At 33.1% G+C, this 144,179-nt stretch overlaps 5 protein-coding genes and 1 long non-coding RNA gene across 9 annotated transcripts; all 6 read right to left on the bottom strand.

Annotated features, from left to right (window-relative positions):
• Positions 1-4,747: 4,747 nt before the first annotated feature.
• Positions 4,748-11,160, bottom strand: LOC131956424 (uncharacterized; the record flags this gene model as incomplete). The annotated part of the gene is made up of 6 exons (XM_059320860.1): positions 11,097-11,160; positions 10,752-10,988; positions 8,236-8,436; positions 7,860-8,000; positions 7,604-7,744; positions 4,748-4,794 (listed from the first exon to the last, which is right to left on the bottom strand). Coding segments are annotated over exons 1-6 (831 nt in total), but the record flags the coding sequence as incomplete, so codon positions are not given.
• An 11,319-nt stretch (positions 11,161-22,479) lies between these two features.
• LOC131956443 (receptor-type tyrosine-protein phosphatase T) lies at positions 22,480-98,612 on the bottom strand. 4 transcript variants are annotated; one of them, XM_059320881.1, is made up of 32 exons: positions 98,433-98,612; positions 94,519-94,591; positions 94,279-94,348; positions 91,342-91,476; positions 89,961-90,104; positions 87,490-87,675; positions 87,124-87,369; positions 86,515-86,715; positions 86,187-86,327; positions 85,694-85,834; positions 84,380-84,517; positions 80,868-81,008; positions 80,047-80,184; positions 30,349-30,489; positions 30,036-30,147; positions 29,543-29,661; positions 28,917-29,074; positions 28,740-28,827; positions 28,513-28,589; positions 28,363-28,399; positions 28,175-28,272; positions 27,825-27,944; positions 27,226-27,371; positions 26,974-27,109; positions 26,244-26,390; positions 25,916-26,039; positions 25,717-25,790; positions 25,343-25,480; positions 24,981-25,112; positions 24,241-24,374; positions 23,924-24,059; positions 22,480-23,667 (listed from the first exon to the last, which is right to left on the bottom strand). In XM_059320881.1, exons 3-32 carry the CDS (start codon positions 94,340-94,342, stop codon positions 23,503-23,505), a joined length of 3,957 nt encoding a protein of 1,318 aa, XP_059176864.1. In that variant the 5' UTR covers positions 94,343-94,348; positions 94,519-94,591; positions 98,433-98,612; the 3' UTR covers positions 22,480-23,502. The 4 variants fall into 4 exon arrangements, with proteins under 4 accessions (XP_059176864.1, XP_059176867.1, XP_059176866.1 ...); XM_059320882.1 differs by lacking the exons at positions 22,480-23,667; positions 23,924-24,059; positions 24,241-24,374; ... (15 more) ...; positions 30,349-30,489; positions 98,433-98,612 and adding exons at positions 69,076-71,475; positions 71,759-71,894; positions 72,077-72,210; ... (14 more) ...; positions 78,685-78,796; positions 78,998-79,138 and having other exon boundaries at positions 94,519-94,897; XM_059320884.1 differs by lacking the exons at positions 84,380-84,517; positions 85,694-85,834; positions 98,433-98,612 and having other exon boundaries at positions 94,519-94,905.
• LOC131956447 (uncharacterized) lies at positions 40,043-45,471 on the bottom strand. Its single transcript, XR_009388964.1, has 3 exons — positions 45,388-45,471; positions 44,098-44,167; positions 40,043-40,125 (listed from the first exon to the last, which is right to left on the bottom strand). It is a non-coding gene; the product is annotated as an uncharacterized LOC131956447 (long non-coding RNA).
• Positions 98,613-103,368: 4,756 nt separating the features above from the next.
• LOC131956445 (uncharacterized) lies at positions 103,369-110,196 on the bottom strand. The gene is made up of 3 exons (XM_059320886.1): positions 110,100-110,196; positions 107,265-107,594; positions 103,369-104,127 (listed from the first exon to the last, which is right to left on the bottom strand). The coding sequence occupies exons 2-3, from the start codon at positions 107,479-107,481 to the stop codon at positions 103,601-103,603; spliced, it is 744 nt and encodes a 247-aa protein (XP_059176869.1). The 5' UTR covers positions 107,482-107,594; positions 110,100-110,196; the 3' UTR covers positions 103,369-103,600.
• Positions 110,197-117,683: 7,487 nt separating this feature from the next.
• Positions 117,684-118,763, bottom strand: LOC131956446 (uncharacterized). The gene is made up of 3 exons (XM_059320888.1): positions 118,644-118,763; positions 118,329-118,464; positions 117,684-117,998 (listed from the first exon to the last, which is right to left on the bottom strand). The coding sequence occupies exons 1-3, from the start codon at positions 118,757-118,759 to the stop codon at positions 117,828-117,830; spliced, it is 423 nt and encodes a 140-aa protein (XP_059176871.1). The 5' UTR covers positions 118,760-118,763; the 3' UTR covers positions 117,684-117,827.
• Positions 118,764-118,837: 74 nt separating this feature from the next.
• Positions 118,838-133,982, bottom strand: LOC131956425 (receptor-type tyrosine-protein phosphatase epsilon-like). Its single transcript, XM_059320861.1, has 24 exons — positions 133,919-133,982; positions 133,588-133,800; positions 130,742-130,942; positions 130,358-130,498; positions 128,394-128,534; positions 128,003-128,140; positions 126,525-126,665; positions 125,561-125,698; positions 124,931-125,042; positions 124,416-124,537; positions 123,655-123,812; positions 123,436-123,523; positions 123,225-123,301; positions 123,063-123,099; positions 122,870-122,967; positions 122,510-122,629; positions 121,970-122,115; positions 121,706-121,841; positions 120,710-120,856; positions 120,350-120,473; positions 120,146-120,219; positions 119,785-119,922; positions 118,999-119,133; positions 118,838-118,855 (listed from the first exon to the last, which is right to left on the bottom strand). Exons 1-24 carry the CDS (start codon positions 133,980-133,982, stop codon positions 118,838-118,840), a joined length of 2,907 nt encoding a protein of 968 aa, XP_059176844.1.
• Between the last annotated feature and the right edge of the window lie 10,197 nt (positions 133,983-144,179).

A 144,179-nucleotide genomic window follows, 5' to 3' on the forward strand; every position in this document is an offset into this window, starting at 1 on the left:
CATTTGACGCCACATTCTCGAAATAGTCTTTTTTTCTTGTCTTTTGAATGTACCGTGCTGATTACCTTTAATATCTCCAGGTTGTCCATAGTTCCAAAACAAATGAATCCTGCCTCTTGATTTGGCACCAGAATCGAACAGAAGAAATTACTGTCCATTATGTGTCATTTTACATTTTCAGAAATAATTATATCAGCGACATCTCTTGGTTCAGACATGGAATGTTTTAACGTTTGACATTGACGCCTTATATTAAGTCGTATGTATAGAACTGTGGGCAGCTTGATTTAAGCTGGGTTTTTTTTCAGCAAAACTTTTCATCTGATGTACTGCTTTGCTAACTTATATTTGAGATGGATCTGGTCCATGTGAATGCCCATAACAACGTCCAACACAATATTCCCCAAGCATTTTTGTTTAGCTTTGCATTCTGTCATGTTCCGTCATTTTTCCACTTAAATGACGCAACACCGTTTGCCAAATCATCATTAATATTTTCTAATTTATAAACCTCAATCAGGGGTTTATATTGATAAGGTTTATGAATGGACATCCATCTCTTAACACAATTATAGTCACACATTAAGCCAGCCCCCACACCTTAAATTTACCACACTAAGTTCCCTACCACATCATCTAATAGTAACTACAACTCTAAAGAATGCCCTTTTTAGCTTAATTAAAATTTAAAATGATATGCGCAAAACTCACTATATACTGCAAAGTTGAAGGAAATATAAAGCCACTCCACACTAATGTTATGCCAGACGTCATTGGGGGTCCCTTAAAATTACTAAAACATATCGAGACCCAAACTAAAACATATCATGTATTTTCTATAATTTCTAGTTAAAACAACATTGAATATCTAGAAACCGGTGTCACTGACGTGTTAGATGCTTTTTTGTTTCAATTTTCATAAAATTCTTTGGAAAAAAATTAAATTCTACAATTAAAAACAGTATACATGTGTCGCATAAATGTAATCAAAGTTTTTATTGATTTAGTTGCAAGCGACCATTTGTGTTACTAGAGCTTGCCTATCCGCTTTACGTTAAGATATAAAATATATGTACATGTTTGTAAAAGATATCTGTTTACCGCCATTTTCTTGATAAAGACATTTATTACAAGATCAATAAATATATTTTTAAAAATTTTTTTAAACTCAAAACTAATTGGATTAATATGTTTCTAAATCATATTGCTTAGAACGTTTTCTTAAAGTTAATAATTCTCAATAAAATATGTTAAAATTAAGCTTAATCGTTTAAGTGTGTCAAATTTATGCAAAATGAGCTTGGTATTTTCAGCAGTACGTGTCGTGTGGGCTGAGCTTTCTGTCTGCTTAAAAAAAAATAACTTCCATTACTTACTTTTCTGACGGGGGGAGGGGGGGGGGGCGAAAAAATGATGCGTTAACATCAGTGGCGGAACTAGAAAAAAAGGGCCACCCCGCAAAGAAATTTTTTGGGCCCCATCTATATATATATATATATATATATATATATATATATATATATATATATATATATATATATATATATATATATATATATATATATATATATATGTGTGTGTGTGTGTGTGTGTGTGTGCCTTTATATATAAACAAAATACGAAAATACCAACACAGTACTCATTTCGGGATTGTTCGATTTTTTTTTAAATTAAGAATACTAAAAAATTTTTTAAAGAAATTAAAACAAGTTATAAGAACACGTCACAATTCTGTGAGTGCTAATTTTTTTTTTCTTTTTTTAATAGTGACAATCGTAAACAGCGTAAAATCGAAGATCAGTCTTACTATCCATTCTGTGTGTGTGAGTGCTATTGGTCTGAAAATCTCTGTTTTAAATATATGTTTAATGTTTCCAGTATGTTGGTCGGTCAAAAGAATATGAAGCATGAAAAAACCATGTCGCGTTATGTTTATTTTCATGTTTTTTTGTATTTATATTATTAGTTTTAAATACATTTCATTTTTATGCTTTGTCATTCTTTATTATGAATTTTTTAAAATAATTATTAAGAGATGTAATTGCTTTTTAATTTGTTTAGTGCACATCTATTAAAAGGAGCTTAAGAGCACACATACTTGACTATTTGAAAAAGGGAAATAAGTCATGGAAGTGGTTTGAACGCTTGCCTATCATTCACGCGATTTTCATACGAATTTTTCCGACAACAGCGTGTGTTTGATTGTTGGAGAAAGAGGACCCGGGATGGTGTCTATAGAATAAAGATAATGAAACCGCAGCTACAGTATTCTTTTTACAAAACAACCATAAAGTAAAAAATGTATCAAGATTTTTTTAACTAAAAAAATAAATTGATTATGGTCGGCTGTGGGCCCCTAAATGGCCCGGGCCCCCCGCATTGCGGGGTCTGGCGGTACTGTAGTTCCGCCCCTGGTTAACATGATTTAAGAAAAATCATTTGTGAATTTAGTGTATTGTTTATAAATAATAATTCAGGCTACATATATGCAGCTTCCACACATCTGATCAAGCTGTACGCAAATTACTTTGTACAAAATAATTCCAAGCGTAACTGTTACTTTCAAAAATAATTTTGGAAGAATCGACGTGAAAGGCATAGTCAGGAGCAAGAACTACCTACTTTAATTAGCCCACTTAACATGCATGCCTAGCATTCCAGTTCTTGGGATTAACTTAATAAAACACAGTTTCAAAAGCTTGAATAAGCATGTTTATTATCATGTAAAATTATGAAAACATGACTGGTTAGTAAAATTAAATAATTTAAAATGTAATAAAAAGCTAATGTGTTTTCGTTACATGGAACGGATTGTTTTATCAAATGTCAGATATTTAAAGTGTATTTAAGCATATATACAATATATAAACAGCATTTATTTTCTCCTATTAAGTGCATTATTATATAACAGCTTGTTATTAAAACGTTTTATGTTGTTTTTTCTGCAACGTTTTAGTAACAAGCTGTTATGTAATAATGCACTTAAGGGGGTAGGCTCCAGAAAAAAAGAAACTTCTTAATTAAAAGCTTTTATTGATTTATTTGTGTATATCTAAGTTAGGGTACTTGAAGGAAAATATTTCCATGCATCAGGGACTCTTTTGAAATTATGGTTGTCATGGCAACGGCGGCCATCTTGAAAAAAAAACATCCTTTTCTGGAGTTCTAAAATTTCATAAACTAACATAAATATCGGCTATATAGCCATTGATCCTTCTTGTACTAACGCTAATAGAGTCAGCTGGCTAGTTTTTGTAACAGAAATCACTCTAGAAATATTTTTTTTTAATTTTCAAAATTTGGTGTGACGAAATTCCAATGAAAATAATGCTAAATTCAATGGAATTTCACCAAAATATTTTTTGAAAATTTGAAAAAAAATATGTCTAGCTGTTTTTCGGTTACAAAAATTAGCCAGCTGGCTCTATTGGTATTAGTACAATAAAGACCAATGATTATATGGGCGGTTTATATGTTACTTTATGAAATTTTACAACTCCACATAGGTAGTTTTTTCCAAGATGGCCGCCGTTTCCATGGCAACCATATTTTCAGAAGAGTCCCTGGTACATCCAAATATTTTTCCTTAAGTACCCTAACTTATACATACACAAATAAATGTAAAAGGCTTTTTAATTAAAAAGTTTTTTTCCCGTTTTTTTCGGGAGCTTGTCTTTAAATTTATAATAAAAACTGCTTTTTAAATTTAGTGCATTATTACATAGAAGCTTGTTATTAAAATGTATTCGAAGTATTTTTTTCTGTACTTGAAATTTTCAAAAACATAACAGTTACATGATTAAAATCAATAGCGTACCAAATAAAAATGACAATACGCATATAATATTGCGGGAAAGTAGAAAGTCAACCTATTATTTAAGAAAAATGTAACCAATTCATAAAAAATAATTAGACAATAAATTAAGTTAAATTTGATGTAAGATTGATTTGTCTTCGGGTTTTGACCCACGTACCTAGATTCAGAGAAATTTGTCGGTAAGAGGTACTCGAAATTTTGCTCGCCTGTTTTGACCTGTGACATTACGACAGTCAGAGGAAGCAAGTTAAATGAAAGCTTGTAAAAAGATCAAACTTTACGTGCATCCACAATTTTTTACACAAATTGTGGAGCTAAATACGGATTTTGTTCATTACCATACGTTACATCCTCCAACGTATTATATACATGTTCAGTCACTATAACCTTGTTTGGTAGATTTTCTACTACACCGTCTGTGGGAGGTTGATTTGATTCCGGATGATTAAAATATGAACCCTGTGCTTCATCAATAACGTCATAAGGATTTTCACTCGTCCTGTACGTTGAAGTAAGGGAAACAGTGGCCGTAACATCTCTATGTGCGGCTTCTTGTTGACGTCCTCTGGTTGCTGGTTGTGGGGACATGTCTGAGCTTGTATTGGCTGGTAGTAGATTAACTCTCTCACGTGACATCAGATAACCGTTTTTATCAGTGGGGAAACTTGGCATTTGTATATCATTTGATGTCTCTATAGTTTCTGAGTCTTTTGGTTTTGATGACTTTGTACATGCAAACCAAGCCGTTGCTGATATATAAAAAAACGAAAAATAAAATAGATAATTATTAATGGTACATAGTGTTAACAAAAAATAATTTATGGTTATGATAATATGGTTAAGTAAATGCTCACCTTTAGCTTTTCTATTGACAGTTACAATTACAGCGATACATCCAGCTATAGCTACCAGACCTGCAGCCAAACCGACCCATTTGCTATAATTACCAAAAATTGTATTCGCCCCTGTTTCATAAACTGTAATTAAAACAAATATTAGAGATATATTAAAACAAAGTCACATTGTTTAACAAGTTTGATTATAGTACTAGCAATACAATAAAAGCGAAAGAATTATTTTAATCATTCAAATAATGAGCATTTAAGACATTACACAAATCATACATTTTTATGAACGACTTGCTTTTATTTTTCTTACTAAAGAACGATAAGTTGTGATGATACTTCAAACATCTTTTATAAGACAGTTTATTCTTTTTATGTTTATAATACGTGAAACAGAAATATGTTGAGGAAGTAAGGAAGAATTGGGGATGGGCGGGGGGGGGGGGGCACGCTAATTTTAAAACGTTGAGAGTTTTATACTTTTTAAAAAAATATTTTCATTAACCAGTTTATGTTTGATAGCATTAGATATTTACAGCAACAAATATAAATTATGATGACACAAAAATATTTTGTGGGATTTATACCCAACTTTTGAGGTAAAAGGCCTAGAATATGCAAATGAAAGACATTTTTGTATCACACATACACAATTTATAGAACTAGTGCACATCACCATTGCGTTTTTATTCAGCCAGACGGCGTGTGTTATCTCAAGAGTTGTAAAAACTATTGATCCTAAGATCATTTATTTTCAGAAATGTGTTGTTTTATTTTTTAACCTTCCCCTCTGTATATGTCTTGCGACGCTACTTATAATCGTCTACGGTGGTAAGAGGGTTGTTCTATCTAAACGTTGTGCCAAAAATGTATTTATATGTACTGTTTAGAGAAAACACCAAACTATACATACAGGAAGAGATTAAATAAATTAGTTGCAAGACAGACCAAAACACATATCTCATTGTGTTCTTTCTAATAAACTATTTAAAAACATAATAAAATATCCAGCGCTATTTTTATAGACGCAATAATTTGTTTAAGCATAACATTAATTAATACAATGTAATTAAATGTAAAATTTCTTTTTTACGAATCTGACGGTCCATGGAGCAAGTTAAGCATAAGCAGAGTTCACCAGTTTCTGTGACATCTTCTTATGAAGGGATACTGTGGTCAGCATTATACCGAACCGCAGTTGCTTTCTCATCAGAGCTAGGATGGACTCTGGTACATTCTACTGACTTGAACCCATATTCGAGCTCAGGAATTAGCAGTCCTATGCTCTACAGCTAGGCCACGCCGTCCTCAAAATGTAATTAAGGCTTAACATTTAAATTTAAGATTAACCCCTACAATACAACCTCCATCACACGTAACGTCTTTATGATTACAGCTGTCTTTGTTAAAACAGTTCACACTACAAGAATGTCGGCAGTCTATAGCCACCTTCCTAAACTACACACTAAAATACAGTATTAGCATGCAGTACACTTTAATACATTTATATTTTTCAACAGAACAAACATTAGTTCAAACATTTGAAGATTGACATAACCAAAGACATTAATAGTATAGGCCTAGCGCATTAACTATTATAAGAAAAAAAATCAATCGGTATGAGTGTCTGAACCCTTCAGTACAGAGCGGTGGTTTAAACCCTGCCATACAACCTCCATAACACGTGCCGTCCTTAGGGTTACAGCTGTCTTTGTTAGAGCAGTTCACACTACAAGAGTTTCGGCAGTCAACACCCCATGTACCTGCACTACACTCTGTAATATTGAGACGTACACTACACTTAGTACATTTATAGTGTTTAACTATTTTGTATGGTGATGATGGCTGTCGCCTCTTTGTTGACATTGCTTTTGATATATATTGTGTTTTGAAAGTAATTTCGGAAAAGCTATACCATAGCCGCAGACCAATTCACGTACATAAATAACTATCATATATATATATATATATATATATATATATATATATATATATATATATATAATAGTAACCTGAGAAAGTTAGACGCTGTACGAAAGAAAGTGACGTTTAGGGGTCATCCATAAATGACGTCACATTCGTAGGGGGGAGGGGGGGTCCGTAATTTTGTGACGATGTGTGATGAGGGGGAGGGGGGGGGGGGCTCAGATGTTGCGACGTCACATTTTTGCATTATAAAAAATCAATGTTAGAAAACGAATTCTAGACGTTATTTCGCGTTTTAGATAACTGTTTTAATAAATTGTAATAGTTTAGACAAGATTTTGGAAAAATATCGATGTTTTAAAAAAATGCAACTGCAATTTTGAGGGGGGGGGGGGGGGGTTGTAGGTTGAGGTGTGACGTCATTTTAGGGGGGGGGTCTGACTTTTTGTGACGACGTGTGACGGAGGGGAGGGGGAGAGGTAAAAATCGTCAAAAAAAGCGTGACGTCATTTATGGATGACCCCTTAAGTGGAGGATCGTTTTTGCCGGGGAAGAAGTTGGAAGTAGTCATATTATTGTTGTGTTAGGGTGAGGTCGTAATGTAGTAGAGTCTTAGTATCGTTCGTGTTAGTCGTCCTATGTATTTTTATACTGCAATAAATAGTAAAATTAAATAATGTCATCCTGTCGAATCATTTGTATTCGCTGATGTCGTCTTAGTATAGGAGGAACTACTGAATGGCTAGACAGAATATAATGGTAGTGTAAACCCTCTTACTGCATAGCTGCGGGACACATATATCGCAGTTATAACAAGGTGCCAGTGTGTGTATTTTTTTTTTGGAAAATGTGTATGAACTACATACAAGAGTCCAGCTTTTTTGACGTCTTGGTCGCTGGTCCCACTCAAACAATACACACATCAACAGTTATATGATTGATGTTCTATCTAAACTGTGTGGCAAAATGTATACATGGCCCAACTTTTACAAAATAAAAACGGATTTTTTTTTACCTTCAGTACAGAGCGGGGGTTTAGACCCTGTAATACAACCTTCATCACACGTGCCGTCCTTATGGTTACAGCTGTCTTTGTTAGAGCAGTTCACACTACAAGAGTTTTGGCAGTCAACACCCCATGTACCTTCAATACAGTCTAGAGATTTGACATGTATGTCTTTCAAGTAAACACAACATATAGTTTAAACTGAAAAAATCTGCCCTTTATAGTAAAATTTATATATCTGTATAAATTTATTGGTTCTACTCACCAGACTGGCATCCTTCAAATGTGTATCCTGGAGCACAGCCATATGGACAGGTACCAGTGTCCACGTGACATTGTTCATTGTTGACACAGTTACATTCTTTAGTGCAGTCTAGGCCGTATGTGTTCTTTGGGCATATGTTGACTTGTGAAATACAAGCGTCGAAATGTAATATCTCTTATAATTACATTATCTGATTATTCACATAATTTTTTTTTAAATTTATAACTAATTCATTTTAACAATAATAAAAAGACAGTAGAAAACATATACGTTTTATACGATGTGCTTAAATATTTTTCAAGGCCACCCTACTGAACATATATAAAAATAGTTTAACTACACACGTATTATTCTAGTATATAACTATGTTGCAAACCTCCATAAATCTCGGCCTCACAAAAAATTAAATAGTCTACATCCAATGTGACGTTGACCCGAGCAACATCACGTGATCCAGATACAACAGTGTGGACTAGTGCCAGTGCCTTAGGAGCCGTGTATGTGAACACTTGGTCACCTTTGTTGTCCCAACTTGTTAGTGTAAACCCACTGATTCTTTCAGGACAGCAAGGTAAAGCTAAAACAAAATACAAATACGGAATCAAACGAGATAACAGCTAGTTAAAATCTGCATACTCAATATGCAAGAAATTGTATAATCAATCCTAATATATAAAAGGCCATGTGCGCTCTTCTCTCTCTCTCTCTCTCTCTGTCCGCAAAATATTTTCGCCGGACATCACGTCAGAATCGGCAGCGATATATGGCTACCTTTATAAGCACTTTTGTTGAAAATAATATATTAGATGTTTTAAATGCATAGCCACAATTTTATCTAAAGAAAATTTAAAAATAAAGGCGTATTCGAATGAAGAAAAGCAATTTAAATTATGCAACTGGAAAAAAAGCATTTATAGATGTAAAAAAGAACGCATAAAACTGTGACGTCACTAATGTTTATACATTAACTAATGACGTCATCTGCGGTGTTTAGAATAAAAAGAAATGAACTATTTCATTCAAATTTGATTTAGATCTACGTACACTATGAAATGTATAAAATACAATTTCTCCGGCCTAAACTCATAACATTTATTTTATTTATTTGGATTCTAGATCTAGAGATTCTAGATTGTAGATATAGACTAGATCTAAATCTACGCAGTAACTAGACGTAGACGCTAAGATCTAGATTTAGACTCTAACTACTCTAGAATCTATTCCAAAAATAAATTTCTATATTAGGCCTAAACTATTTCAAGACTTAATTATTTTATACAAAATCTTTACTTGGAACTGGCTAATTTGGGATAAAAAAATTTATTAGAAAGAATAGGCATATTCGCGTAAGTTAAGATTTTAAAATACGTCTTTCTTCTTCTTCTTCTTCTTCTTCTTCGTTCTTAATTTTTGAATATGGTGGAGGATTCAGACAACAAGTCCAACTTCGTGGACAAACCGGACTGTGGTTTCCAGTTTGTCAGGTGTCCCATATAATTTTTCCCTGAGTGGGGTGGGCTGGGGCCAGTGTCTGCCTCTTGCCTGGCTATACAGAGTACATTCTTGGAGTACGTGCTCTGTGTTTTCCGGGGCCTTGCCACAAGGGCACATTTCGCTACACCCAACCTTCAGTTTTTTGTGCATGTGTTGATTTAGTCTGTTGTGGCCTGTTCTGAGTCGAAAGATTATGTATTGTTGTTTTCGTGTTAAATTGTAATAGCCGTCGTCTTTATGTAGTGAGGGTGTGTGACAGACCACATTTGCGTTTGTTTGTTTTTAATTATTCTTTTTATTTCTTTTGGGTGTAGCGAAATTTCCGGTTGTGGTTTCTTTCCCCAATTTTTGCCAGCTGGTCTGCGATCTCGTTACCATACGTCTTTCATTCTCCGTGTTTTATAATAGCTGAGATGATAGTGTACTTAAAACCACGCAGGTGGTACGGGTTCGGGACACACCAAGTCAAACTTGGTTATTTATTTATTTTTATTTTTTTTATTTTGCTCGGGCTAAACTTAAAAAAAAGTTTTATAAGGATTCTAGATCTAGAGAATCTAGATGATCTAGAATCTCTAGATAACCAAGTTTGACTTGGTGTGTCCCGAAGCCGTACCACCTGTGTGGTTTTAAGTACACTATCATCTCAGCTATTATAAAACACGGAGAATGAAAGACGTATTTTAAAATCTTAACTTACGCGAATATGCCTATTCTAGATCTACGGAAAAACTAGACTTACACAGATGTAGACCCTACCTAGATCTAGAATCTATTCAAATAATACATTTCGATACTAAAGTATTTCAGGCCTTAATTACTTTACTGAAATCTTTGTTTATCTATGCAATTAGCTAATCTCTATAATGTAGAAAGCAAAGTTGTCGGGTGCCCGATAGGGCAATTCCCGGTGCCGCGGACGCTTCAAATTTGGCAGGAATCTTGCCTTGGGGCGACGGAACACGGGGGCCGGTTGGTCGAAAAGTCTACGATGAGTGGGTCAAACTGACCTCGACGGACCGGCGTCTTATATGAGCTATAAATCGAAAAAAAATGTCCATGTATGAACCTCTTCATAACTCCTGAGGTCGTAGACCGACACTCGGGCGAATTAATTAAGCATTCAAATTCTCAATGTTTTCGAAAGCCTAAGCGAAGCTGGGCAGCATGCCTAGTATTTTAAAAATCCCTTTAAATTCAATGTTGTATCGTATAGTAATTAGATACACGATTACCATTTTATTGTACAAACAGTTTAAATCGAATACATTGATATCGATCGTCATGTTATATTACTTAAACCTATATGGTGTTTTGAAATACGATTGTAAATATCCTATATTTTATACATGTAAAAGATTTGGTAGTTACATTGTTTTAAAAATAAACATTACTCACGATCAGTCTTAAAATCCCACCTACTGTATAAAACATATCTGTTGACATTGTATGCTTCACCAGTGAAATTAACTGCCCAGTAATGAAGTGTTCCGTATGATGTCTGTATGGCGGTATGCATACATGATTTATAGCTCCAATCACTTGTTCTATTACCATCTACAGCATTAGAAGCAGCAGAAATTCTATTATACGTACTGTCTTGTATGGCAGGTTGTTTAACTGCAATATTCCTGCCTAGATTTTATTAGGTTTTTCTTTTATTTTAATTTGAAGAAAAAAACTAGTATATTTCATTAATTCGATATAATATACTGAACTAAACCTAGCTAGATTCATAGTTACCTCCGCTGATATAAACATTGCAGACATTCCTTATATTTCCCCCTGACAAAACTAGACGTGTCATATTTACTGTTGTCCGACATCTGAACTCAACCGTGTCCTGGCTAATAGCTGATTGGAAAATCGTGTCACACCTAGAGTTTCCGCCAGTTATGTTTAAGTTTGACGTCAGATAATTTGCTGAAAATAGTTATACACCATATTAACAAAACTGCTTCTGTACTTAACTTTTGGTTAAGGAATGAAAACTTCTTTCATTAATTAACGATTTGTTGTTCACATTTTTAATCATGTTTTTTTTCAGTGGGGAATAACATTTTAAAAAAAAAACACGGAGATAAATTGTTACTAAAAATTAGACATTTTATCTTTGTCTTAACTCCGTCCAACACTATAATATAACATTTCAAAAGACCATCAGGTCCTATATTACATCCGAATCATCCCAAACCCACATTCAGAAATGAACTACAATTTTTTTTGGAGCATGTTAATTAAAACATGTAATCGCTCTTCCTGTCCGAAAACAAAGTGATACTTAATCGTTCATGCAATTCCGGTAGGTGTTTATGAAACAAACCATTAAAACGGGAAACAGTTTGCTGAAATTCTGAAAATTTCTAATTCGTTATTTTAACAAATAGGCCTATATAAAACTTCTCATACCTAGAATTATACCTATAAAACACAACATAACAGAATGATACATGACCATTCCCGTATTAGTGTATAATTTGTGGGCGATCTTTAACTGGTGTTCTCTGTGGTTGAATTTAAATTACTGACTAGTAAAATATTATTCTTTAAAAAAATATGTCTACAGTTATTCTTAAGCTTCGTTTGTCAATGCAACTGTTTTTGTCAATATTAACTATGCCTTAGTTTTTAATGAAGCTAGTAACAATTTTTTTCGTCTTTCCTATAAATATGTTTTCATTGTCAACCCGTGGAATAAAGCTTTTCAACATCATGCATGGTTGTATTAAAGATTTTTTGACTAATGTTATTAAAGACCAGGGTCCGTAACAAGATTGGTTCCGTCGAGTCGAAGTATATTAGAAGTAGTTTGGCATATTGCCTGTCTTTGATTTCATCTTCTAAGACATATATTTAGTACTTACTAGTTTCTTTAAATTGTACCCATAGAAACATGAAAGGGTAGGAAGTGTTCCAGGAGACTTCAATTCTTTGATTAGCTCCTGCAATATTACATGGGCCTACAGTAATTTGGGCTTGACGTGAAACATCCAATGTCAATTTGGCTGTATAGACTGTTGCAAGATTCTCTAAAACAAAACATTTTAAAATGTTTGACCATTAAGCTGAATCTCTTTGATATATTGTTTCTATTTAGAAACCTAATACTTCATATGTCGTGGCTATAATGAAAACACATGCATATATGAGACATAAAGATAGCAACAGATTAGACCAACACATCAAAAGTATAAATTAATCCAGGTATTTCTTAACTTTACACTATAACCTATAAACCTTAAAGCCTAGTTATTGTTGCCTGTGCTAGAAATAGTATAAATATCTTTTTTTTTTAAAGTTGAGTTTAACTCCACGTTGTTATATTACTCTCCCTCCCCCCCCCCCCCAAGTCGAATGTGAATACAAATGTGATATTAACTATCGTTAACTGGGTTTGGTTAGAGGACAAGGGGAATAATAAATAATAGAGTTGAGATTGTATGTATTGAGGTAGAAAAAAGTGTTTAAAAGATTGCGGAGTGTAGTGTCGCTCACGATCGATGATTTTAGTATAATTTTTCTCGACCATTCAATTTAGGTACAAATATCAAGTAACAAAATAATCGGTAAATTTTCAAAACATGTACTTCTTTGTACCCTTATGTCTCGAATTCAAATCTGGGTTCAAGTCAGTAGATGAGTCCACCCAGCTCTGATGGGTACCTAATTCACGTTAAGGGAAAGTAAAAATTGGCTGGGCATAGTGCTAACCAGATTATCCCTCCATAGAAACAGGTGAACTCTACTCCACTTGCCCTATAGACCGTCAGGTTTGAAAGGAGAACTTTACTTACTTTTACTACTTTTACAACATTAATTAAGATGAGCAAGATTTTGCACATTGAGCATTTTTATAATTTCCGATAACTAAATAAATCGGGAGTGATCTCCTCTAAACTTTCTCGAATATTCTAATATAACACTACGGGGGATGGCAACTCGGGACATAGACAATATTTTAAATCCATTTTTAATTACTTAAACTTTTTATAATAGAATAGATTCTCGTACAAAAAAGAATTGCACACCAAGTGAACACCAAATAAAATGTGCATAATATTGCGGGATATTATTAGTACTTTATAAATTCACATGCGTTTTTTGAGAAATCGGAAGTAGCCTAAATTACTACTTCCGGTTGACGGAAATTACTCAAAATTTGATAGAAAATTAGAACTTTTACTTTCATGTGAAATTTCATTTATCTATCTGAAATATTACTCAAGTTATAGGATTTTGAAAAATTCAAAGTTCCACTTCCGTTTATCGGAAATCGCTCAAAATTTGATACGGATCTACGATTTTCATATGATACTTATATATGAAATCTCATCAACCTAGCTGTAACAGTACTCAAGTTATCGTGTTTACACACACACAGACACACACACAGACATACATACACACAAACATACGGACAAGATTGCAAAACTATGTTTTTCCGACTCAGTGAGGTGTAAAAAGTCGAGATTTGTAAACATCTCGATTTTTTTTTGCACGATTACAAGACTTTCTCTATACCTCGTATATACGAGAAAGTAAAAAGCGACCAAGTTTACTTTGAAATATACTTTTTATATTGCAGACTTAACATAGAATATTCTTTGTGATAGTTTCCTTTAGTTGTCAACTGACACTATTTGTAATAGTAAATTGCACCGATGTATCATAATATTATTTTTAGTTATCGACACCTATAATTAGCATGTTTACAAACTCGATGAAACCTTTTTCGCCCTGTTTAGACTTGATTCGGAAAGCGGCGCAGAGAAATACTAATCTTTAGCCTTTGAATGCTAGTTATTGGAAATAGCCTAAAAGTAATGTATGTGTAATGGCGCCATCAGAATAAGAGACACATTTTCATACACATGCGCATATATGTTATAGAATTAAATATTTATACTGCAAGATTGCCATCCTTTTGACTGTATAAGAATCTACGAAAAATTTTAGGGAGGGATTACCAACGCTAATTAGTTCTAAATTTTGTTGTACCTCGTTTTGTATTCGTTATGTAATGGTGAAACCACAAATTGGCACGCCGGTCAAAAGTTTGTGACATTTTAAAACGTTTTGTTTTTTAATTTTATCATAATGTGCTTTCGTATTTTCATATTAATTTTAAATAGATTCTAATTCTTTTTCATTCTTTTGTATGCATTAAATTATTTTTTTCCTTATTAAAAAAGTGTATGCTAAAAATTTTGATTGTAAAGTTATAAAAAAGTATAAAAGTATTTTATAAACTGCAAAAATTACGCTTCTTCTACCAGAGGCGTAGCGAGGGGGGGGGGGGGGCGGGGTGCGGATCGCACCGGATGACACCATTTAGGGGGGTGACACCAAGGCAAAAAATAACAAAATATATAGAGAAAAACTTGAGCGGGGGGGGGGGTGCAAATCGAAAGTTTGAAAGTTTGTCCCCTGGAAGGGTCACTACGCCTTGGGGGGGGGGGGGGTGACACCATTAAGTGCCGCACCGGGTGATACCCGACCTTGCTACGCCACTGTCTTCGATTATTTCAAATAGATTTACCCCCCCCCCCCTTTAACTATTTAAATAAGCGTTATTTGCCTACTATTCTACCTCAAGACGTGTTATCAGCTAATTGAGGGAATTTTATGGGTCTTGTTTCGTGTCTGGCGGTATGGAAGTTACGCCACTGAATGTTATTTTTCATTTAGTTAGATATAAGCTGCGTTTACTTACGGTACTGACAAGCAGGACCAAACCATTCACCGTCACACTTTGCCCCTTTGATGCAGGTACCGTCGTCTGTACATTTGTTGTTTGTACAGTGGCACTGGAGCTTACAGTCTTTGCCAAACCATCCAACATCACATGCTTTGATATAGATACATAAGAGAAAATGATTCCATCTTTTGTAGGACATAAACATACAATTTCCTCACTTTTGGTGCTTTTTCGTATTTCCTCTTCCACCAGCGATGCTCAATAAACAATAAACAATAAACATAGGCATCATTGTATTAAAAGCATTAGATCAAGTGTCACACTTGCATTTAAATAAAAAGAAAAATATTTAAAAACATATGTTTTTGCATCCCACGATCATAAAGTAAAGACAGTTGGATATAGTACTGACCACTGACCACACTAACGTTTCGTAAGCCGAGGTAACTTAAACAGATGCTCTCTCTGCTTTCCGAAGACACATACATTCACACGAATCCATTGGCCGCAATTTCAAACAAAACTAAATTACCTTTCTAAAATTAAAATTAATAACCTGTACTACGTCACAATTCGTACAGCAACAATTTTTTTCTAGCACTACCTACTCAGAACAAAAATCATTTACGTGCAGAATGAATACATTCCACCTTGAACGTTTACTAATTTATCCGTAAAGCTAAAGCTAGACCTGACCTAGACCTAGACCTAGTCTTAGACCTAGACCTAGACCTAGACCTAGACCTAGACCTAGACCTAGACTTAGACCTAGACCTAGACCTAGACCTAGACCTAGACCTAGACCTAGACCTAGACCTAGACCTAGACCTAGACCTAGACCTAGACCTAGACCTAGACCTAGACCTAGACCTAGACCTAGACCTAGACCTAGACCTAGACCTAGACCTAGACCTAGACCTAGACCTAGACCTAGACCTAGACCTAGACCTAGACCTAGACCTAGACCTAGACCTAGACCTAGACCTAGACCTAGACCTAGACCTAGACCTAGACCTAGACCTAGACCTAGACCTAGACCTAGACCTAGACCTAGACCTAGACCTAGACCTAGACCTAGACCTAGACCTAGACCTAGACCTAGACCTAGACCTAGACCTAGACCTAGACCTAGACCTAGAACTAGACCCCTAGACCCCTAGACCCCTAGACCCCTAGACCCCTAGACCCCTAGACCCCTAGACCCCTAGACCCCTAGACCCCTAGACCCCTAGACCCCTAGACCCCTAGACCCCTAGACCCCTAGACCCCTAGACCCCTAGACCCCTAGACCCCTAGACCCCTAGACCCCTAGACCCCTAGACCCCTAGACCCCTAGACCCCTAGACCCCTAGACCCCTAGACCCCTAGACCCCCTAGACCCCTAGACCCCTAGACCCCTAGACCCCTAGACCCCTAGACCCCTAGACCCCTAGACCCCTAGACCCCTAGACCCCTAGACCCCTAGACCTAGACCTAGACCTAGACCTAGACCTAGACCTAGACCTAGACCTAGACCTAGACCTAGACCTAGACCTAGACCTAGACCTAGACCTAGACCTAGACCTAGACCTAGACCTAGACCTAGACCTAGACCTAGACCTAGACCTAGACCTAGACCTAGACCTAGACCTAGACCTAGACCTAGACCTAGACCTAGACCTAGACCTAGACCTAGACCTAGACCTAGACCTAGACCTAGACCTAGACCTAGACCTAGACCTAGACCTAGACCTAGACCTAGACCTAGACCTAGACCTAGACCTAGACCTAGACCTAGACCTAGACCTAGACCTAGACCTAGACCTAGACCTAGACCTAGACCTAGACCTAGACCTAGACCTAGACCTAGACCTAGACCTAGACCTAGACCTAGACCTAGACCTAGACCTAGACCTAGACCTAGACCTAGACCTAGACCTAGACCTAGACCTAGACCTAGACCTAGACCTAGACCTAGACCTAGACCTAGACCTAGACCTAGACCTAGACCTAGACCTAGACCTAGACCTAGACCTAGACCTAGACCTAGACCTAGACCTAGACCTAGACCTAGACCTAGACCTAGACCTAGACCTAGACCTAGACCTAGACCTAGACCTAGACCTAGACCTAGACCTAGACCTAGACCTATACCTAGACCTAGACCTAGACCTAGACCTAGACCTAGACCTAGACCTAGACCTAGACCTAGACCTAGACCTAGACCTAGACCTAGACCTAGACCTAGACCTAGACCTAGACCTAGACCTAGATCTAGTTTTTATGTTATTTATATTTATTCTATAACGTCCTTTCACAAACATAAACAAATAACTGACATACAAACGCAAACCTAAATACTTCTCCAGTTGCATACATATAGTTGAGCTTTTACATTCGAATATGCTTTTATTTGTATTTCTGTCTTCAATAAGGTTTAGTTTACATATTCAGTATGCATTAAGATGAAGCACATATACTATTACATAAAGGCTATTATTATACATTACGACCCGACCCGCGGCGTATCATACGCCGCTATTTAGTTGTTTTATCTTCTACTTTTCAGTAATTCATAATTTGTGAATTCGACAGTACCAATGCTGCCACTGAAAATATTTACTTAAAAACACTATCATTATGCCGTTAAGGACGATAACTACCCCCCCCCCCCACCCTCCTTTCCCCTAACCCCTACCCTATCCCCCCTCCACCTCCGTGAAAGCAGCCTCCTCTTAGTTACCTCCCATAAGTTTAAAATAGTTTCAAACTAAATTATCTGCCCATAATAGCCGTCACTAAAACCGGCTCTACGATTGTAAACATTTAGCGTGAACCACAGCTCACTTGACCATGTGGGGGGGGGGGGTGGGGGTGTAGCGATATGCCTAGAGAGGAAGAGAGGGGGCTACTAGGAGGCGCGCTTACAGCTTGGTTTTTCTACGGTCTCCAAGAAGAGAATTATATATATAGATTAGTTATGCGAAGATTTTTCATAATGGAGAGGTACACAAACAAATGCTTTGTGTATATAAATCTGTGCTAATGGGTGCCTAAAATAAAAATATTGTTACCTGAGCTCAGCTGCCAGATCTGAATACACATAATTACAGAAATAACCGTAACTCCTCTTTTCATTATCACGTAAAAGTCAACACAAGTCCAAAGTTTAACAAATGTTCATTGTTTATTACTTTTTTTCGGTTCAATTAAAAAAAAATATTGTTAATATATTATGTAATACATTTGTATTTATTATTTGATTTTTTTTATACAAAATACAACATCAATATGGTTATTTAGTGAACTAAAAGTAAACGAATCGGCAGAGAGATTTCATTTTAATGAGTACTTTTTCCGAAAAGATTTGCAACATGTTTCTTCTTTTTAATAATCTTTGTTTGTACAATAAATACAATGTGAGTCATACAAGATATTCTTCTTGATCAACTCTTAGCTTTAAACAAGAGTAATTTTTTACTCAATCAAGCCATGTCATTTTCAAAATGTGTCTTTAACGATAAGACTAAGCATACTTGTTGATTAACGGATAGAGACTGATTAGATCTGTTAATGAAAGGTCACTTGTTATTTAGCTGAAGTGTTTAACTTAAAACACGACATACCGGATTCTGCTTTAATACAGATTTGAAAATACTTCAATTTATTTGTAGGCTAGATGTTTGCTATATTACACTCTGGGCAGGTTTATCACAATATTTTCATCTCTTATTCATTAGCATGTAATAGAAACGTAAAATATAAAGCAAACTAAACATAAATGTATCTTACATGTCGGCTATATAAATCACCTTTAATATATAAATCAAGCGATATGTTAGGATACGAATATTCAATAAGTAAGTGTGAACAAGTAGTAGAGATTAACAAGACAAGTACTTTACCAAAAAGTACTAACACAAGAGGAAGTGAATCGTTAATATGTTGTATTATATACTTCAAAAATTTAATTTTTCTAGCATTATCTAAATATTTTGGTAGCTAGATATATAATTTTAAATTGTTTCGCAACATTTTTTCGGATCTCAAAGCATTTTTTTTTTCTGTATTGAAATTATATAAAAAGTCATTATTCCGTCTCAGCCCACTTATAACTGAGGACAGTGCATATCCCGCAGCTAGCCTATGAAGTGAGAGCTACTACTCTAATATTTTTTTTTTTAACTATCTATGAATTCATCACACTATACTAGAGTCCTGACCTATTTCATGACGTCATCAAGCCAGACAAATGACTTGACAGGATCACATTGTTTCATTTGATTTTGTATCGCACAAGTCTCATTGTATTAACTAGAAAGACGTGGACAACGACTACATTTACGACGACGGGACGAATACTTCCACACCATTGCACAACAAGACTCAGACTGCCCTAACCTTATTCCCCAGTAAAAACAATCCTACACTAAAACGCGACATGCTTCTCACAAACTCAACATCTTGTGTGTATGTCAAAACTTTCACAACACACATTATCTTGTACACACACAACAATATACTCTTCAACAACACACATAGGCTACTCTTGTACTGTAACAATACTCGGATTACATGCCCCCAAAATGCCAACGTTGTTGTTTTTGTTACATGTTTTTAATAAAACAGATGCATAAAAAATAGCAAATGTTATATTTAATCATAATAATAAGAATTTTAAGTATAAAAACAGAATAAAGTAGAATGTAAAGAAATGAACTAGTTTTAAAAAGTGAATAAGCCCTACCATTGTACAATCAGCCGAGCGTTTAACAGATGTTTGCTGATAAAGTAAAGTGGACAGGCGTAGGAGCGCTACTTCTTTCACTTTCTCTCTCCAATGTTAATACCAACTCTTTCAGTTTCGTTAATGCATTCTCTCGTTACACTCTCAACGTTGCAACTTATCCTAAAACATAATGCTAAAATTCACTGCACATTGTTGAACTAAATTCGAACTTTATACTTTCGCTTTATTCGTGACTGTTTTTCTGTTTACTGTCTTCCTCTTTTTCTTTCACACTTTACTCAGTTTCTCATGCATGCCGCTTAAAAGGAGACCTAAGAATGATGTTTGTTCTTTCCGCCACCCACAATTCAGAACGTTGCAGAAATGTGTTAGACAAGTGACATTATGTGGGACGGAGTGGCCTAGCGATAGAGAGCTGGACTGCTAACCCGTAAGTCTCGAGTTCGAATCCAGGTTCAATTCAGTATACAGTCCCTGAGTCCAACCAACTCTGATGGTTACCTAACTCACGTTAGGGAAAGTAAAGGCGGCTGGGAATAGTGCTGACCACACTATCTCTTCACATGCCGAGGTCACTGAAACAAGTGAACTCTATTTTACCTGCCCCATTGACCGTCAGACTTGAAAGGGAACTTTCAAGTGTCATCATAGAGCTGCGATATACGTTGAGCTGCATATTTTTCTTGATGTTTTTTTCCATGAACAATGAAACATGCGCTCGTAATGCAAAGGAGAAAATTGCTCGTTCGATTGCTCGTATCTCAAACTGTTCGTGTGTAGGGGCACTCGTATGCCAAGTACCACTGTATTTGGTAAACTTAGGCATTGCTTCGGGATGGGGATAGTGACCTAGATATAATTAGGGTTATGGTGGGGATTGTGGTTACAGTTCAAATTAAGAGATTTTCTGGATGGAATAAGCCTGTTCCGCTTTTTTATTGCGTTGTAGAGAATGACTAGGCAGAGTCTTTATTCTTTTTGTTGCTGCCTAGGCAGAGTTTGAAATTCTGTTTAATTCGTATTATGTCGGCCCATTTCGGACGCAACGTAAAATGCCTATGCATTCTGTTGATGCATGAGTTTTCACTTTAATTTCACAGGCATATTAGGTATTCTCGAAGTGATAGATAATTTGTTGGGGGGGGGGGGGCGGGTGGGGTGGGGCAGGACAAATGATCTCAGAACAACATATATCAGGACAAATAATATCATGGACAGATTACCTCAGTCAAAATATCTCAAAAAAATAATTCAAAGTAAAATATCTATATATAAAATTCTCTTCTTGGAGACGTTAGAAAACACCAAACCTTTAAGCGCACCTTGCAGTCCCCTCTCTTCCTCTCTAGGAAACATTTCTTTTGATTTTTGTTTTGCCAAGTAGGCCATATATATATATATATATATATATATATATATATATATATATATATATATATGTTGAGTATCATACTGAATGATTGGTTGCTGTGCAATGACCTTAAAATATATACTGTCTATATTTATGTCTGTTACAGTTAAATTACTTATGTTTCCTTTCCGAACACAGGCCACTGTCAAGGTTTTCCACCTCCCTCCCCACAGTCTTCTGACACTCCTGCTGTTCCCAATTCCTTCCAATACTTTAGACCCCTCTAGCACGCTACCCCTGTGTCGCTTGCCTTGGGGGATCCAGCGAATCACTATAGTAGGACCAGTGGCGTAGCGAGGTCGGGTGTCACCCGGTGCGGCACTTAATGGTGTCACCCCCCCAGAGGCATAGAGACCCTTCCCAGGGACAAACTTTCAAATTTTCGATTTGCACCCCACCCCTCAAGTTTTCGATTTGCACCCCCCCCCCTCGAGTTTTTCTCTATATATTTTGCTATTTTTTGCCTTGGTGTCACCCCCCTAAATGGTGTCACCCGGTGCGGTCCGCACCCCCCGCCCCCCCCCTCGCTACGCCCCTGAGTAGGACTGCTTTTACGTTTTTTATTAAAGATTCGACAATTGTATCATACTATGTCGTTATAGGTTACTTTTTTGTTTTGAAGAATGAATCAATTATTGATTTTGGGCTTTCAGTCTATACAATAATAACCCATACTCAATAAATACGACTTTTATTTAAATGCTTAAAATAATTTTGTAACATTTTTCAATGGTAATGCACATAAGAACACACATATTTAGTAACTATCGTTTTAAATTTACATTAATACATTAATCATTTTAACTTGTCATACTTTAATATAAGAAAGGGCTGACATTTGTTAAACTACCAAATAAAAACCTTTTTAAGAAAATGTGTCACGTTATATATAAAGAATATTTGGATCACTTGGACTTAGATAAACACATTTACATTTGAATTAAATTCATAGGTATACACTTTATAAAAAAATAGAGACTGATAACACATTACACATGTAATTTCTTAAAGTATAAAAGAAAATGAAACTTTTAAAAATTGTTTAAAGAATAAAAAATCTTGATCTCCTGACTCCCTAAATATTGAAAATTAATTTTTGAGAGTAACACAAGCCAGCGGCCATTAATAAAAAGTTTCCCTTTCAAACCTGACGGTTTATTGGGCAAGTGAAGTAGAGTTAACTTGTTTCTGTGACCTCGGCATAATTAATAGTTGTGGCTTCATTCTAGAAGTGTACTATTACATGATTGATCGTAAGAGGTGGGGTTTGGGATTAACTTCCCTCCCCCCCCCCCCCCCAACACAACCCTGCCTATTCCATAGTACATGATACCAAAAAAATAATAAAAATGTAAAAACATGAAAAGGATACTTACAACAATGTACCGAGTTATGTGCACTAAATGCATCCTTTGCAATATAACTGAGCACACTATTAAATACATGTTATTACATTGCAAACATGTAGCATAAATAGGCCTATATAGATTTATATCTAGTTTTTATTTTTTCTTTAATTTTAGAATTTCCGATCAACACGCTTTTATTTTACAAATATTTACCTCATTATTTCAAACCTAAGCAGAATGAAAACCTAACATGAATAAATGATGTTATATAGACTTTACCAGTTTCATAATTTTTACTGTCTCGAATATACGATGTATAGAGAAAGTCTTGTAATCGTGCAAAAAAAAATCGAGAGTTTTACAAATCTCGACGTTTTACACCTAACTGATACGGAAAAACATAATTTTTCAATCTTGTCCGTATGTCTGTCTCTGTGTGTGTGTGTGTATGTGTGTAAACACGTTAACTTGAGTATTTTATCAAAATCGTAGATCCGTATCAACTTTTGAGTGATTTCCGATAACCGGAAGTGGTACTTTTTCTACTTTGAATTTTTCAAAAGCCTATAACTTGAGTACTATTTCAGATAGATGAAATTTCACATGTAAGTAAAATATCTAATTCTCTACCTTCTGTCAAATTTTGAGTATTTTCCGTTGATCGGAACTACTAATTTACGCTATTTCCAATTTCTCAAAAAACGAATGTAAATTTATAAAGTAGTAATAATATTGCGATTCTATGAGATTCTATTCTAAAAAGTTTAAGTATTTAAAATGGATTAAAAATCATAACTATATCCCGAGTTCCCATCCCCTGTTGTTTTATATAAGAATATTAGAGAAAGTTTAGGGGAGATCACTCCCGGTTTATTACTATATATAATAACTGTCTATAATGTCTCTTGATTTTATAAGTAGCATTCTTTAAGTAATTTATAATAAACAATAAAAACAATAGCTCAAACAGCTGATGTTACATCGCTGTTGGCATACACAGAGTCTTCATGTGGTCCATTCTCACTTGTCTGAATAATTGGCACAATCCTGACATCACAAACATTGTTGTATGAAGATGTCATCTCATGGTATCTCTCCAACACTTTATACAACACTTCATACTGACTCTGTGGAAATTAAATATTTATTTGATCCAAACTAAAAAAAAATCACAGTATACAATTATTTAAAGAATTATTTCAACATTATTTACATTTATTTATTTCCAGGTACGTGTTTAGTAAAGTAATATTTATAGCCTTAAAATGTTTCTGATGCATTTGCTTAATGTATTTTATATTTACACAAAGTATACGTTTTTATTTTATTTTACATTTGTAAAATAATTGCTTTTAAAAAATGAATAGACTTCAAAATATTTACCAATGATGCAATAACTTCCGGCCGTACACTCTTGATAGCACCAACAACAAGTGGAACAGTTAGACGCTGGTCGTGGTCCATTCTATCCAACAACAGTGTGAGAACACTTGCCAAACCACTCCATTCTGCTCCATCACTAAACAAGTCAACACAAAATTATTTCTGTTGTTGTAAAACATCTCATAAGCTGTAATTAGCTAATTTTTAACAAGTAGTTGTATTTTTTCTGCTAGTGTTCTTTTAATTTATCCCAAGTAGCTAAAAATGACTACATGTACTGCTAACCTGAAGGCTAAAAAACATACAAATGTAATAACCTGCACATGAACAGAATTCTCCCATTAAACTTGTATGCCTGTGACCTGACTTTCTGAATAATTTGATAAAGTCTTTTCGGATCCAGTTCTTTTATAGCAGCTTTTACATGAGTCATTGTGTGGGTCTCATTTTCCTGAAAAAAAAAACATTACTATGAATTACATTTTGTTTTATTTAACAATCTTAATCAACTTAACAAATTCAAATGCATACACAAATACTTATATATATATATATATATATATATATATATATATATATATATATATATATATATATATATATATATATATATATATATATATATATATATATATTTAAGTATTTGTGTATGCAGTTGAATTTTTAAATATATATTTGAATATTTGAATTTGATTATATATATATATATATATATATATATATATATATATATATATATATATATATATATATATATGTATATATAAATAAATAAATAAATAAATAAATAAATAAATAAATAAATATATATATATATATATATATATATATATATATATATATATATATATATATATATATATATATATATATATATCAAGGCTATTATTTAATGTAACTATTTTAAACACCTAACAGATGAAATCTCAAAAGTGAAAACTAAACACTAAATGCATTTAACCTTCAACGGTTTACTTGTAGATTACAAGGCAACACAAAAGTCACGATAAATAATATTGTTGTGTTTAAAAGAATTTGCAGCATGAAGTAAAACTACCTGTGAAGTTCTAGTGATGGTCAGTTTCTGCTCTTCCAGGATATTATCTCCCTTGATTTCACTGGTTGAAATCACAAAAGGTTCACATTTTAATGGTTCGGTTGTATTCACAGGGATGTAATTTCCTATCGTCTGTTAGAAAAGACAAAAAAAATCTAATAAATTAAATATTTTATAAGTTAACATTTCAAAAGGCAACTAGCAAGACACATAATTTTTATAGTCAAATTATCCCAAATTAAACTTTGTGAAAGTAAATACATAGGCACATACCACATATATAAATTCAATGATAGTAAATAAAAGGAAGACAACCACATACAAATTTAGTTAATCTACATGAAATGCATATAACCACACACATAATCTTGTGACTGAACATCCCCATCAAACGCCACAGAAAGAGACACTCTGTACTGAGTTACCAGTCTATAAAAGTCAACCACAGTTGAAGGGAGGGGAAGCTGTGTTAAAATTTGATGTCTAGTTTTTCTAAAACTCTGAAAAGATCAATTACATTTCAGTGTTAAACACGTTAGCTTAAATGTCTAGCAAAATGAATGTTTGATAAAATCGTAACTGTCTTTTCTAAAATTATCTTTTCCATGTATAGTAACCGTAATTTAAAGTATCAAGTATAAAAGAATATTAATTAAAATATTGAAAAAACAACTTAAGATGGGAGATGTGTATAATTGTTGGTATAGTTCCCTATTTATTATATAAAAATTCATACTGGAATTAGAACAGCATTTATATAGTCACTTGTATTAGCTGTATCTTTAGCAAGCTGTGCTCTGTACATTTTTTCTGTGGAGAAATATTTTAATCTATGTTTTAAATAAGTTCCTATAATTTATTTTTCTTTAGATGGGTTTAATAAAAAAAATGCATGTTTCCTCTATACTAGTACACTCCTATTAGCTGTTTCATACGTGGTAAAATCCTTGTATCTCTGTCCTTCTGCTGCTTGACTGCAGTACTTGTGTTCTGGTAAACATCACCTACATCAGATTCTTTGTGACCATCATCCACATTTTGACATAATCTGCAAACTGCCTGGGTGATAAAATTAATGTGAGATTAGTGTATTAGTTATTAATGATTATTTAAAAAAAGTAATGTGTTATATTCAGGATAAAATAGAAAAAAATACATAACCTCACAGAACTAACATATTATACCAAGCTAAAAATGATTTCTCTGGTTACTTTCAGCGACAGCAGAAGAAAAATATTATAAATGAATCATAACATAAACAACCTCAAATTCTTTCTGCATATGACTTTGACCAGACTTTGTTTTCGTGTGTAGAAATTTAATTCTTTCTTTAATGTCACAGGACGCCACAGTTGTTTTCATACAAACCAAGGCAACACAGGCTGCTTTATGTAGAAACTCGTACTGTTCCTGAATACAAAATAAAAATTTCTAGACCAGAAAACACAGCTTTGTTTGTACTACAAAACAACAGCATTTGATGCATTTTAAGTTTAATAAAAATAAAATAATCTTTTCCCTTTTATTGTTTATAATTATGTTACTTCTAATTTAAATTTATAAAGTGTAAAATAATTTTGCTGTGAAATACAAGCTTGCTTTTACATTATAAATCTTATAAATCTTGAGTTACAATTTAAATGTATAAACAACACATTAAATTAAATCGAAAAACATTGAAAACATTACAAACAACGCACAACTTACAACTTTTCTGCATCATCAAAACTCTGGCCTATCTGAGTTTGATTAAAGTTTTACCAACACAACACACAACTGACAGTAGAATGTATCATCAAGACTCTGGCCTGTCTGAGTTTGATTAAAAATATTCCAACACAACTTACAGCAGTCTGAATCATCAAGACTCTGGCCTGTCTGAGTTTGATTAAAATTTTACCAACACAACACACAACTTACAGCAGTCTGTATCATCAAGACTCTGGCCTGCCTGAGTTTGATTAAAGTTTTACCATCACAACATACAACTTACAGCAGTCTGTATCATCAAGACTCTGGCCTGTCTGAGTTTGATTAAAGTTTTAAAGAAATCCATTCGTCCAGTGTCCTCTGCTTCTCTCATCACGTGACGAAGAGCTATGAAGGTTCCTGTACGTCCCACACCAGCACTGGTTATCAGGAAAAAAAAACATTAGGCACATTTGCGTAAGTATGTGCTAATATACACATATTATAATTCTTACAGGTAATTTAAATATTTAAAGATTTGTTTGTATTTTTCTACCTGCAATGTACAACAATAGGTGTGGCTGTGGGATGTGATGCCACTCTCTGCTCAAAATCTACAAGAGCCCATTTAGTTAATGGAACACCTTGGTCAGGCCATGATGTAAAATGGAATTGCCTAAGTGAATGTGGTGGGTGCCCTTTCTGTAGAGAGGATAAATAATGTTTAATTGAACCAAATCATAATATTTTACAATAATTAAAATGTAACATAGTGAAATACGACACTTTTTATTTAAATTTCAAACTGGGGTAATAATGTTATTCCCCTGTTCTAGTTGATAATAAATTACCATTTCTTACAGTTTAATTGACAATATATTGATATGTTGTAACGGTATTTTAGTTTATCAAGTTAGTTAATAGTATATATAATATGCTGATTTATTATTTAATTTTGGTAATCTACAATAAGTAATATTGCATTGTTTATCCATGTGTTTAATATTACAAATAAGGTACTTTTTGTAATAATATATCTCATAGCACAAAAATATCCTTAAAAATACTGTAAACTGAATGACTTTTCTGAGGATAGTTTGCATAAATCTAACACAATATTGGTTATGTGACTACAGTATTGTTACTCTAACTCACTTTACTTAGAATAAATTGTCTGATGATGTAGTCAGCAAACACATCAGTGACTGTCAGTTTGACTGTGATCAGACCAAATGTAGCCTCGTCTTCATCTGGCCAGTACTGCTCACATTTCGGCTAGAAACATTTATACTTGTTTCAAAATTAAATTATTTAATTTCTTAGTCAATGAGTTATTATAGTGATTAATGAACATTTAAGTATTTAAAAAATGAAAATTTTAATATAGAAAATATGTAGGCCGAAAATCATATTACAACATTATTTCTGAATTTGTAAATTATAAAATATTTTGATGTTTATAACACAAATGTTATGGTTTGAAACACAAGTCAACCATATTTTACTTTTCCTTCCTCAAAAAGATTAGTCAGCATCACAACTTTATCAACTTTTTGTTCCCATAACATTCTGATAAAGTCGTTTAAAATCACACGATTGGGGCCTAAGAATAAAGAATAGAATAAGTAAGTAAACAATAAGCACACCACACACATTTGAAATCTACAATTGTAATATATTCCTCAAGAATTACCTTGTGATGCTATAAATCTCTCATCATTTTTATATCCCTGAAAAATCAGATATAACAATTTTGTATTATTAATTTTTAAAATATAATACAAATAGAGAATGCTTTATCACTTTATGTGAATAGTTTTAAAATACTCTAAATAGTGCATACCTCAACATAACAAGCATTAATATAGTCTCCTTCATTTTCATTTGTGTTTATTTCCAGATGAACTCTAGAGTGGTCATCTGAGAAATGATCACGTAGCCATACATTTACATTCAGTAAGTTTAAATAAGAAATAAGTTCTTTATTCTATATTTACTAACATATTTGTACTAAAAGCTTAGAGTTTAATAATTTTAAATTAAAGATTTATTTTAAAAAAAACATCTTACATGCACAAATGTTCTTAAATCTGTTCTTGTGTTTGTTTAACTCACTTAACCCAACACTTGTTGAAACATCTTTGGGAGCTGGTAGATTCTGGTGAACACACAATTTTACTGAAAATCAAAGCGTAAAACCTAACTAGAAAAGTGTTGTACAAAATGTGCTTTTTACATCATATTTACCTTAAACTGTTGTTCAAGGAATAGTTTATCATGAGTGATCAAAAACGCATTAAGTTCTTCAACAGGAATGGAAGTATCTTCTTGGATAGAAACCGTATTGTAGTATCCACTGTTAGAATCAACTACCTGCTTCGTTGTTTCCCATTCTTCATACAGAGCTGTATAGAGAGAACATAAAACATAGTAGGGATATTTTTCAAAAAGAGTATGTAATAGACAAAGTTAAGTGTTCAGTTTCTTAAATATTTAAACAGCTCGATACACATTAACAAATATTTAATTTATTTCTGAAGAGAAACAACTTAATTCTTTCGCTCAAAACTAACCTAACACTGTTATTTCTTTTAAGAAGGGAAACAACTCAATTAGTAATAAAAAAAATAATTAATCGGTAGAGGAATGTGACATTACATTGTTCGGACATTTGGTGAAGATGGAAAGGGAGTGAATGGAGCGGCAAAAAGGTCGTGTGTTTTTCTTTATGAATAACAACAGTTGAGGATTTCATTTAGACTAATGGAACGATAAACAGCAAAAACACACTATATTAATGCATCGTATGCTAAGCAAAGCAACACAATGTTACCCCCTTATAATATTTAGCTCCAATGCTACAGTTACTATACCTGTAGTAGAAGCTGAGAGACCATTCTCATCACTATCAAGGCCAGGCATACAGCTGTTATCCTCCTCTGTTTTATCTAGATCAATTTCTCTTGTCTTAGGTCTTTGTTTGGCGCGCTTTCTAATAAATTACCAAGAAGAGAATGGTTTGTGAATATTTATAATACTGTTTTGTTTAGTTGGTAGCCTACATCGACGCATTCATTTGAATTCTAAATCGCTAAAAAAAGTTCCAAATTTCAAATGTTACATGTAAATAGACCTAATTGTCAGTTTTGATTATACTTTTTGTCAATAGTTGCAGGTGTTATTATTTATTTAAAACAATAAGCCTACAGTCTAGATTATTAAAGCAATGATTTATACAATACCTATGTTTAATACTCTACAGTATGTTGGGGTTAACCTACATGCAATTTGTTTTTATATAAATGGCAATAACATATTTAATTTGGATAGGAAACAGATTATAAAAAGTGTTACCAAGGTACCAACCTGTAAAATATAATCACACCAGCAATACACGCGGCTACAAGAACTACACTAGCAACAACAACAGCCACTATAGTTATAAGATCATTGTCCTTAGTCACACTTGCTGTTTGTGCTGTTGGAGTAAAAAGTGTTTGGTCATTTACTAAAGACTTCACATGAACTTCAGTTATCAGATTATAACTGCTTTTTATTCAATGTCGATTAATAATAGCCATGAAAACGAATCATTACTCTAATTTAAAATTTTTTTTAAATGTTACTTTAAATGCCGATTCTGAAGTATTCAAACTAGCAGATCATAAAAATCACAAACTTGGTGAACAGTTTTGAAGTGTGTATCCTCCACTACATCCAAATACACAATCTCCGTTGATATGGCTGCAACTATTCGGTGTCAAACAGTTTACACTACAGTTATTTTTACACTCAATGCCCCAAGTTCCGTTATCACATTCTAAAATAAAAGATTCCTGAATAAATACAAATAACATTTAACTTTATTAAGTATTGTCGGTTCAATGATCCTAGCTTAACATTTTTAAACTTACTCACATAAATCCAATGATCAATTAAAAATATATCAAACCGTAATTATATATATATATATATATATATATATATATATATATATATATATATATATATATATATATATATAAGCCTATAAAATAGATAAAATTACGCGTGCTGAATTTGCTGACATTTTAGTCTAACCATAGATTTATAAAATTAAAAGTATCACGATTTTATATATCTCACAATATATTATACTTACCATAATTATCATATTGGTATGAAACATTTAAGGTTTCAAACATGGGAATACATTATTGTCAAATATATGAAGTGTAAAACTGTGTTCTCTTTTTAAAGCTAGATTGGTCTGTTATTTTTATTAATTACGTTGTATTTCCTCATAATATTTCCATATGTAGGGTTTCTTAATTTTTACCGTTTAAGGTCACTAAGGAAGCTTACTGAATAAGTTGTTTGCATTATTAGTGGTACCAACATAGGTAATATGACAAAGTAATTTTCATTTTTTTTTAATTTGGGGGCATATTATACAGAGCATCTGCTATGAGCACTTTAAATCAAAATGAAATATCAACATAGTTTAGCTGACTCGCACCCAACAAAACAAGACCTTTATATTTATGAATTAGTTTTTGCAATTCAAGCTGCAATTCCAAGCGCATATTGTGTCCATGTCACATGTTTACACAACGGTGTTTACAAATTTTTAATTACATAAAATGTGGTCATTAAATACTTTAAAGTAAACATGAATGCCTACACGCGAGAAGAAAATGCTGGTACTATACATTATTTGCCTTAAATAGAAATATTAAGTACTTTTTGAACATTGATGTCCCTTGTATCCTTCTTTACATCCTTTCAAGCAACTCCCGTTAATTGAATTACACACGTCCTCAATACAGTTGCTGTTACATGTTTTAGAACAGTTAATGCCCCACATTCCATTGTAACATTCTAAAATATGTCGAAGAAAATGAAAGTTTAAAAATAAATTATGACATTTCAATGAAAAATTCAGCTCTAATTCGTAGTCATGTAATTCTTCGATGAACTGAATTTAGATTTTTTAAGAATGTGTAACAAAACAAAGAACAGATTATCTGAAATACACAAGCGTAATTTTCCTAAAAAATGAAGTTTTAAATTATAGAGGTAATACAAGTAGAAGTCATAATTTATAGAAGTGGTTAAACAAAGACATGGTTTTCTTTTTTCCTAAATATAATACATCCAAATCCAAGCTTGTTTTAACGTTTGGGTCACTGGTCCCACTTAAAACATATACAAATGTACAGTGATCTCACAATGTTCTATTTAAACCTTGTGCCAAAATTAGGTTAGAAGAAAAATATCAAAATTCATCGCATTATAAAAACAAACACATTTTACAAGTGTTTAATTCATTAATAAAATAAATATATGTCCCACATTGTTACAAAAATAAGAATACTTTTTTTTTAACCTTCAGTACAGAGCGGAGGTTTAAACCCTGCCACACAACCTCCAACACACGTGCCGTCCTTATGGTTACAGCTGTCTATGTTAGAGCAGTTCACACTACAAGAGTTTCGGCAATCAACACCCCATGTACCTGCACTGCATTCTGAAATATAGTAACGTACAATACACTTTAGTACATTTATGTTGTTTAATGATCATAACTAACGTTGTATCTAAACATTTTGTTTCTCCATAACAATAATCGTTTGAATTTGGAAACTATAGTGCGGCAGACAACACCTCATGATCCTAGGCTTCGCTCTTAAATATAATTTTACATGCAATACACTTGATTGCATTTAAGTGAATCAAATGAGCACAACAAACATGATATCAAACAGTTAAAGGAAATTTGTAATGATAAAACACAATGCCGTGTCTTAATATTTGGTTCTTCCAACCTGTCTGGCATCCTTCAAGTATGTAGCCTGGAGCACAGCCAGATGGACAGGTACCAGTGTCCACGTGACATTGTTCATTGTTGACACAGTTACATTCTTTAGTACAGTCTAGGCCGTATTTGTTCTCTGGGCATTTATTGACTGGAGAAATACAGGCGACAACATTAAATACAGTTACATGTATTTTGTTCTTTAGAGAATGTTATAATTTTGTGTGACTAAATTATTCTTACGATCATAATTGTAAAATATAGAAACAGTACTTTTTTTAATATGCACTCAAATATATTATTGAAAGCCAACATAGTGAACATATAATCATGTTTTGATCAAACACATAAGCAATATGTGTATTATTTTAGTGCTGCTGTATGTAAGTTCCATACCTCCATAAATCTCTGCCTCACAAAAGTTTAAAAAGTCTACATCTAATGTGATGTTGACAAGAGCAACATCACGTGATCCTGATACAACAGTGTGGACTAGTGCCAGTGTCTTAGGAACCGTGTATGTGAACACTTGGTCACCTTTGTTGTTCCAACTTGTTAGTGTAAACCCACTGATTCTTTCAGGACAACAAGGTTTAGCTAAAACAAAATACAAATACAGAATAAAATGAGTAAACAGCGTGTTCTGGGAAACAGTTTAAATCTGCATATTCAGTGTGCAAGAAAATGAGTTCTTCTAAGGTGGCAGTGAGGCTATGCTAGCATAGACATCTATAAGTGCAGTAACAATTCCGATTCAAGTAAAAACATTTGTATAATCAATATTTTAGAAACCGCTTTAAGTTTGAATTTTTATCGTATAATAATTAAATCAACTATTTCCATTTTATTGTACAAACAGTTTAAAACGAATACATTGATATCGATCGTCATGATATATTACTTTAACCTATATAGTGGATTGAAATAAAACTGTGAATGGCCTATATTTTACAAAAAAGATTTGGTAATTACAATGTTTTAAAAAGTAAATAATACTCACTATCAGTCTTAAAATCCCACCTACTGTATAAAACATATCTGTTGACATTGTATGCTTCACCACTGAAATTAACTGCCCAGTAATGAGATGTTCCTTTTGATGTCTGGTTTTCGGTATGCATACATGATTTATAGCCCAAATCACTTGTTCTATTACCATCTACAGCATTTGAAGCAGCAGAAAAGCTTTTATACGTACTGTCTTGTACGGCAGGATGTTTAACTGCAACATTCCTGCCTAGATTGTGATAAATACTTTTTATTTTACTTGTTTAAATTTGGAGAAGACCGTTTATTAGTTTGTTTCATAACCAGTATCTTAGCGAAGGGGGGGGGGGGCACATAAGTTACCATGGCGCCGACCTTAGGGGACGCCAAAATGGGTTGGAAAAATAAATTGAAAGGTTGAGGGGGGGGGGTGCAAATCGAAATCTTGAGGGGGGGGGGTGCAAATCGAAATCTTGAGGGGGGGGGGGGGTGGCAGATCGAAAAGATTGTACCCGGGCGCCGGGAAGGGTCGCTACGCCTCTGTTCATAACTTACAATATAATATACTCCGCTAAACCTAGCTAGATTCATAGTTACCTCCACTGACGTAAACATTGCAGACATTCCTTACATTTTCCCCAGACAAAACTAGACGTGTCATATTTACTGTTGTCTGACATCTGAACTCAATCGTGTCCTGGCTGATAGCAGATTGGTAAATCGAGTCACACGTAGAGTTTCCGTCAGTGGTGTTGGTGCTTAGATTTGAGTAATTTGCTAAAACAAGGTTTACACTGCATTGATCAATTTGATATTGTACACAAAATTAGCTTAAATAAAATAAAATTTGGAATTCACGTAAGGCTCATGTGGTTTTTTGAGGAGAAAGTTTTCTACGTAGTACTATATGGAAAAAAAAGTTACTAAAAATTGAACATTATAATTATGCCCAACTTGTACACCATTTATAACATTTCCGTAGACCACAAAATCGCATATTACATAAAAAATAGAAGAAATAAACCCCTTATAGAACAATGAACTATACAATTTTTGTTTTGAAGATTTTCATTAAAAATATGTTACATTTGCTTAAGCTCGAGAGAGAAAAAATGTGCTATTATTATTAATACAGTTGCTGCACGTTTTTAAGTAACAAAATCTTAAAATAGGAAACATGTCAATTTAAATTCTGAAAATCTCAATTTAATTTGTTTTAAACGTTTATAACTAGACTAGACTATTACTAGACTAGACATTACTAGTACCAAACCCCAAAACTATAACATAACAATGTGTTTAGATACCCTTTTAACCCCATCGTAGTGATAATTTTATTTCAAATTTGCATTATTCATTTTTCGAAACCTTACAATTTCTTAAATAAATTAAGGCCTAGTTGTTTAGGATTTTTTTCATTATAATTATTCTATATATACGCAAGTGATTGTAATTGTTGTTTACAATATAATTTATGCCTTAAATAAGACCTTTTTATCTTACTTGTAAATATGTTATTACTTCGAACCAATCAAATACAATATTTCATTATCCAAAATAATGCATATACAATTTTAAGATTTATGTTATTAAAAACCATTGCCAAAGTAAGATTGGTACTCTGGGGTGAAATATATAGGAGTAGTTAAGCATCAGTGTGTTCAGTACTTACTTATTTGTTTAAATTGTACCCATAGAAATGTGAAAGGGTAGGAAATGTTCCAGGAGACTTCAATACTTTGATTAGCTCCTGCGATATTACATGGGCCTTCAGTTATTTGTGCTTGAGGTGAATTATCAAATTGCAATTCGGCTGTATAAACTGTTGCAAGATTCTCTAAAACAATAAAAAAAAAGAATTTTAAGACCATCATGCCGAGTTCATTAAATATTGTTCTATTGCACACCTAAAGCTTGGCTTTATTGTAGCTAAAGTGAAAATTCCTAAACAAACGGGACAAACGCTTTCAATTACTAATAAATTTCTTTACTTAACGCTTGAAAATTAGGTTTAACTTTAACGAACTGTCATAGAAATAAACAATACTTTGTCTTTTAAGATACTAAATGAAGATTCGTTTAGTTGTAGACATAAAACAAGTTCATATTTCTATTAAGTTAAGTGTGTTAAATACATATGAAACAAGACTAGATTCAAGTGAAAACAAAGTATATATTTTTATAAGGGGATATGCACGTTAAACAATCACAAAATTTCTTGTTTTTCATCATGATGGGTTTCATGCACTTTTGGATACTTTGTCCATTTCGTATTCAGAAAATAAAAACTTAAAAGAAAAAAAATGTATGTGTTTAAATTACGATTTGCATGACCCTAATAATTAAAAAAAATCAATGTTTCTAAATCTTTCAGGCTCTCTATGAAACGTTTTATATCCGTCATCATATTGTATTTGGCATTATTGGAAAGCTGTATTTCTCATTTATTTGATAATCTTAATTTCCATTATCTTAGAAACACCCAAAGCTTACAATGGTATTTTCGTGACCTACTTTTCGATACTTTCGGCTGTTTTTAACACTTAACTAAAAAAGCCTACTAATTTTATATTTATTAAACAATGCCCACCATATTTTTAGTAATTGTTCTTCAAACAAAAATACAACTTTTGTCACGAAACTTTAAAATACTAAAAAAAAATACTATGTAAAATTCTTACTAGTAGCTATTTCAAAAAGTTATCGTGACATAAGTTTTAATATATACTGAAATATAAGCAGTTTAAATTTTATTTGTATAGGTGCATAAATAAAAAAGCCTTAGCATTTTTAAAAGTACTGAAAAAATGCGGAGGTGTTTTGGTGCGCTGACCATTGACCACAGGTGCTTTGAACATAGGGGGTTAAACCATAGGTGGTTTGACCACAGCGGGGCTTTGACCATAAGGACTTTGACCATAGGTGGTTTGACCACAGGTGTTTTTTCAGCAGAAGGTCTTTGATCACAGGTGGTTTGTCAACGGGTGTTTGATCACAAGCGTTGTTTTCGGCTTTGACTATAGGTGTTTTGTCCACATAGGGTCTTTGATCTCAGGTGGTTCGTCCAATGCTGGCGTTTGATAACAAGCGCTTTGTCCATATATGATAAGGATTAATTTTAAAAGTTGTGTAATTATATTTTAAATTGCGGCAGGATGTAATAATATGTTAATCCATCTGTCGTTTAGTTAACCATACAAGTATTAGTTCTTTGACTATACTGTTGGCATATTTTTTTATCCTTCATATATGCTATGTATTTTCAAGTACATCTGCATTATTTTTTGTGAAACTTGTTGTATGTCGCATTATTTGTGTTCCATTTATATTTAAAACTAGCCGTCCCAGCCATGCCCTGCACTGGCATCTCTAAAAGACGTATCTGTAATGGACCATAACTTGTGTGTTTAGTAATCAGCATTTACCCGGCATTGCCCACCCTAAGCACAACCAACAAAAAAAAAAAACACAAAAAACGCAAACATAACACTAACACAAAACAAACACAAACACAAACGAAAACACAAAAACAAACGCAAAGACAAACCCAACAATAAACACAAAGAAAACACAAACACTAACGCAAACAAAAAAGTAAACAAAAACAAATCCAAACGCAAGCACAAACCCAACCACAACCAAACGAAACCAAAACACACCAACAAATCTCACGCAAACATAACGCAAATACAAATACAAACACAAGCTAAAACACAAAAACAAACGCAAACACAAACACAAAGAAAACACAAACGCAAAGAAAAAAAGCAAACGAAAAAACCCAAACACAAATCCAAACGCAAACACAACCACAAACGCAAACCAAAACTCAAACACACAGAAAACACAAACGCAAATATAAACTCAAAGTGTCCACAGTCTAGCCCGGGGCGCCAAATCGCACCATGACGACGTGCGGCGTAACCGCCTGATTCAACTTAGTAAACGACTATAGTACCCAACTTATTCATAGTCTTTTGAACTCACTTACGCGAACGTAGGTACCATTGCAAACACGGGAAGGCCCGGGGCGCCAAATAGCACCTTGTCGGGGTGCCGGAGGACGCCCGGATTTGATTAACATAAAGACTATAGTAACCTTTCTTATCCAAAGTCTATCGCACTGTTTAAAACAAAATTATGCAGCATAGCGCTCACATGGTAGCCCAGGGCGCCAAATCGAACCGTGCAGGGGCGCCGGCGGACGCGCCTGTTTCAATTTAGTGAACAAAATTATAATACTCCAAGCTTATCCGTAAATCGAAAGAAATAAACATATAGGATTAAATGTTATTGATTTTAAAAATAATTAGTAAACAGTATGTTCAGTGTATAGAATAAATAAAAGGCAGTATTAAAAATACCAACGACAGTGCACTTAATCAATCCCCGCACTAATTATTGTTTTTCCTAACACCAAAACAAAGTAATAAAAAATAAATTCTTTCTTCCCCCGATTTAATGGGGTTTTTTTTTAAGGGAAGTAACTGTGTTTTCCAAATCAAGGGACGTTATGAGAACTAAAGGACAAAATGCAAATACATTTCAGACTCAATTTTAGAAATTTTATAAACGTTGATACACTTTTTTTTTAAATTTTATGTAATGTTCCTAATTGAAAATTATTATTCTAAGTATATAAAATGAAAACTGTTTTTAAAGACTTTCAATAGTAATTTTTAAATCATAGATTTAGACCATGAGCACTTTAATAATCTAATACTTGAATCCATCGACGTATTGATTTTTTTGTTTTTTTCTTATATTCCATTGTAATACACGACAAACATTTTACTTACAAACATACAGAATTGAGCTTTATATATTAGATAAATCTATGTGGCCTAGTACCAGCCTTTATGTGGAGACTAAAATATTGTTCTTGACTTTTTTTAGTACATGTTTATTTCTAATTATTATTTAGCTCTCAGGAAACATGTATGAAGTCGTATTTATTGTATCACAAATTAAAATTAACTATTTATAATTTCTATTTTGAAATCTATATATTATGGTTAACACCCCTGTGTGGTCAAAGCCCCGTTGTGGTCAAAGCCCTTATGGTCAAACCCCCTATGGTCAAATCTCCGCTGTGGTCAAACCCCCTATTGTCAAACCCCCTATGGTCAAAGCACCTGTGGTCAAAGCACCTAGGACCGTCTTTTGTGTTCCCATGACAACCAAAATTGTTTTCTACCTTTTTTTTGCTGTTTAGTACTTACTTTCATGTGCCAAACATAATAAAAGTATTCAAAATGCTTTAGATCTTAAATTGTAAAAAATAGAAAAAAATGTGCATATCCCCATAAAAGTATGTAATAAAAACAATTATTATTAAATTTTAAAAACTATAACATTGTTAATAGTATAAAATTTAATGCCTAAAAGGATTGAGCACCAAGTAAATTACCAGAGCTGTGTGTGATCTCAAAATAAAATTAGTACTTTATACAGGAAAATGTTTAATTCTTTAAAAAATAAGCATCAAATTAACTCAAATTTTATGTGACATAGCATTGATATCAGGTACTGATGTAAATGAAGTTTTGAGGAGAATGAGTAACTAAGCAGTTAGGCTGCAAATATTAATGTACAATGTAAACATAAGGTTCAAAATTGAATCATTATTGCTTGTCATTAATAAGATACCACTCATCTAGTGACTCATGGGAGTACAACACTAGTCGTATAATGATTGACAATCTCAAGAAGTAGAGGAAATTTATAAAGCATATTTCAGCTGTTCTTGGTGTTTTTTTTTTAAAGAATGCTAATAGCAAGACACAAATGATTTGCTATGGCCGTAATAATTTTGCAGTGTGTAAGAAGCTGAAATGAACCTAAGTCATAGGTCAGGGCAAAGGATCACGAGTCTGCATGCTTTAAATGAAGATCTCGCTAATCTGTGAGTTAATTTTTGTAACTTGCAATGTTTAATGCGTTTCAATGCATTATTAGCTTTTGGCTATATTTGATTAACGCTGTGTCTATAATTATATCAATAGCTGAGTGCTAAGCAAACATTGTTTTATTCTAAAACCGATTATAATAATATAATTATAATAATAAACAATCGAAATGTTATGGCTATTAGACCGGCATTAGCAAAATTTCTTAAGGTTAAGCATCATAATTTTTTCTTCTTTTAATTGTATAAGCTATGGCCGTGATAATTTTGTAGTGCGTATGTACATACGTAAGAAGCTGAAATGAACCTAAGTCATAGGTCAGGGCAAATGATCACGAGTCTGCATGCTTTAAATAAAGATCACTCTCTGTGAGTTAATTTTTGCAACTTGCAATGTTTAATATGTTTCAATGCAATATTAGCTTTTGGTTATATTTGTTTAACGCTGTGTCTATAATTATATTAATAGCTGAATGCTACGCATACATTGTTTTATTCTAAAACCGATTATAATAATAAACAATTGAATTGTTATGGCTAATAAACCGGCCTTTCTTAAGGATCATCTTAACTTTTTATTACATACATTGTAATGTGTCATTTAATTAGAGATAACTAAATATACTTACGATACTGACAAGCAGGACCAAACCATTCACTGTCACACCTTGACCCATTGATGCAGGTACTGTCGTCTGTACAAGTGTTGTTTGTACAGTGGCACTGGAGCTTACAGTCTTGGCCAAACCATCCAACATCACATGCTTTGATATATTAAAATATCAATATAAGACTAATTTTTTTTGGTTATAAATGGTGTTAATAGGTCAGGCTTAACCGTTGTGGCTACCGAGAGTATAAAAAAATATACATATTGTATATCGATATATTAAATGTATCAGTATGTGTAGGTTTAAAAGAATTGGACTTTAACCAGACATTTTGGCCACTTTACAACCTCGCCAATCTGTCCGAGAAACAGCCGACTTCAGGCTTTGGTAGCAAAAAAACATTGCTCAACAATTCATCGAAATAATTAAACTACAATCGAAAACCGTGTAACGCTCTTTTAAGAAGATATGCTTCATAAAGAATGCATGCCACTAGAATGTAATGTAACAGTGTTCAAAATATGAAACCAACATATTACAATCAAAAGATTCAATAAACAGAAGTAACTGGTTCAAAGAAACACAATATTCTGACCTAAACCGATCTTAGTGTAGTTTCTTCAAATAACAGATAAACGGCTTTTGAATGAATTATTTTTGTTGTTAGTAAAAAAAGTGTAATGGTTTAGCAAACAAAAAAGGTAAATTGTACAACGATAGAAAAAACTATAAATGTAAGAGTAAGCTGACAAGAGAGAAGCGTCCATGTTCAAAACACGACCAGAAATATTGCCAGGCATTTAAAGTTTTGCCTTTCAGTTAACTTTGAATTTCTACAGTCTTTTTTTAAAGTATTTGTCTCAATCGTGTATTCTTTGTAACGTTAAATGAAATAAAACTGGGATTGATCTCCCCTAAACTTTCTCGAATATAACACGACGGATAATGGGAACTTGGGATATAGACATCAGTTTAATCCATTTTAATTACTTAAACTTTTAAAAAATAGAATAGAATCTCGTAGAAGAAATAATTGCGCACCAAGGTATGCCAAACAATCGGTGTATAATAGTGCCGGATAATATTGTACTTTATAAATTTACATGTGTTTTTTTTTTTGAGAAATCGGAAATAGCAAACATTACTACTTCCGTTCAACGTAAATAACTTTTAATTTGCCAGAAGGCAAAGAATTAAATCTTACACTGATACGTGAAATTTAGTTTTACTATCTGAAATAGTAGTTAAGTTATAGGCTTTTAAAAAAACCAGAAGTAGAATAAGTTCTAATTCCGGTTACCGGAAATCGCTGGAAAATTAATGCTGAACTATAAATTTGATATAATACTTGTATATGCCCTTTCATCAACCTAGCTGTAACGGTACTCAAGTTTACAGACACACACACACACACACAGAAATACGAACATAATTGCAAAGCCCAGTTTTTCCGACTCGATTACGCATAGAACGCTGAAATTTTGATACATCTACATTTATTATTTTTGCCCGATTAAAATAAGACCTTATACTCCATATATGATGAAGTACTGAGGTGTAAAACGATGAAAACTGTCAAAATTTCGTGCGATTTTTTTAGCACGATTACAATACTTCCTCTATACTCTGTATATGAGAAAGTAAAAATTTGTGGAACAAATCTTCCGTAATACTAATATTCTAATTTTATATTCTAATCAATAGTTGTAATGTAAAATATCAAACAAATTATGAAATAAAAATAACCCATTAATTCCAACTACCAATCATGCAGGCTAAAATAATTGATACTTAAAAATCACAAAACGCGCACACAAGTCAAATATACGGCAAGCTATGTATACACAGTAGCGTTCGCAGGAGGGGAGCAGGGGGAGCGGGCGCTCCCCCTCTGGCCATTTTTAGCAAAGTGGCGCCTTTTTGGAAACTTTTTAAACTCAAATTTTTAAACATTGATATTTGTTAAAACATTATCTTTGGTCGGCACATCTATGCAAATCACAAGATTTATTACATGCAGCAATTAATTATAACAGTAAAAGACCAGTAGAGTCAACGTTTACAATACGTATTAGCAGCTGTATCAGTTTGTCATTCTAAAAATAACCATTACGATGCATTGCAATGTTTAAAATACCTCAACGGTTAGTACCACTTGGCAAGAGGGGTGTTAAGTTTAAGGCAACTGTATAATGTATTTGCTTACGAATAATTGAGTTACAAAATGTTACATATAAAACTTCACACATAATTACATTAATTTCTTTATATATACAGTCTAAATCGTGTAATTGTTTTTTAAATTACAATATAGACACATATACAACTAATGTGGCACTTCTATTTAAATTTACTTATGGGCAAACTGCGTAGCGGTGGGGCAATTTTGACAAGGTCAACAGCGTCATCACGATGAAGTAGTAGTATTAAGACAGTTTGATTAAGATTACAAATTATATGAAACAGTATCAACTTTCTATTAATTATTATTATAGTTTACTAGATCTAGATCTATATTATATTTGAATAATGCTATATTTTGTTTAAAAAAAACAACAACTCAATTTAAACTAACACTGATCGCACAGTTAATTATCCGCTACTTATATAAATCTATTTATTGAATCAGTATACATGCGTAATTGAATATGTATGGGGTCGTCCATAAATGACGTCTCACTCGTATGGGGGAGTGGGGGGGGGTCCGTAATTTTGTGACGGTGTGATGAGGGGGGGGGGGGGGGGTCAGATGGTGCGACGTCACACATATGCATTATAAAAAAGCAATGTTAGAAAACGAATTTTAGACAATATTTTGCGTTTTAGAAAACTGTCTTAATAAATTGAAATAACAATTGATTAAAATTATTCTATTTTGACAGAGTTCAGACAAAATTTTGGAAAAATATAGCTGTTTAAAAAAGTTCAATTCAATTTTGAGGGGGGTTGTAGGCTGAGGTGTGACGTCATTTTAGTGGGGGGGGGGGTCTAGCTTTTTGTGACGACGTGTGACGGAGGGGAGGGGGGAGGTCAAAATCGTCAAAAAAAGCGTGACGTCAATTATGGATGACCTCTATGTTTAGAAAAGTCATCTAAAAACTGACGCTATGTTCACTCTGAGTTGGTTATCCACCCACACCTAACCACCACAATTGTGTAGAGCAACATTAATGTCACACCTAGGTATACGCTGGGTTGGATAATTGACCTAAAGTGACTGGACAGTGATGAATGAAGTTGAACCCCCTCCTCCCCCCCCCCCCCCCAACCCACCTACAACTGATCTGTTAAGTACATTTGGGAAAACGCGTAATAATGTACCAAAGTACCATAGCTTTTGAAACGTGAATATTGTTTTTGCAATTACCAGTAAAAGGTGTGTGAGCAATACAGTGATCTAACCCATACCTACTCATTATGTTAAAAAATTATCTCTAAAGAACACAAAAAGTCAGTAGCTACATATTAATATCAAGATATTGATTATTTCCCCTTTTCGCTTGTCGTAATAAATGTCCCAGGAATTATTATATAATTTAATTTTTTTACAAGGATTACGAAACAGATATATATATATATATATATATATATATATATATATATATATATATATATATATATATATATATATATATATATATAAATGAATTTTTCTTTTGTTTTGTCGGCCTACATTGCGTGTTTTTTTTTTAAATTTCATCAGAGTGCTACTTTAAATTTATTTTACATCATAGCGAAGTACTAACATACATCTAATATATATATATAAAAGATATATATATATATATATATATATATATATATATATATATATATATATATATATATATATATATATATAAGATATTACAAATTAGGCGCCTTTTTTGCTATTTTCGATCCCCCTACACGGAAAACCTGGATACGCCTCTGTGTATACATTACTAACTGGCCTCATCCTTCTTTACATCACAAAAACACACATACAAACAAAATCCTTTTGTATGTGCTTATGTAACTAAGATAGGGGGGAAATGTTAGATAAAACAAATCTCAAATCTTTAAGAGAGTACAAGACGACAGAAACATTCACCCCATATAATTCTTCAATAATTGCCTTATAAAACATATGCGTGGTAGGCCTACCTGAATACACATGCATGATTTGAACACATATAATTACAACAGCAATATTAACTCGTCTGGCCATTGTAACCTGAATGTGAACACAAATTATGCTAATTAGTTGATGGTTTAGAATTATAACTATACACATTTATAATGCATTTATTTTTAATGATTACAGTGAGATTTCTTTAAAACTTGGTATTTATATTTTAAGCTATTTCAGGTCAGTGGCGGAACTAGAAAAAAGGGCCATCCCGCAAAAAAAAAATTGTAGGCCCTCCTATATAAATATATATATATATATATATATATATATATATATATATATATATATATATATATATATATATATATATATAAATATATATATATATATATATATATATATATATATATATATATATATATATATATATATATATATATATATATATATATATATATATATATATATATATATATATATATATATATATATATGGGGGGGGCAACAAACACAAAATACGAACATGGGATACTCATTGCTGGCCTGTTTTTTTGAAAATAAAATTGTTTTTTTTTTCAATTAAAACAAATTATATCATGGCATATGAGTAAGTGCTTTAGTCTGTTGTTTTTTTTTACGAATTTTGAAAATCAGTTTAATTTTTATCTCTGCTACAAGACCTCATAATATCTGGGTGGTAAAGAGAATATAAAACATGAAAGCTTTGTATAAGTAATGGTGTCTCGTGTTATGTTTATTCTTATGTTTTTTTTGTATCTATATTATTAATTTTAAATACACTCCTTTATATACAATGTCATTATTTAGTAAGTAATTTATTATAAAATAATAATTAAGGAAGTAATTGCTTTTTATTTTGTTTTGAACAAATCTATTAAAAGGAGCTTATGAGCACCCCTATTTGACTATTTAAAAAAGGGAGTTAAGTCATGGAAGTGGTTTGAACGTTTGCTTAACTTTGATAAGTGTGATTGTAGGAGAAAGAGGACTCGGCTTAAAAAACAAAGGGAAAAAGAATATACAAGAGGGTGGGTGTGGTGTCTATAGAAGAAAGATAATCCAACCGCAGCAACAGGAATCTTTTTACAAAACAACCATCAAGTCAAAAATGCAAGATAATAAGTATTTTGTTAATAATAAAAAAAATTATTGTGGTCGGCTAAGGGCCCCTAAATGGCGTGGGCCCCACCGCATTGCGGGGTCTGGCGGTACTGTAGTTCCGCCCCTGTTTCAGGTATAATTTCAGTTTAATTTACTAAACTCTAGATAAATTAAAGTAAATTAAAACAAAAAAATCTTACCTTTAGTAAATACTTTATGACAACTGGGTCCGAGACCTAGTGAAACATTCACTTTACTTCCCGTTTGCTCATCTAATGAATTTAAATATGTAAAAACATCTTGTCTTGATCCGTTATCTCCCTTACTCTAGTGCATACTTGAGTATGGTCTTAAAATGTAAACGAAGCAACTGTAATAGAGAATGACCACTTATTGCTAAAAACAAACTTTATCTTAATTTAACCGTTACACATGTCACTGACTCAACTGTTGAGCATCAGAAAACATGACAAAACCGGATGCTCTTATGAGAAAATAGTCGGAAACCCCTTGTCATCTATTTACATACGATGGAAAATCCGTTTTTATGAGTTGGACACTGTCATACATTTGAACCAGTGGAGATCACAAATAACTCGACAACTCCATAGAGTATACTAATAAGTTTTTAGAGTGACATATCGCTGAGTAGAAACAAACACTTTAGATCTAAAAATAGTTTATTTGTACTATTTGGAATTTTTTTGCTTGACCAGTTATACAATGAGAAACTATATGCAGTAATTAATATCATTTGGCCACTTTTTGTCTTAATTACTCTGCTTATCTTGTTAATAATTACAAATATAAATACAAATAAATATAAATATAAATATTGTTTCAAAGTAAAAAAAAATACAATTTCAAACTTGAAGCTTATTTAAAAGTAATTTTTGTTCTAAGAGAGGTGGTATTTACCCACTTTACCCTTGCACAGAGGCGTATTAAGGGGGGGTGCGGACCGCACCGGGTGACACCATTTAGCGGGGAGACACCAAGGCAAAAAAGTAGCAAAACATATAGAGAAAAACTTGAGGTGGGGGGGGGGGGGTGCAACTCGAAAGTTTGAGGGCGTGGAAATCAAAAACTTGAAAGTTTGTCCCCGGGAAGGGTCGCTACGCCTCTGGGGGGTGACACCATTAAGTGCCGCACCGGGTGACACCCGACCTCGCTACGCCACTGCCCTTGCATGCGTATATTTCATGATTAAATAACACTTAAAACATATGTCCGTGATGATTAATTGCTTTAGCGCATGCGTATTCAACAGGTTTTAATGAGTTTTGAATGATAAACCGATGTTGAAATGAATATGCTAAATAAAAACTTACAAAATAGTTTTAAATGTTAAATAATCACAAAACTTTTGAAATAACATTTTAAAGTTTAAATATTTAACAACAAGATTTAACTTTCCCCAAAAGCACAAACAAAAGCAAATTATTTATAGTGGAATGATTGAATTGTAACATAAAGTACATTTTAAAATCAATTCAACGTGTTATATCTACTATAAACAAAGCATTTTACTTATAAAAAATCGAAAATGGCAAACTTATTTCCATCACTTATTAATTTAAACACAAACAGTTAAAACACTTTTTTTTTCAAATTCATAAACACATTTTCACATCAATAAACATGATGTGTGATTCGAAAGTACATATCCGTTAAAATTTACCTTGAAACTATTATTTATACGTTATGTACACTATCTGACATGCTCAACATAGAAAATCTAAATATGGAAACAAACGAACGTAGAATTTATCGTAGAAAGTGGGCCCTAGTACTATCAACATGTTTTGCTCTACTGATGGTGTGTTGTGAAAATAGATAGTATAAAGTGAAATTATTATTCATCACATTTTTAACAGTTCAGTTCACAATAGTAGGCGGTTCTACCTTTAGTCTTAACGGTGGTTGGTAAGTGGTAAATCTATCAACAGCGAGAAAGAGAGAGAGAGAGTCATATACATTCATAATATTATGTTATATATTTAACAAAGAGAAAGAAGTGTAATACTTTCTCAACGATGTAATCAATCACAAATAAGGAAAATTAAATTCCATCTTTTATCAATCCAAAAACATTACAAATGTTATCCTACACTTTAAGGATGGAGGTGTGGCGTGATGGGGGGGGGGGAGGTGGATGTAATGCTCGGCCCCTCAACCCGTAGTTGTGTCTGTCTTTATAATGTATCATACAATGGCGTGTTCATCTAACATCAGAGCTAAGATGGTGCGATAGTTTATGCTAGCTGCGAATCATTTAGGAAGCTGGACAACTTTTACAACATGTTACAACATGATTGTTGTCTTGTTAACCACGTAAGTCAAAGTTGTTTATTTCAGTCGGCTTTAAACAATTGACTTTCAAAACGTTGTCACAAGACCACTTAAACCTCTTGAGAAGCTGATACTTCTCTCTCTCTCTCAAGTTTTTTTTGCTCACGAACAATTCTAAAACATTAGTCATATATTTTACTTGAAGTAGTTGTTATATTTTTATTTGAACGCTCTTTTTTTTCAAAAAATATAAAACGCTTTAGAAAATTTTGTTTTTGACAACTAACCTTGCAGGATATAGTGGAGAAGTTTTTATCCCCCAATCTTATAACCATGTATACTAATACAGCTGTTTGATGTGACAAATGATTTTATCCCGGATTCATATAGTCACACTATACCAATACAGATGTTTGATTTGTTTTTTTAACATCCTATTCAACATGCTTGATTAAACATGTTTTTACCAGAGGCGTAGCTAGGCGAGGTCGGGTGGGGCTCCCCGGGCGGCGAACTAATTGGGACACCAAACTGGAAGGATAAAAAATAAAAAAAAACTCAGTTAAAGTCCAGGAAATAGACTATTACTTTGTTCTCGTGGTTGATTAAACTGTTATCTATATCAATCTGGTAAAAATTTAATTCAAGACCCTCCAAAGAATTTCCAAAGGGGGGGGGGGGGGGGGCTTTTTTACCAACGAGTATAACTATAATATTATACCGGGCGCCGAAAAGGGTCGCTACAACTCTGGTTTTTACCAGTTGTTTTTTTTACAGCAAGTCCGGCTGTTACATAAATTAAAAAAAAGATAATATTTTAAAATCTGATTTTTAAGAATATGAATAAATGTAGCTAATCGGATAAATGCGAAAATATAAAGTGTATGGTTCTTTTATTTTTTAATTTTATTTTAGATACACACGTATAGAAGACAACACACTACGAGTTGCATGCTCTAATTAAGATTAAAACAGGACACCTTGATGATTCACTGCTTTAGTACGACATGTTGTTATCCAAATTGTTTTCTAAAACGAAATTTTAAATCTCAGCTAAAACGTGTTAAACTGAAGTAAAATAGTATGTCTATGAATATCATTGCACTTTTTACAAGCTTTTATTTAACTCGCTTCCTCTGTCGTCAATCGTCAGTCGTTAATCTGTCGTCAGTCGTCAGTCTAGATCGAAACGCTCGAGCGAAAATTCGGACACTTCTACTTGACACATACGGTTCACAGTTGACACGTGGTCAAGACATGAAGACAATGCAATCTGAAATTAAATTTGACTTGATTGGATGCCTAATTAATTTTTTACCAATTAATTAAATTGTTGACCAAATTAGTACAAGTAAAACAAAAGAAAATAACAATAATCTTCATATTTTGTTTTTGATGTTTAAAAATGTACATAATTCAGTAATATAATTAGTAATATACTCATTGAGGCTTGGCTGGAATCTTTGTAATGTTCCATGATGATTTTAATACTACTTGTAGGCTACCCATACCTTAACCAGTATTAAACTACCTATATTTAACCCGTTTCTTTACCACTCATAGGCTACCCATAACTTTACCAGCAGTAGGCTACCTATTGCTTTACCATCGCTAATGCTAATCTAAGGAAGTAGAAGTCAACAAAGCAATCAATATTAAAAGCTTCTGTCTTTGAGAAATGTTAGGCTATATTTTTTTTACAATGTATGGGCTATTTCTTGTCAACCAACCAGCATATTTTTAATAAAACAGAAATTAAGGACTTTTTATCTATTTTATTTTCTACTGTGACAACGCAGTGTTGCCTACTTTTATCAAAACAATACAAATCAAATGAAAACACTTGTAACATTTGTTTCAAATGTTTTCTTCAGTCTTTTTGTTACAAAATCTAATTTATGTTGAAATTGTTTTCGTCTATACAGCTCTTAAATTTAACTATTATAAAAATCATTCATTTTATTTTGCTATGTAAACATTAACTGCTAAAAATAATTTTTTGAGTTTAAGTATACATTTCTAATTATTTTCATTAAGCCTAAGTTATAAATGTATGTTTCACTTTTGTAATACAAACATTGATTGGCTATACGGGAACTCCGTGATCGATAGTTATTTGTTTTAAAAACGTTGCAGTTAAAGTTTTTAAATAAAATACTGCTATTTTAAACAATTTGGCCTAGTTCTGCCATTTCGTTAACATTTTGTATAATAAAAGTTATGCTAGCCAGTCGCATATAATTGTTATATATATTATGTCGCCATTACCACGTGAAAATCAAATAGCTTTTGCATTTTAAAAAGAATTGTGTTTAATTATTGAAAATACTAAAACATCAAATACATCCAATCTATTTAAAGTCCGATAAAAACAAATATTTAGGATTTTATAACCATATTACTTTTAATTACACCGCGCATGATTTTTAAAAATATTTTTTGGGCCTCTCAAATACCTTTAAGACTATTCTCTCTCGGGTCCATTGCGAAGAGAAAGTCAACTATTCACAATGTTAGATTGTAGCTTCAATTTTATGAATAACAGAAACAAAACAATCTTGAGAAATTAAAAAAATTAAAGGAAACTTTGAACTGTTTTCTAATGGCACGACTAAAATGGAGTTTGACTGTTGTCCCCCTAAAAACATTTGTCTATCAAAACTGTTATTATGTAAATAAGTAAAGCCGAATCATTACAAACATAAATAAACTTACACATATAGTTGAAGTAGTTTATTTTTTTAATATTTAACTTTAACCCCCCCCCCCGTACGAAATGGAATTTATATTGCAAATATGTACTTTTAACATTGTTCGCTCGCCGCCTCCCCCCCCCCCCCCCCCGAAAAATTTAGTCCCCCCAAATAAAATATCAAGTGACCCCCTCTCCCCGGAGAAAAAAGTCTAAAACAAACGCTGCCTATTTGTTTAAATACCCTAATGTAAACAGTAAATTGAGATACGTTTTTTTTTATAATATGGTGGTACTAGTTTGCACCGAATGAAAAGTGTTTTTTTTTGTTTCTTATGATTTGTCCTTCCGGTCATCGTTCTGGCATATTAGGCGGTAGACCTGGAAAAAAATTTCGATGGGAAATGAAAGAAGAGAGAGAGAGAGAGAGAGAGAGAGAGAGGGAGGGGGGGGGAAGAGAGAGACAGAGATATTTCGGACCCTTGGTAAAAGAGGCTCGTTAATGAGGCAAACCACACAGAAGATTTAAAACATCGAAGAACTGCTGCCTTGAAGATTGTTCTTATGTGGACAAAGACTATGGAATTAAGGTCAGTTGGAGCCGTATGTGCATTCCATATTGACACGTAATATTAATTTTGTTAGAGGAAATCCCATTTTATAACAATTAAGAACGAAGAAGAAAGTTAGATATACATAGGTAAACAAATACAGGAGACGAGAAATGTATGGTTGTGTTGTTAAGGCTCCATCGAAATTCAGAACTGTATTGAGCAAAGGTTAAACTTTCAGGGTTCATACAAAACAAAATCTGTAAGATATTACAGAAAGAGTTTAAATTTACTTAATAACAAAAACAAGTTTGTATTCAATTCTAGATTAATTTATTTATTACTTATTAGTCATTTTTTCATAATTAATAATTAATGACATAAGCGGGAGAAAAACAATTCAGTATTATGGCATCTAGAGTTTTCGCACAAATTGTGGAGCTAAATACTGATTTTGTTCATTACTATACGTTACATCCTCCAACGTATTATATACATGTTTAGTCACTATAACCTTGTTTGGTAGATTTTCCCCTGCACCATCTAAAGACTCTTCTGTAGCTGGTTGATTTAACACCGAATAATTATAATGTGAAATCAGTGCTGCTTCATTAATAACGTCATAAGGATTTTCACTCGTCTTGCTCGCTGAAGTAAAGGAAACAGTGGCCGTAACGTTGCTATGTGTGGCTTCTTGTTGAGTTCCTCTGGCTTCTGGTTGTGGTGACCAGTCTGATATATTAACTCTGTCACGTGACATCAAATAACCGTCTTTGTCAGTGTGTAAACTTGGCATTTGTATGTCATTTGATGTTTCTATGTTTACCGAGTCTTTTGGTTTTGAGGGTTTTTTACATTCAAGCCAAGACATTGCTTAAAATAAAATGAAATAGATAATTAATAAAAGTACATAGTGGTAAAAAATAGGAATTTATAGCTATTAAAGTATGGTTAAATAAATGCTCACCTTTAGTTTTTCTGTTGGCAATTACAATTATAGAGATACACCCAAGTATAGCTACCAGAACTACAGCCAAAGCGACCCTTTTGTCATAACTATCAAAATGTCCATTCGCTTCTCCTGTATCAAATGTAATTTTTTTTTCAAATAAAAGTATAGAAATATTTAAATAAAGTCACCTAGTTTAACAAGTATGATTATAATACTAGAAATATAATAAAAACCAAGGAATGCTTTTAAATTTTCAAACAATATGCATTTTTGGCATTTAATTTTTTTTAAAAAAGACTTGCTGCTGTTTATCATAAGATATTAAAACGATAATAACTCTAGTGATGACACTTCGAAATTCTTTTACAAGTATATTTTTGGTATACTAATAATTCCAAACCTTAAAACACTGAGAGTCGTAGGCCTATAATTTTTAAAAATATCTTTAACGAGCTTATGTTTGACATAATGTTATTTAAATACGTACACTTGCCGACATGAATTATGATGACAAAAACTTTGAATATTGTTAAAAATTTAATTTGTGTAATTTATACCCAACATTTAAGATCATTCTGCGAATGAAAGACTCAGTCAATTTAGTTTGCTAGACAATTTCTGATTTTGTATCACAGATACATTTATCGATGCGATGCACATCATTCTTGAGTGTAATTTAGCCCGAAGGTGAATGTGATCTCAAGGGTTGTAAACAATATATTTCTTAAAGCAAATTCAATGAGAGATTCTTTATCGTCAGCAATTTTTGACTTATTTTCTAACCTTCCACTCAGTAAATATCGTCTACAGTGATATGAGGTTTGTTCTTTCTAAAATTTATGCAAAAATGTGTTTATAATGTAACCACCGTGTACTGTTCAGAGAAAACACGAAACTATATATCAAGAAAGAGATTTAAAAAAATAGTCGAAAGTGAGACTAAAAATACAAGTGATACTGTATTGTTTCTTTCATATATTTAAAAAAGATGCTAAAATATATAACGCTATAATTATTAAGCATATAGTTTATAAAAATAAATAATGAAATATAAAGTTATTTCGAATCTGACGGTTCATGGGGCAAGTCAAGTAGAATTAATCAGTTTCTGAGACCTCGTCATATGAAGAGATTATATGGTCAGCATTATGCCGCGTTTGCTTTCCTTAATGCGAGTACATTTATGATATTTAACTATTTGGACGAAGCTGATTACTGTCGCCTGCCTCTGTGTCCTTCTGCATTATTTTATATATCTTTTGTGTTTTAGAAGTATTTTCAAAAAGCTATATTGTAGCATATATAACCTATATATATATATATATATATATATATATATATATATATATATACATATATATATATATATGAATATATAAGCCAATGAATTGATTTATATCTGCTATATCAAAGACTTCTGAAGTGGATTGTTATCTTAAACAGATAATACAACATACGAGGAGGCGAATTTTTTATGTACCTTGTTTATTGTGGATAGGAAACGGAAGCATTACATGCAAGGGACATCACTCAAACATTATAAGACTAATACAAGAAGAATGAGTTCCCCTCAATATAAAGCTCAATATATTACAACTTCAAACTTTATCTGGATTCCTCTGTGCAATGTAGATCTAGAAAATCTGTTCTCCCATTATACTAACATAGTCTGTATCCATAGTGTGAAATAAAATAATCTTGATCAGCCAAAAGGCCTTGCACTAAAAACTATGTTGGTCTATTCCTATTCCTCACAAATAATAGAAAACATTCATGTGTTTTAGTTAACAGTAGTATATTAGGTCCCTTTTGGACCGATTTTTTGGCGGAGGAGTCAGGGTGGAAAGGACAATGACATATAGTAAAATACTCGGGAGGAGCAGGCGCAGCCTGGTACAATGACATATAGTAAAATACTCCCAGCCTGGCGCATCGGGATGTGGAGGGTGGTGGAGCAGGATGCGCAGGCGGGACAACGACATATAGTAAAATACTACGCCAACTGGGGTTGGCGGAGGTGGTGACGTAATCATTGACCTTGTGACGTAATCAGTGACTTTGTGACGTAATCATTGACCTAGTTACGTAATTTTAATAAGTTTTTAATTAGTTTTAATGAGTTTTTAAAATTTTAGTTAATTTTTGACCTAGTTACGTAATTTTAATGTATTTTTTAATTAGTTTTAATGAGTTTTTAAATTTTTAATTAATTTTTATTATCGAGTTACGTAATTTAATTACTTTGATTGTATTTTTATTTTGTTTAATTTGTTTGTTTACTTGTTGTTTAATTTAATTACTTTGTTTATATTGTGTAATTTTTATTAACGAGTTACGTAATTTGATTATTTGTTTACTTTTTAATTATTTTTATTTTGTTTATTTTTAATTTAATTTAATTTTATAATTAGTTAAATTATTATTAACTAGTTACGTAATTTGATTTTAATTACTTTTGTTTATTTATTTATTTGATATATTTCTTTTCTTTGATGTATGGTATTTAAAATAAAAGACACTGTTTATTTGATTGTATGTATGTTTAATAGTAAACGGATAGGGGTGTTGGTGGATGAGAGGGGGAGTAATGATGGGGTTTGAGGGGAGGGGTGCGTTAGCGTGTACTTTGTGAATAACATCCATTAACCAGACATGTAACACCTGTTACGTATCGACCGCCCGCGAAGTTTTCCGGGCTGCGCGTTTTTAATGGGAATGTATTGATCGCACCCACTGGGCCATCACAGCATGATGTCCCACCTAATTAAATTTTTGTTATGCATCAGTGATTTTTCCCCGCTCGGTTTGATAGGTCATGATGATTAACGACGTACATTAAGTGCCTCTCCGCGTTAAGTGTAGCGACATCGGTAACTATTCGCTTATAGCGAGGTCAGCGAAAACCGATCGATTTGTCAGCTCCGTGAAGCCCTTAGGTAACAGCTGGTGCTGTAATTAGTCACGGCTCTCGGCTTTTTTCATTAGATTACAGCTGTCCATGAACTATGTTCACATATCGTACGCCCGGTCATTCTTTGATCAAATTAAAAAATTTTGTTTCCACATGTCCTACGAACCGTCCCTTGCTATGTATGAAAGATTAATGGTTGTAACTATTCGCTTATAGTGAGGGTCAACGAAAACAAAATATATTTAAGGGTCGGAATTTTCTTTCAACCACCGTTAAATCAGGTTTTGAGACGAAACGAGGTCTCGGTAGGTTCGTGCTTTTTAATGGGCGACAGGGGCGACTTAGTGCGTTGGTACGTAAGGTATGCGGGGGTAGACATGTTTTTTACAAGTCTGGAAAAGTAATTAAGTTTTTTATGACCGTTCCGATTTTCTTTTGATCTGACCACCATTTGACCACCCTGAGCCAGATAAATTTAACAAATGTTCAATACATAGTCGCTTATAGTAACAAGGGTGAGGGGTGTAAGCAGGCGGGTGACGGTGTGAACAGGTGGGTGAAGGGGGAAATATTAACAAATGTTCAATACATACTCGCTTATAGTAACATGGGTGAGGGGTGTAAGCAGACGGGTGACGGTGTGAACAGGTGGGTGAAGGGTGAAAGGTGGGTGAAGGTGGAGAAGGTGGGTGAAGGGGGGAACACGAGTAGGAGTAAAGGATATATAGTAAAAGACTCTACCACCTGAGTGAGGTGGGTGAGGAGGCGGATTTTAATTTTAATTTTTTATTTTATTTTTTCAGCATCTGTTAACTTTAAGGTTCTATAACACTATATATTTAAATACATTTTTTGATTCAAACGAGTTTACTTTTCCTAATGTAAGTACAGGTAAAGAGGGATTTCCTATAGATCTGTAATGAAGTAGGCCTTGTTGACTATGACTGGTTGTCCAGGTGTTGACATGATACACTTTTTTTTGAGATACACGTACACACACACACACACACACACACACGCGCGCGCGAAATTCATACTAGGTCGGTAAAGGCGGAGAGAACTTATAGGTATACATTATCATGGCGACAACAAAAGCGACCCTTATTTTATTAACATGAAAGCGTGTTTTCCAAAAAGTGTCACCAGGCCGTTGCCATTTTCACAGCGGGGTTTATTTTAAGTGCACCTTGTGCACGTTTGTTTACATTTTAAAAGACGTATCGCGTGTCTTCCCCACATGTCTTCCCTAATAGAGAAACGAGAGGAAAGACAACTGTTCTAAAATTAGAACAGACTTGTTTACAGCCACGAGTATCGTCCGTTGTGAAAAAAATTGCGCGTCAGAATCCTTAACTAAACAGTCAATTTCTTTAACAAGTTAAAAATAATTTAGGAAGACAAGGGTTAACAACATTAGACGCCACCATTTTTGTTTCATGTGACGACAAGGCACAATACACTTTTTTATTTTATGTCTCAAGTAGAGGGGTGGGATATTTTTTCTTTGTAAGAGTCTTGTAAACAATGGGTAGAGGAGGCGATTACTAAGTAAGAGGGGAGAGAACGTGATGAGGGAAGAGTTTAAACTAGCGTCGGGGGAGTTTGGGTTTCACCGAGGCGTGTTTCAAATCCATGTTTCGGAGTTGGTTGGGTTAGAGTTTACAATAGAGTGGGACGGTCTTTGTTTTCAACAAGACAGGTTTCAAAGTTGGTGCATGGGTGTTTGGTACAGGACTGTTTTGGAATCGGTGAGGCAAAGTTAAACTAGGGTCAGGGGAGTTTTCAACGAGGTTGGTTTCGAAATTGGGCCATGGGTGTTTCAGAGTTGGATGGGAACGTTGTCACTTGTAACATTAGTTGAATACAGATACAAGTTTGTCTGTTACTTTGTCTTTTGTCTGTCCAAGTAATAGTGTGGGTAGAGGTACGGTCTGTTTATCTAGCGGGTGTTTAGGGACGGGGGCGAGGGCGGCAGACATAGCTGGCTAGGGTGCAAGAAATATTCAACGAGGAGTAGTGTCTACAAGTTACATAGACCAGTCTGTTGGAGTAGTGTCTAGGGGTTGTGATATTAGTTGAGTGTAGATAAATGTAAGATTGTCATACATCCTTTGTCTCTTAAATGGAATAGAATGGGTAGTGGTACGGTCTGTGTATCTATCGGTTGGTATTGAGGTTAGGGATGGGAGAAGGAGAAAGGGGTTGCGGACAAAGGGAAGGTAATCTGCTTGAGGTTAAACATCGCCATGTTTTCAAATATCGCGATGCAAGTCACGTTCTCTCCCCTCTTACTTAGTAATCGCTCCTCTACCCATTGTTTACAAGACTCTTACAAAGAAAAAATATCCCACCCCTCTACTTGAGACATAAAATAAAAAAGTGTATTGTGCCTTGTCGTCACATGAAACAAAAATGGTGGCGTCTAATGTTGTTAACCCTTGTCTTCCTAAATTATTTTTAACTTGTTAAAGAAATTGACTGTTTAGTTAAGGATTCTGACGCGCAATTTTTTTCACAACGGACGATACTCGTGGCTGTAAACAAGTCTGTTCTAATTTTAGAACAGTTGTCTTTCCTCTCGTTTCTCTATTAGGGAAGACATGTGGGGAAGACACGCGATACGTCTTTTAAAATGTAAACAAACGTGCACAAGGTGCACTTAAAATAAACCCCGCTGTGAAAATGGCAACGGCCTGGTGACACTTTTTGGAAAACACGCTTTCATGTTAATAAAATAAGGGTCGCTTTTGTTGTCGCCATGATAATGTATACCTATAAGTTCTCTCCGCCTTTACCGACCTAGTATGAATTTCGCGCGCGCGCGTGTGTGTGTGTGTGTGTGTACGTGTATCTCAAAAAAAAGTGTATCATGTCAACACCTGGACAACCAGTCATAGTCAACAAGGCCTACTTCATTACAGATCTATAGGAAATCCCTCTTTACCTGTACTTACATTAGGAAAAGTAAACTCGTTTGAATCAAAAAATGTATTTAAATATATAGTGTTATAGAACCTTAAAGTTAACAGATGCTGAAAAAATAAAATTAAAAATTAAAATTAAAATCCGCCTCCTCACCCACCTCACTCAGGTGGTAGAGTCTTTTACTATATATCCTTTACTCCTACTCGTGTTCCCCCCTTCACCCACCTTCTCCACCTTCACCCACGTTTCACCCTTCACCCACCTGTTCACACCGTCACCCGCCTGCTTACACCCCTCACCCTTGTTACTATAAGCGACTATGTATTGAACATTTGTTAAATTTATCTGGCTCAGGGTGGTCAAATGGTGGTCAGATCAAAAGAAAATCGGAACGGTCATAAAAAACTTAATTACTTTTCCAGACTTGTAAAAAACATGTCTACCCCCGCATACCTTACGTACCAACGCACTAAGTCGCCCCTGTCGCCCATTAAAAAGCACGAACCTACCGAGACCTCGTTTCGTCTCAAAACCTGATTTAACGGTGGTTGAAAGAAAATTCCGACCCTTAAATATATTTTGTTTTCGTTGACCCTCACTATAAGCGAATAGTTACAACCATTAATCTTTCATACATAGCAAGGGACGGTTCGTAGGACATGTGGAAACAAAATTTTTTAATTTGATCAAAGAATGACCGGGCGTACGATATGTGAACATAGTTCATGGACAGCTGTAATCTAATGAAAAAAGCCGAGAGCCGTGACTAATTACAGCACCAGCTGTTACCTAAGGGCTTCACGGAGCTGACAAATCGATCGGTTTTCGCTGACCTCGCTATAAGCGAATAGTTACCGATGTCGCTACACTTAACGCGGAGAGGCACTTAATGTACGTCGTTAATCATCATGACCTATCAAACCGAGCGGGGAAAAATCACTGATGCATAACAAAAATTTAATTAGGTGGGACATCATGCTGTGATGGCCCAGTGGGTGCGATCAATACATTCCCATTAAAAACGCGCAGCCCGGAAAACTTCGCGGGCGGTCGATACGTAACAGGTGTTACATGGCTGGTTAATGGATGTTATTCACAAAGTACACGCTAACGCACCCCTACCCTCAAACCCCATCATTACTCCCCCTCTCATCCACCAACACCCCTATCCGTTTACTATTAAACATACATACAATCAAATAAACAGTGTCTTTTATTTTAAATACCATACATCAAAGAAAAGAAATATATCAAATAAATAAATAAACAAAAGTAATTAAAATCAAATTACGTAACTAGTTAATAATAATTTAACTAATTATAAAATTAAATTAAATTAAAAATAAACAAAATAAAAATAATTAAAAAGTAAACAAATAATCAAATTACGTAACTCGTTAATAAAAATTACACAATATAAACAAAGTAATTAAATTAAACAACAAGTAAACAAACAAATTAAACAAAATAAAAATACAATCAAAGTAATTAAATTACGTAACTCGATAATAAAAATTAATTAAAAATTTAAAAACTCATTAAAACTAATTAAAAAATACATTAAAATTACGTAACTAGGTCAAAAATTAACTAAAATTTTAAAAACTCATTAAAACTAATTAAAAACGCATTAAAATTACGTAACTAGGTCAATGATTACGTCACAAAGTCACTGATTACGTCACAAGGTCAATGATTACGTCACCACCTCCGCCAACCCCAGTTGGCGTAGTATTTTACTATATGTCGTTGTCCCGCCTGCGCATCCTGCTCCACCACCCTCCACATCCCGATGCGCCAGGCTGGGAGTATTTTACTATATGTCATTGTCCTTTCCACCCTGACTCCTCCGCCAAAAAATCGGTCCAAAAGGGACCTAATATACTACTGTTAACTAAAACACATGAATGTTTTCTATTATTTGTGAGGAATAGGAATAGACCAACATAGTTTTTAGTGCAAGGCCTTTTGGCTGATCAAGATTATTTTATTTCACACTATGGATACAGACTATGTTAGTATAATGGGAGAACAGATTTTCTAGATCTACATTGCACAGAGGAATCCAGATAAAGTTTGAAGTTGTAATATATTGAGCTTTATATTGAGGGGAACTCATTCTTCTTGTATTAGTCTTATAATGTTTGAGTGATGTCCCTTGCATGTAATGCTTCCGTTTCCGATCCACAATAAACAAGGTACATAAAAAATTCGCCTCCTCGTCTGTTGTATTATCTGTTTAAGATAACAATCCACTTCAGAAGTCTTTGATATAGCAGATATAAATCAATTCATTGGCTTATATATTCATATATATATATATATGTATATATATATATATATATATATATATATATATATATATATATATATATATATATATAGTTTATATATGCTACAATATAGCTTTTTGAAAATACTTCTAAAACACAAAAGATATATAAAATAATGCAGAAGGACACAGAGGCAGGCGACAGTAATCAGCTTCGTCCAAATAGTTAAATATCATAAATATCATAAGATAAATAATCAAATATAACACCAATTTCACTTTCATTTACATTCTCCTTAAAGTCTTCCATCAATTTTAGTCAGAACTGTTTCAGGACAACATTTATCGCTCGCTCTAGACAAAAAGAGATCATGTAAAAATAAATATAACAATGTCAGCACTATAACAATCTCTAGTCGTTCATGGATTTATAAATAAAGTTTTGATTACTATTATAAACATATGTAAACCACCACTGCCTATAGTAATTATTATTGTTTGTTTACCGGTATGTAGTAAATAATAAGTAGACTAAGTGTGTTAGGTAGCCTATGCCTAATTTTAAAATTATTTTTCTTCAATAATAATCACGATACTACTTTTTAAGCTTATTAGACCCAAACACTGTCTATGTGTACGAATTAGTATTATTAGAGAATTATATGCAAGTTATTCTAATCAGCAGCTAGTAAATATCAGACTAATACTATATTATTATTGTTATACCTTATGACACATTTTTAGTAGCACTACACTGTACACCCTTTATTATAGGCTTATTATAGTAGCACACTGATCACCTGTATGTTTATAGTACTGAGTAAGTGCTAAGTCTGAGCAAAATTAGAATATAATTATAATAGCCTAATGCTTGACCATATTACTATTGTTACAGATTTTGATACTATTGTTCTACTATAATTTACATATTATTATTATAAAAATATGAAAGAGAAACAAACCTAAGCTAGTGTAAGAACCAACAGTTCACTAGAGTCTACCTACTAGATGTTAGGAATTGTTAAATCAACTAATTATTATACTACAGAAAAGTCACTCTACGGTAGTCCCAGCTAATGTCATGGTCATACCGTTGCATGGTGTATCAAAACTGCTACATACCGTAATCGGGCATTATCAGCACAAGTATAAAGAAATAGTATGCAAACAACTTATTTTTAGGTAAAATTACTCACCTCAGATTGATAATATTTTTTTCAAGAAGAAAAACACGGCCTGTAAATTTTTATTATTTTCTCAAAAACCTCGATCACAGCTGTCCGACCAGTATAAAAAAAACGGAATCAAACACTGTGTGAAACGAAACACACCTATACTCTGTTTCGGGTATGTATTTGGATCAAAAGTGATCAACCTAGAGTATGGCATATTAAAAACTCAGATTTTAATATGTGTGTAGATTCATTGGGGGTTATTTCACTTTGTAGCAACATTGGTACAACATGAAATGAAGGTTTTTTTAGTTCAACCCCAAATTCATCGTAGTCAAAGAAACGCGATTTCAAATAGGCCAACTCCATATCATAATTATACTTCCTTAGATCCTTCAATATTTTTCTTTTTTTTTTGCTGTATTTATGTTACATAATACAAATTTCCAGCAAAGTTTTAAACATGGTATTTAATTGTATATCTCACGACACGAAGTATGATTTTGTTGTTTTATTTAATAACGCTAGATGGATTCATAATTTATCGATTTAGTATGTTTTTAATCTTTCTGTAAGTTGTCTTGTTTGGTTTTTACCTTTTAACAAAATTGTTGTCCAAAATCATATAATGTACACCAAATACATGCAATACGATAAATGGTAATGATTGTTATAAGTTGCAATTGAAGAAAACATGAGTATTTGCTATGCAAACTCGAAGAAGAAAAGCACTATCCGCGAAACTTTGAAGATCGGAATCAAACAGACACCGAACAAGCAAAGCTCCTTTCATTATCCAAAATTAAATTCATCGTAGAAAAATTAAAGTTAACAAACAAAAGAATACAGCAAAAATAGTTTAAACCTCACTAGTTACCCATATTGTGTATTATTGTTTATATGTAATTCAGTTTATTTATTGAAATTTGTAAAAAAAATATATAATTCTTAAGAACGCATCTTTGTAGTTTTTCTATAGACTCAAGTTTAGTCAACTTTAAATTAAGACACCCAGGAAAGTGATAGATATAGTTTACAAAAGCGATTAAACAAAAGCACTATTTTTAATTCTTTTATGTTATCTACTAAAACATTTATAAAGTAAAACACTTTTGTTTATAATGGAGAAAAGTTCACTTTGCCAAAATTAATCAGCTGGTAGTAGTTGTTTTTAAATTAGAGCATGTATGTGCACTAAATACAAGATTCCCGCTTATTTTAACGTTTCGGTTTCTGGGCCCACTTAAATCATACAAAAATCTACAGCGATATGATTGATGCTCTATCTATACTTTTTTGTTATATATATATATATATATATATATATATATATATATATATATATATATATATATATATATATATATATATATATATATATATATATAGCCCAACTTTTACAAAAATAAAAAAATAAATGATTTTTTTTTTACCTTCAGTACAAAGCGGAGGTTTAAACCCAACTATACAACCTCCATCACACGTTCCGTTCTTATGGTTACATTTGCCTTGCTTAAAACAGTTCACACTACAAGAGTCACGGCAGTCAACACCCCATGTACCTTCATTGCACTCTAGATATTTGACATGAACTATACTTTAATACATATATGTTGTTCACCTGAACACATGAAACTTTAGTTCAAAATGAAAAAAAAACTGCCCTGTATAGCAAAATTAATATATTTTTCTAAACATTTTGGCTCTTTCTCACCTGTCTGGCATACTTCAAATGTGTAGCCTGGAGCACAGCCAGATGGACAGGTACCAGTGTCCACGTGACATTGTTCATTGTTGACACAGTTACATTCTTTAGTACAGTCTAGGCCGTATTTGTTCTCTGAGCATTTGTTGACTGGAGAAATAAAAGCAACAACATCAAATATCTCGTAAAATTACATATCTTATAAATCGAAGAAATTTAAAAAATTTTATAACTCGTTTATTTTAACAATAATAAGAAGACATTTGAAAATATAAATTTTATGATACGCGCTCAAGATGTTTTTCAAAGTCAACTCAGTTTAGTAAACAAACATAATTATATTGTATACCCCCATAAATCTCGGCCTCACAAAAATGTAAATAGTCTACATCCAATGTGACGTTGACACGATCAACATCACGTGATCCAGATACAACAGTGTGGATTAGTGCCAGTGTCTTAGGAGCCGTGTATGTGAACACTTGGTCACCTTTGTTGTTCCAACTTGTTAGTGTAAACCCACTGATTTTATTGGTGCAACAGAATGTCGCTAATACAAAAGAAAAATACATGAACTATATGAGACAGATTAAATATTAAAATTTCTATGCAGGTTTAGACAATATAAACAAAAATTGAATTCAGTAAGAATTGCCTTTAGGCTATAGTAGGGCAATCAATAATAAGTGTAGTGCAAATATCCATTCCAGTAAATACATTTCGTTTTATCATTATACTGTAGTCATCAGTTTAAATTCTAACTTATATTGTGTAACAATGAAACCAGCTTTGAAAACTTTAAAGGTGCAAATAATTAGTTTAAATCGAATAGATTGATATTTATCTTCATGCTATTTTTCCTTTTGCTACACGGTGTTTAAACACTTTTCTTTAATTTTAAATACTCACGCTACATTATCAGATAATACCCACCGTATAAAACATATCTGTTGACACTGTATGCTTCACCACTGAAATTAACTGTCCAATTATGAGGTATTCCTTTTGATGTCTGATTGTCGGTGAGTATACACGAATCTCGGCGCCAATCAGGGTTTCTGTTACCATCCACTGCGTTAGAGGCCTTAAAATTTGCACTATAGATTATAAACGTACTGTCTTGTATAGCAGGCTGTTTAACTGCAACATTCCTACCTAGAATGTATAAGATGCTTTGTATTTAATTTATAAAAAAAAATATTGAAGACTGGGTTTATAAAATATATGATTCATAAACTACATGATATCATAGTAAAAACGTGCGAGATGGAAATGTATAGTTACCCCCATTGATATAAACAGAGCAGACATTCCTTACATTTTCCCCTGACAAAACTAGACGTGTCATATTTACTGTTGTCCGACATCTGAACTCAACCGTGTCTTGGCTGATGGCTGATTGGTAAATAGAGTCACACGTAGAGGTTCCGTCAGTGATGTTGATGTTTAGATTTGACGTCAGATAATTTGCTGAAAATAGTTATACATTGCATTGATCAAACTGTTACGGTAAATACGTTGTGCATAAGGACTGAAAAATTGTTTCATTAAAAATGATTTTGTTTTTATGTTCATAACAGTTTTGAATCATGTTTTTAAGCGGTTAAAAGCTCTTTAACAAATAATACACTGACAGCAAATGTTAGACAAATACTACACATTTTATTTTTGTTCTTGCTCCGTACAACAGTACATAACATTTCCATAGAGCAGCAGGTCCTAGACTACATAATCCAAGAAGGAGACCACCCAATATACAACAACGAACAACACTTTTTTAAACAAAAACATTTTAATTCTGAAAATCTCGAATTAAAAGTAAAAATATAAAACGTCTCATCACTAGAACCAAACCCCATAAAACTCAACATAGCACTAATAAAATGTCCTTCGTTTATAAAAAAAAAGTCTCTATAACTATTCAAAAGCATCGTTCGTCGTTGCAACTGTTTACACTATAAATCACGCTTTAGTTTTTAATTAAAGCTAAGAGGTTTTTTTTGTTATTCCTATAATTGAAGGGCTCAGTGGAAAAAGTACTTAAGTTACAATTTTTTTTTAAAAATGAGTTAAGACCGGTATATTATTAAATTACCTACCCTTAACCATCCCTGTAAATTTGGGCCATGGAAAAAGTACCGAAGTAGCTTAATTCGAATACTTTGCATCAGCTGTTTTGGTATTTCAGCTTCAATTTAAAAACTTTGCACTCATTTTTCTCAAAGCTCTCAAAATACACTTAAGTACTTTTTCCACTGAGCCCTTCAATTATGTTTTCGCTGTGAACCAGTGCAGTAAAACTTTTCAAATTCATGCATGGCTGTATTAAAGATTTATGACACATGCTCTAAAAGACCAGGGCCCACAATAAGACTGCTTTCGTAGAGTCAAAGTAAATTTGCTTGTATTTGATTTTAGCTAATTAGACATGTATTGAGCGCTTACTTGCTTGAATAAATTGTAACCACAAAAAAGTAAAAGGATAGGAAATATTCCAGGAGACTTCAATTCTCTGGTCAACTCCTGCAGCATTACATGCAGTAGTTTTGTCTTGGCGTGAAACGTTCAATTTCAATGTGGCTGTGTGAGTTTTTGCAAGATTCTCTAAAACAAATACATTTTAAAAATTGTAACTGCCATGTTGAAATGTTTTGATATATTGTTCCTATTTACGTATCCAATACTTCATTTTATTACGTTGTGGCTATAAAGGAAGTATATGTATTTAATTTATATATATATATATATATATATATATATATATATATATATATATATATATATATATATATATATATAATGTACGTCTGTCTGTCTTTTTTTATGCAGTACTACACCTCTCATCCGATCGCCATAAAACTATAGGGCCTATATATATATATATATATATATATATATGTGTGTGTATGCATGAACTATGTATAGGTGTTTCGCTAACCTCCTCCCTTCCACCCGATCCAATGCCTTCACACCAACAAGCATTAAAAAATAATAAATCATAGTTAGCATATTGTATTTGGCATCGTTGGAAATCTGGATTTCTGATGTATTTGATATCTTCCATCATCTCGGAAACACACAAAGCTTACAATCGGCCTTGCAGTTTACACAGAAATGGTATTTTCGTGACTCTTTTTCGTTACTTTTGACTGTTTTCTCATTTCGCACGTGTTTAACACTAAAAACCTACTACTTTTTTTATTTATTAATCAATGTCCACCATATTTTTTAGTAATTACTCTTCATGCAAAAATACAACTTTTGTCACGAGGGAATTGTGATGGCTTTCATGGGAAAAAAGTATTTGGTGAATAACATGCACATTTTTCAACTTTTGAATACTAAAATGTGTTCTATATTTTAGACCTTGTAAAAATTCTTACTAGTAGCCATTTCAAAAAGTTCTCGTGACAAAATTTTAATATACTGAAATATAAGCAGTTTAAATTTGATTGCTATAAGTGCATAAATAAAATAGCATTTTTAAAAGTACAAAAAATTCAAAATGGCGGAGTTTTTTTTTTTGGTTTCCATGACAACTAACCTTGTTTTCTACCCACATTTTTGCTGTTTAATACTTACTTTCATTTGCCTAACATGGTAATAGTATTCAAAATGGCTTTGGATTTTAAATTGTAAAAAATAGAAATAAACGGCGCATATCCACTTAATTAAATTTGAAAACGTTTGTGTTTAATTACCAATACGTTTGCCTTTAAAAACTGGTTAGTATCAGTATAGGATCTACATTTACAGTAAGGAGCCGGACGTTTTCCCGAAAGACAATTGCCCAAATGCCGTTTGACCGAAGGCCGTTTACGTGAACGGACACTTGCCCGAATGCGACGAATGCCCGAATGGACGTTTTCCTGAATGAGAGAAATATATAAATGGACAATTTCCCAAATGCGACTAATTTCCGAATGAATGTGGCTGTGTAAGTTATGGCAAGATTCTCTAAAACAAATACATTTTAAAAATTGTAACTGCCATGTTGAAATGTTTTGATATATTGTTCCTATTTACGTATCCAATACTTCATTTTATTACGTTGTGGCTATAAAGGAAGTATATGTATTTAATTTATATATATATATATATATATATATATATATATATATATATATATAATGTACGTCTGTCTGTCTTTTTTTATGCAGTACTACACCTCTCATCCGATCGCCATAAAACTATAGGGCCTATATATATATATATATGTGTGTGTGTATGCATGAACTATGTATAGGTGTTTCGCTAACCTCCTCCCTTCCACCCGATCCAATGCCTTCACACCAACAAGCATTAAAAAATAATAAATCATAGTTAGCATATTGTATTTGGCATCGTTGAAAATCTGGATTTCTGATGTATTTGATATCTTCCATCATCTCGGAAACACACAAAGCTTACAATCGGCCTTGCATTTTACACAGAAATGGTATTTTCGTGACTCTTTTTCGTTACTTTTGACTGTTTTCTCATTTCGCACGTGTTTAACACTAAAAACCTACTACTTTTTTTTATTTATTAATCAATGTCCACCATATTTTTTAGTAATTACTCTTCATGCAAAAATACAACTTTTGTCACGAGGGAATTGTGATGGCTTTCATGGGAAAAAAGTATTTGGTGAATAACATGCACATTTTTCAACTTTTGAATACTAAAATGTGTTCTATATTTTAGACCTTGTAAAAATTCTTACTAGTAGCCATTTCAAAAAGTTCTCGTGACAAAATTTTAATATACTGAAATATAAGCAGTTTAAATTTGATTGCTATAAGTGCATAAATAAAATAGCATTTTTAAAAGTACAAAAAATTCAAAATGGCGGAGTTTTTTTTTGGTTTCCATGACAACTAACCTTGTTTTCTACCCATATTTTTGCTGTTTAATACTTACTTTCATGATAAGGAGTTCTTTCGTCCGCCTGAAGTTAGTTGCAAACGTCAGAAACATGATTGAACACAACGTTTTGTTCAATGAAACACAGCATTAGTGCAAGCATCAAATGAAGTCGTTGTAGAAAATGCTAAGCAAAAAAAAGCAACAAAAAAAAAACAACAGCAAAACAATAGGAGAAAATCTCATCAAACACTGCATGTTGAAGATGGTGAAGTTAATTTTTTGGGGATTCCAGTGCAGTAAAGATGCAACAAATATCTCAGCCTAATAATACTATTCAGCGGCTTATAGCAGACATGTTCGTAGATGTTAAATAGCAAATTTTTAATTTAATCAAGCTTTCACCATTGTTTGCTTTTCAAGTTGATAAATCAACAGACGTGAGTTCGTGTTCGCAGTTGCTTGTCATTTTCTATATTCATTCAGATGATAGCAAAGAAGAGTTGTTATTTTGTGAAGCTAGAATGGAGAAAATAAATACGTTTTTTGAAATTGGATGATTAAAATGGGTTACAACGGCTGTGGGGGTTCGTACGGATGGTACGCCATCTATATTTAGGTCGAAATAGGGCTTTTAGAAAACAGAAAAGATTTAGTTTCCTAAACACTGCATAATTCACCAGTATGCCCTCGCAATTATGGCCTGTTCCGACTCCCTTGCTAGTAAAAGTTTGGGAACCACTGGCTTATTCATTAGCATGTAAAAGAAACGTTTAAAAAATAACGTCAATCTAAAAATAAATGTATTTTACATGTATGATATATAAATCGCCTTTAATATATAAATCAAGCGACATTTTAGGATACGAATATTCAATAAGTAAGAATGAACAAGAAGTAGAGATTTTTAAAAAAACGATCACTTTACTATGAAGTACTAACACAAGAGGAAGTGTATTGTTTGTTATTGTATTTTTTATACTTCATAAATTTAATTTTTTTAGCATAATCAAAATATTGTGGTAACTGGAGATATAATTTTAAATTGCTTGGTAACATTTTTTCGGATCTCAAAGCAATTTTTTTGTCTTTATTGAAATTATATAAAAAGGCATTATTCCGTCTCAGCCCAGTTATAACTGAGGACAGTGTATATCCAGCAGCTATGACGTGAGAGCTAGTCCTCTAATATTTTTGTTCTAACTATCTATGAATTCATCACACGTATACTAGAGTCCTGACTTATTTTACGACGTCATCAAGCTAGACTAATAACTTGACAGGATCACATTCTTTCATTTGATTTTATATCGCACAAGTCTCATTGTATTAACTAGAATGACGTGGACAACGACTACATTCACAACGACGGGACAAAGAGTTCCACACCATTGCACAACAAGACTCAGACTGCCCTAACCTTATTCCCCAGTAAAAACAATCCTACACCAAAAACGCGACATGCTTTCTCACCGAGTCATAAAATCAACATCTTTTATTTAAGTCAAACCTTTCACAACACATACTCTTGTACACACAAAAAATGCCAATGCTGTTGTTTTTATTACATGTTTTTAATAAAACGGATGCATAAAAAAAAGCAAATGTTATATTCAATCATAATAATAAGAATTTTAAGTATAAAATCATAATAAAAGTGAATGTAAAGAAATGAAGTGGTTTTAAAAAGTGAATAGGCCCTACCCATTTACAATCACCCGAGCTTATTGCAAATGTTTGCTGATATGTAGGGTAAAGTGGTCAGCCGCAGGAGCGCTACATCTTTCACTTTCTCTCTCTAATGTTAATACCAACTCTTTCAGTTTCTTTAATCCATTCTCTCGTTACACTCTCAACGCTGCACCTTATCCTAAAACTTAATGCTAACATTAATGCTGAACATAGTTGAACTAAAATCGAACTTTATACTTTCGTGACTGCTTTTCTGTTTACTGTCTTTCTTTTTTTCTTTCATACTTTACTCAGTTTCTCGTGCTTGCCGCTTAAAACGAGACCTAAGAATGATGTTTGTTCCTTCCGCAACCCACAATTCAGAGCGTTGCAGAAATGTGTTAAACAAGTGTTGTTATGGTGGTCTAGCAGTAGGGAGCTAGACTGCTAACCCGTAAGTTCAAGTCAGTAGACCGTCCCTGACAAAATAAAGGCGGCTGGGCATAGTGCTGACCACACTATCTCTTCATATGCCGAGGTCATAGAAACAAGTGAACTCTACTTCACTTGCCCCATAGACCGTCAGGTTAGAAAGGGAACTTTTAAGTGTCATCATAGAGCTGCGATGTACGTTCTGCTGCATCTTTTTCTTGGTGTTTCTTTCCGTGAACACAGAAACATGCGCTCGAAATGCAAAGGAGAAAATTGCTCGCACGATTGCTCGTATCTCAAAATATTCGTGCGATGGGGCACTGGTATGCCAAGTACCACTTTATTTGGAAAATTTAGGCATAGGCTTCGGGATGGGGATAGTGACATAGATATGATTAGGGTTATGGTGGGGATTGTGGTTAGAGTTCAAATTAAGAGATATTCTGGAGGGTATAAGCCTATTCTATACTATGACTGTTCCGCTTTTTTTGCGTTATAGAGGATGACTAGGAAGAGTCTTAATTCTTTTTTATGTTGCCTAGGCAGAGTTTGAAATTCTGTTTAATTGGTACTATGTCGGCCCATTTCAGACACTAAGCAAAATGCTCACGCATTCTGTTGATGCATGAGTTTTCACTTTAATTTCACATGCATATTAGGTATTCTCGAAGTGATAGATAATTTGTTGGGGTCGGTGGGTGGGGGAGGGTGCAGACAGGACAAATGATCTCAGACTAAATATCTCAAACAAAATAATTCACAGTAAAATATATATAGTATATTATTTAGGATTATTTTAATGGATTGTAAAATTTTCGTATTAAATGTCATGGCGATGTTAATTTTTAAATATAAAGAATGTTGTGATCATTTGGAATCAGATAAACAAATTTACATTTGAATTAAATTCATAAGTAGTGCTAAGTCTTTGCTCTGTACACTTTATAAAGGAATAGAGACTGATTAGAGACACATTACACATGCAATTTCTAAAAGTATAAAGGAAAATGAAACTTTTTAAATAAGTTTAAAGAATAAAAAATCTTGATCTCCTGACTCCCTAAATATTGAAAATTAATTTTTGAGAGTAACACAAGCCAGCGGCCATTAATAAAAAGTTTCCCTTTCAAACCTGACGGTCTATTGGGCAAGTGAAGTAGAGTTAACTTATTTCTGTGACTTCGGCATAATTAATAGTTGTAGATTCATTCAAGAAGTGTACTATTACATGATTGATCGTAGGAGTTGGGGTTTGGGATTAACTTCCCTCCCCTCCCCCAACACACCCCTGCCTATGCCATAGCACATGATACCTAAAAATAATAAAAATGTAAAAACATGAAAAGGAAAGTTACAACAATGTACAGAGTTATGTGCCCTGAAAGCATCCTTTACAATATAACAGAGCACACTATTAAATAATTGTTATTACATTGCAAACATGTAGCATAAATAAATAGATTTATATCTAGATTTTATTTTTCCTTTAATTTTAGAATATGCGATAAACACGCTTCTATTTTACAAATATTTACCTTATTATTTCAAACCTAAGCAGAATGAAAACCTAACATGTATAAAGGCTGTAATAGACTTTACCAGTTTCATAATTTTTACTATTTATAATAACTGTGTATAATGTCTTTAGATTTTGTTAGTAACATTCATTAAGTCATTTTATAATAAACAATAAAAACAATAGCTCAAACAGCTGATGTAACATCATTGTTGGCGTACACAGAGTCTTCATGTGGTCCCTTCTCACTTGTCTGAATAATTGGCACAATCCTGACGTCACCAACATTGTTGTATGAAGATGTCACCTCATGGTATCTCTCCAACACTTTATACAAAACTTCATACTGACTCTGTGGAACGTGAATAATATTATATCAATCTATAATTCATATTTATTTTATCCAAAATAAAAAAAAATCACAGTATAGAATTATTTCAAGAATTATTTAAACATTATTTACATTTATTTATTTCCAAGTAAGTGTTTAGTAATGTAATATTTATAGTATTAAATTGTTTCTGATGCATTTGCTTAATGTATTTTATATTTACACAAAGTATACGTTTTTATTTTATTTTACAGTTTTAAAAAATTACTTTCGAAAAAATGAATAGACTTCAAAAAATATTTACCAATGATGAAATAACTTCCGGCCGTACACTCTTGATAGCACCAACAACAAGTGGAACAGTTAGACGCTGGTCGTGGTCCATTCTATCCAACAACAGTGTGAGAACACTTGCCAAACCACTCCATTCTGCTCCATCACTAAACACGTTAACATAACATTATTTCAGTTGTTGTAAATCATCTCACAAGCTGTAATTAGCTAATTTTTAACAAGTAGTTGTATTCTTTCTTCTAGTGTTCTTGTAAATTATCCTAAGTAGCTAAAAATGACTAAATGTACTGCTAACCTGAAGGCTAAAAAAACATACAAATGTAACAACCTGCACATGAACAGAATTCTCCCATTAAACTTGTATGCCTGTGACCTGACTTTCTGAATAATTTGATAAAGTTTTTTTGGATCCAGTTTTTTTATAGCAGCTTTTACATGAGTCATTGTGTGGGTCTCCTTTTTCTGTTAAAAAGAAACATCAATATAAATTACAATATGTTTTATTTTACAACCTTAATGAACTTTACAAAGCATACATAAATACTTATTTAAATAAAAACATGTACATACATATATATATATATATATATATATATATATATATATATATATATATATATATATATATATATATATATATATATATATATATATCAAGGCTATTATGTAATGTATCTATTTTAAACACCTAAGAGATGAAATCTCAAAAGTGAAAACTAAACACTAAAAACATTTTACCTTTAAATGATTAATTGTAGATTACAAGGGAACACAAAAGTCACGATAATAAGTATTCTTGTGTTTAAAAGAATTTGCAGCATAAATAAAAAACTACCTGTGAAGTTCTAGTGATGGTCAGTTTCTGCTCTTCCAGGATATTATCTCCCTTGATTTCACTGGTTGAAATCACAAAAGGTTCACATGTTAATGGTTCGGTTGTACTCACAGGGAGGTAATTCCCTATCGTCTGTTACAAAAGACAAAAAAATATATCTAATAAATTAAATATTTTATATATTAAAATTTCCATAGGCAACAAGCAAGATACATAATCTTTTATGGTCATATTATCCCACATTAAACTTTGTGAAAGTAAATACATAGACACATACCACATAGATAATTCAATGATAGTAAATAAAAGGAAGATAACCACAAATAAATGAAGTTATTCTACATGAAATGCATATAACCACATACATAATCTTGTGACTGAACATCCCCATCAAACGCCACAGCCAGTGACACTCTGTACTGAGTTACCAGTCTATAAAAGTCAACCACAGTTGAAGGGAGGGGAAGCTGTGTTAAAATTTGATGTCTATTTTTTCTGAAACTCTGAAAACATCAATTACATTTCAGTGTTAAACACGTTAGAATAAATGTCTAGCAAAATCAATGTTTGATACAATCGTAACTGACTGTTCTAAAATTATCTTTTCCATATATCATAATCGTAATTTAAAGTATCAAATATGATAGAATATTAATTGAAAATTCATACTGGAATTAGAACAGCATTTATATAGTCACTTGTATTAGCTGTATCTTTAGCAAGCTGTGCTCTGTACATTTTGTCTGTGGAGAAATATTTTATTCTATGTTTAAAATAAGTTCCTATAATTTATTTTTCTTTAGATGGGTTAAATAAAAAAAAATGCATGTTTCCTCTAAACTACTACACTCCTAATAGCTGTTTCATACGTGGTAAAATCTTTGTATCTCTGTCCTTCTGTTGTTTGACTGCAGTACTTGTGTTCTGGTAAACATCACCTACATCAAATTCTTTGTGACCATCATCCACATTTTGACACAAGCTGCAAACTGCCTGGATGTTAAAAGAAATGGAAGATTAATTTATTAGTTATAAAAGAATATTTTAAAAAATGAAAAATTTTAAAAATATATATCTTCACAGAACTTTTATATCTAACTAAGCTGAAGGTGATTTCTCTAATTACTTTTAGTTACAGCAGAAGAAAAATATTATAAATTAATAAAAAAATAAACAACCTCAAATTCTTTCTGCAAATGACTTTGACCAGACTTTGTTTTTTTGTGTAGAAATTTAATTCTTTCTTCAATGTCACTGGACGCCACAGTTGTTTTCATACACACCAAGGCAACACAAGCTGCTTTATGTAGAAACTCGTACTGTTCCTGAATACAAAATAAAAATTTCTAGACCAGAAAACACAGCTTTGTTCTACTACAAACAATAGCATTTGATGCATTTTAAGTTTAATAATATTAAAATAATATTTTCCGTTTTAGTGTTTATAATTATGTTAATTCTAATTTAAATTTATAAAGTGTAAAATAATTTTGCTATGAATTACCAGCTTGCTTTTACATTATAAATCTTATAAATCTTGAGTTACAATTTAAATGTATGAACAACACATTACATTAAATCGAAAAACATTGAAAACATTACAAACACAACGCATAACTTACAACCTTTCTGCATCATCAAGACTCTGGCCTGTCTAAGTTTGATTAAAGTTTTACCGACACAACACACAACTTACAGCAGTCTGTATCATCAAGACTCTGGCCTGTCTGGGTTTTATTAAAGTTTTACCAACACAACTTACAGCAGTCTGTATCATCAAGACTCTGGCCTGTCTGTGTTTGATTAAAGTTTTACCAACACAACACACAACATACAGCAGTCTGTATCATCAAGACTCTGGCCTGTCTAAGTTTGATTAAAGTTTTACCAACACAACTTACAGCAGTCTGTATCATCAAGACTCTGGCCTGTCTGAGTTTGATTAAAGTTTTACCAACACAACACACAACGTACAGCAGTCTGTATCATCGAGACTCTAGCCTGTCTGGGTTTGATTAACGTTTTACCAACACAACACACAACTTACAGCAGCCTGTATCATCAAGACTCTGGCCTGTCTGAGTTTGATTAAAGTTTTACCAACACAACTTACAGCAGTCTGTATCATCAAGACTCTGGCCTGTCTGAGTTTGATTAAAGTTTTACCAACACAACTTACAGCAGTCTGTATCATCAAGACTCTGGCCTGTCTGAGTTTGATTAAAGTTTTACCAACACAACACACAACTTACAGCAGTCTGTATCATCAAGACTCTGGACTGTCTGAGTTTGATTAAAATTTTACCAACACAACTTACAGCAGTCTGTATCATCAAGACTCTGGCCTGTCTGAGTTTGATTAAAGTTTTACCAACACAACACACAACTTACAGCAGTCTGTATCATCAAGACTCTGGTCTGTCTGAGTTTGATTAAAGTTTTACCAACACAACACACAACATACAGCAGTCTGTATCATCAAGACTCTGGCCTGTCTAAGTTTGATTAAAGTTTTACCAACACAACTTACAGCAGTCTGTATCATCAAGACTCTGGCCTGTCTGAGTTTGATTAAAGTTTTACCAACACAACACACAACGTACAGCAGTCTGTATCATCGAGACTCTAGCCTGTCTGGGTTTGATTAACGTTTTACCAACACAACACACAACTTACAGCAGCCTGTATCATCAAGACTCTGGCCTGTCTGAGTTTGATTAAAGTTTTACCAACACAACTTACAGCAGTCTGTATCATCAAGACTCTGGCCTGTCTGAGTTTGATTAAAGTTTTACCAACACAACACACAACTTACAGCAGTCTGTATCATCAAGACTCTGGACTGTCTGAGTTTGATTAAAATTTTACCAACACAACTTACAGCAGTCTGTATCATCAAGACTCTGGCCTGTCTGAGTTTGATTTAAGTTTTACCAACACAAGACACAACTTACAGCAGTCTGTATCATCAAGACTCTGGACTGTCTGAGTTTGATTAAAATTTTACCAACACAACTTACAGCAGTCTGTATCATCAAGACTCTGGCCTGTCTGAGTTTGATTAAAGTTTTAAAGAAATCCACGCGTCCAGTGTCCTCAGCTTCTCTCATCACGTGACGTAGAGCTATGAAGGTTCCAGTACGTCCCACACCAGCACTAGTAAAGAATTGAACAATTACGAATCCATCAAGCTGACTTTGGTTTGAAATATGTATTAGTTCCCATTGGTCTAAAAAAACAGAATACATGTTACATATTATTAAAATGTTGAATAATTTTCTAATTTTATTTACCTGCAATGTACAACAACTGGTGTGGCTGTAGGCTGTGATGCCACTCTCTGCTCAAAATCTACAAGAGCCCATGGAGTTAATGGAACACCTTGGTCAGGCCATGATGTAAAATGGAATTGTTTCACTGTGTGTGGTGGGTGGCCTTTCTGTGGAGAGGATAAATAATGTTTAATTGAACCAAAACATAATATTTTACACTAATTAAAATGGAACATAGTGAAATACGCCACTTTTTATTTAAATTTCAAACTGGGGTAATAATGTTATTCCTCTGTTCTAGTTGATAATAAATTACCATTTCTTTCAGTTTAATTGGCAATATATTGATATATTGTAACGATATTTTTTTACCAAGTAAGTTAATAGTATATATAGTATGCTGATTTATTATTTAATTTCGGTAATCTACATAAAGTAATATTGCATTGTTTAACCATTTGATTAATATTACAAATAAGGTACTTTTTGTAAATAATATATATCATAGCACAAAAGTATCCTTAAAAATACTGTAAACTGAATTACTTTTCTGAGGATAGTTTGCATGATTCTAACACAATATTGGTTATGTTTCTACAGTATGTTTCTTTAACTTACTTTACTTAGAATAAATTGTCTGATGGTGTAGTCAGCGAACACATCAGTGACTGTCAGTTTGACTGTGATCAGACCAAATGTAGCCTCGTCTTCATCTGGCCAGTACTGCTCACATTTCGGCTAGAAACATTTATACTTGTTTCAAAATTAAATTATTTAATTACTTAGTCAATGAGTTATTATAGTGATTGGTGAACATTTAAGTATTTAAAAATGAAAATTTTAATATAGAAAATATGTAGGCCTAATATCATATTAAAACATTATTTCTGATTTTGTAAATTATAAAATGTTTTGATGTTTGAAACACAAATGTTATGGTTTTAAACACAAGTCAACCATATTTTACTTTTCCTTCCTCAAAAAGATTAGTCAGCATCACAACTTTATCAACTTTTTGTTCCCATAACATTCTGATAAAGTCGTTTAAAATCACACGATTGGGGCCTGAGAATAAATGAATAGAATAAGTAAGTAAACAATAAGCACACCACTCATATTTGAAATCTACAATTTTAATATATTTCTCAAGAATTACCTTGGGATGCTATAAATCTCTCTTCATTTTTATATCCCTAAAAAAATCAGATATAACAATTTGGTATTATTAATTTTTAAAATATAATACAAATAGCGAATGCTTTATCACTTTATGTGAATAGTTTTAAAATACTCTAAATAGTGCATACCTCAACATAACAAGCATTAATATAGTCTCCTTCATTTTCATCTGTGTTTATTTCCAGATGGACTCTAGAGTGGTCATCTGAGAAATGATCACGTACCCATATATTTACGTTCAGTAAGTTTAAATATGAAATAAGTTCTTTATTCTATATTTACTAACATATTTGTACTAAAAGCTAAGAGTTTAATAATTTTAAATTAAAGATTTATGCATAAAAAACATCTTACATGCACAAATGTTCTTAAATCTGTTCTTGTGTTTGTTTAACTCACTTAACCCAACACTTGTTGAAACATCTTTGGGAGCGGGTAGATTCTGGTGAACACACAATTTTACTGACAATCAAAGCGTAAAACCTAACTAGAAAAGTGTTGTACAAAATGTGCTTTTTTACATTATATTTACCTTAAACTGTTGTTCAAGGAATAGTTTATCACGAGTGCTCAAAAACGCATTAAGTTCTTCAACAGGAATGGAAGTATCTTCTTGGATAGAAACCGTATTGTAGTATCCATTGTTAGAATCAACTACTTGCTTCGTATTCTTGTCTTCATATAGAGCTGTATAGAAAGAACATGACACATGTAGGGATATTTTTCTAAAAGAGTATGTAATAGACAAAGTTAAGTGTTCAGTTTCCTAAATATTTAAACAGCTCGATACACATTAACAAATATTTAATTTATTTCTGAAGAGAAACAACTTAATTAATTATTTCGCTCAAAACTAACCTAACACTGTTATTTCTTTTAAGAAGGGAAATAACTCAATTAGTAATAATTAAAAAAAAATCGGTAGCTGAGTGTGACATTACATTGTTCGGACATTTTGTGAAGATGGAAAGGGAGTAAATGGAGCGGCAAAAAGGTCGTGTGTTTTTCTTTATAATTAACAACAGCCGAGGATTTTATTTAGACTAATGCAAAGATACACAGCAAAAACACACTATGTTAATGCATCGTATGCTAAGCTAAGCAAAACATAATGATTCACCCTTATAATATTTAGCTCCAATGCTACAGTTACTATACCTGTAGTAGAAGCTGAGAGACCATTTTCATCGCTATCAAGGCAAGGCATACAGCTGTTATCCTCCTCTGTTTTGTCTAGATCAATTTCTCTTGTCTTAGGTCTTTGTGTGGCGCGCCTTCTAATAAATTACCAAGAAGATAATGTTTTGTGAATATGTATTATATTATTTTGTTTAGTTGGTAGCCTACATCAACTCATTCATTGGAAATTTAAATCTCTAAAACAATTTCCAAATTTCAAATTTTACAAATACGTTAAATGTAATTAGGCCTACTCGTCAGTTTTAATTGTACTATTTTTCAATAGTTAGAGGTGTTATTATTTATTAAAAACTATAAGCCTACAGTCTAGATTATTAAAGCTATTATTTATACAATACGTAGGATTTTTACTCTACAGTGTGTTGGGTAGGCCTAGATTACTTTGTTTTAAAGTAATTGCAATAACATATATAATTTAAATAAGATACAGATTTTAAAAAGTGTACCTACCTGTACAATATGATCACACCAGCAATACAAGCGGCTACAAGAACTACACCAGCGACAACAACAGCCACTATAATTATAAGATCATTGTCCGCAGTCACACTTGCTGTTTGTGCTGATGGAGTAAAAATTGTGTTTGGTCATTTACGAAAGTCTTCACATGAACCCCAGTTACCAGGTGATAGTTGCTTTTCATTCAATGTGGGTTATTAATAGCGATGAAAACGTATAATTACTCGAAGTTAAAGTTTTTAAGGTGTTACATCAAAATCAAATTCTGAAGTATTAAAACTCGCAGATTAGAAAAATTACAAACCTAGTGAACAGTTTGCGAGAGTGTATCCTCTAGCACATCCAAATATACAATCTCCGTTGATATGGCTGCAACTATTCGGTGTCAAACAGTTTACGCTGCAATTATTTTTACACTCCATTCCCCAAGTTCCGCTATCACATTCTAAAATAAAAGATTCCTGAATATATACAAATAATATATTTAAATTTACTTAGTATTGTCGGTTCAATGATCCTAGCTTAACAGTGTTTTTAAAATTACACACAAATCCAATGATCAATTAAACATATCAGAACGACAATATATATATATATATATATATATATATATATATATATATATATATATATATATATATATATATATATATATATATGTGTGTGTGTGTGTGTATATATATCATAAGCCTATAACATAGCTAAAATTACTCGTGCTTAAATTGCTTACATATTAATCTAACCATAGATTAAATATTTCACATTTTATTATACTTACCATAATTATCATATTATTATCGAATATTCAAGGTTTCAAACATGGAAATACATCAGTCTCACGATATGAAGTGTAATACTGTGTTCTCTTTTTAAAGCTAGATGGGTCTATGTAATTTTTATTAATTACGTTGTAATTCCTAATAATTTCCATCGGTAGGGTTGCTTGGTTTTTGCCCTTAAGGTCACTAAGCAAGCTTACTGAATAAGTAGCTTGCATTATGAGTGGTATTACAATAGGTAATATGACTTAGTAATTTTCTTTTTTTAAGTTGGAGGCATATTGTACAGAGCATCTGCTATGAGCACTTAAAACCAGAATGAAATATCAACGTAGTTTTGCTGACACACAATACAAAAGAAGATCTTTTAATTTTACGAATTAGTTTTTGCAATTCAAGCTGCAATTCCAAGCACATATTGTGTCCATGTCACATGTTTACACTACGGTGTTTAAAAAGTATTAATTACATAAAATGTATTCACTAAATACTTTAAAGTAATCATGAATGCCAACACGTGAGAAGAAAATGCTTGTACTATACATTGTTCGCTTTAAATAAAAGTAATACGTACTTTCTGAACATTGTAGTCCCTTGTATCCTTCTTTACAACCTTTCAAGCAACTCCCGTTAATTGAATTACACACGTCCTCAATACAGCTCTTGTTACATGCTTCAGAACAGTTACTGCCCCACGTGCCTTTGTCACATTCTAAAATATGTCGTAGGAAGAATGGAAGTTTAAAAATAAATTAATAAATTTCAATGAAAAATCTCTAATTAGTATTCGAGTAATTCTCCTATGAACTTAATTTAGATTTTTTTTAAGAATGTGTAACAAAACAAAAGCAGATTCTCTGAAATGTACAGGCGTAATTTTACAAAAAAGTAAGTTTTAAATTATAGAGGTAATACTAGTATAATCCAAAATTTATAGAAGTGGTTAAACAAAGACATAATTTTCTTTTATTTTCTTCTAAATACAATACATCAAAATCAAAAATGAGCAAATTCATTTTTGTTGATATTTAGAGCAAACATAAAATATATAATGTGTAAGTATACATGAAATAAGATAATTTGGCAGTGTTAATACAATATTTTTAACAATTACAAGAAACTAGGGTGTGGAATTTTTCCTTGACACTCTATATACTACATCCAACCCAAGAGTCCAGCTTGTTTTAACATTTGGGCCACTTGTCCCAATTAACACATACATAAATGTACAATAATCTGATGATGTTCGATTTAAACTTTGTACCAAAATTAGCTTTAAAAAAATTCTCAAAATCGTCAAATTTAAAAAAAAAACATTTTACAAGTGTTTAAGTCATTAATGATATATACGTAAGGCCCAACTTTTAGAAAAATAAGAGCAAATTTTTTTTTAACCTTCAGTACAGAGCGGAGGTTTAAACCCCGTCACACAACCTCCATCACACGTGCCGTCAATATGGTTACAGTTGTTTTTATTAAAACAGTTCACACTACAAGAGTTTCGGCAGTCATCACCCCATGTACCTGGACTACATTCTGAAATATATTGAGGTACGATACATTTTAATTTATATATGATGTTTAACTGATCACTAAAGCATATTTCAAATATACGAAGGGAAATTTAAATGATTATAACTAACGATGCATTTAAACATTTTGTTTATTTAAATAACAAAAATCCTTTACTTTAATATTTTTTTGAAATAGTAGTGCGGCAGCCAATACCCCATGATCCTAAGCTTCCAGAAACAACCCGTGTTTATAATCATCGCCACATCCATCTGGAAATATTCTCCCACCACTACCTCCACTCTCTCTCTCTCTATATATATATATACTCTATATATATATATATCTATCTATTTATCTATCTATTTATCTATATATATCTATATATCTATATATCTATATATCTATCTATATATATATATATATATCTATATATATAAAAAGCAATGTATGTCTGTGTGTGTGTGTGTCTGTGTGTCCTTTATGCATTACTACACCTCTCATCACATCGCCGTGAAACTTTGGGAAGTTGTTGAAAATATTCCTGGGGAGGTTTCTGCGAAAAAAAAAATTTCAAATTCGCAGGGGTGGCGCCCCGACAGGGCGCGATTTGTTTTTTTCTATATACGGTATATAAAAATAAAAGTTGATTTTGGTTTGGCATTGTTCATCCGATAGCCATGAGACTTTGGGGAGTTCATTATACCACTCTAGGGAAGGGTTCTGTAAAAAAATATTTTTTAATTTCGCAAGGGCGGCGCCACGGGAGGGTCCGATTTTTCTCTATATACGGTATATAAAAATGAAAGTCTATTTTAATTTCACACTGTTTATCCGATAGCCATAAGACTTTGAGGAGTTCATTATACCCCTCTAGGGAAGGGTTCTGTACAAAAATAATTTTTAATTTCGCAAGGGCGGCGCCACGGGAGGGTCCGATTTTGTCTCTCTTTACGGTATATAAAAATAATAAAAGTGAATTGCAGTGACACCGTTTATCCGATAGGCATGAGACTTTGGGGAGTTCATTATAAAACTCTAGGGAAGGGTTCTGTAAACAATCATTTTTAATTTCGCAAGGGCGGCGCCACGGGAGGGTGCGATTTTTCTCTATATATGGTTTATAAAAATAAGTCGATTTTGGTGTGACACCGTTATCCGATAGCCATGAGACTTTGGGGGAGTTGATTAGAACAATTCACGGAAGGGTTCTGTAAAGAAATCCTTTTTTTTTAATTTCGCAAGGGCGGCGCCACGGGCGGCTGCGATTTTTCTCAATATACGGTTTATAAAATTTCGGTTTCACACTGTTCATCCGTGTACCATGAAACTTTGGGGAGATGATTAGATCACTCAAGGGTAGGGTTCTGCAAAAAAATATTGTTTAATATTGCAAGGGCGGCGCCCCGGGGGGGGGGGGGAGCGATTTTTTTCTCTATACACGGTATATGAAAAATAAAACTCGGATGCGGTTCATCCGAGTGCCATGAAACTTTAAGGAGTAGATGAAAATACTCCCGAGAATATTTCTGCGAAAGAAAAACGACTAAAGTTTGTTATGGGCGGCGCTATGTAGGGTACAATTTTCGTCAATACACATTTTGGCGCCCAAAGTTTTAGAGCGACGATGTTGGCACTTGGCATCCGTTAATCGAGCGTCCTGCACAGCGAGTAAGGGGTACTACTATATTCAGCGGTAAAGCTACAACAGGCTTCTAAAAATAACTTTGTAACGCGAGGAAATCCTTCTGTACAGTTTCGTCACCTTGCGAAAGATGAAAAAAATAACTTTTGAATATGAGGAGCCTACTGTAGAGTTTCGTCACTTTGCGAATGATGCAATAAGCATCTATTATTAGACAATCCAGTCAGAAATTGAGATCGAGCATCTAATAATAGACCATTAGTAACGCTAGCATATTGCATCGGTCACACTGGTATTTAAAATACGTCAAATAATTTTTTTACGTGTTAAAGAAAAAAATCCTGTTCATTTGTGTCACTTTAGTTTTAAGGAGCCAGGGGTCGTACGCCGCGCCTATGCAGTAGTGTAATCAGGGGTGGGGGGGGGCCCTGAGAGCGCCCCTCTACGTCCCTCACACATGGGTGGTCACCGAAGAGTGTTCTACCTCATTATTTCGGTGAGTGATTAATATACACTCAAGGTTTTCATGCGGTAGTGTAGGAAAACCCGTGTCCCGATAATTATTATCCAAGCGCAAGCATTGTTTACATTTAAATTTCACAGTTTTAGAAAAGAAGGACACGCGTTTAAGAACATATGATTGGTAATGCATTGGTGATATCCTTCTAATATATTTCGTCAGACTTTTTTCTATCCCCGCGGCAACGCGCGGGGGGCGGGTACGCTAGTATATATATATATATATATATATATATATATATATATATATATATATATATATATATATATATAACTTGACAATAATCAATGAATTATTGTTGTGCGTCTTTCCTATATTATTATGCTATAAGCTCGCGCTGATATGAGCTTGAGTGGTTTAGGGGTAGAAAGCTGGACTCGAGTTTGAATCCGGGTTCAAGTCATTAGACTGTCCCTAAATCCACCCAACTCTGATGGGTACCTAACTCACGTTAGGGAAAGTAAAGGCGGCTGGGCATAGTGCTGACCACACTATCTCTCCATATGCCGAGGTCACAGAAACAAGTGAACTCTACTTCACTTGCCCCATAGACCGTCAGGTTTGAAAGGGAAACTTACTCGTGCTGATATTGATAACAGGATAATCAACCTAAGATTCATTAACAGAAAAGCGAATTCAAATAGTCCTATTCCTTATCGTAATTATATTTACTTGCATCCTTTATTTCTACACATTTTACTATGCTTTATGTTATATTAACAAAAAAATTTAGCAATATTTCAAACTGGTACTACAGTAAATCTCTCACGACATGAAATCTTATTTAAAATCTAGATGAGTTTATATTTATCTATTCAGCATGTTACTAAACATTCTTTACGATGTATTGTTTGGTTTTCACCTATTTGTTATGACATAGACCTTAACAAAATTCTTGTCCAAATTCATGTAATTTAAGCTAATATAGTTAAAACGACAAAATGATGATGATTACTTATAATAATTTGCTATTCAAACTCTAAACAGACTGAAATTTACCAGACAGCGACATTCAAAGCTCCATTTATTGTACACAATTACATTTTGCTATTCAAGTTTCAAATCTGAGAATTACTTTCTCCCCATATCACATCTTAACAGAAGCATGTTTAAAATAATTTCATTATGTAATAAAAAGTAGTTATAACATAAGAAACAATATACATTAGGCCTATGCTCTGAGAGGTTAAATAACCTCGTTTATATTCACAGAATCAAAATAATAATTGCCTGTTAAACATTGTTCTCCTTTGTATCCTTTATTACAACCTTTTGAGCAACTGCCGTTAACTGAAATACAGTGTACATTAACGCAGTTTTTGTTGCAGTTAGTAGAGCAGTTAATGCCCCACGTTCCGTTAACACAACCTGAAATATATCGTGGAAAAAATGAAAGTATAAACCATGCACTTTTACAAATATGGTACTTTATACTTCTTTCAAATGCCTTTAACTGATTATTGAATTTAACCCTAGCTTAATCATTTTTTACTAATAGCAGCTTTAAAGATATCCGATACTGCCATTCTTTAAGAAAAGTAAAGCAAATTTAATAATAGTAGATGTCGGGCTATTGGGGTAGTTCCACGACTTTTTATTTGAGGCAACTCTATCACCAATGGAAATTCCCACATTTCGGACTTAATTTGCTTAAGTATTTATATTCGGCTTGTAATTTCAATGATGGATTTAAAGTAAGTAGTAATTAGCTTAAACAATTAGCTTAAACTTATTAGCATTTTTTTTTTATTTCAGAGTTGTTTGCATTTATCAGCTTAAAACATATGTATCAGAAGGCTATGATAAAGGCTGTAGAAAATGTTCTACATGGTTAAATGTGTTTTTTTTTCTTACAGAAATAAAGAGTGGCTGCTCCAAATTAGTCTCCAGAATTTTCTGAACATTTTTTTTTAACTTTTAATGTGAGTGTGGGCTACCAACACCTTTCTTGTTTTCATAATAAAAGTTTATTATTTCCTGTTTCTGGTTGTGTGAATTATTTCTGTATTCGTCTACCATCATATAAATCTATAGTGTGTAAGTATACAGCAAAAAAGATAATGTGATAGTGTTAATACAAGATTTTTTTAAAAATTACAAACAAATTGGGTGTGGAATTTCTAGCTATGTACTACATCTAATCCTAGAGTCCAGATTGTTTTGACGTTTGGGCCACTAGTCCCACTTAACACATATAAAATGTAACGAGATCTAATTCTGTTCTATTTAAGATTTATGGCAAAGTTAGTTTAAAATAAAAATACTCAAAATCATCGCTTAAAAAAAACACCACATTTTACAAGTGTTTTATTCCTTTATATATGTATATATATATATATATATATATATATATATATATATATATATATATATATATATATATATATATATATATATACATATATATATATATATATATATATATATATATATATATATATATATATATATATATATATATATATATATATATATATATATATATGTATATATATATTTCGCCCAACCTTTACAAAAATAAAGAGTACATTATATTTTTTTTACCTTCAGTACAGAGCGGAGGTTTAAACCCTGCCACACAACCTCCATCACAAGTGCCATCCGTATGGTTACACTTGCCTGTGTTGAGACAGTTTACACTACAAGAGTTTCGGCAGTCATCACCCCACGTACCTGCACTACACTCTGAAATATAGTGAGGTACAATACACTTTAATTAATATATGATTTTTACTGAACACTAAAACATTAGTACAAAATATGAAGAGGAATTATAATGATGATAATTAACATTGTGTCTAAACATTTTCTTTCTTTAAATAAAAATAATCATTTACATTATTAAGTTTTGGAAACTTTAGTGCGGCAGCCAACACCCCATGATCCTAAGCTTCATTTTTAAATATAATTTTACATGCAATACACTTGACTACATTTAGGTGGACCAAATGAGCACAACATACATAAGATCAAACAGTTACAAGAAGATTTTAATGTTAACAAACAATATTGAGTATAAATATTTGTTTCTTCTCACCTGTCTGACATCCTTCAAATGTGTAGCCTGGAGCACAGCCAGATGGACAGGTACCAGTGTCCACGTGACATTGTTCATTGTTGACACAGTTACATTCTTTAGTACAGTCTAGGCCGTATTTGTTCTTTGGGCACACGTTGACTGGAGAAATACAATCAACAACATTAAACAACTTGTAAAGATACATGTATCTTATTCTTTGGAGAATGTTTTAATTTTGTATAACTAATTTATTCCTAACAATCATAATTTAAAAACATGGAAACAATACATTTTGTAATTAGAAATACTTGTATTATTTTAGTGTAACTTTAGGTAAGTTGCATACCCCCATAAATCTCGGCCTCACAAAAATTTAAATAGTCTACATCCAATGTGACGTTGACACGAGCAACATCACGTGATCCTGATACAACAGTGTGGATTAGTGCATGTTTCCCAGCAGGAGCCGTGTATGTGAACACTTGGTCACTTTGGTTGTTCCAACTTGTTAGTGTAAACCCACTGATTCTTTCAGGACAACAGTATGCTAATACAATATAAATATGGAATCAAATTACAGTGAATTCTGGGGAACAGTTTCAATTTGTATATTTATGCAGCTTTAGTCAATGGGCAGGAAATTAAATTCCGCTACGTTTGCCGTGCGGCGATACTGAAATAGACAACCCGAAAAGCAGCAAACATTGCGATTCTAGTAAAAACATTTGTATAATCAATATATTTTATTAATCTATTTTAATCCTAATTATTGTAGTATAATAATTAAACCAAATATCAACTTTTTGATGTAAAAACAATTAGTTTGAATCGAATAGATAGATATCAATCGCCACGTTCTATTATTATATAGTATGTTGCAAATTCAATTTTCTATTTATTTAACGCTTTAAAACTTTTGGGAATTACAATGTATTAAAAAATAAACAATACTCACGATACGTTTTTAGATCCCACCTACTGTATAAAACATATCTGTTGACACTGTATGTTTCACCAGTGAAATCAACTGTCCAGTAATGAGGTGTTGCTTTTGATGTCTGATTGGCGGTATGCATACAAAAACCGTTGTTCCAATCACTGTCTCTATTACCATCCACAGCATGAGAAGCGTCAGAACGTCCAGGAAAGTCAGTTAATGTACTGTCTTGTGTAGCAGATTGTTTAACTGCAACATTCCTCCCTATATTTTATTAGGTATTATAAATTGTATCTATTTAAATTTGGAGAAGACAGTTTATTAGTATATTACTAAATTACATTTTACTATACTCCACTAAAACCTAGCTAAACTTATAATTACCTCCACTGACGTAAATAGAGCAGACATTCTTTACATTTCCACCTGACAAAACAAGACGTGTCATATTTACTGTTGTCCGACATCTGAACTCAACCGTGTCCTGGCTGATAGCTGATTGGTAAATGGAGTCACACGTAGAGTTTTTGTCCGTGATGCTGATGTTTAAGTTTGACGTCAGATAATTTGCTAAAACAGGTTATAAACGTCATTGATCAAACTGTTATTGTACATACAGGATTAAATAAAATAATAATTTGAATTTTTAAATTTTCATGTGTGTGTTTTTTTCAGTAATACTATATATAACGAGACGTTACTATACAATTGGAAATGAATCATACAGTACAACATAAAATAACATTTCCGTATAGTCCATTTTTTAAACCGATAGAAGAAACAAATAAATAAATGAAAAAATTAATGAATAAATGAGTGAGCGAGCGAGTTAGCGAGTGAGTGAGTGAGTGAGTGAGTGAGTGAGTGAGTGAGTGAGTGAGTGAGTGAGTGAGTGAGTGAGTGAGTGAGTGAGTGAGTGAGTGAGTGAGTGAGTGAGTGAGTGAGTGAGTGAGTGAGTGAGTGAGTGAGTGAGTGAGTGAGTGAGTGAGTGAGTGAGTGAGTGAGTGAGTGAGTGAGTGAGTGAGTGAGTGAGTGAGTGAGTGAGTGAGTGAGTGAGTGAGTGAGTGAGTGAGTGAGTGAGTGAGTGAGTGAGTGAGTGAGTGAGTGAGTGAGTGAGTGAGTGAGTGAGTGAGTGAGTGAGTGAGTGAGTGAGTGAGTGAGTGAGTGAGTGAGTGAGTGGGTGAGTGGGTGAGTGGGTGAGTGGGTGAGTGGGTGAGTGGGTGAGTGGGTGAGTGGGTGAGTGGGTGAGTGGGTGAGTGGGTGAGTTGGTGAGTGGGTGAGTGGGTGAGTGGGTGAGTGGGTGAGTGGGTGAGTGAGTGAGTGAGTGAATGAGTGCGTGCGTGAGTGCGTGAGTGCGTGAGTGCGTGAGTGAGTGAGTGAGTGAGTGAGTGAGTGAGTGAGTGAGTGAGTGAGTGAGTGAGTGAGTGAGTGAGTGAGTGAGTGAGTGAGTGAGTGAGTGAGTGAGTGAGTGAGTGAGTGAGTGAGTGAGTGAGTGAGTGAGTGAGTGAGTCAATTTATATATACGTATGTCGGTTTGTTTATCTTTTGAGCATTAATATGAAACTTTGGAAAGTTTAATGAGAAAAATCCAGGGAGGGTCTCTGTTAAAATAAAAAAAAATCAATTGCAGCCCCAAAGGGCTTACAAATGCCACAAGGAATATTTAATTTTGAATAATCAGCGAAATTAACGAAGCTTGGATTATTTTACCAACAATATTAACTTGTTTCTTTTTGTCCATAAAAAAAGTATATTACAAAAACACAAACTGCAGTTTAAAAAAATGAGAACATTATAGCTAGGTTTCAACCAAAAACAATTTTAAAAAATCGTAGGGCATCTCAGATCTAAAATAATATATCATCAACATTATTTATAGAGAATATTGCTTTTCTAGAAAACAAAGTCAAACTTTAAAAAATAACTATATGCGAGGAACCCCTTCAGTACAGTTTTGTCGCCTTCCGAATGACGCAATGTGAATATACTCGATTCAATCAGAAAGTGAGATAAGGAGTCTCAAAATACACCATTAGTAATGATAAACGTATTTAAATACAAAGGTTCAACGAATGTTATCATATTTTCAATTTAAAAGTATTCATACGTTTCGATAAAAATGTAAATTAAATGTTATCTTTAAATTTTCCTTATTCTGAGATGGCAGAAACGCGCGGGACAGGATCGCTAGTCCCATAAATAGCAATGAACTACACAAATTTTATTAAATAGCTATTACATTTGCACATGCGCGAGAGCAAAGTGTGATATTGTTATTCAAAACATTCTGCTCAAGTTTTTAAGTGACAGGTACTTCAAATTCCGAAAACACGATTTAATTTGTTTTAAACGTATAAAACTAGAAAAGGCCATAACATTACTAGAACCAAACCTCATAAATGACAACATAATGTGTTTAACTACCATCCTATCCCTATTGTGTTATATAATATATGGTGCTAATTTTTTTTACAAATTTATTACAAATTTGCATTATTCAATGTTTTGACCATATACACTTTCTAAAGTAGATAAAACACATAACCTAATTATTTTAGTATTTTTTTCCATTATAATTATTCTAAACTTTCTTATGTCATTGTAAAAGCTGTTTACATTATAATTTATGCCATGGATAAAACATGTTTATCTTACCTATAAATATATCGTTACTTCGAACTAATAGAAAAACAATCTTTCATCATCCAAAATGGATGCATTTAAAATTTTAAAATTTATGTTATCAAAAACAAGTGCCATAATAAGAATGGTACAGAAGCGTGAAAATATACTGGAGTAGTTGGACACATTATCTTTGACTTCATCGAATAACATCAATTTTGTTTAGTACTTACTCGCTTGTTTAAATTGTACCCACAAAAAAGTGAAGGGATAGGAAATGTTCCAGGAGACTTCAATTTTTTGATTAGCTACTGCAGCATTACACGCAGTAGTTTGTGATTGACGCAGCGTGGCTGTATAAACTGTTGCAAGATTCTCTAAAACATATAAAACGAATGCTTTGTCCGTCATGCAAATTCCATTTAATAGTGTATTATTACACACCTGTGGGTTGGTATTAATATGTTATGGCTTTAATGAAAATTCCTAAATAAGAGACACAGCAATAGGCATGACAAATGCTTCCAATTACTAACTAATGTATGTGTTGCTCTATTTAGCGCGTTACAACTAGAAGTTTGGTAAATGTTTAAAAATAGGCTTAACTTTAACAAACGTTCATAGAAGGCAATAATACTTTATGTGTCTTTAAAGAAAGGTGTCTATCAGATACAATACTTTTTTCGTTGTAAACATAAAAAAAAATTACATATTTATATTTAATTTGGTGTGTTGGATATGAGCTGAAAAAGAATAGATTTAAATGGTAAAAATGTGTCATAATGGTAAAAAGTGCCTAAAGTTAAAAACCAATAGAAGAAAGCGTTTATAATCTTTTATAAAATTAAAATAAAAGTTATAAATGCATGTTATTAAAACGAGTATTATTAATTTTGGTTTTGATATTTAGATATTTAAACAAATATTCATAGAATAAAAATACATGCCTAATAAGTTTTGTACTAAATAAACGCCTCAAGTGTTGTGTGATAACACAATACAATTAGTACTTTATATTGGAAAACGTTTAATTCTTTAAAAAATTAGCATCCAATTAACTCAAATTTTATGCCACTTTACATTAACATCATGTAATTAAGGATATTAAGAGAATGTACAAAGCATGTAGTCTGCCTATATTAATGCACAACACAAATATAAGGTTTAAAATTGAATCATTATTACTTGACATTAATCTGATATCACTCATCAATCCAACTTCTAGTGAGTCATGTGAGTACAGCACAAATCGTTTCATACTTGATTATCATCCCAATAAATACAAGAGGTACAGGAAATTCATAAAGCATATTTCAGCTGAAGCATATATCAATGTTTTTAGGAATTCTAACAGAAAGACACAAGTAATTTGGTATGAGCCGGTTAATTTTGTTTTGCGCATATTAGAATACTCCATGTCTATAATAATAGCAGAGCGATTCCATGAGCAAAATTTTTGTTTTTCTAAAACCAATTATAAAAAATTAACACTCGATATTTTATGGTTGTTAGACCGGCATTTGTATAATTACTTAAGGATCATATTTCGTTATTTTTGCTTTTAATTATTAACACTTTGATGTTTCATTACAGATAACTACATAATATACTTACGGTACTGACAAGCAGGACCAAACCATTCACCGAGACATTTATTTTCATTCTTGCAGGTACCGTCGTCTGTACACTCGTTGTTTGTACAGTGGCACTGGAGCTTACAGTCTTTGCCAAACCATCCATCCTCACATGCTTTGATACATGAAAATATCAGTATACGTATAAGACAACTATATATATATATATATATATATATATATATATATATATATATATATATATATATATATATATATATATATATATATATATATATATATATATATATATATATATATATATATATATATATATATATATATATATATATATATATATATATTTATATATATATATTTATATATATATATATATATATATATATATATATATATATATATATATATATATATATATATATTTATATATACATATATATATATATATGTATATATATATATATATATATATATATATATATATATATATATATATATATATATATATATATATATATATATAAATGGAGTCAAAGGTCAGGCGCAAACCGATGTAGCTACTCAGAGTATACAAAACTTATAGCGTACGTATATTATGTTGATATATAAGTATATAGGTCTTAAAATTTGGACATTAGCCGGACATTTTGGCCACTTTGCAAGCTGGCCGATCTGTTCGCGAAACAGCCAACTTCGGGCTTTGGTCATAGCAAAAAACATTTCACAACAATATAATGAAATAACCAAACTGCAATTGAAACATGTGTCATGCTCTTTTTGGGCAGGTATGCTTCAATTAGAATGCATGCCAGAATTTAAGGTAACAGTGTGCATAATATGAAATCGAACGTATTACAATCAAAGAAGGATTAAATAAAGCAGAAGTAACTGGTTCTGAGAAGTACACTATTCTGACCTAAAGCGTGTCTTTGTGTAGTTACTTAAAATAACAGATAATCAGTGGCAAACGGCTGTTGAATTAATTCTTTTTGTTGTTAGTCAAAAACTGTGATGACTTAGGAAACACGAGATAAATTGTAAAACTAAACAAAAACTGTAAATATAAGTAGGATGCCGACAAGTGATGAGGTCAATGTTAAAAAAAACGATAAAAAATTTTGCACGGTTTATAGTTAGATATAATTAGCAAAGCATTTAAAGTTTTGCGTTTCATTTTATCCATCTTGGAATTATAACAGTATTTATCTATTTTAACAGTAAAGAAAAGAATGGTAAATTCTTTCGACATTTCCTACCACTAATCTCCAAACCTCGTAAAAATTCTTTAATTTATTGAGTACCAATCACAATAAAAAGCCTATCATATTGGGTGCACTATTGTATCATTTGTAATGTTAAACGAAAATATGTTTTTGGAACAAATTTCCCAAAAAACTAATATTTTTATTTTATACTCTGATCACTAGTTACAATAAAAAATATCAAACAAAATATGAAAAGAAAAGTAGCCTATTAATACTATCACCAATACAAACTGCAACAAATAATACTTAAGAATCACAAAAACGCAAAAAGTTTTTGGTTTGTGCTTAAAATGTTACTTAGAAACCAGAACCTAGCATCAAATGTATAGTGACCATGTACAATGTTTAGGTTTGATAATTCAGATTATCCAAGATGGCGTAAAATGGTATTGTGCATAATTACAACAATGCAACACTAGTTTTTATTTTTAAAAGATTGTGATTTTTTTTTAAAAAATATTTTTAAAATTATTCGTCTTGGTGTCTCCCGCCAATAATGTGCCACCTTTTTTGTCCTCACCATCCCTTACCCCTACCCGCATATGACGCTACTAATATTAAGTTATAACTATAATTACAATTCTCTTCATGGAGGGATCACGCGGGACACCACCACCTAAGCACGCCGACTCTCCCCCTCCCTAGCTCTCCAGGCTGCTCAACAGACCATATCGCTACCATCACCACCCCCACCAGTCTGTTGGGCTGTTTACAATCGTAGAGCCAGGTCGAATTAATGACGGCTATTAGGGGTAGATAGTTTAGTTTTAAACGATTTGAAACTAAGGGGAGGTAATAACAAGTCTTGATTGATCTTTCCATTATCGTCTGTAAACTGTCGTCACGGACGGCTGCTTTCATGGGGGGGGGGGGGGGGGTGGGAAGTAGGAGGATAATCATCCTACACGAGCTACTGATAGTGTTTTCAAGCCAAATATTTTCAGTCGCGTCATTGGTAGTGTCGAATTCACAAATTATGAATTACTGAAAAATATATCAACTAAATAGCGGCGTAAGCTAAGTTGCAGGTCAGCTCGTTCATATAAATACTCTGTTTTTATTTTCGGTGCATACCAGCAAGTTTACCACTCAATATTAGGCCACACGCATCGTGCCACATTACATACACAAACTATTCCGTATTGTGATATTTTATTTTGATAAAATTAATTTCTTTTGAAACAGTACCTCTGGGCAGGGGCGTAGCGAGGGGGGGGCGGGGGGGGGGGGTGCGGAACGCACCGTGTGACACCATTTAGGGGGGTGACACCAAGGCAAAAAATAGCAAAATATATAGAGAAAAACTTGAGGGGGGGTGCAAATCGAAAGTTTGAGGGGGGGGGGGGGTGCAAATCGAAAGTTTGAGGGGGGGGGGGGGTGGGGGGTTCAAATAAAAAAATTGAAAGTTTGTCCCCGGGAAGGGTCACTAAGCCTCTGGGGGGGGGGGGGGTGACACCATTAAGTGCCCAACCGGGTGACACCCGACCTCGCTACGCCACTGCCTCTGGGCATGCTATTTACGATACTTTCTCATCAAACCATGTATCCAAGAGAGAGGTGGGGGGGGGGGGGGGGTAGAGGTTAGACCAAGCAATTCTCAAAACGTTAAAAGAGTACATGACGACCGAAACTTTAAAACCATATCATTCTTCAATAATTGCCTTACAAGAAAATATACGTGGTAGGCCTACCTGAATACACATGCAGAATTTGAACACAGATAATTACAACAGCAATATTAACTCCTCTGGCCATTGTAACCTGAAAGTGAACAAACATGAAAACTAGTGGACGGTGTAGAATTACATTTATACAAATATATATTTTTATTCTAAACTATTAGAGATGTTTAAAACAACTTCAGGTATAATTTCAGTTTAATTTAGTAAACTCTAGATAAAATTAAAGAAAATTAAAACAAAAAATCTTACCTTTAGTAATTACTTTTTGACAACTCCGGTCCGAGACCTAGTGAAACATTTACTTCACTTCCCGTTTGCTCCTCTATTTATTTAATGAATTATTAATGTAAACATCATTATAAAATATCTCTTTGTTATCTGTTATCTACCTTACTTCAATACGTACTTGAGTATGGTCTTAAAATGTAAAGCAACTGTAATAATGAATGGCCATTTATTTCTTAAAACAAACTTTGTCTTAAATTAATCGTTACACATTTCACTGGCTCGACTGTCGGACAAGCAAAAGACATGACAAAACCGGATGCTCTAATAAAAAATTAGTCGGAAACTCCGTGCCGTCTATTTACATACGATGGAAAATCCGTTTTATATAAGGTAGAGTTGGACAATCTAAACCAGTGTCATACATCTGAACAAGTGGAGATCACAAATAACTCGACAACTCCATAGAGTATACTAATAAGGTTATAGAGTGACATATCGCTGTGTAGAAATAAACACTTAGATCTAAAAATAGTTTATTTATACCATTTAGTACTTTTTTGCGTGACCAGTTATATAATTAGGAACTCTATGCAGTAATTAATATCATTTTGTCACTTTTTTGTCTTAATTACTGTGCTTATCTTGTTAATAATTACACATATAAATATAAATATTGTTTCAAAGTAAAAAAAAAACCATACAATTTCAAACTTGAATGTTTATAAAAGTAATTTTTGTTCTAAGAGGGTAGTAATTACCCACTTTACCCTTGCATGCGTATATTCCATGATTAAATAACACTTAAAACATATGTCCGTGATGATTAATAGCTTTAGCGCATGCGTATTCAACTGGTTTTCATGAGTTTTGAATGATAAACCGAAGTTGAACTGAACATAAATACTTTAAAATTAGTTTTAAATGTTAAATAAACACACAACTTTTGACATACCATTCAAATAATTTAACAACAGACTTAACTTTCCCCAAAAGCATAAACAAAAGAAATTAATAATATTGGAAGGATTGAATTGTAACATAAAGTACATTTTAAGATCAATTCAACGTGTTATATCTACTATAAAGAAAGCATTTTGGTTATAAAAATCGAAAATGGCAACCGTATTCCCATCACTTATTAATTTAAACACAAATAGTTAAAACACTTTTTTTCAAATTAATCAACAAATTCTCGCATCAATAAACATGCTGTGTGTTTCAAAAGTACACATCCGTTAAAATGTATGTTGAAAATATTATTTATACGTTATATACACGACTGAAATGCTCTACATAACAATCTAAATATGGAAACAAACGAACGTAGAGTTTATCGTAGAAAGTGGGCCTAGTACGATCAACAAGTGCTGCTCTACCGATGTTGTGTTGTGAAAATAGATAGTATAAAGTGAAAATATTATTCATCACATTTTTTAACTTAAGCTAAAATAAACAGTTCAGTTCATAATCGTAGGCGGTTCTACCTTTAGTCTTAACGGTGGTTGGTAAGTGGTAAATCTATCAACAGCAAGAGAGAGAGTCATATACATTCATAACATTATGTTATATATTTAGCAAAGAGAAAGAAGTGTAATACTTTCTCAACGATGTAATCAATCACAAATTAAGAAAAATTAAATTCCCTCTTTTTATCAATCCGAAAATAGTACACATTTGATCCTACACTTTAAGGATGGAGGTGTGGCTTGAAGGGGGGGGGGGGGGGAAGTTGGATGCTATGCTCGGCCCCTCATCCCGTAGTTGTGTCCGTCTTTATAATGTATCATAAAATGGCGTGTTCATCTAACATTAGAGCTAAGACGGTGCGATAGTTTATGCTAGCTGTGAATCATTTAGGAAGCTGGACAGAGGCGTAGCAAGGGGGCGGGGGACATGTCCTCGAGCGCCGACCTTAGGGGGCGCCAAAATGGGTTGGAAACACAAATTTAAAGTTTGAGGGGGGGGGGGGGGTTGCAAATCTAAAGTTTGAGTGGGGGGGGATGTAAATCAAAAGTTTGAGGGGAGGGGGGGGTGCAAATAGAAAGTTTGTCCCCGGGCTGGACAACTTTTACAACATGTTACATGACCCTTGTCTTGTTAACTACGTAAGTTACAGTTGTTTATTTCAGTCGGCTTTAAATAAATGACTATCAAAACGTTGTCACAAGACCACTTAAACCTCTTGAGAAGCGGATACTTCTCTCTCTCTCTCAAGTTTTTTTTGCTCACGAACAATTCTAAAACATTAGTCATATATTTTACTTGAAGTAGCTGTTATATTTTTATTTGAGCGCTCTTTTTTTTTTCAAAAAATTTAAAAGGCTTACGAACATTTTGTTTTTGACAACTAACCTTGCAGGATATAGTGGAGAAGTTTTTATCCCGCAATCTTATAGCCACGTATACCAATACAGCTGTTTTATCCAACAAATGTTTTTATCCCAGATTCATATTGCCACGTATACCGATACAGCTATTTGACCTGACCAATGTTTTCATCCCGCAACCTTATAACCACGTATAACAATAGAGCTGTTTGATCTGACATTTTTTTTTATCCCGGATTTATATAGTCACGCTATAGGCCTACCTATACAGATGTTTGATCTAACTTTTAACATCCTATTAAACATGCTCGTCCGGGAATTGATTAAACATGTGTTACCGGAGGAGTAGCTATGGGAGGGCGGGTGGGGCTGCCCCGGGCGCCGATCTAATTGGGACGACAAACTGGGTAGGATAAAAAAAAAAACCTATTTAAAATTCAGGAAATGGACTATTACTTTGCTCTCCTGGTTGATTAAAATGTTATCTACATCACTCTTGTGAAAATTTAATTAAAGACCCCCCCCCCAAACAATTTCCAAAGGGGGGGGGGCGCTTTTTTACCAACGAGTATAACTATACTACTATACCAGGATATATCGCCCCGGGCGCCGAAATGGGTCGCTACGCCTCTGGTTTTTACCAAATTTTTAATAGCAAGTAAGGCAGTTAATAAATTTAAAAAAAAATATGTGTAAATCTGATTTTAAAGAACATGAATAAATATAGCTAATCGGATACATCCGAAAACATAAAGTTGATGGTTCTTTTGTTTTTAAATTTTATTTTAGACATACACCTGTAGAAGACAACACCTACGAGTTGCATGCTCTAATCAGATAAAAAACAGGATACCTTGATGATTCACTGCTTTGGTACGACATGTTGTTATCCTAATTGTTTTTTGAAACGAAATTTTGAATATCAGCTAAATAGTGTTAAACTGAAGTAAAATAGTATGTCTATGAATATCATTGCACTTTTTTCTTTTTCATTTTGTTTTTCTTAAATGTTGGACGGAATTTCCTCCAAAACAAAATATTACGTGTCAAATTTTTATTCGCCATAGAGGCAACCTTTTTTTTTCTTTTTGGATTTACAGTTGTTTGAAATGTGTGTTTTCCGAAAAGGGTTTCTATCCTCATCTTTCGAGCCTCAGCTACCCGATGGTTCGAACTCTATACATTTCGGTTTAGCAACCATAACCTTTTCCAACCCGAACACGCCATCCCATATCCATATAAAACTAAAAAAAATTAACTATAAATTAAAAATTAAATAATGAAAATTAATGTTAACAACTGAACACACCAAGTAGGCCTATCTTCCTCAGAAATGCTAACACAACAGGAAGTAAATTGCTGATATCGTTTTCTGTAACGGTTAAAGGGTCATGTATCTAATAATAAACGGTTACTTACAACTTAACATGTATTACATTTCAAACTTTAAACATTTATTTAACCATTTTAACTCTTTAGCGACTTGATTATTATATCACAGGAACGGTACTCATTACGTATAAACAATTTGTTTAAAACGCGGATTTTATAATGAAAACTATAAATAACACAAGCAAAAAGCATGCTTGATAAAACAAAAGTACTTACATGTTAAACAAGGTACTTTAAAACTAGATAGTTGTATATGTTCTGTATGTCCTTTCACCGAACATTACATTTTATGCTCTATATACCACTTCACTTTCTTTTCATCTGAATTTTAAATGAGGAAAACGAACGTTGTGTTCCTTATAGGAAAGTGGGCCTGGTACGCTTAACATGTCCTGCCCTACTGCATTCCTTTTTGTGCAATGGATGAAAAAAGTGAAACCACATCAACACCTTTTGAATAACCGTAGGCGGACCTACACTTAAATTTTAAAGTTCGTTGGCGAGATTGGCGAGATTGGCGAAGTTATTAACGCCTCATCTTTTTACAGTCATTTTAATTTCATAACATCTAGTACATTTGACTATGTGGGTAAAGTTTAATATTTGACAGCATCAAGACGAGAGTAGCGTAACAGTAAAATAAAAAAAAAACCTAATGTCAGCAGACAGACAGACGGAGAAAATGACTGATAGAAAGATAGACGAACAGAAAGAAAGAAAAATAGACACAGACAGACTAACACCAACCGACCGACCGACCGACCGACCGACCGACAGACCGACCCACCGACCGACCGACCGACCAACCCACCGACCCACTGACCCAACGACCCACCGACCCACCCACCCACCAACCCACCAACCCATCGACCGACCGACCCACCAACCCACCGACCGACCGACCGACCGACCGACCGACCGTCACTATCTGGACTCTAAAGTGGACGACGAAGTTTACATGTTATTGTTTTGATCTTCAAACTTAAACCTGCTGGGTGAAGCATAGAATAAATAGACTATTATCCTTGTCTTCTCTAAACGGGTTGTCAGTCTATTCAACAACCATATTAAAGCCTGCCTCAGTGTGTAATCTGTATTGGTTCCCTGTGTTGACTATAGTATAAAAACATGTTTGTTAATCACACCGATAATACTTCTAGGCAAGTTGCAGTGGCAAATATGCTACCTCACAGGTTCAATCTTACCGAATAATATTATAACAGTAAAAAGAGAGTAAGATTTTATACTTACGAATAACTTTTGGTTTACCTAACTGAAACGGTTCTCATGTAATGGGTATTTCAGTAACCGGAAATGAAGTACAACTTCCATGTACAAAGGTTATAAAAATGTGTAAGTTATGTAAGTGTAAGATGTTATACTAAAATATATGATATTTCTGTTACGTAACTAAAACAGTAGTCCTACTTAAGTTATAGTGTTCACGCGGCAATTAAGTAAAGTGCCACTTCCAATTATCGGGTATAGTTAAAAATGTGAAAGATACATGTGTATACAATATAATACTTTTATGTGTTCATCTAACTTTAAAAAAAATTAAGTTATTGGTTTTTAAAAAACCTAAACAAAAATAAGTAGGCTATTACATCCGGTTACCAGAAATAGCTAAAAAGTAGCGATATAACTACACATGTGGTAAATACTTATATTTAAAATTTTGTGAAAGTAACAGAAACTGGTCTTAACTTATTGTGTTCACAGAGAAACAGTCACGCAGACAAAAATTACAGACGAAATGGAAAATATAATTTTTTCAAAAGTAAATGCCCATGGATTAAAAAGTTAAAACTCTTTTATTTAAGTTCTAAAAATATATTTATAATTTCCATTTATATTGTTTTATCTGTATAAAACATTGTTTCTTATAAATGATTTATATAGTTTGTAGCTAAAATACTCGTCAAATAAAAATATAATCAGTAAGGACATAACATCAACGGAGGCGGCAAAGTTTGACGAGATAGATTCAATCATTGCTGTTGACATGTTAAACACATTTAAAAGTTAAAAATCAGAAATTGAATACTTTTACAATAAATATTGAAAAAGCTGCAAATGTAAATAACTTAAACATATTTTCTTTTAAAGCTAAATTCCTATTATGTTTCAAGCTAAAATTATCTGAAGTTTTACTTTATTAAAACTAAAATTGATTGTCTATACAGAAACTGTGATCGATCTTCCTAAAACATGAATTTGTAGAATATAGTAAACAGAACTTTACCAAAAAATATTTACTTAAAATTATAATTTTTTAACACACATGACCTTATTTTTTCCATATTTATTTACTATTTAAGTGACTAAATAAAAACAACTTATTTTAACTTTTTTTTTTAAAATTACCGTTTATTTTTATATTCTGCTAATTTAAGTTCAATTAGTGAGTGTTATTTTAATTCATGTTTTAATCGGTTATATAAGTTAGCATACTCTAAATACACTTACATGTGTTTTATTTATCACAAGATCCGAATAAAATAATTTACACGCGGCTTTGCAAACTAACTTATTTCTTTACACTATAATGGTGTGGCCGAAAATAGTCCCTTAACGGGGTATAGCAAAGTTGTTAAATCTGGTAATAAATAAATAAGATAATAAAAACCTCCCGGACTTTACTAAAGATTTGAAGCATTTAATGCTATAGTATTTTCTGCAATAAAAACAAAATTAAAAAGGCAAAATCAATTTGGTTTTTACGTGGTAATGGAGAAAAAATAAAGATATCCTGCTATTCCATAGGCTAGCCTAAATGTTATCACACAAAATATAAACAAAATAGGCAGAGTTAGGTCATTGGTTTAAAATGGGATAATTTTGTTTAAACATTTTATAGGCAAAGTTTTGTAAAGAAATAACTATAATGTGGGACTAGTACAATATTGATCAAGGAGTAGGCAAATCTGTACAGGCAATCAATGTTTGTCTTTCAAAAGTCGAACTGTTAGAAAGTTAGAATTTAATCTTGTTAAAAATAAATAGAAATAACGCCTTTAAACAAAAAAATGCAAATTCTCAGGATTCCCAACGTTTTAACATTAATTTCTGAATTATTTTCATCCTTGTTTTTTAATGCCGTTTTGATGGTAAAAACTAAAAAAAAAAAAACTAAAAAAAAAAAAAAAATTTTTCATCCATGTCAACATCCATTATCGAACCTATCTCGTCAAACCTGGTCGCCTTCATTTAACTGTCATAAGCCTCACTTGTGTCGATTGGTGTCAAGATGTTCAACCTAACCGTCCCACAACACTTCTAACACGACTAACTCTACGCCATGTTGAGTACTGTGTCGGTACTAAAAGTAACCCCCCCCCCCACTCAGCAAAAAAAAATTCTGACCCCCAATATACATGTTATTGTATACATTCGACTAACTCACTAATTTTTAAATTAATCATATAAATTATTTTCTAATTAACTAATTGGGCCTATTTAATTGCAAAGTATATTTATCGTCACACATCAACAAATCACCAAAATTATGTTCTAACTTATTTGATAAGATCGTTTTTCAAAAAATGGGTTTTGATATTTTAAACCAACACAAGAGGCGAAAACAGCTGGGCTCACATGGGCAAAGATTAAGGGAGCAGCTCAAAACGGAGTCCGCTGGAAAGTGTAATTGCAGCCCTTCTCTCCCCAGGGGCCACAAAGGTATGATGATGATGAAACCAACACAAATAAAATACTTAAAAAAACTTTTTAAAAAACCACGTTTTTCTTGTGGACTAAAAAGTAGAAAATAACTATTTACATACATTTGATGACAAAAAACGTGGGTACGTTCACCATCAAATTTCCCGACCCATCTGCCCGACCCACGTTTTTTGTCATCAAATGTATGTAAATAGTTATTTTCTACTTTTTAGTCCACAAGAAAAACGTGGTTTTTTAAAAAGTTTTTTTTAAGTATTTTATTTTCTCCTTTTTAGTCCGTTGCTACACATGAAAAACGTGGTTTTTAAAAAAGTTTTTTATATAGTTTATTTTCTACTTTATCTAATGACTTGATTAAGTATGAATTGACTAAGTGTTTATAAATACACGGACTAAAAAAATCTTGAGCGACCAGGATTCGAACCTGGGTTGTCGCGGCCACAACGCGAAGTACTAACCACTATACGATCACGGCCAGCGCGCTCACATCGATTGGGGCCGAAGTAACTGTGTCAACAAGCCTCCAGTCTTGTCGGTATCTTTAGAAATCATGTCCTCAATTTTATGGTCCTTTGGGCGTAATTAAATTAAGCTAATTACGGTCTCTAATTGCTAGTTTTTATGATTGCATCTGAAATTGTTAGGCGAAAGTAACCTGCATGCCAAATTTCAGATCTATAGAGCAATCAGAAGTGGGCTAATTTTCGATGTCAATTTTAACAACAAACACATCCACGCGAAGCTGAGTTAATAAAAACGTGTTAAAAAATGACAAAATTGTGAAAAGCGTAACTTCATGTCTGGCAAGCCGGCGACAAGTATTAAACATAGAGGTTTGAAAAGTGTTATGGTTTCCAATATTTGCTTTATTCTTATGCTTTTTGCATTGATATTAATAGTTTTGAATTCTTTCTTTTTTTGTAGCTATGTTGATCTTTAGTATGCTTAATTTTAATATCAATTAAAAGAAGAAATTGCCTTTTAATTTCATTAGTACAAAACTATTTAAGTGAGCTTTATGGACAAGCCGATGAGACTGTTTAAAGAAGGGAAATAAGTCATGGAAGTATTGTGAACGTTTGCCAATCTTTCAAGCTACAGTTCATTGGTTTCTTTGTCGTTTCAACAGTGTGTGTGTGTGCGAGTTACTGTAGAACAATCACTGTTGTAGTAAATGTTTGTTGTTTACAAAACCACTAGTCCATCAAGGAGCAAAATAAAATATTTTGTTGTCTTTGGTTAGATTTTTGATTTTCTAAACGGCATGCCCGCCCTCTCCCCCGCATGCATTACGGCGTCTGGGGGTATGGTAGTTTCTCCCCTGTTTGAGTAGACTACCCTGAAGGCTACAATATTAAGCAACTTTCAACGTAATATTAACTCAACTTCTTTACAATTATAAATCAGAAAATAAAAATGTAATAAACATATACAATTTTTAAAAAGCAAAATATATTTCTGGTCTTTATTTATGCTTATATCAAGACATGCCCATACGTTCTCGTTAGTTGGCGCAAAGTATGTTCACGTATGTTTACAATTACTTCACCAGTAGGTTGTAAAACCTATAACAATGTACATGTAACAGCGTGAAGATGGGACGTGACACCAACCAAGAGAACGAGGTATATATCAGGCAAGCGTGCTAGACATGTTGTGGCAGTTGGGTTTCTTCTGTTAATAACAAGTCCACTGATGTTTCAATATCTTGGTAAAGATCCGAAGAGTGCAGTTAAACACATTTTCACGATTAAGCAAGCCAAAAAAACTGCTAACACCAAAAAATCTAGTGAGGGACTGAAGACGTAACCTGCATTTATGTTGCCCTGAGTGAGGCTCAACATATTTGCTCCAGGAGTGTGGCTCACCAGGTTTGTTCCAGGAATGTGGCTCACCATGTTTGTTCCATGAATGTGGCTAAACTCATTAGTGCCACCAATGAGGCTCACCTCATTAGTGCCACCAATGAGGCTCACCTCATTAGTGCCACCAATGAGGCTCACCACATTGGTGCCACCACTGAGGATCACCTCATTTCTTCCATCTGTGAGATTCACCACATTTGCTCTTTCAAAAAGGTTGCCCATCACATAGTTTGTAAGTCTGCTCACCACGTTATCTGTGTCTGTCTGGATGCTATTTTCATTTCTTCTTTCACTAGGTTGCTTCATTAATTCCTCGATTGACCTCAACGTTGTTTCCAGAGATCCCATTAATGCATGTGCATCTGCAAATTTTATAGCCATTTTAAATGTATAATGTTTGGTGAAACACGTACACGTACACTCACATCAGCCCTCTTAACCCTCCCTTACCCCCCCCTCCACCCGTCTTATTTTTAACAGTACCATACTGTTCCGATGTGCGTCTTAGGTACTGAAGTATTGTGTGCAGAAACAATTAATGATAACATTTAACTTGTAGCTGTAATAAACATTAATACTGACAACCTCACGTGACGACAACAATAGTTAACGTTGGCTACACAAACATTCACAACCATAGTTAACGTTGACTACACAAACATTCACAACAATAGTTAACGTTTCCTACACAAACATTCATAACAATAGTTAACGTTGGCTCCACAAACATTCACAACAATAGTTAACGTTGATTACACAAACATTCAGTACAATAGTTAACGTTTCCTACACAAACATTCACACCAATGGTTAACGTTTCTTACACAAACATTCATAACAATAGTTAACGTTGATTACACTAACATTCACAACAATAGTTAACGTTGACTACACAAACAATCACAACAATAGTTAACGTTGACTACACAAACATTCACAACAATAGTTAACGTTGACTACACAAACATTCACAACAATAGTTAACGTTGGCTACACAAACATTCACAACAATAGTTAACGTTGATTACACAAACATTCACAACAATAGTTAACGTTGATTACACAAACATTCACAACAATAGTTAACGTTGGCTACACAAACATTCACAACAATAGTTAACGTTGGCTCAACAAACATTCACAACTATAGTTAACGTTGGCTCCACAAACATTCACAACAATAGTTAACGTTGATTACACAAACATTCAGTGCAATAGTTAACGTTTCCTACACAAACATTCACAACAATAGTTAACGTTGACTACACAAACATTCACAACAATAGTTAACGTTGGCTACACAAACATTCACAACAATAGTTACCGTTGATTACACAAACATTCACAACAATAGTTAACGTTGATTACACAAACATTCACAACAATAGTTAACGTTGGCTACACAAACATTCACAACAATAGTTAACGTTGGCTCCACAAACATTCACAACTATAGTTAACGTTGATTACACAAACATTCAGTACAATAGTTAACGTTTCCTACACAAACATTCACACCAATGGTTAACGTTGATTACACAAACATTCACAACAATAGTTAACGTTGATTACACAAACATTCACAACAATAGTTAACGTTGGCTACACAAACATTCACAACAATAGTTAACGTTTCCTACACAAACATTCATAACAATAGTTAACGTTGGCTCCACAAACATTCACAACAATAGTTAACGTTGATTACACAAACATTCAGTACAATAGTTAACGTTTCCTACACAAACATTCACACCAATGGTTAACGTTTCTTACACAAACATTCATAACAATAGTTAACGTTGGCTACACAAACATTCACAACAATAGTTAACGTTGATTACACTAACATTCACAACAATAGTTAACGTTGACTGCACAAACATTCACAACAATAGTTAACGTTGGCTACACAAACATTCACAACAATAGTTAACGTTGATTACACAAACATTCACAACAACAGTTAACGTTGATTACACAAACATTCACAACAATAGTTAACGTTGATTACACAAACATTCACAACAATAGTTAACGTTGGCTACACAAACATTCACAACAATAGTTAACGTTGGCTCCACAAACATTCACAACAATAGTTAACGTTGATTACACAAACATTCAGTACAATAGTTAACGTTTCCTACACAAACATTCACACCAATGGTTAACGTTTCTTACACAAACATTCATAACAATAGTTAACGTTGATTACACTAACAATCACAACAATAGTTAACGATGACTACACAAACATTCACAACAATAGTTAACGTTTCTTACTCAAACATTCATAACAATAGTTAACGTTGACTACACAAACATTCACAACAATAGTTAACGTTGGCGACACAAACAATCACAACAATAGTTAACGTTGACTGCACAAACATTCACAACAATGGTTAACGTTTCTTACTCAAACATTCATAACAATAGTTAACGTTGATTACACTAACATTCACAACAATAGTTAACGTTGGCGACACAAACAATCACAACAATAGTTAACGTTGACTGCACAAACATTCACAACAATGGTTAACGTTTCTTACTCAAACATTCACAACAATAGTTAACGTTGACTGCACAAACATTCACAACAATAGTTAACGTTGACTGCACAAACATTCACAACAATAGTTAACGTTGGCTACACAAACATTCTAGTAGGATTATGCGTTAACTGAACGGTAACTGCCTTTTGTAACCTTTTTCTGTCTTTACATATCTACACTAACTAAGCGATAACTAATTCTTCTAACATTTTAATGTCTTTATATACCCCATCATTTCTGTCCTAACTACATTACATTCTATCTTCCACCCAATCATTTCGATCTGACAAATACCCATACCCAAACCCAATCCCATACCCATACCCGTTCCCAAACCTAAACCCATATTATACCCATACCCATACTCATACCCATACCCATACCCATACCCATACCCATACCCATACCCAAACCCAATCCCATATCCATACCCGTACCCAAATCTAAACCCATATTATACCCATACCCATACCCATACCCATACCCATACCCATACCCATACCCATACCCATACCCATACCCATACCCATACCCATACCCATACCCATACCCATACCCATACCCATACCCATACCCATACCCATACACATACACATACACATACACATACACATACACATACACATACACATACACATACACATACACATACACATACACATACACATACACATACACATACACATACACATACACACACCCACACCCACACCCACACCCATACCCATACCCATAGCATTACTTTACTTCTATATTTACCTTTCCTTCTACATTTACTTTAACTTCAAATTCACATTTCCACTTCGGCCTCAGTTTTCATTTCCTTTTTCATTCCCATCCACATTCAAATTCTCTTTTCCATTCCAAATCCCATTCTCATTTCCATTTCCGTTTCTATTCACATACACAATTACAATCACATTTACGGGTACACATACCTGCAAATAATTTTTCTAGGTTTTCGTCGTTTTCTTCCGTGTTGACCTCGCTGACCCCTGGATCTTCACTCGCACCCTCATTAGTTCCCTGGCGGCTACTCTCTCCATTCATTTTGTCTTGAAGTTTCTCTGCTTTCATTTTTAATTTTTCTTCGGCTTTCTCTAGTGTTTTCTTTCCTTTTTCTAGTGTTTTCTTTCCTTTTTCAATCTTCTCCATTTCAGCCTTCTGACAAATGTTAACGACCAAAACGTCACAACAGCGGTGCAGAGCGGTTTACTGATATAGTGAGGTCTTTTAAAATGTAAACTTTTACTGATGTACAAGGCGGCCTGTAATAAAAATTTATTGGACATAGGAAACACTTAGAAGACAAAATATATAGATAAACACACACAACTTCAAGAAATGTAATATTATTTTTGTATATAAACACACTTGCATTAGTACTTAATCTATGAAGCTTCACAAGAACATTATGCAATACCGCGTAATGACACATCTATACAAACATGTTACACCCTTTGAGCCCTGGCCTCCCTGACCTAATTTCTCCCATTTCCTGAGCTCCCAGGACCAAACCAAATTTCACTTATCTGCTTCTAACTGTGTCTATAACTTTTGAACCGTTTGAAATGATCAAGCCAAATTTGGTATCCAGACTCAGGATCACACAACAATGCAGCAAGATTCGGACATTCTTTTTTTTTTTTTACAATGTATGAACAGAACAATGTATATAAAACGAACACATAATTATTGTTTTTGATAGAACATAGAAGAAACAAATTTACATTTAGTAATTGTTGTTATTATTGATACCTGGCCATACTAGTTTATCGCCAGAAGTCCACTTTTGTGTGATAACTTTCAAAACAGTTTTCACTGCCGGACCCGATGCAAAGAAAATCTTCGCATGTTTTGCACCTGTAAACATTTTTTGTTTTGTTTCGGCAAGTCTTTGTCCTTAACACCACGTGCATCAGCACTTACTTGAATAGTTTCATTGTCACTGTCAATTTCAATGTCACTGTGTTCAGTCTCAAATTCAACGTCACTATCATCACAATATAGACCAGGAATATCATCTTCTTCATCAGAATCAATAAGTAGTTGTATTGCCTGAGATGCAGTCATTCTACTTCTTTTGTTGATATTTCGGTCTTTTGCTTCATCTTTTGCACCAACTTTATATGATGAAGTCGACGGCTGTGGCTCAGCTTTTCGTTTCGGCGGCATTGCTACGAAATGGAACCACTTTCACTTTAACTTGTCCTAAAAATCAATTTTTAAAATCATAATCCCGCACTCAAAAGACATATGCGCAGTTTTAGTCAGTCTTCCGCTAATAATATTTAATCAGACGGTATACCGACCACTAGGAATATTACGCTAGATCATCGGGCCCGAAAACCGGCTTTTCGGACATATATGCCTAATGTTGAAGCCGGTTTACCGGCCTGCCGGGCTCAAAGGGTTAACAATGTAGTATGGAACAATGAAGATTACTATCTGAAAGTGAACCATATTACTGCAAAACACATCTTACTAGAGACCCATTGTTTACCTTATGTTATAGTTTTTAAAAATATTATCATCAACACATATTAAGATATTTATTTACCTATATATATATATATATATATATATATATATATATATATATATATATACAAGGGAGCCGGACGTTTCTCCCAAAAGACACTTGCATGAATGTCGTTTGCCCGAAATCCGATTTCCCGAATGGACACTTGCCCGAATGCGACAAAAGCATTCCGTCAAGTGTCCATTCGGACATTGGCCCATTCGGGCAAGTGTCCATTCGGGCATTTGTCGCATTCGGGAATTTGTCGTAGACCCATATATACATGCATGTGTATGTATGCTAGATAGTGAATTTGAAACAAACATGAACTAAAATATCAAAATGGCTATACAAACAACTTAATGAAACTAAATGTATTGCGATAAACGTGCAAAGGATTTTTATAGCAAGAATTTTGAAGTACATAACGCCGTCTCTTCGCTCTTTTGTTGATTAATTAACTTATTTGCTCATTCTTTTCCATTTACTGCTAATTAGATTATAATTAATAGGCCCCACATATTTTTAAGTTGCCATTCAAAGTTAGTTTTTATTACATTGTTATATTCAAAATAGAATCAGATATAGTAAATATTTGGTATCTAACAATTCTACTTCGTTAGGTACGCATAAGATATAGTAAGATTAAACCTATCCCTCCAGCTCCAGTAGCTCAAAATAGATGTAGATCAAGACAGTCGCTAACAAGTTTTTAATTATAGCCTTCAATCCAGAATTTATAAAATGGAGGTTTTAACTACCTGTAGCATCTTATGAAAAATTATGAGACTATACAATCTATATTTTATGTATTTTTTCTATTCGCTTTTAATTTTTAAAGCTGTTTAATTAGCGTGTAAGAAGGCAAAATAAAGACTAAACTTTGACACACAATCTCCTCATCCGACTGGGGGGAGGGGGGGCACAAGTGTAGAAATGTGCACGTGCAGACACGATGAGTAAAATTGATCATTTTTTACTCACAACAATCTCAATTACTTGGTACACCTAGAAATAATAATGGATGTAATAATTAAATATATCGTGTGTCTAACTATAGTCGGAAGTAGATCTATAAATAGTCTAAACCGGATGTTGACGAACAAAACGCAATGATAAAAGTGTGATACTTTTCCTTCTGACTTTAGACTGAAATGATACTGGTAAAGAGAATATTGAGTTTAAAATAATTTATTCATTTAATTTCTATCACGATAAGATTGAGAATATGAATATGATTTAAAATACTTACTCGGCTATAGAAATTAAAATTAATATACTTTTACAATAATGTATGTGTTAACCTGCCACAACAGCCTAATTGATGAAGTCAGCGTGTTTATTACGCGTTTTTTGGTGCAGTTTTTCCCGATAACATATTCTATTAAATCGCAAATATTTCTAAAACGCAGATAACTAAGTTAATTTATTTTTAAGAAAGATATTGAAATTGTTATAAATGTAATAGATATAAGATTTCTTAAAATAAGGGTTGTAATAGGTTATCATCTTCTCGTTATTGTACGTGCCAGCTATTATTATCAAAACAAATGCGATATTAAATACTTTAATAAAACCGCCTTTTTTAAGCTGCTAAAAATTGATGACAAACAATGAAAATGATATACTGAAATATATAGACTAGCTTAAACGAGCATATTACCTACGCTAAAGTGTGATATTTTTTAAAGATTGGTGCATTGAAAAAGTCTATGCGTTTTTTAAAGATTTGTTTTCTAAATATTCAAAAGAAAACGATTGTATACTAATTAATAAACTTCAAGCTACATATGAATAGGATAACATACACTTATAACTTTAAGTAGGCATCGCTTTTTCATTGACGTGGACCACCCAAATATTTTAAAACCTTTTTTTATCTATAGTTAAACCAAAATATAAAGGATATTTTATCCTTTTTATTATAATGAATACAACAAAACTTGTATTTTAAAAAAAAAATTATCTATTTTTGTCACATAGAAATTAAGCTAACGCGCCCATCTCTACAAACATGGCAGGTACAACACGATTGGTTGTAAGCTCATGTTGCATTGTAATGCATTTAGGTTTAGGTTACTAGAAAGTAATCTCAGACAAAATATGTAGAGGACAGTATATATCAAGACAGATGATCTCACGCAGACAATATTTTAGAAATAGAACAAATGCGGACATAAAAATGTCAGAAAAAAATATTTTGGACAAACTATATGAAAATAGTAGAGATTACGACCACTAACACGAAAGTTGTGAGTTTACATCACGGGCTCAAGATTGAGTGACCTCCAGTAGCGTAGCCAGGATCGTCTCATGGTGGGGGGGGGGGGGGGTGCAAATTTTTACCCGGGGACAAATTTTTGATTTGCACCCCCCCTCAAACTTTCGATTTGCAGCCCCCCCCCCCCCCCCTTCAAACTTTCGATTTGCACCCCCATCAATCTTTCGATTTACACCCCTCCCTCATACTTTATATATATACCGAGGGGTCTATGGGGGGTTATGACCCCCTGACTACGCCACTGGTGACCTCCAACTATATACGATGGGTAGCCGAGTTACCTTAGGGAAACAGAGGTAGCTTGACAAAGTGCTGACCATACTATCTCTTGGGTGCTGAAGTCATTGAAATAGATGAACTCAGCTTTAGTTGCCCCACAAACGCGAAATAAAAAAAAATATATGTTTCCAGAACCCTTCCAGGTAGTGTTCTAATAAACTCCCCTAAGTTTGATATCTATCGGATGAATGGTGTGAAACTGCAATCGACTTTTATTTTTTATATACTGTATATAGAGAAAAATCGCACCCTCCCGTGACGCCGCCCTTGGGAAATTATAAACCCCTTCCATGGAGTGTTCTAATATACACACGAAAGATTGATGGCGATCGTATGAACGGTGTCAAACCAAAATCGACTTTTATTTCTATATACCGTATACAGAGAAAAAACAAATTGCGCCCTGCTGGGGCGCCACCCCTACGAATTTGATTTTTTTTTCCGAAAAAACCTCCCCAGAAATATTCACAACATCCCAAAGTTTCATGGCGATGTGATGGGAGGTGTAGTAATGCATAAAAGACAGACAGACACAAAAACATACATTGCTTTATATATATATATATATATATATATATATATATATATATATATATATATATATATATATATATATATATATATATATATATATATATATATATATAGAAGATTTATCCCGAACGAAATTGTAAAATAAACCCTATAGCCAATTTGCAGTATGTCTCACTCCTCATCTCACAAGGATCTGGCTTAAAATGTAAATAAAACAGCAGCAATAATGAATGCCCACTTTTCTTTTTGTTTAAAATAGTGTCTATCTTAAAACTAATCATTACACTTTTACTGACTTAAATGCTTTGACAGAGATTCGGAAACTCCATTATTTAGACACGCATCAGTTGCATGCTTTAACAAAGTTATTTTTTTAAAAACGCGTATTCGCTGATTTTTTACTTTAGCTTGACATCTTTTAAAAAAATATTTTTCTAAAACCAAATTTTGAATATATGATGCACCATATTATTCCGTTGCCAAACTCAATATTGTAATTGCTTTCATTAGACAGTAAAATATTTTAAATATCATTAATGCAATGTGTTTAGTTTAAAAATAACTTTTAAATAGCTACCAATGTCCAATAAGCTCTAAAAATTAATCACACCAATCCACTTCAATAGAAAAGCTCAAAAGGAAGTAAATTGCTGATATAATTTTACGGTAGGCCTAAAATTTAAGTTTAACGTAATTAATAATAAATATTTGAATATATTTTAATGTGTTACTTTAATTTTAAACGTTGACAAGTTTACTATTGCGGTGCTTTCGGTACTGACTCTGTAATTATCATAGCCGGATTATCTGTTACTTTAAACACAAAAGGTTTAACTCGTTCTCTATTATAACACGTCAACGGTCGCTAAAACACAATCCACGATCAATAATTTAAACAAAACATTAACAACGTTACAAAAATTTGGCTTTTAATTAAACATTACCTTGGAAGTTTTACAAAACACTTCACTGTCTTTTCCTTCTTGTAGGAAAGTGGGCCATGTACGATGTAAAATTTCCTTCTCTACTGCATTCCTTGTCATGATTGTAGATTCAATAAAATAAATGTTGTTAAAACATTTCAAATAATAATAGGAGATCCTAGACCCATTTTAAAGTTGATTTGCTGGGAAAAGGCGTATATAGTATATTAAACAATGTCTCCCACACCAGGTATGCCTCACCAGTACAAACCACACTAAGTATCATTACATCTAATAACACTTAACGGACAGTGTGGACGGATGGCAGAGCTAACGACTGATAACCTGAGAGTCGCAAGTTCTGATCCCGTGATCTAGTCCTAATGACGTACCTGACTCACCTTGGGGATACTAAACGTATTATGTTGTTTGCCCTTATTCTCTCCTCTTTTTTTGTGTAAAATAAAAGTACTTTTTAACCATTCTTCCGTGTCTACCTAAAAAAAAACGTTTGAATGTTCACACCGTATCGAAGCACAGATATTGAGTTCATATATACACACAGACACATACATATCAGGTGAGGATCGGCTAAACAGCACAACGTTTATCCTGTTTAATATTTATCCTCTAGGTTAGAATAACCGTTTGACGAAACGAAAACATTTAGTCCAGATTATTAAAAGTTCAGATATCTGCCTCATGAATATTTTCAGATTTTCTGTCCACTAAATTGTATGGCATCTCCTTGAAAGATATTGAAATATGAAACGCGAGTGAATATACCACTTTGCAGTTGTTCAGTTAACCTAGTCAAGGGACAGAAACCGATTTGAAAACCCCATGAGTAGCAGAAATTAAGCCACGGAGTAGTATCCTTATAAGTATTATACGTCTTTGAAAGTGGTAAGAAGCTAAGTTATAACAATAATAAAAGATGATTAATTTTTTACTATCCATATGTATCTGCGTGTTGTCTAAGAGTCTCGCATAACACAAAGTACCACATTATGACAAAAAAGTCTGGCTATCTCATCAGTTGCGGAACCCATGTCGTCATAACTTATGTCTGTTTAAACTTCTCTCACAGGCGCCATAGTTGGTCACCGATGGAAAATGCCACTGTGTCCACGTAATACATTTCACGGATCAGTGCATGTAAGAGAGAAGTGGATGGGAGTCTATATACACTAGATCAGTGCATGTAAGAGAGAAGTGGTAAATGAAAATAGACTGAAATGTATTTAGTGAGTGAGACTTAAGTCTGAATATGTGAGTGAGTGAATGAGTGCGTGTGTGTATGTGTGTGAGCGTGTGAGTGTGTGCAGGAACTGTGGTAAGAGTATGTGTGCTATATTAGGACGACTTGTATTTTCATAAGCTTATTTAAATCAGTTAAATCACTGCTTCTACTATAGCTGAGCTTTATGACGTTTAGTTTAAACCAGGAAATGTAAAACGTCAAAGTATAAATGTAAGCCCTGACCGTTGCAAATATGCTCTATCGAATCATACCGCACATAAATAGATATAGCCGCAGCTACAGAATGACTTGTTAGGCCTAGGGTTTGTCTCGTTGGACAAGAGGTCCCTTAATACCTAACAGAATAATTTCTTAATGTATATTAATGTTTTTCACTGGTAGCCAATACTTGGTTTAGTGAAAAGGGTTTAACAATATGAGTCAATAATTAACTCAGTGCAGAGATTTGACACTTATTTAAAATTTAATATATGAAGATTAACATAGAGTAATTAACAAAGGAGCAAAGTCAGAGCAGCCTGCGATGACGACTGGTTCTCAGGGCGGCGTGGTATCACTTGCTCACACACGGACCTCTGTAGCGTCTAGGCTTTAGCCCCAAGCTGGCCGGCTGTAAAATACATTTGACAAACTTCCTAACATCTGAGTGATATACACATTCATTCAAACTTCAGACACATACAATTTTACTATGGTTGCAAAGATAATACATTTACATTAGCCTATCATGAACTTTACTAAAAAATATCATTTTCATTGATACATTGTTTTATACACATTTTATAATTATTGAATAATTTATAACAGTGCAGTTAATAAAAGTAAGTAAGTGTCAATTACCTTCCACCGAAGCCACACAATCCTCTAGACACGTTGCCAAAACAAAAATTTCTACGCGGAGAACAAGTGCCGTAGCACCAAAATGAGTATAATATTAAAATGGCAAGTGCATTAGCACCAAAATCATGTACCTCCGATGAAGGGAGAAGGCAGGGGCGGAACTACAGTGCCGCCAGACCCCGCAATGCGGGGGGGGGGGAGGGAGGGGCCACGCCATTTAGGGGCCCATAGCCGACCATAATAAATTTTTTATAGTATAGTAAAAAAAAAATAATTTTCTTGCATTTTTGACTTAACGGTAAAAGCTTTTTGTAAATAAGAAACAGATCTGCTACAGTAGTGATGTTATACAGTAGCTAACACATGCTGTTGTGTAAAAAAAATATGCTTGAGCTGTAGTTTGAAAGATAGGCAAACGTTCAAAACACTTCCATGACTTATTTCCCTTTTTTAAATAGTTAAATAGGGGCGCTCCTAAGCTCCTTTTAATATATTTCTACTAAACAAATTAAAAAGCAATAACTTCTTTTAATAATTACTAAAGAATGACATAGCATAAAAAGGAAATATATTTGAAACAAGTAATATAAATACAAAAAAAAACATAAAAATAGTCATAACACGAGAAACCATTACATATACAAAGCTTTAACGTTTTATATTCTTTGACCGGCTAAAAACTAGCATATAGGGCAGTGTAGGCAGTATTACAGCAAATATTTTGAATAGACTAATTCTAAATCTTTAAAAAAAATTCTATACAGACCAATGCACTCGCACACATGACACTCACACACATGACATGCTGTAATTTGTTTAAATTAAAAAAAAATAATTTCAAAACTCGATCAGGCTAGAAATGAGTACCCAATACTTGTATTATGTGTTTATATATATATATATATATATATATATATATATATATATATATATATATATATATATATATATATAAATATATATATATATATATATATATATATATATATATATATATATATATATATATATATAGGGGGGCCCAGAATTTCAGAATTTTTTTTTTGCGGGGTGGCCCTTTTTTCTAGTTCCGCCACTGGGAGAAGGTATAGTGACCGGACCGTGGCATCCCTACTCTACAAGTCACATGACTCAGGTTCCGCCCCTCGTGACCGCAGTCCGAGGCCGAGACCCGGTCAGCCTTACAATACCGCTGGACTCGGGTCCAGGTGTGTACCGTTACCTGTGGGGTAGCAAGAAGGGTGAGAAGTGGAGACATCATGACAGATATTTATAATCTATCATAAAACTGACTGTATAGACTTAACTAAACTAATCGGGCGGCATTACCACCGTGACTAAAGCGACGGTGGTTAAACACCTCAGCTTAATACAGCTTAAAGGGGTAGGCTCCAGAAAAAACAAACTTCTTAATTAATATGCTTTATTTATTTATTTGTGTATATATAAGTTAGGGTACTTAAAGGAAAATATTTGTATCAGGGACTCTTCTGAAAATATGGTTGCCATGGTAAGGGCGGCCATCTTAAAAAAATAACCTTTTGTTGAGTTCTAAAATTTCATAAACATATTAAGTGGCCATATAATCATTGATCCTTAATTTACTAACACTAATAGAGTCAGCCGGCTGGGTTTTTTTAAACAGAAAACACTCTAAAAATATTTTTGTTATTTTTTTTATTTTTTCAAAATTTGGTATGGTGCAAAAACTAACGGTATTCACAATAGATTTTTGTTAATAAAATATAAAAAAAAATTTCCAGCGGTTTTTTGCAACAGCCCCAAATAATGAAATATTATGACATAGACATAACAATATACACTATTATTTGCAACTAAAATTGTTAATACAAGTATCATCATATAGAAAATCTAAAAAAAAACCCAATGAACCGTATTTAAAATAATAGTATCTAAGATAAATAATGCTATTAATAAAAAACAATTAAATAAAATTATCTGATATTTAAAAATGAATAGTATTTACATTGCATTTATTGTAAAGTTGACAGTTATGCACAGTTTAGTTTGAAAATTATCAAGTTACATGACGTGTAGAAAAAAAATATCTATGCTTTTCTAAAGTTTTTGCTTGTCACATTTAGTTACATGTTCACACTCTTAGCATTGCCATGTACAAAATTACTCGCTGTATATTGGAGGCATTATCTTTTAGTGTTTTTCTGCTCTAACCATTTGTGATCTAAAATATTTGTTGGTTTTTGCAGTGTTTAATTTAATTACTAATGTATTTTAATATTTAAGTATAAATAAACCCATATTCTGCCGCTAGCTTATTTATATGTATATAGATTCCAAAAAAGTTAAAAGCATACACATTCTGGTTTAATGGCATTCCAAATGTTGAAGCATAAACTAATTGAAAGTGACATGACTCAACAGTTACTGTACTTAATGAGATAACATTGTTATTTTTTTTATCCCAATCACACTCCCTTTCTTGCCAATGGTGCTTGATACATGATACACATAAAATTCACAGTTATAAGAAAACATGAAAACAATTTAGAGTTGACATAAATGCATCCTTAGCCATTATAAAGCCAATTATCAAATACACATATTAAATTTCAAATATGTATCATAAATAATTACATTTAGCATCCCTATCTCTTAATTGTGAAGTGTACAATATCACTCTATAAAGTTTCCTTTAAGCAGAGTGAAAACATTACTTGGATATTCATTGACAATTTTCATACACCATTCTGTTTAATAACTATAATCTTTTATATTTAATTTTCATCATTTCTATCATCTACAATAACTGATACATAGTACCACCTTATTACATCTAGTATGTTTCAGTACTTTTATAATGAAAACTAAAATAATAGCTCAAACAGCTGATGTCACATCATTGTTGACGTACACATTCAGAGAGTCTTCCTGTGGTCCATTCTCACTTGTCTGAATAATTGGCACAATCCTGACATCACCAACATTGTTGTATGAAGATGTCACCTCATGGTATCTTTCCAACACTTTATACAACACTTCATACTGACTCTGTGGAAAGTATTTAATATTATATTCAATTTAAAATTTATATTAATTTTAAGCCAATTAAAAAAAAAATCATTGTATAGAGTTTTTTCATAAATTATTTTAACATTCTTTAATTTATTTCCATTGAAGAGTATAGTAATGTAATATTTACAATTTTAAAAAAGAAATTATTTTAAAACTCTACATAAGTTTAAGTTTCTGGTGGATTTATACTAATGTATTTTATAATTACATAACTTGTTTTCATATTTTTAAAAATTTAACAAAAAGTTTTCTTGAAAAAATAAGTAAATTTTTAATACGAAAAAAATCGACTTTTAAAATATTTACCAATGATGAAATAACTTCTGGCCGTACACTCTTGATAGCCCCAACAACAAGTGGAACAGTTAGACGCTGGTCGTGGTCCATTCTATCCAACAACAGTGTGAGAACACTTGCCAAACCACTCCATTCTGCTCCATCACTAAACATGTCAAGGAACATATTTTTAAGTCTCAATAAGTAAGTATTTTGCCACCTATAATTCTCATTTTTAACAAGTAGGTACATTACGTCTTTTAGTACATGTAAAACCAATTGGAGGTATTTAAACATTACTATGTGTTTGCTTAAATGAACAATAACATTGAAAATGATAACTACCTGCACATGTACAGAATTCTTCCATTAAATTTTGATGCTTGTGATCTGACTTTCTGAATTATTTGATACAGTTTTTTTGGATGCAGTTTTTTTATAGAAGATTTTACAAAAGTCATCGAATGTGTCGCATTTGTCTGAAAAAAAAATTATCGAAAACTTTATTATGTAATATATTTGTGTTTAATTAAACAATCTTAACTAAGCACATTTGCCTGATAAAAAAATCAATGTGAATTACATTTTGTTATATTTAACAATAATAATTCAACATTTTAGTTTAATCTCCCACCCCCAAATCCATATGATACACATATATTTGCCTTTAAAACTAATTGCAATATGTATTAAAACCTACATCAGAGATTTTATTAATAGTCAGTTTCTGCTCGTCCAGGATATTATCTCCCTTGATTTCACTGCTTGAAATCACAAAAGGTTCACATTTTAATGGTTCGGTTGTACTCACAGGTAGGTAATTTCCTAGTGTTTGCTAGAAAAAAACAACAAATAGCATCAAATTGAAGAGCCCAGTGCTAAAAGTACTTAAGTCACATTTTTGTAAAAATCAAACCAAGCATTGATCGTTATTCCTCTAGTTTAACTTTATCTTATAAACAAATAGTGATACTGAAGAATTTATTTAATTTGCTCTTCCAAACAAACAAATAATATAAAAACGTAATGTTTCATAGTAAATTTTAATCTTTGAACTCATTTTTCTCAAAATGTTGTTTTTGTGACTTAAGTACTTTTAGCACTAAGGTCTTCAATTCATAAACTGTATATTTAATTTAAAATAAATTTTACAGCTTTACAGCTAAAGATGAAGTAAACTAATCAGTCAAAAGAAACAGAGTTGCATCCCCTTTTTTAGTCTAGATCTTATGCCATTTTTCTTTCTTAATTTAATTAATATATATACAATTTATGTTCATGTATTTGAGACTGAATTAAACTACAAAATGCATTGTTATTATTATTTTTAATTTTTAAAATAGATTTATAACATTTGTATGAACTAAAAACAAAAAAGTCAAAACCCATGATATACTGAATCATGTAATTGTATAAAAAAAAATAAAAATCAAATAGCCTTATTAAGAATCTTGTGGTTGTAAATAAAATGCACTAAACCACATACGGAATCTTGTGACTGAACATCCCCATCAAACGCCACAGCCAGAGACACTCTGTACTGAGTTACCAGTCTATAAAAGTCAACCACAGTTGAAGGGAGGGGTAGCTGTGTTAAAATTTGATGTCTAGTTTTTCTAAAACTCTGAAAACATCAATTACATTTCAGTGTTATATAACTGAGCTTGAAAGGGTTGGTGGATACAATTGTAGATGTCTACTATAATATTTTCTGGTCTATAAATAATAAAGAAAATTGATATGATAAAATATCATCAAATATGATCAAATACAAAATGTACTGTGTATTGAGATTAAGTAATGTTCATAATTTTGTAAAATAACAAATTTGTAAAAAAAAGGCATACTGGAATTAGAACAGCATTTATATAGTCGCTTGCATTAGCTGTATCTGCAGCAAGCTGTGCTCTGTACATTTCGTCTGAAGAGAAATATTTGATTCTATATTTAACAAACGCTTCTGGAGTTAGTTCTTGTTTTAAGAGAATAAAAAAAAGTAAATAATAGATTTTCTCTATACAAGTTTAATCCTAAATAATTTTGTTTCATACGTGGTAAAATCTGTGTATTTCTGTTCTTCTGTTGCTTGACTGCAGTACTTGTGTTCTGGTAAACATCACCTACATCAGATTCTTTGTGACCATCATCCACATTTTGACACAAGCCACACACTGCCTAGATAATTAAAAGAAATGTTTAACTAGTTATTTATTAATGCACACAAAGTAATCTTTCTGTGAAACTAAAATAGGAAACAATACAGAGGTTAATACAAATTTACATAATTATAAAGGAACATAATTCTTGATGAATAAAAAATAAGCAGCAATGTCTAATCAGTCGACAATGACATTTGCAACGAAAGAATTACAGTACTAAATTGCTTATAAATAAAACAAAATCAACATTACCTCAAATTCTTTCTGCATATGACTTGGACCTGACTTTGTTTTTGTGTGTAGAAATTGAATTCTTTCCCCAACATCACAGGACGCGACAGTTGTTTTCATACACACCAAGGCAACACAAGCTGCCTTATGTAGAAACTCGTACTGTTCCTAAATACAAAACATTGCCTTGTTAAATAGTGTTTAATAATGTATAATGGTAGCTTGCAATTTACTCTAGGTTCAATTAAAAGTATACACTTTCTTTATTTTGTAGATCTTAATTCACTTCAACCAATAACTGTTGCTATTTTTCCTATAAACTACCAGCTCGGAAATCATCTTATGATTGCATTGACAAGCAGCATATTATTTTAGTACGTTAATTGACATGTAACAGTCTTCTTCTTTCTTCTTCTTCGTTCTTAATTTTTAGTGTTGGAAGTGATCGAGCCTTATCTGCTAGAACTCGAGACTTTTTTTTAGAATTAATCGACCATGAGCTTTTTGCCGACTCGACCACGCCTCCATCACAATTAATGATTACGTGTCAACTGGTTATGCGCAATTGACGCCATTGACTCCGATTTCAGCCTGCTTTTCTTTTTAGATTTGGTTCCATAGCCTTTGTCCAACCAAGAACAAACTACAAGGCAGCAGTTGTTTGATTTTGGAGTTGTCTCTCCTAGAAAAGTGGCTGTCCCCAGCTAACGACCTATATACCCGAGATGTAACAGTTAAGGAGTTTGAAAACTGTAAATTTTATTGAAAAATCAAATATTTATTAAAGTTTTACCAACACAACTTACAGCAGTCTGTATCATCAAAACTCTGGCCTGTCTGAGTTTGATTAAAGTTTTACCAACACAACTTACAGCAGTCTGTATCATCAAGACTCTTGCCTGCCTGAGTTTGATTAAAGTTTTACCAACACAACACACAACTTACAGCCGTCTGTATCATCAAGACTCTGGCTGCCTGAGTTTGATTAAAGTTTTACCAACACAACACACAACTTACAGCAGTCTGTATCATCAAGACTCTGGCCTGTCTGAGTTTGATTAAAGTTTTAAAGAAATCCATGCGTCCAGTGTCCTCAGCTTCTTTCATCACGTGACGTAGAGCTATGAAGGTTCCAGTACGCCCCACACCAGCACTGGTTATCGGGAAAAAACAGCAGACATATCTATTTATGTTTTTTTTTAATTTTTCTAATATAAAATAATTTAATCAACATTGAAATAATGTTATAAAAAGTTTAAAGAATTTTTAGTTTTTTTCTACCTGCAATGTACAACAGTAGGTGTGGCTGTGGGCTGTGATGCCACTCTCTGCTCAAACTCTACAAGAGCCCATGGAGTTAATGGAACACCTTGGTCAGGCCATGATGTAAAATGGAATTGTTTCACTGAGTGTGGAGGATGGCCTTTCTGAAGAGATTGTAAATGATCATGATCTTCACCAATTAATTGTTTAACTCATACTATTATATTTTAATTTATATTTTTAATTTCTAACAGATATGGCAATTAGTTTTTTTTAAATATATTGATATATTATATCAACGTATTAAATTTTTAAAATTAATATTTTTAAAAAGTCTACTAATGTATTGGCCTTAATGTGTAATCTAAGAAATATTATATTATTGTAGTGGTTGTATTTAAAATAATACAAAAAAATGAATTATTTGTAAAATAAAGACATATAGTAAATAGACATCTTACAACAATGCACTTCACTAGAATATTTACTGTTGTGGGAATGTATTGCATTATAGTAACAATATAGATAATGTTAATGTAGTATGTTTCCCTAACTCACTTTATTTAGAATAAATTGTCTGATGGTGTAGTCAGCGAACACATCAGTGACTGTCAGTTTGACTGTGATCAGACCAAATGTAGCCTCGTCTTCATCTGGCCAGTACTGCTCACATTTTATCTAGTAATATATTTTTTTCTCAAAATGTATAACAAATTGATGACGTTTTATTTCTATTTCCTTTAATTGATCTAGAACTGTTTTTTATCGATTGTTATAAAATTGAATAAATAATTTTAAAAAATTGATTCAAAAAGATATATAAAACTTGATTGAAAAACATAAAATCGGATTTAGTATAGTATAATACATTTTGGAGACTAAAAATATTTTTCCATCCACAAGATATAAACATGTTACCTTTCCTTCCTCTAAAAGATTAGTCAGCATCACAACTTTATCAACTTTTTGTTCCCATAACATTCTTATAAAGTCATTCAAAATCAAGCGATTGGGTCCTTAAAAAATCCACAAGAACACATTAGTACACAATAGGAACGATACAAACATGGCTTAAAAATCTACAATTTGTAAAATGCTTATCAAGATTCACCTTGAGATGCTATAAATCTTTCCTCATTTTTATATCCCTGAAAAATTATAATGAAAATTTAAAATATATGTTTTCAGTTCTCTTTTAAAAAATATAGTAGAAACAAAGTACACTTTCGAAGTTTTGAGTAGATAGTTTTAAAATGTAAACAGTTTAAACAACCTCAACATAACAAGCATTAATATAGTCGCCTTCATGGTCATCTGTTTTTATTTGAAGATGGACTCTTGAATGGTCATCTGAAAATTGAGAATGGTAATGTATATATAATGTGCTTAAATATTATAAAAATGACTGATTTATTTATTTGCAAGCATAAATATAAAGATCAACGATAAAATATTATTTTTATGCTTTAGGAATATTAACTTACAGGCACAAATGTCCTTGAATCTGTTTTTGTGTTTGTTTAACTCACTTAACCCAACACTTTTTGAAACATCTTTGGGAGCTGGTACACTCTGGTAAACATTAATATGTATATATATATATATATATATATATATATATATATATATATACATATGCCTACTATTAAAATCAACAGCGGATATATGTGTTGCCCAAAAAATACTTTCTAAAATATAATCACCTTAAACTGTTGTTCAAAGAACTGTTTATTATGAGTGCTCATAAAATCACTTAGTTCTTTGATAGCAATGGATGTATCTACTTTGACAGAAATAATATTGTAGTATCCACTATTGGAATCAACTACTTGCTTCGTTGTTTCCTTGTCATCAAACTGAGCTGTATAGAAAGGAAATAAAACATTGTATTGATGATTTGTTAAGAGAGTAGGTAAAAGACACATTTTAGTTTTTAAAAAATGTAAACCGTTGGCTAACTTCAAACTTGTGGGGAAAACCGGTTCATTCGAAATTTAGTGATGACTTGTTCTTTAAGGGAGTTTTGAGAACAAATGTCATTTTCTTTTTAAAAAGGAATTCATAAGACTAAATTTAGAGGTTATTTTAAATTTTTAAAGATTTCTTTTCAAAATGGAGCTGTGAATCTAATGTCGATTTGGAATTGTTGGCAAGTAGGTTGTAATAGTAAACATTTTGGTTTTTTTGTTCCAACTTAATAGTAAATACTTAATTAGAAATTCGTCAAAAACGCAACCGTTCTTGTATAATGCTGTTAAGATAGAGACATCACTAAATATTTAACGAAATAAATTAATGTAAAAATCGGGCGATTGGGTATGAACTTCATTTTGTAATTCAGGTGTTTCGAGGAACCGGCAAAACGGACGACACTTTAGCATATACGTGTATGCAGACTTAGGCAACGATACAGAAGCATGCAAAAAAACATCCCCCAAAAATGTTAACAGAAATGTCAACATGCCTGTAGTGGAAGCTAAGATCGTATTCTCATTACTGTCATGGCGAGGCATATAGCTGTGATCATCCTCTGTTTTGTCAAGATCTACTTCTCTTATCTTAGGTCTTTGTTTGCCGTGCCTTCTTCTTTAAATAAATAAGTCCATACGGAGAAAGTTGAGGTAAAGTTAATTAAAAAGAAAACAATGCTTACTAAATATTTGAAAAACATGTGTTAGCTTTAAATTCATTGCAATGTTAAATCTCCAAATTTTAAAATTTACAAATTTACACATTCGTTACATGTTATTTTGGAAGTTTGAATTTAACTGTTTCTAATTACTTAGATTGCCATTATATATTTTTAACTGATAAGCTTTTAGTCTGGTTTATAAGAATACCAGATGTATTCATAGCTCTGCTCCTTTACTCTAATGTTTGTTAGGGTAGGCGTACATACAATTTTTAATGGCAATAACATACACATAATTTGTATAGGCTATAGCTTGAACTAAGTTCCACCAATCTACTAGTACCTACCTGTAAAATATTATTACAGCAGTAGTACACGCCGCTGCAAGAACTAACACAACCACCACAACAGCAGCTACGCTTGTTGAACTACTGTCCTCATTTACACTTGCAGTTTGTGCTGTTAGATTACAACATGTTTCGGTCAGAGTTTCTTCCAGGTTTCTTCCACCCGAACGAAATGAAATGTATATAATTTATATAGAAAATATATACTTTTAACAGTGTCCGCCCCCCCCCCCGAATAAAGTCTACCGCCCCCCCCCCCCCGAAAATTTCAAGTGCCCCCCGGAGAAAAAAGTCTGGAAGAAACACTGGTTTCGCTCATTTACAGAAAAGGTTTACATATATAAATAGAAGATTGTAGCTATAAGCTACACAGGAACAGCTTCGTAACAAATAAAGTCGCATTACTAATAACTCTAAACTTAAATTTAGACTATGACCACCTTTCTCCGTTTTCAGTTAACCGTTTAAATGTGTTCAGAGCACATTTCGTTCCCTATTTCCCATAATCACACTTTTATGTATAAAAAAATTAATGAGCTGTATGAAAGTGTATTAAAAAATGTACGCCTACATTTATGATGATGTTGTTTTTATTTTAATAGGTTCGCATTGAATAAAAATAATAACTACTTTCTGAACAATCGTATCCTTTGTATCCTGCTTTACAACCCCTTAAACAAGTGCCGTTAACTGCGTTACACACGTCCTCAATGCAGTTCTTGTTGCATGTTGTAGTGCAGTTAATGCCATAATTTCCTTCATCACATTCTGAAATATGTCGTAGAAAATTGAACGTTTACAAATAAATTAAGACTATGCAACAAATAAAAGCAACTGTAATCAATAGTCGTGTTTATTATTATTTTCTGAAATTTAGTTCCTGAAAAATGGGCAGCAAAAACAATTCACATAACTGCATACGAGTAGTTTTACTCTAGAGTGAAGTTAAGCTGAAACAAGAAGCAAATGTATCAGCTGCAATTTTTAAAAGCGATTAATAAACAAAGACATAATTTTAGTTTTTTTATCAAAGCAATAATGAGAAATCAAAGTTTAGGTAATCAGAGTTAGCCAAAAAGTGTCCATTTGTGCAAATATTATTTTAATCCACCTATACATTTTGCACCCTCCCCCCACGCCGTGGTAATAGCCTTAAAATGTTCACAACTAATACTAACGATAACTATCTATAGTCGGCTATTAATATAGAATCATAGATGGATGTAAAATTGTTTTCTCTATAATGTGCATATTAAGGTCTTGTTGTCACCAGCCCCCCCCCCCCCCCCCGTCGGGATTGTCTATTTGTACTTAAGTTACTGCCTACCTCTAATAAACCATTCATTGAACTGGCAAAAAGCATATTTAGTCCATACATTTTTCTATTTTTTTGCCCTGATGTCACCTCATTAAATGGTGTCACCCTGTACGGTCCGCTCCCCCCGTCCACACCTCGGACAATTTCTCCCCTTCCATAGTATATTTATAGACCTATCAATAGATTTTAAATCGGCTAGCACTACCTTATCAATAAGGTTTTGTTAGTTCACAATTTCTTAATAATTCCAACATTTATATATTATATTGAAATTACCTTCAGTACACAAAGGAGGTTTAAACCCTGTCATACAACCTCCATCACACGTGCCGTCCTTATGGTTACAGCTGTCTTTGTTAGAGCAGTTCACACTACAAGAATGTCGGCAGTCAACACCCCATGTACCTGCACTACACTCTGAAATATAGTGAGGTACAATCTATATATATAATTCTCTTCTTGGAGACGCTAGAAAACACCAAGCTGTAAGCGCGCTCCCTACCACCCCACCCCTACATGGTCTGGTGAGTTGTGGTTCACGCTAAATGTTTACAATCGTCGAGCCGTGTTTAGTGACAGCTATTAGGGGCAGATAATTTAGTTTAAAATGATTTTAAACTTAGGGGAGGTAACTAAGAGGAGGCTGTATTCACGTGGAAGGGGGGGGGTAGGGTAGGGGTTGGGGGAAAGGAGGGTGGGGGTAGTATCGTTCTTAACGACCTACTAATAGTATTTTAAAGCAAATATTTTCAGTGGCAGCATTGGTACTGTCGAATTCACAAATTATGAATTACTGAAAAGTAAAAAATAAAACAACTAAATAGCGGCATATGATATGCCGCAGGTCGGCTCGTACATCTTAATACATTTCTGTTGTTTACGTGTTGAAGCAGCCAAACGTTACTTTTCATTGTAATATTTAACGTTCTGACTTGACATTGCAGTTCTTGTAAAAAATATATTAAAAACTTCTATAAACTTTATTTTAAAAACACGTTATTGACTCTATATAACCAGTGACACATCCATTTGGAACCTATCTACTAGAACAGCGAACAGCATGTACTGCTGCACTTGATGTCCAATGTATCGTGTACATACAGTAGGTCTTAGTGGAGTAGCAGAGAGAATTTGGAGTGTTTGTGCTATAGATAGTCCCCTATAGATCATACTACGCCCTTACATGACAAAGTAATGTATTGGATAAATAACTTCGATTGTGAAAAGAATTTTGAATGATTGTGTGCGTTTTGTTTTTCTTTATTGAAGTTATTTTAGGTGTTTTATTTGGCAGCTCAATAATCCCTAAAAAATAATGGAGAAGAAGAAGGAATAAAACTGTCCAAGTAGTACTAAAAGCAATGTACTGCAGTAATTGAGGCATAGAATGCAATTCTAAAATTGTCAGAATCAGCTACGACAGAGCCTGTATCAGAAGAAAGTGGCATCTTAACCTCTCGGCGCAAATCCATAGATAAACTAGGCACATAGACAAAATTTGTTATGACTTTTTAAAATACGTTGCAATTAATTTATACAATAGCATTTTTAAGCAAACTCTAAAAAAATATATATGTACTATCAACTGATATTTTTAGACTGAATCAAATCAGACACCATACAAAATATGCTCTATTAAATAATATTGAATCAATGTATTGAATTTTAGCTGCAATTCTGAGAAAAGACTTTGTATAGATACAATTATAACGATTGTAATATTCTATGTTCTCATTTAACAAACACGTACGTACCTTGTGAACATTGATTCCCTTGGAAACCTTGTTTACAACCATTCAAACAAGTGCCAATAACCGAATGACAAATTTCATTAAGACAGTTACTGTTACAGGTTTTAGAACAGTTGACACCCCACATTCTGTTGTTGCATTCTGAAATATATTATAGATAGGTGATTATATAATAGTAAAATGATACAATAAAGTAATGAATACCACACTAGTTAGTAATTCTTTATATTATTTGGTCAATGGAGTTTAGTTTAGATCTTGAAAACTGTAGATGAAAAAAATTAAAGCAGAGGCCACAAAAGACATGCAGAAGAAGGAAAATTATTAGCTAGACTTTACAAAAGTGATTTAAGGAATGCTAATTTCTTTTTTTCTTTCCAAAAAGATGTTTTACCTTCAATACACAAAGGAGGTTTAAACCCTTCAACACAACCTCCATCACACGTGCCGTTCTTATGGTTACAGCTGTCTTTGTTAGAACAGTTCACACTACAAGAGTTTCGGCAGTCATCACCCCATGTACCTGCACTACACTCTGAAATATAGTAACGCGTAGTACACTGATTTCATACATTTCTGTTGTTTACCTGTTCAAGCAGCTAAACGTTACTTTTCATTGTAAAATTTAACGTTCTGGTTGATATTGTAGTTCTTGTAAAAATATGTATTAAAAAACGTATATAAACTTTATTTAAAAAACACGTTATTGACTCTATAAACCAGCGACGCATCCATTTGGAACTCCACTATTAGAACAGTACTCCTTCGATTAATGTCCAATGTATCGTGTACACACTGTAGGTATTAGTGGAGTAGCAGAGAGAATTGGAGTGTTTGTGCTATTGATCGACCCATATAGATTAAATAACACACTTACATGAACAAAGTAATGTATTGGATTAATAACTTCGATTTTGAAAAAAATATTGAATTATTTTGTGCGGTTTTTATTTTCATTGTTGAAGTTATTTTAGGTGTTTCACTTGGAAGCTTAATAATTCATGAAAAAAATAATGGAGGAGAAGAAGGAATAAAACTGTCCAAGTAGTACTAAAAGCAATGTACTGCAATAATTGAGGCATAGATTGCAATTCTAAAATTGTCAGGATCAGCCACGACAGAGCCTGTATCAAAAGAAAATGGCATCTTAACTTCTGGGCGCATAACCATAGTCAAACTAGGCACATAGACAAAATGGTTATGACTATTTATAATACGTTGCAATTAATTTATACAATAACATTTTTAAGCAAACTCTAAAAAATATATGTACTATCAACTGATATTTTATAGACTGAATCAAATCAGACACCATACAGAATATGCTCTATTAAATAATATTGAATCAATGTATTGAATTTTAGCTGCAATTCTGACAAAAGATTTTGTATAGATACAATTATAACGTTTGTAATATTCTATGTTCTCATTTAACAAACACGTACGTACCTTGTGAACATTGATTCCCTTGGAAACCTTGTTTACAACCAATCAAACAATTGCCATTAACCGAATGACAAATTTCATTAAGACAGTTACTGTTACAGGTTTTAGAACAGCTGACACCCCACGTTCTGTTGTTACAAACTGAAATATATTATAGATAGGTGATTATATAATAGTAAAATGATACAATAAAGTAATGAATACCACACTAGTTAGTAATTCTTAATATTATTTGGTCAATGGAGTTTAGTTTAGATCTTGAAAACTATAGATGAAAAAAAAAATTAAAGTAGAGACCACAAAAGGCATGCAGAAGAAGGAAAATTATTAGCTAGATTTTTACAAAAGTGATTTAAGGAATGCTAATTTCTTTTTTCTTTCCAAAAAGATGTTTTACCTTCAATACACAAAGGAGGTTTAAACCCTTCAACACAACCTCCATCACACGTGCCGTCCTTATGGTTACAGCTGTCTTTGTTAAAACAGTTCACACTACAAGAGTTTCGGCAGTCAACGCCCCATGTTCCAGCACTGCACTCTAAAATACAATTTTAACACTTTGCTTACGCTATTCATCTCAACATAACAAACATTAGTTCAAACAGATAGAGGTTGAATTCAATCATTGTTTCTTCCAGACATTTTTCTCCGGGGGGGGGGGGGGCACTTGAAATCTTCGGGGGGGGGGGGGGGGGGGCGGGGTAAACTTTCTTTGGGGGGGGGGGGGGGCGGACACTGTTAAAAGTATATATTTTCTATATAAATTTTATAAATTTCATTTCGTTCGGGTGGGAGGTAAAATTTTTTCGGGGGGGGGGGGGGGGGCTGCGCCCACCCGAAGAGATGCCTGGAAGAAACTTTGAATTCAATGTTAAAATATATAATTTTAAACCCCTTTGATTTTTCTCTCACCAGTCTGACATCCTTCAAATGTGTAGCCTGGAGCACAGCCAGATGGACAGGTACCAGTGTCCACGTGACATTGTTCATTGTTGACACAGTTACATTCTTTAGTACAGTCTAGGCCGTATTTGTTCTTTGGGCATATGTTGACTGGAGAAATACAAGCGTCGACATTGAGCATCTAATAGACTTACATTATGTCATTATTTAGACAATTTTAGAGTTTTTATCAGTGACGTATTCTAACAGTTACAATAGGAAGTAAAAGAGAGTTTAGCGTTTATAACTTGCACTCAATTTAAGTAGTTTCAAAGAAAATCCGTGGTTTTAATCAAAGACACATGAGCAACACGTTAATTATTTTAGTTGAAAATATATAACTATGCTGCAAACCTCCATAAATTTCGGCCTCACAAAAATTTAAATATTCTTCATCTAATGTGACGTTGACACGAGCAACATCACGTGATCCAGATACAACAGTGTGGACTAGTGCCAGTGTCTTAGGAGCCGTGTATGTGAACACTTGGTCACTTTTGTTGTTCCAACTTGTTAGTTTAAACCCACTGATTCTTTCTGGACAGCAAGGTTTGGCTAATTAAAATACAAATACAGAATCCAATTAGTTATAGGAAACAGTTTTAATCTGAAAATTTAAATACAGTTTTAGTCAATGTGCAAGAAACTCTCTGAACTTGTTAGTGAAAACCCATTGATTCTATTTGGGCAGCAAGGTTGAGCTAATATAAAAGAAAAATTCAAAATCAAATCAGTTTCAATCTCTATATTATTGTGCAGCTCACGGGCACTATGATAGAAATTATGTTTTCTTCTAGTCTGTGTTCAAACAGACAACAATCAGCGCAGTGCACGCCCCCGCGCTTTAATGCGGTCGACGAAGAAAGACTGATGAAATATTTCAAGATAGTTTCATCAATACATTAGCAAAACTGTATTTTTAACCCTTTGAGGTCCAAGAAACATATTTGTCCCAAAATTTTAAATCAACACCAAACGAAATTAAAATAACTTAATGCTGTCGAATTTGGTTCCAAACATTTATTATATCATATACTTTATAGAGATAATTTTGGTTTCAGCATATATGAAACAATTTTGTTGCCATATTTATAGAAACTTTCCATTTTTACATCAATGGCAAAGCAAAAATATAAATTTTTATATATGAAATACTAAGTTCAAATTAGAGAAATTATTGGAGGTTTTTTAAAGGTATACTATTTAGGTATTATTTTTACATGTGTTGTTTCTAATAGGTTTTCTTGTTTCGAAAAACAAGTAAATTTGTTGCTAGGGACGCAAAAGTCCCATTGGTCCGGAAGGGACTGTTTCATTGATATCGCTAATTTCTTTTTGCAGTAGAATAAAAATATTCGCATAGCGTTTTTTACCATCACCGAACAAAAAATTAAGCAAATACTATTTATAGATATTAATGACAATGAAAACAACTGGATATTTGATGAAAAAGATGTCGCTTTTTTAAAATTATAAATAGAAACATAAAAAATCCCAATCCCAATCCCTGTCCTTGTACATTTCCTTCAACCCTTATCCCTATCACTAATCTTATTTCTATTGTTATAGCTATAGCTATCCATATCTCCCTATCTCTTTCCCTATTACAGTTCATTTTTCCTAATGTGTATTCATTTCCCGATCTATTTCCTACTCCATTTCATTTTCCCTATCACTATCTCTATCTGTTACCTATTCCTGAAGCTATCCCTTTTCTACTCCTTATCACTATCATTATTTTAAACCCATCCGTATCCGTATTTCTATCCATATTCCATTTAATCTCCTAGAACATTATCCCTATCGATTTCCGTATATATTTCCATCCGATTTCCATTACCCATCAATATCCTCTTCCTTTCTAATTCCTGTAATTATACCTTTGCTACGCTTGTAGCTGTACACGTTACTAAACATGTACAAATTATTACTTTATCTCTTTATATAAATAAAAGGTGGGTGATTGTGGGTAATGTCCTCTTTCAGTTGGTTGGATGGGGGTTATATGCTAGAGGTTATGTGTTGGGAGTAATTGATTTTAGGAGGTATTGACGTGGGGGGGGGGGGGAATGCCCGCGATCAAATAACAAGTTCTTAAGGTCAATCTTTCGACACATTCTTATTACCCTGTCCCTTACCGCTTGTTACACATCTTAAACATATCGCCCTTACAGACATTTAATTTAAACTGAGCTAACGGTCATGAATTAATTTATAACACTTAAGCAATTGTTTATTGACCTATTTCAAATCTCACTTCATCATATACGCCAATTTATAAAGCACTAATATTCCGCACTATTATACACATGGCAACTCGGAATATAGAAATGATTTTTAATTACTTAAACTTTTAAAATAGAATAGAATCTCTTAGAAAAAAAAAATTGCGCACCAAGCGAACGCCATAACAAAATGTGCATAATAGTGCGGAATATTATTAGTACTTTATAAATTTATATGCGTTTTTTTTTTTGAGAAATCGGTTCAACAGGAATTACTCAAAATTTGATAGTAGAGGATTAGATCTTTTACTTACATGTGAAAGTTCATTTATCTATCTGAAATAGTACTCAAGTTATAGGCTTTTGAAAAATTCAAAGTATAAAAAGTAGCATTTCCGGTTATCGGAAATCGCTCAAAAGTTGCTAACATATCTATGAGTTTGATAAAATACTTATTAATGAAATTTCATCAACCTAGTTGTAACGGTACTCAGGTTATCGTGTTTACAGACAGGCACACACACACACACATACACACAGACTTACAGACAAGATTGCTAAAATATGTTTTTCCGACTCAGTGAGGTGTAAAACGTCGAGATTTGTAAAAATCTCGATTTTTTTTTTGCACGATTACAAGACTTTCTCAAGTAAAAATGAATTAAAAATCAAGAATATATCCCTAGTTGCCCCCCCCCCCCCCTCGTAGAGATATATAATAATCTTCGAGAAAGTTTAGGGGAGATCACTCCCGCTTCATTTAATATAAAGTTAGACGAAAGATAGATATGTAATCTACTATCATCATTAATAATGTACACATAATTAGATGAATAAATGAAATAATTGGATGAAAATAAGTTCTATTACTTATTAATACACGATTTAAAAAAATATATATATATATTTAATACAGGTAATGCTTCTGTAAAATAAAAATAAAATACTCACGATAAGTCTTTGAATCCCACCTACTGTATAAAACATATCTGTTGACACTGTATGCTTCACCACTGAAATTAACTGTCCAGTAATGAGGTGTTCCTTTTGATATCTGTTTGTCGGTATGTATACACGACTTCTGGTACCAATCACTTGTTCTGTTACCGTCTACAGCATTAGAAGCGTTTGAAGAAATTCCATACGTACTGTCTTGAACAGCAGGTTGTTGAACTGCAACATTCCTACCTGGATTGTTTTTTAAAGTCTGTTTATTAATTTGGTAATACTTGATAAATAATGTTTATTTAATAACTTTAATAAAATACAACAAGGTCAATTAAAATCTTACTAGACTGATAATTACCTCCATTGACGTAAATAGAGCAGACATCCCTTACATTTTCCCCTGTCAAAACTAGACTTGTCATATTTACTGGTGTCCGACATCTGAACTCAACCGTGTCATGGCTGATAGCTGATTGGTAAATAGAGTCACATGTAGAGTTTCCGTAAGTGATGTTGATCGTTAGGTTTGACGTCAGATATTTTGCTGAAACAAGATTTAAACAGGATTGATTAGATTGCCATGGTACATAATGTTTGAAATTCGGAAATCTCAATTTTTTTTTTAATTGTGTAAGAAGGCCCATGACTACAACCAAAACACCATTAATCGCAATGTAACGAAACGATAAGTTATGATCACACCCCATTGTATTTGATATGTGGACGATCCCTAAGCGGTGCTTACGGTATCATACATTATGCGTTATTAAATGTTTACAATAATACCTATTTAAAATTAAGAATGCAATTCTAAAATATTTTTTCACTTGATTTATTCTTTAGCTTTTTTGTCAGTGTAACAATGTAAATTACGTCCTATAATGAAGCTCCGACGTTCTTTGTCCGAATTAAAGTAATCAAACGTTTTATAATCCTAGATCAATTACTTGTTTATTTTATAACTTCAGTTATTAAAGGCGATTGTCCATTGCCAAATTGGTATTTTTGAGTATAAATTCTGTAAGTTAAACCCATTGATTGTCTTTCTTTGAGGACAGCTTAAACCCCCTAATTGAATTTTAGTAACTACACTTACTTTACCTAGTTTAAATAATGTAGGGTGATGATGAAATCATAAGAAAAGCTAATTTTTGCTCTCAAGTATTGTATACATTCATTTAAAAAAAATTAAGCCTTGAAATTTGATGAAAAACAGACTTTGACTTGTACAGAGTATAACGAAAACTAACGAAGATATTCAAATAAAACTTAGCACCAACATTATTTATTCCCTTAAAAATATAATGAACTAAAAAAATAAAATTGGCATTTCAAATTTTTTTTTTTTTTTTACATTTTTAGTCACCGGGCTGAAAATTGACAAGTGTGGGGTCCAGGAAAAAATTGTTTTAAAAAATCTATAATAAATACTGCTATTATTTTAGTTCAATGTGTTCTTCTAGCATTCAGTTAAGTATGCGCAGAATTTAGTACAAGTATATTGAAAATTGTCGGAGATATGATGTACACAAGAATTATTATTTTTAAAGTCGTTTTCTCCCAAATTAATGAAAAAAAAATGTTTATGTAATTTTACAATATTTATAAGCAAAAAGTGTGTTTTCTTGTGAGATTTTCAAAACCAATACTTGATTTAAAATAAGTAAAGTAAGGCTAATTTCAAAAAGTCAAATTAAGGGGTTTAAGTAGTCCTTGATTTCAGCGACTTTCATCATTATTTTTGTACTTACTTTCTTTATTAAATTGTACCCACAGAAAAGAAAAAGGGTAGGAAATGTTCCAGGAGACTCTAATTCTTTTATCAGCTCCCGCAGCATTACACGTAGTATTTTCTGCTCGACTTGAACTGACCAATTTTTGTTTGGCTGTATAAACTGTTGCAAGATTCTCTAAAAAAATAAAAATTTTAAAAATGAATTTAATGAACATCGAGCTGATTCCATTTAATAAATTGTTTCTTTTCACACACCTAATACTTGATTTTAATAAATATACTAGAGTTAAATATTTAAGAAAGAGAAATAGATTAGATAAACATATAAAAATACTAATTAATTTACAATTCTAGTGATTAAAAATAGTTAGGCCTTACCTTGAAAACTTAGAAAGAAATACAAATTGATCACTAAATTCCTAACCAACTATGAATGTATGACGTCTTTTACGGACGATTTCTCAAATTTGTACCCCAAAGTCAGATCGCCCCCCCCCTAGTATTATCTTGTTCTATCTTCTAAATTGTAGTTTTGAGAAAAACGCATCTCAAGTTTCATGGGGTCTGATTTACCATTTAAAAATAGTTTAACTCAAGTACTTTTTTTATAAAATGTTAAAGGGCATCAAACAATAAGCATTAAAGCTATTTTTATGACTTTATGTAGCAATAGGAGCCCGAAATAAATATTTTTCACTTTTGAGATAGAACAAAATACTGACAACCAAATCAGGATTAAAAATTGTTTAATGTTCTAACTCAAATTTTGCCTTTTTTACAGCCAGTTTCAATAGCTTTCCCGGAAGTGTAATGAACTTTTGTTTGAGTAATAATGTACTTTTGTATGAGTAGTATCTTCTTGTTGTAAATCTGACTGTCCTTGGTCATTAATTTTCACTTTTTATCACCGCCTTGGCAAAATTTATATATTAGAGTACATTACACGACATCGAATGTTTTTACAGTTCTCTATAAGTGGACCGGTGCTTTAAAATGTAAAGTTTGTTCTGTAACTTAGGGTTGTCTGCATACATTAAGATAATTCGATTTATTCACTGGCGAAACTAGTTCGGGGTGACACTCGGTGTGGTAACTGAGGGTGTTTCCCCTCCGCCCTCTTACAATTTTACATTTTCATTTTGGTGTCATCCCTCTCCCATACAATTTTATTTTAAGTTTAACCGGATAAAGGATTATATTGACTGTAAATGTTAGTGTTTTTCATATTGGTGTCGCCCACTAGATGGCGTCACGTGCGGATCACATCATGTCCCCTGCCAGGAGATTGAACATTCTGCTTTTCTTTATCATGGGCTCGAGGTTTTCAAAAAAAAAATCAAAATTTGTAGCTTGAACAAGATAATACTGAAGGGACCACAGCACACTTTAGCTCTTACAGTTAAAACTGTTTTTTTTTTAAAAAAGTCAAATACAATATCTTTTTAAAAATATTACGTTAAATGGGTCAACATTTGATATAGGCTACAGTTTGTGTGTCATGGGTACATTCGTGTTTTTATTGATATAGGTAAAAAAAACAACTTTGTTTTATTAGAAATATACAAGAACACAAATAAATCCGCTTCTTTTGTTGTCTTAAAATTAAACCCCAGTGTATAAAAATAAGCACATATGACTACATGAGCGTTAGGTAAAAAAATATAATTTAATTTGATTATTAACGTTTATTAAATTAGAAAAATCGTTATACATGTTTGACAGACACACTTCACCCAGGGGCGGAACTACAGTGCCGCCAGACCCCGCAATGCGGGGGGGGGGGGGGGGGGCGGGGGGCGGGCCGTTTAGGGGCCCGCAGCCGACCATAATCAGTTATTTTTTACAGTTAAAAAAAACTCTTGCATTTTTGACTTGATGGTTGTTTTGTAAACAGAATACTGTAGCTGTGGTTTCATTATCTTTATTCTATAGACACCATCTCGAGTCCTCTTTCTCCTACAATCAAACACACGTTGTTGTCGGTAGAATTCTTTTGAAAACAAATGAATCGCGTGAAAGATACGCAAACGTTCAAACCACTTACATGACTTATTTCCCTTTTTTTAATAGTCGAATACATGTGCTCTCAAGCACCTTTTAATAGATTTGCACTAAACAAATTAAAAAGCAATTACCTCTCTTAATTATTATTTTAAAAAATTATACATAATAAAGAATGACAAAGAATAAACAGGAAATGTATTTAAAACTAATAATATAAATACGAAAAAACATGAAAATAAACATAACGTGAGAAACCATTGTACATACAAAGCTTTTATGCTTCATACTCTTTTGACCGACTTACTTACAGGAAGCAGAGTTTCTTCCAGGCATCTCAAAAAAAATTTTACCGCCCCCCTACAACGAAATGCAATTTATATAATTTATATAGAAAATATATACTTTTACCAGTGTTCGCCCCCCCCCCCCAGAAAATTTCAAGTGCCCCCCAGCCCCCCCCCCCCCACCCCCTGAGAGAAAAGTCTGGAAGAAACACTGACAGGAAGCATAATAGCAAAAATATAATTTATAAAAATAGAGATTTTCAAAACAGACTAATAAGCACTCACAACAATGACGCGTTTTAAATTTTTAAAAAGTAACTATTTTTAATTTTATATATATATATATATATATATATATATATATATATATATATATATATATATATATATATATATATATATATATATATATATATATATATATATATATATATATATATATGTGGGGCCCAAAAAAATTATTTGCAGGATGGCCCTTTTTTTCTAGTTCCGCCACTGACTTCACCTGGGATATTTAACATCTAGATAAAGAGTCTAAATCAACAAATTTGTCTAGAATGATTTTATTATATATATATATATATATATATATATATATATATATATATATATATATATATATATATATATATATATATATATATATATATATATATATATGTGTGTGTGTGTGTGTGTGTGTGTACCTGTGTAATATCCAGTAGGTTTAGGGTAAGATTAATTAGGATTCATTTGTTTCTGTGACCTCCGAATATGGATGTATAGTAGCTAGTTAATTTCTTTAATCAGCCTCATTGAATTTCGCTAGATTGTGACACGCGCCTATCATAGTTTGGTAAGGACGAACTGTTCAAACTTGGAATCCGCACTTAGACACGTTGATTAACATCAAACAAGAGAATGTATGGACGTTGTGATGAGGCGTACAACTTATGGCCGATTTAGTTTACGGACCTCTAGACAAATGCGTCTCGTTAGCCAGGGAACACAGTTTGGTAACTTATTGAAGGTTAAGTTGGCAGAACGAACTATATACGATATAACATATTGACACGGAATTCTTTATCTAAAGCGACGTTGTTGGACTTGCTTGATCAATTTCGATAATAAGCTTATAATGAACAAGAATACTTGTTAAAGTAGTGGATTAGCGTTTAAGCCATTTCTTATTGCGAGAATCGAGTTATAATACTTTTTATAGATTTTATAGATTTGACAACCAGAAAAAAGAGAAATCATAGAAAATACAAATGTAATTAGAATTATTACGTTTATCCGAGGCACGGCAAAATGTCTGCACAAAGAAATTTACTATTTAGGATGTTTGTATGTCTGATTTGTTGTACAATGCACGCGAAATAAATGGAGTACTTGAAGATTATTTTCAGTGATCGTTTTCTTGCTATTGTCATCCTTATACTGTCTGTAGCAACTGGAAAGTTAAAAAAAACGCAATAGATGTTTAAATAACTGCGTTTACTTACGATACTGACAAGCAGGACCAAACCATTCACCGTCACACCTTGACCCATTGATGCAGGTACCGTTGTTTGTACATAATTTGTTGTTTGTACAGTGGCACTGGAGCTTACAGTCTTGGCCAAACCATCCAACATTACATGCTTTGATAATAAAAAAAATCAATATTTAAGAGAGAAATTATAGCTTTAATCATATATATATATATATATATATATATATATATATATATATATATATATATATATATATATATTTATATATATATATATATATATATATATATATATATATATATATATATATATATATACATATACATATACATATATATATATATATATATATATATATATATATATATATATATATATATATATATATCTTGCGTAGCAAGGTTGTACTCGATCCGATGCAGCTACTTATAGGCATAGTAAATAGATAGATAGGTATATTTATGGCTTTAGTTGCTTTGACCAAAGGTGTTTTGACTACAGCGGTGCTTTAACAAAAAGAGGTTTGACAACAAGTATTTTTCATAGTTGATGAGAAAAATTGATTGATATATAATTAGCGATAATCTACATTCAAACAATCGTGTGCAAAACTTTTGTGATATCCAATTGGCACTAGACTCATGAATTTATTAAGTAACAGCCACTTGTATGAGTTATTGAATTGAAAAAATATATTAATGGTAAGAAAAGAAGTATTGAAGTACAATTAGCGTTGCCCAATATGGTGTCACTCTTATCATTATGAGTTAGAAATATCGTTGATTTTTTTGTGTCAAATTTGCATGTTCTTTTCGGAAGGTGTATTTTACTTCTAGATTTAAAAAAAAAAATTAGAATTTTTTTGTATTGTTCTATATTTTAAAACTATTAGCCTTGTTGCAATCCTTGTAGATTGTGTAACCTGGTGAGTCCACTCATGTTTTCAAAACGTTTAGAATACTAGTTTAAGTCAGATACATGTGTAAATAACAAAACGTTTATTACAAGGAAAGTACAGCACCAAGTATGCCATTCAATAGTGAATTATATTGATCAAACTTCACAAAATATAGCCAAAAAAATGATATTATTGTAATGTTAATTTCTTTTGAAACATTGTTGCTGGGTTATGTTCATTGAAATGCTTTGTAATTAAACCATGTTTCTAAGAGAGATAGGGATATCGAAGCCTATTAATTATCAGAAGGTAAGTATATAACACGAATAGGCCCCAAATAATTCTTCTACAAAAGAAAATTACAAGTGGTACCTGAACTCATGTGAAAGATTTGAACACAGAAAATTACAAACAGAATTATAACTCGTCTGACCCTCTTAACCTGAAAGTAAAAAAAAATATTCTACTAGTGTATGGTTGTTAATTATATATATATTCATTTAAATCATATATACATTTTAAATACTTGACTACTATGATATTTCTTTTAATCTCAGTAATTATGTTTGACTAATTATTTAAAGCTTCAGTTTAAATTATTACATTTTGTAAAAACTATAATTTGATTAAAACAAAAAATACTACTTGTAATACACACTTTTTTAAAAACTCAAAGTTTGCCTGCTATCTTTATGTTCGCGTATTTATCTGTTGAACTTATTGAGTTCTAAATAATAAAAATACATTTTGTATTGATACATTACCTGCCCCACTTCCATCCTTGTTAGAGTAAGGTCTAAAAATGTCGATAGAAAAACACACTGTTGTAATGAATGTCCACTTTATCTCATTAAACATCCTCTTTCATAAAATGACACTTTCAATAACTCAACTATCTCACGAGAGCAACAGATCACTAACCGGATACTGATATCACGTGATATTAATCGCCGTCCTACATGCATCCTATTCAGAAGCATGCGGTGGGGTTTCCCCCAGGAGCAGAGCGTTTAAAACTACAAAATGGGTTTCAAAGCGACCGATTATAAATTATATTCTCCAAGATGTTACCAGTGGCGTAGCTAGGATTTTTGGGTCCCTATGCAAAAATTCTTAGTGGGCCCCCTTCGTCAGCCGTTTGGCTACAATGAAGTTAAACGAAGCAATCAACTGCTACTTATGTTTGAGGATGTTAAATAATATAAATATTCTGTACATTTTATATTTTATTGTGTATCTATACTATATTATTATGTAGTTTTTTTATGTTACGGGCTTACAGTTGTTGTTTTTTTTAAGTAATCAAATACAGTAGCGTGATTTAAGGCTGGGAACAGAGGTGCGGTCCGAATTTGATGACAACAATTAAGCGTGACACCTTGACAAAAATTGTAAAATTTACTCTCAAAACTAAGTTGTATCCAGCTAAAATAATAAAGGATTAGTGAGAGAGGTGTGACACCCTACCGAAAATTTAAAATTGTTGGGGACGATGGGGTGACACCTTTAGTAAACACGTAGGGTAAACACCCGACCTTGTGACACCACTAACCAAACACATTAAAAAAATTCTCATGGTTTATTTAGATCTGATTTTTTCATGCTTATAATTTTGTAAAATGATTAATAAGTTCATTGAGATCTAATTTAGCTGCTTCTGTATGTTTGATTATTAGGATGGCCAAGCTACTGACCCAATGGGTATATCTGCAATTTGTTTCATAATAAATAACATCATTATAATGAGAAAATAGTGAGATTTAAAAATTCTATCATGGACATCAAAATCTCCTTCCCGATCACCGTGGAATGTTAGAGAATGTTTAAATGGGGTCGGTTGAGGCGGTAAAGCTCATGGTTGCTAAACCGAAAAGTCTCGAGTTCGAACCCTCGGGCAGATGAGGCTCGTTAGCTGGGGACAGCAACTCTTCTAGGAGAGACAACTCCTAAATCATACAACTGCTGCCTTGTAGTTTGTTCTTGGTTGGACAAAGGCTATGGAAGCAAATCCAAAAAGAAAAGCAGGCTGAAATCGGAGTCAATGGCCTCAATGGCGCATAACCAGTTGACACGTAATCCTTAATTGTGATGGAAGCATGGTCGAGTCGGCAAAGGTCATGGTTGATAAATTCGAAAAAAAAAGTCTCGAGTTCAAACCCTCTGGCAGTTAAGGCTCGATCCCTCCCAACACTAAAAATTAAGAACGAAGAAGAAGAAGAAGAAGTTTAAACTAACTAGCGTACCTGTCCGCGTTGCTGCGATCTAGTCCCACATACCATGGTAACAAAACAATTTGTAAGGGTTTCATCAACGTGTTACCAATTGCGTATTTTTAGTCGCATTAACTTTTTTTTCAAAACTGAGATAGGCCTAGTTTAAATGTAAACAATGCCACTGCTATTTGTTTCGGAACTTTGTTGCGGCGGCGCGGGTCCACACTACCGCTAAGACTCACTTGCGCGTGATGTATGAATGCATTGAGTAAACGTTAATCATTCTCCGTAACAGTGAGGTTGAATACTTTTTGGAGACCGCCTGTGTGTCATGGGCGTCGTGGGGGTGACGTTAAGTAGCCAGATGCAACCTCTTGTTACGTTTTGATTCATCGAACGTAGAGACCCACCGTTACCCTAACGTAGAATACTCGTGTAGTTGGTGTCATCTGTACGCCGGGGTCTTCAAAAAAGCCACCTCTGTTGCAGTTTGACCATTGAATCAAGTAGTAACCCTGACACTGCAGGACGCCCAATCTACGGATCTCGTGCACACAGGTAGCCGATAGGTAACTCGAGGAACCCATCCGTTACTACTGCTGATGCGCTGGAGGACACCCCTTTTTCGATTAGGTAATCGATTTTAGTATTCCAACGTATCTCTAGTGTATAACTCTCATTAAAACTAGGCTCCGTAGGGCTCATGGGGGAGCCCGGGGCGCACAGGGTTACACGACCAACGGGTTCCGGCTTATGCGCCTGTGCACTTTGACTACTGATCAAGTAGTAACGCTGACCCGCTGCGCCGGACACCCAATCAACGGACCCTGGGTGCAAAAATAGCCGATTGGGAACTGTGGATGGCGAAGTGCACCGCCTTACTTATGCGGTGTCGCCCTAAGAAATAAAATAAAAATTTAATGGCAGAAACCTTCCCACTTGTCGGAGTTTCTTTCAGGCTCCTTTTCAAGAAAAATGTTTGGGGAAAAAAACACCTCCTTTGGAGTATTCTCAACGACTTCCCAAAGTTTCTTGGCGATTGGATGAAAACCAAAAGCTTATATTCTTTGTAGCGCCATATTGATTAAAGATTAATTAGATCAACAAATTAAATGTCATAAAGGTAATGAAAAACACTGACACATGTTGGACTCAGCTGGTTTTGAAAAAAAAGCACTGTCAATGGTAATTTTGTTTTAAATGGCTCAATTGTTATCATGGATGTTTGTATGATAGAATTTCGCGAAGGGCAGAGCTGGGAGAGAGGTTCAGGTCTGTGGTGTGGGGTAGGGAATTTCCCAGTTAGTTGTTGTTTGTAGCAATACATGTAAATTTATGGGTGCTGGATGCCGAACTCACAAAAAAGTCTAGGGTTCAAGTTTATTTATAGGCTTATTCTCTCAATGGCTAGCACGGACGCATGTAGTGATATTATTCCGGTTAGGCCCAGTTCGCCCCCCCCCCTCCCCTTTTCGACTGAATCCCACTACTTGTAAAGTAAGAAATGACTGGTGGCCGTTTTGGGACTTTTAATTATTTCTATAATAGAGAAGAAACTGGATTTTCATTTTCTTTTTAAAATTATTTATATAAAACAAATATTAAAATTCCAATGAAAAAGCTTTAATTTTTTTAAGAGGGAAAAGGGCCTCTAAATGTCTTGGGCCCCTTTGCTTTACGGTAGCTACGCCACTGGATGTTACATATCAATTTGATACAATTTTGTATTCTTTGAAACTCCGAGCTTTAATTAATGTATTATACATACAAGAATAGTATGCTTCATCTACTTTCAAAGTAGAAATCATTGATGCCTAACTACCTTAGCACATATTGGTTTTTAACAGATTGTTTAAAGCAAAAGAGTTCCATACCTTGTAAAGTGTATACAAACCAATGTCGTTAACATTTGAGTTTAAAAAAATATCTTAAAATAATTACTTAATTACTTCCTCTAGAAATGCTTAAACAAAAAGGAAAATATCTGATATACTTATGTGTTACACAAAT

Source organism: Physella acuta, unplaced genomic scaffold (genome assembly GCF_028476545.2).
Source record: "Physella acuta isolate Inbredline_101_S28 unplaced genomic scaffold, ASM2847654v3 ptg001149l, whole genome shotgun sequence".
In the NCBI taxonomy this organism is placed as follows: Eukaryota; Metazoa; Mollusca; class Gastropoda; family Physidae; genus Physella; species Physella acuta.

Coding starts and splice junctions, on each gene's coding strand:
- LOC131956445 (XM_059320886.1), bottom strand. CDS start 107,481: ATGGAGAAGATTGAAAAAGGAAAGAAAACACTAGAAAAAGGAAAGAAA. Junction 104,128..107,264: donor CCTAGAAAAATTATTTGCAG/GTATGTGTACCC, acceptor TAAAATTTGCAG/ATGCACATGCATTAATGGGA.
- LOC131956446 (XM_059320888.1), bottom strand. CDS start 118,759: ATGACTTTTGTAAAATCTTCTATAAAAAAACTGCATCCAAAAAAACTG. Junction 118,465..118,643: donor AGAATTCTGTACATGTGCAG/GTAGTTATCATT, acceptor TGACATGTTTAG/TGATGGAGCAGAATGGAGTG. Junction 117,999..118,328: donor CAGAAGTTATTTCATCATTG/GTAAATATTTTA, acceptor TACTTTCCACAG/AGTCAGTATGAAGTGTTGTA.
- LOC131956443 (XM_059320881.1), bottom strand. CDS start 94,342: ATGGCCAGAGGAGTTAATATTGCTGTTGTAATTATCTGTGTTCAAATT. Junction 90,105..91,341: donor TGGTCCTGCTTGTCAGTACC/GTAAGTATATTA, acceptor TATATGTTTTAG/AGAATCTTGCAACAGTTTAT. Junction 86,328..86,514: donor TGAGGCCGAGATTTATGGGG/GTATGCAACTTA, acceptor GTATTTCTCCAG/TCAACGTGTGCCCAAAGAAC.
- LOC131956425 (XM_059320861.1), bottom strand. CDS start 133,982: ATGACAAGTCTAGTTTTGACAGGGGAAAATGTAAGGGATGTCTGCTCT. Junction 128,141..128,393: donor ACCTCCTTTGTGTATTGAAG/GTAAAACATCTT, acceptor AATATATTTCAG/AATGCAACAACAGAATGTGG. Junction 120,857..121,705: donor TCTTGATGATACAGACTGCT/GTAAGTTGTGTG, acceptor TTTTGTATTTAG/GAACAGTACGAGTTTCTACA.